At 44.6% G+C, this 144,179-nt stretch overlaps 3 protein-coding genes across 3 annotated transcripts; 1 reads left to right on the forward strand and 2 right to left on the reverse strand.

The window, feature by feature from the left end:
* Positions 1 to 34,191: 34,191 nt before the first annotated feature.
* C2H5orf15 (chromosome 2 C5orf15 homolog) lies at positions 34,192 to 48,503 on the reverse strand. Its single transcript, XM_016186791.2, has 3 exons — positions 48,320 to 48,503; positions 37,073 to 37,587; positions 34,192 to 35,671 (listed from the first exon to the last, which is right to left on the reverse strand). The coding sequence occupies exons 1-3, from the start codon at positions 48,453 to 48,455 to the stop codon at positions 35,540 to 35,542; spliced, it is 783 nt and encodes a 260-aa protein (XP_016042277.1). The 5' UTR covers positions 48,456 to 48,503; the 3' UTR covers positions 34,192 to 35,539.
* Positions 48,504 to 54,316: 5,813 nt separating this feature from the next.
* Positions 54,317 to 93,954, reverse strand: VDAC1 (voltage dependent anion channel 1). The gene is made up of 9 exons (XM_007519913.3): positions 93,802 to 93,954; positions 76,577 to 76,646; positions 75,860 to 75,909; positions 74,618 to 74,770; positions 74,470 to 74,522; positions 69,826 to 70,053; positions 61,915 to 62,065; positions 56,278 to 56,335; positions 54,317 to 55,269 (listed from the first exon to the last, which is right to left on the reverse strand). The coding sequence occupies exons 2-9, from the start codon at positions 76,641 to 76,643 to the stop codon at positions 55,178 to 55,180; spliced, it is 852 nt and encodes a 283-aa protein (XP_007519975.1). The 5' UTR covers positions 76,644 to 76,646; positions 93,802 to 93,954; the 3' UTR covers positions 54,317 to 55,177.
* LOC107522344 (small nuclear ribonucleoprotein G-like) lies at positions 65,803 to 66,124 on the forward strand. Its single transcript, XM_060186395.1, has one exon. The coding sequence runs from the start codon at positions 65,866 to 65,868 to the stop codon at positions 66,094 to 66,096; it is 231 nt and encodes a 76-aa protein (XP_060042378.1). The 5' UTR covers positions 65,803 to 65,865; the 3' UTR covers positions 66,097 to 66,124.
* Positions 93,955 to 144,179: the final 50,225 nt, after the last annotated feature.

Below are 144,179 nucleotides of genomic sequence, written 5' to 3' on the forward strand. Positions count from 1 at the left end.
GTCCATTTTTATTCCAATACCATACTGTTTTAAATACTGTTGCTTTGTAATATAAACTGAAGTCAAGAATTGTAATGCCTCCATTTTTTTTTCTTTTTCCTCAGGAGTGTTCCTGCTACTTGTGCTTTTTTATATACCTTCAAACATATTTTTTAATAAATTGTCCAATTTCCTTGAAATATATCATTGGTATTTTAATAGGGATTGCATTGCTTTTGGCAGGACTGACATTTTAATGATATTTATTCTTCCAATCCATGAACAGGAGATGTTCTCCCATTTCTTTGTGTCTTCCTCATCCTCTATTTTTTTACAGTGTCATAGTTTTCATTGAAAAGATCCTTTGCCTCCTTTGTTAGATTCATTCCTAAGTATTTTATCTTTTTAGATTCAATTGAAAATGAGGACTGCTTCCTTGAGTTCCCTTTCCTCTGACTCATCTTTTGTATAAAAAGAAATGCCACAAATTTATGGGTATTGATTTTGTAACCTACTATGTAACTGAGTTTATTTATGGTTTCCAGCAGTTTTTTGGCAGGGTTTTTGGGGACTTATAGGTATAACAGCATATCATCTGCAAATAATGATAATTTAACTTCATCCTTTCCAATCTGAATTCCTTTCATATCTCTTTCTTTCCTGATTACAATGGTGAGAACTTCTTGGACTATGTTGAATAGAAGTGGTAAAAGTGAACATCCTTGCCTAGTTCCTCATTTTAGAGGGGAAGCTTTCAATTTTTCCCCATTGAACATGATGTTAGCCATGGGTATGTATAGCTTTTATTATGTTGAGGAATTTTCCTTCCCTCCCAATCTTGAGGGTCTTTATCATAAATGAGTGTTGGAACTTATCAAATACTTTTTCTACATCAATTGATAAATCTGTAATTTTTATCTTTCTTTTTGTTAATATGGATTACATTGATTAAAAATCTAATACATAAATGTGGATATATATGTATATGATATTAGAAGTAATTTATTAACACAACTATATAGTCTGGCAAGTCTAAAATCTATAGTTTTTCTAGTCCAGTCTGTTAGCAAGATAATTCTGTTTATCAGGAGACAACCTCTCATTCCATTCAAACCTCAACTATTCAGAGATGGCCTGTCCATGTTAGAAAGGGTAGGATGCTTTACTCAATCCACTGATTCAGATGTTCAGCTCATCCAAAAGCACCCTCATAGATACCCAGAGTAGTGGTCAGAAGGTAGATAAAGTGTTGGGCTCTCTCAATCATGAGGTCCTGAGTTCAATTCTGCCATCACATATGCCAGAGTTATGCTCTAGTGTTCTCTCTCTCTATCTTTCTCCCTCACTCCTCCCCTCCCTGTTTCTCATTAACATATATATTTTTTTAATTTTTATTTATAAAATGGAAATATTAGCAATACCACAGAATAAGAGGAGTATAATTCCACACAGTTCTCACCACCAGAACTCCATATCCAATCCTCTTCCCTGATAGCTTGCCTATTCTTTTTATTATTATCTTTATTTATTGAATAAAGACAGCTAGAAACCAAGAGGGTGATAGAGAGGGAGAAAGACAGAGAGATACCTACCTGCAGCCCTGCTTCACAACTTGCAAAGCTTGCAGGTGGGGACCGAAGGCTTGAACCCAGGTCCTTGCGCATTGTAATACATGCGCTCAGCCAGGTGCACCACCACCTGGCCCCAGCTTTCCTATACTTTATCCCTCTGGGAGTATGGACCCAGGATCATTATGGGGTGCAGAAGGTGGAAGGTCTGGCTTCTGTGATTGCTTCTCCGCTGAACATGGGTATTGGCAGGTGGATCCATACTCCCAGCCTGTCTCTCTCTTTCCCTAGTGGGGCAGGGCTCTAGAGAGGTGGGGCTCCAGGACACATTGGTGGTATCATCTACCCAGGGAAAGTCAGGCTGAGTGTCATGGTAACATCTACCTTGGTGACTAAAAAATCATTAAGATATAAAGCAGAACAAATTGTTGACTAATCATGAACCTAAAGGCAAGAATATTGCAGATGAAGATTTGGGGGTCTCCATTTTGGAAAAAAACTAGTAGGTCTATTTTAGGTATATTCCAAGGGGCCTACGACTTTACTAGTTTTTTCCCGAGTCTGACATCTAATATGCATGTGGACCCAAGTTATTGTCTGAGGAGGTGGTGTAATAGTTGGAAAAAGGATTTGAAAACTAGATCAGGGATGAGAGTGTCTCCCAAATATGGGGAAAGTATATAAATATTGTTAACTGTAAACCCCATCGATTTGATCGGGGGCTCATATTCAGCCCAGGAGCCTGCATAACTTCTGTATCCCTGTAGGTCTGAGCTCGCATTCTGTGGTCACAGCTAGGAACATTCCAGGCTGCACTAATTTCAGGACCCATCTTCCTTGGTAGTAGGTAGAGTATGTTATACAACCTCTCTTTGGAGAATGAGACAGTCCCTACCATTGTAGATCCACATTGAGGATTCCTCAAGAAGATGTCTAGCATAATCTCTGACCCAATATCTGGGCACCCCCATGGCTCAGTGAAGTTGACAAAAAGAATCACCCCATATGGTGGAAAAGAAAAAGGGCAGTAGACATGAGTCAGATTGCTCTCTTTCTGCCCCTCCGTATTTACTAATACCCCCCAGGCCTCAGTTTCCCTATCTCATCAGGTGAGATAAAGTCTATAGCATCTCTGTCATCCGTAAAGCACTCTGCAGATGTGAGCTTCAGAGGGAGTGGTTTGATCATTTGAGCAGCTCATGGTAAATGCCCTAAATAGTGCCAAGGGCCCTGGCAAGGCTCCAACCTCTGGTCAGGGTGGGGGTAGGTTTGGAGTCATTACTAAATACCTCCTGGCATGTTGGTTTCTTGAAGGGATTTATGGGCCCTGGTAGTCATTATTTCAGGGTGACTTATCAGAAAAAAGTGCCCATGGCCTCATCATAAGCACTTATTCCACTGGAAAGTTGTTTGCAAAAAACAAAAACAACAGGCATCAATAATGATGTTCACGGAACTGTAAATCTTCTAAACCTGCCTTCCCTTCCTGGGGACTAAAACACTTGATTTGGTTCTCTAGGAGCTCAGAAGTTTCCAAATAGATAACAGAATCCCCAAGTCCATTAAGCAAGGTAATTTACAATAGTGGCAGGCCAAATTCAGGGAAATACATTAGAGCATTTTCCCATTTGGCTTGTAGAAAAGACATTATTCTACGCACACACACGATGGATGCTGGTAGGTGACAGTGAGGACATCCGTGAGCTCTCCTAATGAGTTTATTCATCCGCCTCACCACACAGTGCATTAATTTTGAGTGAAACTTGCACCACCAGATAAGATTCTCAAAATCCTATGTAGACACTTGGGACCTTATTCCCGACCCATTAAGGAGGCATCACAGGACAGCATAACAAGAACAGAGGAGAAAGGCAACTTCCCTTAGAGCTCAGACCTTAAGCTTTACCTGGTTCAAGTTGTGAAATAAAGAAGTAATTTCAGACAGAAGCTTCCAGAAGCCCTGGGAAGTGTTCTGAGAGAAGAATCAAACACAAACTGACATTTGCAGAATCACTGGATTTTCTTTTTCACAGTTGTTTTTTGTTTTAGGGAGGGATTGTTTGCTTGGTTTTTTGTTTTGTTTTGTTTTTTTGGTCTTTTTTTTTTTTTGCTTGTTTGTTTTGTTTTGTTTTGTTTAACCAGAGCACTGCTCAGCTCTGCCTAATGGAGGTGCAAGGGTTTGAATCAGAGACTGCAGATCCTCAGGCATGAGAGAGAAGAGGAAAAGGAGAGGGACATATAGAGGTAGATATGCTTTCATGAGTGGCTTGGAGGGGAAGAAAGGATTGATTCAGGAGAAAAATGGGGCAATTATGTATAAATGTGGACAGATAGCTGTAGAGATGATGGTTGGCCCATGTCTACAACCTTAGGGGAACTGTAGTAGATTGCAGTGGGGAGACTAAAGATTCACAACTCTGGTACTGGGAATGGTGTGGATTTAAACCCCTGTTGACATGTAATTTTGTAAAATAAAAATAAATTAATTAGATAAATTTAAAAAATTAATAATGCATGTGATCCTTTGGCCCAGCTATGGAATAAACAAAACATGGATGAGGATAGACACTTCAGTAGTTAGTGAGCCCTTAGTGTCTGTCTCTTTGGCAAAGGGACAAAAGCCAACTCAAACTAACTAAAGCAAAACTAAAGCAAAACAATGAATTTATTGGTTGATGTGAATTGAGATCAACCACCCCAGTCAGTACAGTAAACTCCTTCTCTGCCTGTTGGTTCAGTGTCATGAGGAGTTGAAGTGGCCACATGGCCATCTCAGCTTCCAACTTCTTGGCATCATGGTTATGTCTCCTCGTGGCAGTCATCCTTCTGTAGAACTCAAGACTTCAAGTGTGCTGCTCTGCTGTGTGTGAGGCCCATTTGAGCCCTGCATCCACCACACTGTAGGAAACTTTAGTGCTATGATGTCTCTCTCTATATAAGAACAAATTGGAACAAAAGGACTTCAAAACTAACTGAGCTCAAAGTTAGGACCATGAAACAAAAAAATCACACAAGTTGGTGATTTAGCACAATACTGAAAAATCTACCCACTTCCACTATCTTGACTCCCAGACCCCTGTATTCTGACTGTGGGAGAAATGGGCCATAATTGGTCCTTTATTCAGAGCATAGGTAACACCCTATAAGATCAAACCCCAGCCTTTCAGGAGGTTATCTCCCAGCTGATGCCCTGTATGAACCATAATGGACCATTTCACTTATTGTATTGAGTTGAATCATGAAATTGCTAATTTCACAAGTCAAAAACAATTGAATTTTGGCAACTTCACATAAGTCCATCCAACTGAGTACTGAGTCAGCTGCTACTGGGTAACGGGCACCACATCAGAACAGTGAACTCCGTGGAACATGCTCATCACTGCGCTTCTTTTACAATGAAATGACTTCTTGGTGGGCCCCTTGAAATACACCTAACATAGACTTCCTAGCTCCAACATGAAGACCCCAAACCTCATCTGCTACATTCTTTCCTTTAGATTCCTGATTACTAAACAATGTGTTCTGCTTTATATCTTAGTGCTCTTCAGCCACCAAGTTGCAGATGCTACCATGACACCAACCTGACTTCCCTGGGCAGATGACCTCACCAGTGTGTCCTGGAACCTCACCTCCCCAGACCCCTACCACACTAAGGAAAGCTAGAAATGGGCTGGGAGTATGAATCAACCTGCCAATGCCCATGTCCAGCAGAGAAGCAATTATAGAAGCCAGACCTTCCACATTCAGCACTCCATAAAGATCTTTGGTCCATACCATACTCCTAGAGAGATAAAGAATAGGGAAGCTTCAATGGATGGGAGGAGATGTGGAACTCTGGTGGTGGGAACTGTGTGGATTGTACCACTTTTATCCCACAATCTTGTCGATAATTATTAAATCACAAATAAATAAGTAAATAAATAAATAAATAAATAAATAAATAAATAGCAATGTTGCTTGAGTGCTGCTGTGGTAAATGAAGTCTCCATATATCCATGAACAGTGCACTGGCAGAAGGCAGGGAAGGCAAGTCCACATCCAGAATACCTCTTTATTGCAAAGGGCAAATCACTGTTCTCTCCAAGGGGTGAGAGTCGATTATCCCCAAGAACAGCATGACAGGGACTCAACTTTTTTTTTTATTTCTTTATTGGAGAATTAATGTTTTATATTCTACAGTAAATACAATAGTTTGTATATGCAAAACATTTCTCAGTTTTCCATATAACAATGCAACCCCCACTAGGTCCTCTCTCATCCTTCTTGGACCTGTATTCTCCCTCACACCCACCCTAGAGTCTTTCACTTTGGTGCAATATGTCAATTCCAGTTCAGGTTCTACTTGTGTTTTCTCTTCTGATCTTGTTTTTCAACTTCTGCCTGAGAGTGAGATCATCCCATATTCATCCTTCTGTTTTTGACTTATTTCACTTAACATGAATTTTTCAAGGTCCATCCAAGACCAGCTGAAAATGGTGAAGTCACCATTTTTTATAGCTGAGTAGTATTCCATTGTGTGTGTGTGTATATATATATATATATATACCACAACTTGCTCAGCCACTCATCTGTTGTTGGAAGCCTGGATTGCTTCCAGGTTTTGGCTATTACAAATTGTGCTGCTAAGAACATATGTGCACACAGATCTTTTTGGATGGGTGTGTTGGGTTCCTTAGGATATATCCCAAGGAGAGGAATTGTAGGATCATAGGGTAGGTCCATTTCTAGCCTTCTGAGAGTTCTCCAGACTGTTTTCCACAGGGGGTGGACCAATTGACATTCCTACCAGCAGTGCAGGAGGGTTCCTTTGACCTCACAACCTCTCCAGCATTTGCTGCTGTTACCTTTTCTGATGTATGACATTCTCACAGGAGTGAAGTGGTATCTCATTATTGTCTTTATTGGCAAACGCTAGAAGAAGAATTGTCTTTATTTGCATTTCTCTGACAATCAAAGACTTGGAGCATTTTTTCTTGTGTTTCTCGCAAGGCCTTTTGGATCTCTTCTGTGGTGAATATTCTCTCCATGACCTTTCCCCATTTTTTGGATGGGGTTATCTGTTTTCTTGCTGTTGCATTTGGCAAGCTCTTTTTATATTCTGGCTATTAGGCTCTTGTCTGATGTATGGCATGTAAAGATCTTCTCCCATTCTTTTTTTTTAATACTTATTTATTCCCTTTTGTTACCCTTGTTGTTTTATTGTTGTAGTTGTTGTTGTTGTTGTTGATGTCGTTGTTAGGACAGAGAGAAATGGAGCTAGGAGGGGAAGACAGAGGGGGAGAGAAAGATAGACACCTGCAGACCTGCTTCACCGCCTGTAAACTGATTCCCCTGCAGGTGGGGAGCTGGGGGCTCGAACCAGGATCCTTTGGTCCTTGTGCTTCAAGCCATGTGCGCTTAACCCGCTGCACTACCGCCCACCTCCCAGATCTTCTCCCATTCTGTGAGGTGTCTCTTGGTTTGGGTAGTGGTTTCTTTTGCTGTGCAGTGGTTTCTTTTAATTTGATGTAGTCCCATAGGTTTATGCTTGCCTTAGTCTTCTTTGTAATTAAATTCCTTTCATTGAAGATGTCTTTAAAATTTATGCAGAAAAGAGTTCTGCCAATATTTTCCTCTAAATATCTAATAGGTTGTGGTCTAACATCCAAGTCTGTGATCCACTTGGGATTTACTTTTGTATTTGGTGAAATATAGTGTCAGTTTCATTCTTCTGCATGTGTCAACTCACTTTTTTCCAACACCATTTGTTGAGGAGACTCTGCATTCCCCATTTAATAATCTGGGCACCTTTGTCAAAGATTAGATGCCCATAGGTGTGGGGCCTCACTTCTGGACTTTCAATTCTATTCCACTAGTCAGTGTGTCTATTCATGTTCCAATACCAAGCACTTTTGATGACAATGGCCCTATAATACAATTTGAGATCTGGGAGTATGATGCCTTCAGTTCTGTTCTTTCTTCTAAAGATGGTTTTGGCAATTCTAGGTCTTTTCTGGTTCCAGATAAACATTTGTAGCTTTTGTTCTATTCTCCTAAAAAATGTGTTTGGGATCTTGATGGGGATAGCATTAAATTTGTGGATGGCTATTCATTTTGATGATGTTTATACTTCCAGCCCATGAACATGGACTATCTTTCCACTCCTTTGTATCTTTTTCTATTTCCTTGAGTAGTGACTCTTAATTTTCAGTATACAAGTCTTTCACTTCTTTGGTTAGGTTTATTCCTAGATATTTTATTGTTTTTGTTGCTCTAGTAAAAGGAATTGATTTCTGGATTTCAACTTCTTCTAACTTAGTGTTTGCATAGAGGAATGCCACTGACTTTTGAATGTTAATTTTGTAGCCTGACACCTTACTGCATTGCTTGATGGTTTTCCAAAATCTTCTTGCTGGATTCCTTAGGTTTTCTATGTATACTATCATGTCATCTGTAAATAGGGAGAGTTTGACTTCTTCTCTTCCAATCTGTATGCCTTTAATTCCTTGCTCCTACCTGATTGCTATGGCAAGAACTTCCAACATTCTGTTGAATAGTAATGGTGATAGTGGGCAGCCCTGTCTAGTACCTGATCTGAGTTGAAATGCTTCCAGTTTTTCACCACTGAGTATGATGTTGGCTGTAGGTTTGCTATATATAGACTCCACTATCTTCAGAAATTTTCCATCTATTCCCATTTTTGTAGTGTTTTGATCATAAAGAGATGTTATATTTTGTCAAAGGTTTTCTCTGCATCTATTGATATAACCATATGTATTTTAGTCTTGCTTTTATTGATGTAGTGGATCACGTTTATTGATTTACATATATTAAACCAACCTTGCATGCCTGGGATCAGCCCCATAGGCACTCGGCTTTAATCTCTGTGAGACAATATAAGCACTCAGCAGAGATGGCAACAACCAGATCAACCTGAAAGAAGGCAAGTCCAGATTCTGTATCTACATGTGACCTCCATCCCTCCTGCCATGGGCTCCTTCTGCAAGGGAGTTCACCATACAAAGCATGTCCTCCTAATGGTTGGAAGTCTCCTTGGCAGGCATGCCAAGCATTCTGCCCAGCATTCACACAGAACACAAAAGCCTTCATGCTAAGAGATGACTTATTTAGATCCCCACCCGGGTCTGATGCTGCTCTGTCCAAATGCCTGAACTTCCAGGCAAATACTAGCCACTACCCATGAATCAGAATAGAGTCACCCTCTGAATCCACTGGAAGAGAACAAATGCAGTTAGTTCTGGAAGTTCTGTCCTCAGGGAATCTACTGTCATTTGGAAAAGTTCTTTTCTGTGATTTCTGCTGTGTTGTTGTTTCCCAGAATGTACCAATAGACCTGCAGATCCATCTGTAAAGGAGGCCCAATTTTCCCTCAATCAGGGAGTTACAAGAAACTTTCCCATGGGGATAAGCTGTGGCACACCAGGTTGAGTGCACATGTTACCATGTGCAAGAACCCATGTTCAAATCCTCTGTCCCCACCTGCAGGAGGGATACTTCACCAGCAATGAAGCAGTGCTGCAGGTGTCTATCTGTTTCTATCTCCCCTACCGTCTCAATTTCTCTGTCAATAAATAAATAAATAAATAAACAAAACTCTAAGTGTCTGTGTGATGGTCCTATGGGGCTTCCTAGAGTGTCCAAATAGCATTCTTATTCACCACAGACACCTCAAGCATCATTTGAGCTGCTGTATCCTAAAGTTCCCTGTCAAAACAAAAGCAAGCCCATAAATCAGAGAAGAGCTCAGTGGGTATAAGAAGACTAGGAAGTCAGAGGCTGGGTGAAGTGGGTAAAGGTATCATTGTGTGGCAGGTGGAAACTAGATTTTTTTTTTTCTTGGTGGGGAGGGGGGATCATAATAAAGTACACACAGATGTCAATATAGAAATTCATACCCCTGAAACTAGCATCATGTTATAAACCAATGTAATGTCAACAAAAGATCTGAAAAGTAAAAAAAAAGCTCCATGCCAAAGTATCTTGTGTGGCTGTCTGGACCTACTGCAGAGTCTTCCCTTGCTCTGGGCTCTATGTAAAACTGCAAGCCCTATAAATTAATAACTAGGTCAGGGCAGCACACTCCAACATGGTAGATACCGCCTCCCAAACTCAAAGAGGCCCCCAAGCATCACACTGCTTGAAAGGTAGGAATGTGAGATTTTTCTTTCACTGCAGTCTCTAAGCCACTGGCCTCCCAAGACTTCAAAGAATTTTCACAGGGCTTATCTCTCATCCTCTGCCTTGTTTGTACCTTTCTAAGGCTTCTAAGACACAGCTTCCTGCTTATCAGGGCCAATCAGCCCGCTATCATAAGAGGATTGAGTCTGAGTGCTGTTCGGTGAGTTGTTAAGATCATCAGGCTTGGGGACAGATGGTGGTGGTGCTGATTGAGCACACATGTTACAATGTGCAAAGAAACTCTCACAGCCTCACCACTAGGCCACTGAGGTATAGATCTTCTCCTGAGTTTCCTGGTTAGTTCTCTGTCCCCTGGTGTCAGCACAGCCCCCCCCCCACACACACACACACACACACACACTGCTGCAGCTTCTGAGGGCAGTTGCAATGGAGCCCCCGGTCCCCACCTGCAGGGGGAAAGCTTCGTGAGTGGTGAAGCAGTGTTGCAGGTGTGTCTCTCTCTGTCTCTCTTCCTCTCTATTTCCCCCTTCCCTCTCAATTTCTGGCTGTCTCCATCCAATAAATAAAGATAATAAAAAATTTTTAATTTAAAAAAATATATCATTAGGCTCTCTACACTCGTACACATTGTGATAAATAGCAGCAAAGGTGACACAGTCTTGAAAGGAGATCAGGCAGTGATGCACCCAGTTGGCACACACATTCCCATGCACAAGGACCTGGGTTTGAAACCTAGATTTCCACCTGCAGTAGGGAGGTTTCACGAGTGGTGAAGCAGGTGTGTAGGTATCTTTTTCTCTCTCCTTCTTTACCTCCCTTTCCCTTCTCAATTTCTCTCTGTCCTATCCAATAAAAGAGAGAAAAGGAGAGGAGGCAGGAAAATGCTTGATGCTCACTGATGTCAGGCTCTTAGTCTACTGACATTAACTTTCTCCATGACAACTACTGTGGGTTTCCTATCAACTTAGCCACGCACTGAGCTATATCCACAGCATGGTGCTTTTAATGAAAGAGAGCAAAGCACTGCTCCTCCATCCATGGAGTCTTTTTTTGTGTGTGGTTTGGTTTGCTTCGCTTTGCTTTTGTTGATGGTGTTTTCATATGTATTCTTGTTTATTTGTTTTTACCAAAAGCTCTGACTTCTTATGGTGGTTCTGGAGATTGAAACTGGGACCTTTGGTGGGCCAGGCAATAAAGTATTTTTGTATAACCATTATGCTATCTCCCTCACCCCTAAATTTTGTTTCTCCTTGCTGCTTTCATGGAGTGCCAGGGTTCATACCAGGGCCTCAGCTAACCAGGAGCTCTACCACTATACCATGAGCCACCTCCCCAATGGGGCAATCTTTTTATACCAACCCTTTGGCTCTTGAAGCCTATGTCTGGTCTTCAAGAACATTTGTGTATAAATGACCTTGCTTTAGGACAAAACCATGGTTGGCTCCAAATATACCTCCCCCACCCCCCACCCCCATCCTCTGTTCCTCCCATGCACCCACTGCTATCAGTTAGCAGTTCCCACACGACAGAGACCACAGCCCTGTTCTCCAAGAGAGCTTCCTGAAGCCTCTCTTACTAGATGGAAACTAAGGGGAAACCCCCCCACCCCAGAAGTCACATTTGCATGTGTGCATGAACTGTCTCAGCAAAGATCATAAACAGTGACTACATGGGGATAAGCAGGGTGGCAGTAAGACAAGGAGTTTGGTTTAAAAGTGCTTTTAGGGAGTTGGGCTGTAGCGCAGCGGGTTAAGCGCAGGTGGCGCAAAGCACAAGGACCTGTATAAGGATCCCGGTTCAAGCCCCGGCTCCCCACCTGCAGGGGAGTCGCTTCACAGGCGGTGAAGCAGGTCTGCAGGTGCCTATCTTTCTCTCCTCCTCTCTGTCTTCCTCTCCTCTCTCCATTTCTCTCTGTCCTATCCAACAATGACGACAACAACAATAATAACTACAACAATAAAACAACAAGGGCAACAAAAGGGAATAAATAAATAAAATAAATATTTTAAAAAAAAATAAAAGTGCTTTTAAAAGTGGTACATTATGGTCAACAATTTGTTAAGCTTTGTATGTTAACTCTCTTTCAACGACCAGATTCCAGATGCTAGCCTGATGCCAACCAGACTTCCCTATACAGATAACCCCACCAATGTGTCCTGGAGCTCCACTTCCCCAGAGCCCTTCCGCACTAGGGAAAGAGAAAGACAGGCTGGGAGTATGGATCAACCTGTCAACGCCCATATTCAGCGGGGAAGCAATTACAGAAGCCAGACCTTCCACCTTCTGCATCCCACAATGACCTTGGGTCCATACTCCCAGAGGGTTAAAGAATAGGAAAGCTATCAGGGGAGGGGATGGGATACGGAGTTCTGGTGGTGGGAATTGTGTGAAGTTGTACCCCTCTTATCCTATGGTTTAGTCAATGTTTCCTTTTTATAAATAAAAAATTAAATTTAAATTTAAAAAATTAAAATTTTTTAAATATTTATTTTATTTATTTATTCCCTTTTGTTGCCCTTGTTGTTTTATTATTGTAGTTATTATTGTTGTTGTCGTTGTTGGATAGGACAGAGAGAAATGGAGAGAGGAGGGGAAGACAGAGAGGAGAGAAAGATAGACACCTGCAGACCTGCTTCACCGCCTGTGAAGCGACTCCCCTGCAGGTGGGGAGCCGGGGTTCGAACCGGGATCCTTATGCCAGTCCTTGTGCTTTGCGCCACCTGCGCTTAACCCGCTGCGCTACAGCCCGACTCCCTAAAAAATTAAATTAAAAAAATTAAATTAAATTTTTAAAAAAGAGGTACATTAGGTGCCACTTTGCACTGTTTGAATTCATTTCTCCTATGCATGCATCAGCACTTCAAAAGGTACAGATGAATTTAAAACAGTTTAAACTAGTGGTGTTTAAGTGAGAGTGAGCTTGCTTTGGCCCTCACTGGACCATTTCCTTAGGGACACTCACAGGTGAGCACTTGTGGGGAAGTGCTTGTGGGGAAGTGCTAGTAGGCCAGAAAGCTCCCACCCTTCTATGGACTATTGAGGAGACCTGGAGCAAACTCCTACACATTCTGGCCTCAGTTTCCTCTTCTTAGTGGGCATCTAGCCTGCCAACCTCCCACCCTTCCTGAACCCCAAAGAGCCCATCCATCTGTCAGATCAAAGTAGAATAGAACAACCTTCTGAAACTTAAAAGAGCAAAGTCTCTATTTCCTATTCGGTATGGCATGGGTCATGCTGTAATTAGCAAGACCCACATCCCTTCAAATCAGGTGGGCCAATGGCTGAGGTACAGAGGGACATGAACCCTGCTCACCAGTCAGCTTCCTCTGAGTCTCTGACTCAACTACTTCTCCCTGGAAAGATCTTCCACTCAGCTTCTCCACACCGCAGGTTCCACTTTATGTGAGAGGCATGCTATACAGAACAGAATACACAGGTAATACAATTAGATAGATAGAGAGATAGAAAAATAAATAGATTGGTAGAGATAGACACAAATATATATTACACATAACAACTACAACATAACAGAGTTCTTAGGAAAAATTAAAGAGAGTAATCTAGGCAATGGATCTAGCTAGTGTTAAACCCAGAACTGGCAGGATTCTTTTAAATAAACTTATTTATTTATATATTGGGTAAAGACAAAGAGAAATTGAGAGGAAAGGGACTTGAACCCAGATCCTTGCATATTATAATGTGTGAATGTAACCAGGTGCACCTCCATCCAACCCCTGCCAGGTTATTTTTATTTTACTATTACTAACATCATCATCATGATTATATTATTTTAACCCAAAATACACAGATGACCACACACATACACCTGGTCTCACAGTTCTGGCATCAGAGAACTGTATTCTTCTTACCTGCTTCTCCACATTGGAAGGCAAATCTCTTTCCCCAAGAGGGTGAGTATGCACACAGACAGCTTCCCTGAGCATCACAGCTCTGCACAGCAAAGGCCAAAAAGGGTAAGGCCTGGAGCGTGGGCATCACTTTGGTCTGTCTGCTTTCTCCCTCCTGCAGGTGGTGGTGGGGTGCCAGTGGGGCTGGGTGGCCTAGGACTACCTAGCACACTGCTGGATTAGCATTCTCTCCTTGCAGGAGTCTAGAGAATAGGGAAGGAATTTGGAGAGGCTGCAAAGATCATTCAGGGCTGCTTCAAACTTCTAAACCAGAGGTACATCTGAATCCCAGAGGTTGGGTAGCACTATTTATCTTTAAGTTCCTCAGAGCCTGAGACTCTGCTAAGAGGTTGGAACTCTGCTGAGGGGCTGAGAGCTGAAACCAACCCACAGTTCAGTGAGAGCCCTTGACAGCCTGTGACAGTTGTGGACCAGACACTAGCACCCCCTCCTGAGATCAGAAGTCAGCCTACAGAGTCCTGAGCAGGCCCTGGTGTCATCAGAGAGCCCTGTAGAGCCATTTCTGGGAGTCTCTTGTCTGTCCCCGAAACCTTAGAGAGGCTACACCACAACTGTATCCGAAAACAGTGGCTAGAGTGGAACTGGTAAAGCCTCACCTCCACCCTCGGGTCCACAGGAGAAAAGAGAGAGAGGAGATGCCAAAGCCACTTCCACCATCAGCTTCTTCTGGGAAATGTACCCTGGGAACAGCTGGCTCCAGAGCTCTGAAGTGTAGGGGGCTTTTCACAGCTGCTGCCTGAGAAGTTCTCAACAGCCTAGGGTTTTGCCTACTGCTGTCCCAAATGCGCAACCAGCCTCTCGAAAACAGTGGCAGCCATGTAGAACTACACCCTGGAATCTTAAATCTTGTAAGTCACTATTAATCACAAATTTTAAAAAGGGCCATCCACACCTGGAGGTGATTATGCTTAGCAAAACAGGTAAAGAGATGAAAGACAACTACCAGATGGTTTCACTCATATGTGGAATCACACGAACTTGTCAAAAAATTTTAAAAAATTAAAAATCCAAATGAAACAGAAGCAAGTAAACTGCAAGACTTGTGAGAACTATGGTGGTTATCTTTGGCAGGCTAAAAGACGAGGATACAGAATTTCAGTGGTTGGTTTGGTATGAAACTGTTGGGACTATGTGTAAGCTTGATAGAGCTTAGGGAGAACTCCCCCCATCCTTGAATGGAGGTCTAAGAAGATACCCTCTTGGTAAGTCTCTCTCAACCGAGGTGAGCAAAGGGGAGAAACTCAGACTTACTTCTTTCCTTCTTGACTCTCAGGCCCGCAGAAACCCCAATACTTGTCTCCATTAACTGCAGGCCACATGGCCGCCTACTTTAAGATTCACTTACTCAAAGTCACCTTACCTTCTGATCACACAGAAGAACACACTTTATCACACACTCCATCATACACCTCAGACCCCAGACAAGAGAAATTCCAAACTATATGGCCTTTTGATATCCATCTTCTCTCTGTCTCACCCTACTGGTTTAACCCTATGCTTCTCTCAAATACCTTTGGATAATTAAGTTGCTTGCGTCATGAAGAATAACTGTCTTGTATCTCATCAATTCCTGTCATACCAGCCCCCTACCATAAGGGCAAGCTGACCTTTAAGAAACCTGTAATTTCTGACATATTTCAATAATTCCCTTTGTTTGGTTTTCTATTTAACTCATGTCCACCTGCAAATAAACGAGACCTGAGACTTGAGATCTGAGGTCTGAGCACACTGCAGGTCTCCCCAGTGTCTTTTACTTCATGTCATCCCCAGTCGCGAGCGAGAAAGAACCGGTCCGTTACCTTTCCCCTGGAGATCACCCCGCCAGAGACCCCGACATGAAATGATACACTGTAATCTTCTAACTTTATAACAAACTATTAATAATAAAAAAAATATTCTAAAAAAGTGTCATCCACCATCCAGCAGTGCAGAGAACATAAATGTGTGGCCAGCAAGACTGCTCACCTCGAGAGGCTATCTGTATGACCAGGCACTAGACCAGGCTCAAGCCCAGCTCCCAGCACACAGGGGGAAGCTTCAGAGCCAAGGTGTCTCTCCTCTTCCTCTGTCTCTCTAGCAGAAAAAGTCAACCTAGAGGAGTGAATCTCCAGCAGTAACAACAAAAAAAAGTGTGATAAGAGGACGCTCCCCCCACCAGTTTCTAAATCATCTGAGTATCTCTAAGGAAACAAGGTGCCAAGGATGTGCTTGGGAATCAGCACATGAAGCCCAGCCAGTCTATCTTGGCGTTACTCTCGATCGCACTCTGTCATTTCACAAACATCTCATAAAAACTGCAGCAAAGGTGGGCGCGAGGAATAACATCATTGCAAGACTGGCCAGCTCCTCATGGGGCGCGAGCGCTTCCACACTACGATCATCCTCTCTGGCATTATGCTATTCCACTGCAGAATACTGTGCCCCAGTATGGTTCCGTAGCCCCCATGTCCACTTGGTCGATTCCAAATTATATTCCTCCATGAGGATAATTTCTAGAACCATCCGTTCCACCCCGGTTCCATGGCTGCCAGTTCTTAGCAACATCGCCTCGCCAGATATTCGTCGGGATGCGGCATCATCTAAGTTCATTTCCCACGTCTATGCTCGACCGGACCTGCCAATATACGCGGATATCTTCGCCCACCCTGTCCAACGCTTGACGTCTCGTCACCCAATCTGGTCCCCTACGCCTACACTGAACTTCTCTGTTCCAGACTCTTGGAAACAGAGTTGGCAGTCAGCTGAGGCAAAGAACAAACACCTCATCACAGACCCCTGCAAGCGTCAACCCGGCTTTGACCTAGCACGTTATGATTGGGCCCTCCTCAATCGCTATGGAACAGGCCATGGCCGGTGCGCCGCTATGTTCCATCGCTGGGGAGCCAGAGACGACCCGAACTGCCCCTGCGGCTCCAGACAGACTATGACCCACATAGTCAACGACTGCCACCTCTCCAGATTCAAAGGAGGTCTCGAAACTTTACATCAGGCTCAACCTGACGCTGTTGACTGGCTACGGAAGAAGGGCAAATGCTAGAAGAAGCACTGTAAGTGGAGAGCAAAGGCATGTCTCCAAGTTTGTGTCTGCCTTGTACCCTCTACGGAGGCCTGAAACCGGGGATTAAAAGCAGACTGACTCCTTGGGCCCACCATTGAAACCAAAAGCGTTTTCCCATGGTCTTCCAAAACTCTGAAGCTTCCTTCCCATTTCCTGAGAGCATAGTGGAAAAGAGCTCCCTTTATGGTGTAGTCACACTACCCCCTGCTGGAAAGAATGGAGCATAACAGGAGGGCCAGCTGAGGCCCGCTTTCTTGAGCGCTGCCAACAATCAGCCCTAGTCAAGACATCAGGTACCCACTATGCGCTAGTTACCATCACCATTGTTAACTGCCATCACCCTTGCCAACATTGTCACACTGAGTGCCACAAGGAGTCAGTATGAGTTGTGAGGGGCCAGTAGTGAAGGGGTCTGGAATCAGCCTCAGAAGAGGGGTGGGGTTTAGAAAAGAAGGAAGAAGAGGTGCCAGAGTCAAGCCAGAAATACCTTCAGGAAAGCTAGAGGAATGGGCTCCACAGCCTGACTGCCTTGGGCTGTGTATCTCATGGGAAAGAGAGCTTCTCAAAGTGTGAGCCTCCCCACACACAGCCCGTCCTTAAGATGAACAGGAAAGAAGGTAAACAGACCCCCCCATCCTCATTACCTGCTACAGTAACCCCCACACACACTCCCCCTGGAGGCCTAACCCCTGTTGACAAGCATGTATGGTGCCCAAGTCTTTCTGCCCAGGGGTTCTGTTAACAGACCTCCACACGCCCACATTGCAATGGATCGCAATGTTCCCCACATTGCAATCCTTGGCTAAATAGATCTGGTTTCATTCAAGCTATAGCAGGATCAAAGCCTCAAGTGAGCGAACATGACCTTGCTGTTTTCATTTTCATCAAGATTAAGAAAACGCCAAGATAAGTAATTGTCAGAGTTAATAATTTAACAATGCAATAGACCTTGTAATTAAAAATAAGCTGAAGGAGGCCACAGAGTGCTTGTAATACTGTTTCAAGGGCCAATTATACAGTAAAGTGAGGCAGAGAGGGAGCCCCCATTAGGGCTCAGAGCTGTGTCTGCATCACGGAGGCATGGAGCGCCACTGAGCTTGGAATCCATTTGGCCAATACAGACTCACATCTTCTCGTGCTTTCCCTATTTATGTATTGGTCATTTTATTCGGTATGTGTCTGAAATAACTGTAAACTTTCCTCTGCCTTCTGCCCTGGCACTTCTCCTTCTGTGCATTCTGAAAAATCAAAAGCAACATTTTCTTTTCTTTTATTCTTTTATGTTTTTTTTTTTTTAATGTGGGGCCAGGACCTGATGCATGTGTGATACCACTGAACTGCCTCATGATCCAATTCATAATTCTATACCTTCTGAGCAGAGGAGGAAAGAGGGAGAAAGAGAAAGAGACACTGAAGAAGTATCCCATCGACTGCAGGAGTCCCTGTCCTGGGTTTTCCCACGTGGTTCTGCACAGTGATTTCTTTGGTATCTTTTCTTTCTCACTCTCACAAGAAAAAAATTAGAAAATAAGAGGGCCCATAGAGCACACATTACCATGGATGAGGAGCTGAGTTTGAGCCCCTAACCGCCACACGGGAGTGCCAGGGGGAACTTCACATGCAGCAGAGTGGCACTACAGTCTTTTGTTCTCTACCTCTCTTTCTCTGTTCCTCTGCCTCAAGGAAAGAAAAGGAAAAAGTCAAGAAAAAAAAAAAAATTAAATTGCTAGGAGTCGGGCATTAGCGCAGCGGGTTAAGCGCATGTGGCGCAAAGTGCAAAGACCGGTGTAAGGATCCCAGTTCGAACCCCAGGCTCCCCACCCGCAGGGGAGTCGCTTTACAGGCGGTGAAGCAGGTCTGCAAGTGTCTTTCTCTCCCCCTCTCTGTCTTCCCCTCCTCTCCATTTTTCTCTGTCCTATCCAACAACAACAACATCAATAATAACTACAACAATAAAACAAGAAGGGCAACAAAAGGGAATAAATATTTTTTTTTAAAAAAAATTAAAATTGTTGGGAAGACGGCTCAGTAGTAGAGCACGTGCCTCCTAGGCATAAGGTCTTCAATTCACTCCCCAGCTATGTATTCTTGGGGAAAAAAGAGAAAGAAAAAAGAGTAACAGTCTGTAGAGTGAATGAACGAATGCTCTGTGAGCTCCCAGAGCTGGTGAGGTGCCAAGAGTCACATTCCTCTAGAGGCGTAACCTATGTAAGAGTGACTTCTCTGTTCTGGTGTTTGACTTGGCCAGCCGCCCTCCTAATGGGCAGAATGGCATCCTTGTATGTTACCCTCTGTTGGGACACAAGGGCACTGCACACAGGCCCAAAGCCAGGAGTCTGGTTCATGTGCTAATGGCTTCTAGCAGCAAAGAAGTCCAGAGGATCTTTGAGAGGTCTGCCCTCACTCCTCCTCAGCCAGGCAGCAGGGCAGCCTCAATTCCCGTGCTGCAGAAGGACAGTCAACACAGGCAGGACTGGGTTTCTGCTGGGATAGAAACTTGCTCTTTATTGGTTGGCAGTAATGAGGCGAATGACTTCCAGGATCTGAATATTATTACCACCAGTACTCAGAAGTCCCTTCATTTGGAACATGCTAATGACAAAGAGGTGCAAAAGTTCTACCTCTGCATTTGCAGAGCCCTGGTAGTGATCACCCTCTTGTTTACAAACGGGGGGAAACCAAGAGGGTAGCTGGCTCTGCCTCATATCTGTCTCAACACCTTTCCAACATGTGATCTACTTCATCAAGAAATAGAGAGTTGTGCATTGTTGGTGGCTAGGGGTGTGAATTGGTGCAGACACTAAAGAAAACAATATGGAGCTTCCTCAATCAAAAAAATTAATAGGGGCAGTGGTCGGGGAGGTGGCGCAGTGGCTAAGGCACTAGACTCTCAAGCAGAGGTCCTGAGTTCAATCTCTGGCAGCACATGTACCATATTGATGTCTGATTCTTTCTTTCTCTCCTCCTACCTTTCTAGTAAATAAGTAAATAATCTTTAAAAATAAATAAATAAATAAATAAATAGGGGCCAGGCAGTGGTGCACCCAATACTGTGTACTGTTAGTGTCATATGTGCAAGGTTCCAGCCCCCACTCCCCACCTGCAGAGGGGAGTCTTTACATAGTTGTTTGGCTTTGGCACTGCAAATAAACAAATATTTCTAAAGAGAATAGAGTTTATAAGTTCTCGTCACAGAACCGGAAGATAGCTCACCTGATGAGCCATAAGCATGACCCAGGTTCATGTTTCAGCACCACACAGAAGTATCATGACACTAGCTCCAGTCAGGTGGTGTCTCTTTTCTGTCTGCCTTTTTTAGTTGTTGTTGTTTTTATTTTTTTGTTCTTGTTGTTGTTTTACCAGAGCACTGTTCAGCTCTGGCTTATGGTAGTGTGGGGGATTGAACCTGGGTCTTTGGAACCTCAGGCACAAGAGTCTCTTTGTACAACCATTATGCTATCTACCCTCTGCCCGTGTTTGTTTGTTTGTTTGTTTGTTGCCACCAGAGTTATTGCTGGGGCTTGGTACCAGCACTATGAATCCACCGCTCCCAGCAGCCTTTTCTTTTTTCTTTCTAATTTTTATTAGATGGGACAGAGAGAAATTGAGAGAGGAGGGGGAGATAGAGAAGAAAGAAAAACACCTGCAGACCTGCTTCACTGCTCATAAAGCAGACCCTCTGCAGGTGAGGAACGTGAGTTCTTGAGCTTGGAAATATGTGCACTTAACTGGGTGCACCATCACCTGGTCCCCTCTGTCTCTAAAAGATTGAAAAAGTCTGAAACTAAAAGATTGAAAAAGTCAATCTGGGACCAGTAAAATAATGCATATATAAGGCCCCAAAGCCACAAAATTAGTAAAAGTTCTCATGATACACACACACATACACATTGGGGGGGGGGGGAGGTTGCAAGTGTAACTAATTGGACAAATTTTGTTCCTTTTGCAATGTATACAAATATTGAATTATGTCCTATACCTGAAATTAATGCTCTATATCGACTATACCTCAGCCAAAAAGAGGAAAATACCCAACTCTAACTATAATAAAGTACCTACCCTAGACCTCCCACCATACCATTCTATAAATCTAAAATATACATATGACAACTACCTAGCCAGACAGACAACGGACAATAGAACAACAGACAGTAGAAAGCTCAGTAGGTCAGCCAGAGTCACTTGGCCACCCAGCTCTCTGATTGAGGACAATTTCCCAATTGCCTTTCTGTCTAGGACCTTAAAGCCTTAAGGCATGGGAGTCATTTGTATAACTACCATGCTATTGCACACCCACACCCTACCCATCATGCAACAGAAATCCAAATAAAGCATGGCAGTACCACTGAGCTAAGAAGGTGACAGTCAGAATTAAGAAGTTAAAGCAGCTAAGAATCTGAGAGGGAGGGTAGTGGAGAAAAGAGGAAGAAGGAGCTGATAGAGGACTGAGGTCAATCTTGTCAACCTGACAATTGTCGGATTGTCAATATGACAAGCCCGTCAGTCTATGGCTAACAGCTAGGTTATACATGTTTAGAAAGAGACCACCTCATGCTTACAAGGTAGTAGCTGCTATTAGGTGCTGAAGAAATTGGGTGTCACAGTCCTGTCATAGTAAAGAGATTTCATTAACAGTGTCAATGCCACATTAATACTCTCAGCACTTAGTTGAAACATTAAGAAATTCTTGTGCCTGAGTGTCCTAGGAGGTGGTTCTGTGGTAGAGCATAGGACTGTTACACATAAGGTCCCAGGTTTGATCCCTAGCACTATATATCCCAGAGTGATGCTCTGGTTTCTCTCTGTGTCATATCTCTCTTTCATTAAATAAGTACATATCATTTTAAGTAAATTATTGAGTTGAGAATACACTACCAAAACTCAACTCAAAAGGAGACAATAGGGAATCGGGTTGTAGCACCATGGGTTAAGTGCAGGTGGCGCAAAGCACAAGGACCAGCATAAAGATCCCGGTTCGAGCCCCGGTTCCCCACCTGCAGGGGAGTCGCTTCACAAGTGGTGAAGCAGGTCTGCAGGTATGTCTATCTTTCTCTCCCCCTCTCTGTCTTCCCCTCCTCTCTCCATTTCTCTCTGTCCTATCCAACAACAACGACAACAATAATAACTACAACAATAAAACAAGGTCAACAAAAGGGAATAAATAAATAAATAAAATAAATATTAAACAAATATATTTTTTTAAAGGAGACAATACTGGAAAAAGGACCAAAAAAAATGTTTAAGACATACACAAAACAAATAACAGGGGGTTGGGCGGTAGTGCAGCGGGTTAAACACACATGGTGGGTGCAAAGCGCAAGGATCCCGGTTCAAGCCCCCGGCTCCCCACCTGCGGTGAAGCAGGTCTGCAGGTGTCTATCTTTCTCTTCCCCTCTGTCTTCCCCTCCTCTCTCCATTTCTCTCTGTCCTATCCGACAATAACGACATCATAACAACAACAATAATAACCACAACAACGATAAGGGAAACAAAAAGGAAAATAAATAAAAAATTTTTTAAGTTTTAAAAAAATAAATAACAAAATGACAGAATAATTCCTTTCTAATTAACAATTACTTATTTTTTCCTTACAGGGTTATTGCTGGAGCTCAGTGCTGCCCTGCAACTTCACCATTCCCAATGACATTTTTTTCTTTTTTTTTTTAATTAGTGATTCAATATTAATTTTGAAAATTACATGTTAACAGGGGTATAATTCCATACCATTCCCACCACCAGAGTTCTGAATCCCTGATCCCTCCATTGCAGTCCACCACGTTTCTCCCGAGGTTGCAGACATGGGTTAACCATCATCTCCACAACTTCTGTCTACATTTATACATAATTGCCCTTTTTCTTCCAGGTCCATTCCCCTCTTCCCCTCCAAGTCACACATAACCCTTTTACTTCATCCAAATATCTCTCCCCTTTTCATCCCCTCTCTCCGAGGCCTGATGGAGTATAAAGAAAACTAAAAATGATTTAAAGATGAGTGAAAATAACACAGCATACCAACACTTAATAGGATGTAGAGAAAACAGTGCTCAGAGGAACGTTTAGCTATAGCTGCCTATATTGTTTTTATAAAATTGAAATTTCATGAAGAAATCTAATATAACAAATCCTTTCTTAATATAATTAATATTTCAAACAAGAGGAGGAGGGGAAAGAAAAAGAAAAAAGAGCAAGCCAAAGCCAGAAGAAGAAGAAAGTAAATATTAGAAAAGAGATAAATAAAACATATAGTAGAGTAATAATAGAATCAAAGAAACTGAAAGATGGTTATTTGAAAAGAACACTGACAGAACTCTGGCTAGGCTGACAAAGGAAAAATGGAGAAGATAGCAAATCAGAATTTAAAGTGCCTCTATTACTTTTAACCTTAAAGAAATAAAAATAAGAGAATACTATGATTAATTGTATGCCAACAAATTGGATAACCTAGATGAAGTGGAATGATAAGAAGAGGGTAGATAGTGGTTATGGGGGTGAGTAGTTATTGCTTAATGATTATAGAGTTTCTGTTGGACTGATGAAAATGTTTTAGAAATAGTGGTGATAGTTACACAACAGTGTGAATGTAGTTAATGCCACATAATCTATTCCTTAAATGGGTTTAAATAATAGAATGTTACATGTTACTGAAAAAGAAATTTTTAAAAAAGCTGTCAAAACAGCTCACTTGAATAGTGCTCTGCTTTGCCATGCGCACAACCCAAGTTTGAGCTCAACCCTACTACACTGGAGGAAGGTTCAGTTCAGTGGTCCTTTTCCCTGTCTGTCTATCTATCTATCTATCTATCTATCTATCTGAAAAAATCATCCTGGAGCCATGAAACCTCAACGATAATCACCATCATCATCATCGTTGTCATCATTCAATTTATGGGTAAAAAATATAAAACACTTCAGTAAAGAGGATATACAGATGACAAGAGGATATACTGATAAATAAAGGTGTTTAACACCATTATCTAGTAAGGAAATACAAGTTAAAATTATGAACTATCTTTACACACCTAAGGCTAAAGCAAAATATCTGTTAACAGCAAATGTCAGGAGTGCAGAGAAACTTTGCCTCGCATGTTGCTGATAAGAATGTAAAGGAGGCTCACTGCTCTGGAAAACACTTGAGTGGTTTCTTTAAAAATGAAACATGCACCTACTATAGGGCCTACGATCTCAGTCCTGGGCATTTATCCTAGAGAAATGAAAACTTACATTGACACACACAAAGAAAAATATGTACATGGATGTTCACAGCAGCTTTATTCATAATATCCCCAAAATGCAAACAACCCAAACCACCTTCAACAGACAAATGGTTAATGGACATGTGGTATAACCGCACAAGGGGATATTACTTCACAATAAAAAGGAAGCAACTACTGATATCTGCAACAGCCTGGCTGCATCTCCAGAGAGTCACTGTGCCAAATCAAAGAGTCAGATCCTAAAGGTTGTGAACTATGTTATTTCATTTATATAGTGTTCTAAAAAGGACAAAGTAACAGAAATGGAGAATGGATTAATGATTTCCGGGAATTAAGGAACTGTTGAGAGTGAGAGGAAAGTGAAAGTAACTATAAAAAGGCAACAAAAATGTTTTCCTTGTGGTGAAGAGGTTCCGTATTTTACTATATCCTTCTATACTGCTTGTGACATTGTACTATAATTTTACAAATGTTACTGAGGAAATGGGTAAAGGATACATGGGATCTCTATGGTCTCTTCTGGTTGTTTTGTTTTGTTTTGTTTTGTTTTGTTTTGTTTTGTTCTGCTCAGCTTTGGTTTATGGTGGAGCCAGGGGGTTAGAACCTGAGGTCATAGAGCCTCAGATATGAAAGTCTTGCGTGTAGCCACCATGCTATCTCCCCAGTATTCTCTGCATTATTTCTTACAGTTGCTCATTAATCTATAGTTACCTCAAAATTTAAATTTTAAATGTATATTAACTGTAACATTATTAAATAATTAAAATATATCACACTTGCATAAATATTAAATCCTGTTATAAATACACTTGTGTATCTCTAGCAACAACACAAATGTTTATCAATAGAGGAATGAATAATTGTGGCTCATTTATTCAGTGAGTACTATCCAGCAAGAAAAACTAAAACACCACCACTGATAATGCAATAATACATGTGAATCTGTTCTAGGGTATGGATAGATTTCTTTATACTTCTCTACAGCTGTCTTTTTCTTGTCTTTTTTTTTCCCCCAGTAGAGGCAGAGAGAGAGAGCAGCATGGAGTCAGGTGGTGATGCAGCCCGTTGAGTGCACATGTTACCATGGGCCAGGACCAGCTCAAACCTCCATCCTCACCTTCACAAACTGTGAAGCCATGGTGTAATTCTCTCTCCTCACTAACTCCTCTTCACATGTTAGTTTCTTTCTGTGCTGTGGAAGAAAGAAAGAGAAAGGGAGAGGAAGGGAAGGGAGAAGGGGAGAAGGAGGGGAGGGAGAGGAAAGGAAAGGAAGGAGGGAGAAAAAGGGAGAAAGGGTTCACCAGGAGCAGTAGATTTATCATAGAGGCACCAAGCCACAGCAATAATCCTGGTGACAATAAATTAATAAACAAACAAATTTTTAAGAGAGAGAGAGAGACCACAGCATCAAAGCTTCCTTCAGCGCAGTGGGGAGCAGGCTTGTCAGGGCAATGTCCATGGCAAAATTATCCAAGAGAACTACTTTGCTGGCCCAGCTGTCTCCCTTTGAGCAGCAGGCAATTAGCACTAGGAAACAGTCTGCAGTCCAACATTAATTCAGACCCCAGCTATGTGACCTGGAGCAAGTCTCTGTTCTTCTATTTTTGTGTGAAATGGGAATAGCAGTAGTAACTACTTATGATTTGGTGTGCACACACAGAGCAGTGAGCACAGGTCCATAGAAATCCCAAGTGTTAACTGCTGTGACAGTAAGTCTGCCGACCCTCACCATAAAAAAAAACAAAAGTGAAATCAGGATTTAGAATATAAGACTCAACACATTTCACTATGAGTTTCTTTTCTTCTCTGAATGACACTTGGCACCATGCCGCTGACCACCACAGTGGACGAGCAGCAGGAGGGTCAGGGGTCTTGAAGGCAACCTCCCAGGTGAGTCAGGAGTCGGCGCGAGGGAGAACAGATAGACACCACACTCTATTGGAGGGTGAATCTGGACTCGTTTTAATAGTGAAACTGCATTAGCTTTTATACCTTTTTCAGGTTACATTCAGGTTGCCTAAACAACCAGCTTAGTCTTGTGGCTTTGGCAAGCCATATGTTACTCCCCTATTTCTATAAAGAATGGTACAATGCTTAGTATCGTCCTGTTCTCAGGGGAGGTCATACCCAGAATTGTTTTAGACTTTTGCTGAGGGCTATTTCTACCATTAATCTTCTATGGGGGGCATACCGATCTTTGCCTAGTCGTGGACCACTGCTCATCTAGGTCTGGTACAGTTTAACTATTAATCTTTCTTTGTTTCAATATGTCAACTTGTACCAGGGAGGCCTCAATCTCTGCATAGTTTCTATGAGGGGCAAGTCATAACATGACTTCTTTTGTCCGTCTATGCTGACCCACCTTCCCCACTTTCATAATGTAACTTTCAAATATGCTCCTGTGTAAGGGAGAGGGGGTGCTTCTGACTCTCCATTTTCACCAGGCACTGCCAAAGCACTATTAATCAATTGTGACAGTATAATTATTTGTAACAATAATGGGGGGAGAATGCGTCGTCCCACTCTCGTCCTTTCTGCCCAGCTTCCCTGAAGTCTGAATGCAGGTCCAGAGGAGATGACCCTGTCAGGCTCGTGACGGGGGGGCACCGCAGCACCACAGCTCACAAAGCAAGTGAAGGAGGCCAGGTGTTTGCTTTTAATGAAATGCTGTGATAATGGCAGAACATGGAACACCTGAGCAAGAGTGGCCACACATAAAACCGCATCTCCGTACTTGCTCCCTGAGGGGACGGCTGCCTGAGTGACGCAGGCTAAGTAACCAAAAAGTTGCTTTATATGGGAGTTCTAAGTCCCATGGGTTTGTTAAAACACCATGGGGCACGACAGAAAGGACCCTTAGGTCATGTTTCAAGGAAGGATGAGAATAGGAGGGAAGAAATTGAGAGGCTCCAAAGAATTTCCATTTATTGTCAAGTAAGACCTCAGTGTTTGAAATAAACTCAGTTCTGACAAGCTGCATGTTTCATCCCTCAAGACAGGCCCAAGGGGATGTGGGCAAGGGGTGGGGGGCTGGAAAAGCAGCCCCAGGAATGTGAGCAGCTCCCCAGCAACTCCTTGGTGGACCCAAGGTTTGAGCTGGCTCTTCTGGACATGCTGGAAACTTCCCCAACACACAAAATCCTTTTGCATGACTCCATTTACTCTTTCTAACCAACCTGTGAGCTAATCAATAACCCACTGGAGTAGGGGGAATGATACAAACACAAGACCTCATACTAAAGTCATCCAGCATGGACCAAGTGGTGGCAGACACAGTTGAGTGCACATGCTACCATGTACAAGGACCCAGGTTCAAGACTCCAGTCCCCACTTGTTGTTTTTGACGGGCTATGTTGTTTTCGCCGGGCTGGCTTCATGGGTGGGTAACAGATGACCAGGGACTCATGGTTGAGCTGTACGCAGTATCTCTTTATTCATGCAGGACGTAGAACAATCTAAGCCGAGCTAAGCTAAACTACTAAAACAAACAATGTTGTCTTTATATATACTTCCCAAGTAGGGCGTGAACAGGATGTGACATAGAGAGGGTGGAGAGAAAAGTGACTGGTGAAAATCAGAGTGTGACAAGGAGAGGGGGCGGAGCAAAAACATATCATGAAACAGTGGGGATTGAACCAATGCCCTGGAGGGAGGGTGGTGCTTGTTAACAGTGGTTATGTAAATAAAATGAAGTGGTTATGTAAATAGAATAGTGTTAAGCAGGGGGTATTAAACCAATGAAACAGAAGGGGTCTCATGCATACCAACACCCACTTGCAGAAGGGAAGCTCCATGAGTGAAGCAGTGCTGCAGGTATCTCTTTCTCTCCCCCTCCCTATCACCCTCCCTGTTTCTCTCTGTCCTGTAAAATTAAGGCATCCAACCTGGACTTCACCTGATCCACCTACTCTGCACCTCCATTTCTTCCCCAGTCTTGCTTCTCAAAGGCCAGATTAGGTGCACCATGAAGCAGAAAGAGCTTAGCCCTAACAAAGCACAGGACTCTTGGGTTAGTCCACAAGACCCCACACCTCATTTCCAGGTGGCCAGAAACTACATTTGGCCTTTCCCAAGTGACTCCTTAACAGCCTGGGGAGGGCTCTAAGCCAGAATCAGTCCCAGAGCATGAATCCAGCCTGAGATCCCAGCCCCCCCCCCCCATAATGCAAGGCACAGCCTCTTTTGGATGGGCCTCTGATGGTGGTGTCATACTATCCACATACTGTGGAGGGAGTCCGCGTGTCCAAGAAAGAAACACAAAGGGGCAATGGCATTCCAGAAATAAAGGATTCCAGAACATGACCTCTGAGTTACCAGCTGAGAAGTGAGGCGGTTTGGGGGTGGCAAGAGAAACAGCATGTGGGTTTGCACAGGTGTTATAACCTTAGGTAGAGAAATCCTTCCTAAGGATCAGGGGCTTGTAAATGTGTAGCCTCATCAGTATTCTCAGGAGAGTCTGGAACTCCTTAGAAGAACTTCTATTTCATGGCTTGGGGCTCATGAGATAGACAAAACTGCTGTTCACTGATCCAAAATAGTTTCCTTTCAGTCCTTTCAGCCGTCTAGACAAACCACCACCAGATAATCACTGAGATGAGAGTCAGAATGCCCCCCTCATCTCCATTTCCAGAATCTATCCTGGCCAATCCCCCTCCTCAAACCATCCTAAGTAAAAATACATATAAACTGAATCCAGATAGACTGACCTTAAATCTCAGGACAGACTCCTTTTCCAGTCCCTGAGACAAATCTGGTGCTTAGAATCCTTGAACTCCTGTTAGGAAGGATGGCACCACCAGACCGGGTTGAGAAAGAGCAAAAGGTGAAGCCAGCCAGAGAAAATGAGATGCAACACATTAGCAGCTGTGCCAGCAATAACTGTCTCCATTCCTTTCACTCTCATGAGCAGTTGCTGCCCTGATGGGAACTAGGACATAGGGGAAGAGGTAACACCTCATACAATTAATGAGCTTCACACAGGTCGCGAATGTTCATATCAAGCTGACACATCACATCTGGTTCTGCTCCTCGCATTCATTTCTAGGTCCCAGATGGTAGTAATACTAGGTGATATGCCAACTACATGAGCTTGTGTAGAGACTGGCTTGTCTGTTTTCTCATCAGTTTGTCAATACATCACTGAGCAATTTCATGGGGCCTAGATGACTAGAAAGGTTAAGGTTACACTCTGTGAAGCAAACTATAGTCTATCCAGGCTGGGAGTATAGATCGACCAGTCAACGCCCATGTTGCGGGGAAGCAATTACAGTAGCCAGAACTTCCACCTCTGCACCCCATAATGACCTTGGGTCCATACTCCCAGAGGGTTAAACAGGAAAGCTATCAAGGGAGGGGATGGGGTACGGAGTTCTGGTGCTGGGAATTGTGTGGAGTTGTACCCCTCTTATCCTATGGTTTTGTCAGTGTTTCCTTTTTATATAAATAATAATAAAACTAGTCTGTCTCCTGAACACACCCAACAAAAGAATTTGTATTAATTCCCCAATAAAGGGGTAAAAAAAGAATCTGCATTCACTCTAAGTTCACATCTAACAAAAATACTCAGAAGGAAGTTAAAAAATAGTTGGTGCAGAGTTCTGAGCAGTCTATCAGAAAGTGACAGTAGCACAGTACCACCTGAATAGTAGCAGTACTGCTTTGTCTCAGGCATGGACCTTATTTATACCACTCAGTCCTATTTTTGTCTCTTCTGCTTCATATAATCAATGAACTGATTCCAGTACAAAAATGTTATGAAGCTGGCAGTGATGTACCAGGTTAAACACAGATGATCAAGCCCCTGCCACGGGAAAATGCTTCACAACCAGTGAAGTAATGCTGCAAGTATCTCTCTTTCTCCCTACCTCACTCTTCTCAGTTTATCTGTCCAATAAAATGTTTAGCTATTGGGGGCCGAGCGGTAGGGCAGCAGGTTAAGCACACATGGCGCCAAACGCAAGGACCGGTGTAAGAATCCAGGTTCGAGTCCCAGGCTCCCCACCTGCAGGGATCACTTCACAAGTAGTGAAGCAGGTCTGCAGGTGTCTATCCTTCTCTCCTCCCTGTCTTCCTCTCCTGTCTTGATTTCTCTCTGTCCTATCCAACAATGACAGCAGTAACAACAACAACAACGACGATAAAAAAACAAGGGCAACAAAAGGAAAAAAAATGGCCTCCAGGAGCAGCGGATTTGCAGGCACTGAACCCCAGCAATAACTCTGGAAGCAAAAAAAAAAAAAACTTATTAAAAAAACTTATTAAAAATGTTTAGCTATTAAATGCTTTTAAGGAATATTAACAATATTGGAATATTAACAATATTGAAATCATGACTTCTTTTTTTAATTTTTTTTATATTTATTTTCCCTTTTGTTGCCCTTGTTGTTTATTATTGTTCTGGTTATTGATGTCGTTATTGTTGGATAGGACAGAGAGAAGTGGAGAGAGGAGGGGAAGACAAAGAAGGGGAGAGAAAGATAGATACCTGTAGACCTGCTTCAATGCCTGTGAAGCGACTCCCCTGCAGGCGGGGAGCCGGGGGTTCGAACCGGGATCCTTGCGCTGGTCCTTGCGCTTTGCGCCACATGCGCTTAACCCGCTGCGCCACCGCCCGACTCCCTGCTCATGATTTCTTAAGTAAAAAAAAATTAAGATACAAAACACTGTAATTAAATTCACTTAAAAATCAAAATACAGGGAGCCGGCAGTAGCGCAGCGCAGCGGGTTGAGCAGAAGTGGCACAAAGTGCAAGGACCGGCGGCATAAGGATCCCGGTTCAAGCTCCTAGCTCAAGCCCCCAGCTCTCCACCTGTAGGGGGGTCGCTTAACAGGCAGTGAAGCAGGTCTGCAGGTGTCTATCTTTCTCTTTTCCCCTCTCTGGCTTCCCCTCCTCTCTCCATTTCTCTGTTCTATCCAACAACGACATCAATAATAACTACAACAATAAAACAAGAGCAACAAAAGGGAATAAATATTTTAAAAAATTAAAAATACAGGGGTCAGGTGGTCATGCACCTAGTTGACTGCAAACATTACAATGCATAAGAACCCAGGTTCAAGCCCCAAGTTGCCCCCTGCAGGGGGAAAGCTTCACAAGTGAAGTGGTGCTAGAGGGATCTCTTCCTCCCTATCTCTCCCTTCTCTCTCAATTTCTGTCTCTATCCAAATAAATAAAATAAAAATACTTTTAAAATAAGAAATAAATAAAAATCAATGTACACAAACATATCTTGTGGGGAAGTGTCTAGGGAAGATATCTCAGCATGCCAGGCCCATGCTTGAGATGGCTAACAAGGATCTATACCTTCTCAAACACTAGTAGGTGTCAATGGAAGCCAAAGCACCACACTATAGCCTACTTGACACCCGATGTGAATGAGAGGATACCAGACTTGCATCACTGCAGCCATAAATCTGCTGAGATTCCACTAGGAGTGGTAGTTAGAAGAGACCAGACAACATACTCTATGCTACACCTGAGGAAGATGGGTCCTGAAATTGGGGCAGCTTGGAATGTTGCTACTCATGACCACAGAATGTGAGCTCAGATCTACAGGGATGCAGAGGTCACGTAAGCTTCTAAGCTTGAATATGGACCCCAGGTCACATCAAATTGATGGGGTTTACACCTGAGGAAGATGGGTCCTGAAATTGGGGCAGCTTGGAATGTTCCTACTCATGACCACAGAATGTGAGCTCAGATCTACAGGGATGCAGAGGTCACGTAAGCTTCTAAGCTTGAATATGGACCCCAGGTCACATCAAATTGATGGGGTTTACAGTCAACAATATTTATACACCTTTCCCATATTTGGGAGCTACTCTCCCCTGATGCAGCTTTCTGGTCCTTTTCCAAGCCATGACATCATCTCCCCAGACAATAACTAGGATCCACTTGCAAATCAGATTTCAGGCTCAGGGAAAAAAAAGAAGAAAAAAAAAAAACTAGTATAGCCACAGGCCCTTTGGAATATAACTAAAATATGCCTACTAGCTATCTACAAAATGGAGATTACCCCCCCCCCCAACTCTTCATCTGCACTATTCCAGCCTTTAGGTTCTTTAGTCAACAACTTGTTTGGCTTTGTATGTTAACTCTCTTTTCAGCCACCAAGTTCCAGATGCTAGCTAGCGTGATGTCAACCAGACTTCCCTGAACAGACAGCCCCACCAATGTGTCCTGGAGCTCTGATTCCTCAGAAGCCCGACCCACTAGGGAAAGAGAGAGTCAGGCTGGGAGTATGGATCAACCAGTCAACGCCCATGTTCAGCAGGGAAGCAATTACAGAAGCCAGACCTTCCACCTTCTGCATCCCACAATGACCTTGGGTCCATACTCCCAGACAGTTAAAGAATAGGAAAGCTATCAGTGGAGGGGATGGGATATGAAGTTCTGGTGGTGGGAACTGTGTGGAGTTGTATCCCTCTTATCCTATGGTTTTGTCAGTGTTTCCTTTTTATAAATAAAAAGAGAAGAGAAACCTTGGAATCTAGTATGCCATCTAGAGAATGGAAGGTCTTGCTACCCTTTATTGGTGGTGCAGCCTTTCTGCAGATACCCCTTCTCCATTTTGTTCTTTTTTTTTGCCTCCAGGGTTATCGCTGGGACTCGGTGCCTGAACTACAAATCCACTGCTCCTGAAGGCCATTTTTTCCCATTTTTGTTGCCCTTGTTGTTATTGTCATTATTGCTATAGCTGTTGTTGCTGGGTAGAACAGAGAGAAAACGAGAGAGGAGGGGAAGACAGAAGGGGAGAGAAAGACACCTGCAGCCCTGCTTCACCGCTTGTGAGGCTACTCCCCTGTAGGTGGGAAGCTGGGGGCTCGAAGCAAGATCCTTACACCGGTAATTGCGCTTCACGCCATGAGTGCTTAACCTGCCGTGCTACTGCCTGGCCCCTTTGTTCCTCTTTTAATGAACTGTTATGATTTTTACTGATTAAGCTTTTTGGAATTCCTTTGACGTATCTTATAAGTGATATAAAAAGCGGGGGACTTAGTTGTACTACTAGCAATCCTTTTTTTTTTTTTTCATTCTTTTTTTAAAATTTTTTTCTATTTTCCCTTTTGTTGCTATTGTTGTTTAACATTGTTGTGGTTATTGATGTCACTGTTGTTGGATAGGAGAGAGAAATGGAGACAGGAGGGGAAGGCAGAGAGGGGGAAAGACAGACACCGGCAGACCTGCTTCACCACTTGTGAAGCGACTCCCCTGCAGGTAGAGAGCCAGGGGCTTGAACCGGGATCTTTACACCGGTCCTTGTGCTTTGTGTCACATGCGCTTAACCCAATGCACTACCACCCAACTCCCTACTAGGAATCATTCTATAGGGAAGTAAGTGATATGAGCTCTATCAGGCCTCTTTACTAGACTTGAGTCTTTGGGTAGTCGATTATTTGTTGTTCCTGGATTAGAGACCTTAAGTCACAGATGGGCAGTATCTGAGTTATATATCTACTTGTAGGCCAAGAAGCTCAGGTGCCTCTGTAAGAATACAGCAGCACTTTTAATCAACATATAGTCTGATGAAGTCTGAAGACCGATCTGCTATAGCACGGCAACACAGGTGGTAAAGACTGCCTTCAGGAAGCACACAAAAGCCTCAGCTCCATTAAGATGGAGGGGTCTGGGGCTGGGTGGTCACGCACTTGGTTGAGTGCACACGTTACAAGGCACAAGGACCCAGGTTCAAGCCCCCAGTCCCCACCTGCAGGAGGACAGCTTCATAAGTGGTGAAACAGTGCTGCAGGTGTCTGTCTCCTCTATCTCCCCCTTCCCTCTTGATTTCTGGCTGTCTCTATCCAATAAATAATTTAAAAAAACAAAAAGAGGTGGAGGAACCTTCAATAACGGGCAACAGAGAAGTCAGGTTGTAAGAGTTTGTTGATTTAGGTTCTGTACTTCACATTACAATCCCACTTCACTATAGTTTTCAACTTCAGCACATAGCAGAAATTGGACTCAAGGAGACTTTAGAAATGACTTCCACTAAAAACAAAAGCCACCTTCTGCATTCCACAATGACCTTGGGCCCATACTCCCAGAGGGTTAAAGAATAGGAAAGCTATTAAGGGAGAGGGTGGGATATGGAGTTCTGGTGGTGGCAATTGTGTGGAGTTGTACCCCTCTTATCCTATGGTTTCGTCAATGTTTCCTTTTTATAAATAAAGGGGAAAATGAAAAGAAAAAATAAAAGCAAGTAAATCAGTTTACCTTCCTGCCAGACTTAACAGTACTTTTTTTTTTTACCACCACCCAGATAAAAGGCCCAATACCATCATTACAATAAAACAGGCTTATAAAATCGTGGACTTATTCTTTGCTGTTTATTTTTATTATTCAAAATATTAAATAATACAGTTTCAAAAATGAAAAAAAAAAAAACACAGTGAAATAGTTCAGGTGTATTTCCACATGTTTCCTCTACTTGTTAGGGCAGTAAACTGTCCACTCAAGGGAAAAGATGAACTGACCTGCTTTTTTCATCTCTACACAAAGCACATGGCCATGGTTAACCCAGGCTTTGTATGTGGGCATTTAACTTATTCTAGGAGTCATGTTTTCTAAAAAGTTGTAGTGACACTTGTAAGTCAACCATGGTTCAAATCACATATTTACATCTTGATCGGTTCTTTATGAGAGAGAGACAGACTTAAATGAAATACAGGGAATAACTTCCAGTTGGTACCCAAAAAATAAGGCAAAATAAAACAAGTACCAAAAGAAAAAAAGAAATCAGTGTACCTATATATTCTTTATGTACACAAACAACTTCACCCAGGTAAAATTCTAATTTGAAAGACCTAGATGTATTATTTAAATGATAATCAGCCCTAAGATTTATTCAGATTTACTAAGAAAATAAAAAACAAAGTGAACAAATCTGATATCATTTTAAACTCTACCCCTTGCTTGAAAGCTTGGAGGAACCAGTGCTATAACCAATTGCTCACTAAAAGCAACTGTATGTTTAACAGCTTACCACAACTGCTACTTTTATATTCAGTTCAGTAATTCAAACCAAAAAATGATCTGTCTAACCATTTGCCTATGTTTGTTTTAAATTGCAGAATCTCTACTGCCAGAATTTCTAGACATATTTACTGCATTACCTAAAATTGTGGTCATAATTAGCAATTTTATAATCTTACATTTAAATTATCCAAAAATATCCAAAGCAATTTCCCTGGAAGAAAAAAATATTATATGCAAAGCATTATTACAAACATCCTTATACATCACAGTTAGGGAGAACAAATAAATGTGTTGTTAAAACTAGTATTTGAATGGCAGAACAAGAATCTAAGTCAGCAGTACTAGATATGTTAAAATTTAGTTACAAGTCTGAGATCTTCTAGAAGTACAGTCACAAAGACTTCCAGAAGAAGTGCAATAAAGAAATCAAAAACAATAAAGACTAGCAGGTAATGCTTAGCTCCACATTTTGGAAACCTGATTGAATTCAGCTTTAAAAATGTAGATAAAAAATTATATATTCCTTTTGACACTGAGTTTCCAAAGCACCAAGGCAAAATAAAGAGAGACCCACCTCTCATTTAAGTACCAATTGCCTATGGCAATCATCTATTCAATAACATATAAAAAGTCAAGCAGATAAAATTATATAATAAGCAAACTCAAATCACAGTGCTTTAAAAAATATAATCATTGGTAATCTTCAGAGAAGGCATTGCCTCATTAACATTCTGGTCCAGACGATGATATTCAACTGTTTTAGAACAAAGACCATCACGCCATTTTCTGCTTTGAACCAGAAGGAAAATCTGGAACAGAATGAAATAATTTAGACATGCAGAAGCGAAGATGGAGGATATGCTAAAAACTTTGATAACAAGCAAAATATCTTTCTCCCAAATACTAATATCAATTATAAACACTTTCCATCTGTAAACAAGGTTAGACAATACTTCTCAAGTTGTACTATATATTCACTGTTAAGACTGATCTCTTGGCTTCTGGATTTAGAGATTAGCAGACTGAAGAAGAACCCAGGAACCTCCGTATTTACCAAGACCCTTTCCTGTCTATAAAAGAAATAGCCTAACACTAAAAATGGGGGACAGTGTAACTTGCATTCAAAATTTGCCTACCTACAAATATTGACAAGGCAGTGACAGACCACTAAACCATACACAATCTAAAGGGCTGATTTATTTGTTTGCCTGTTTTCTAACTCTAATCCACTAACAAGATATTGGAATCATTGATTCTCAAAGCTGGGAGGCATTTTGAAATTATTTGTCCAGTTTTGTCATGTCTCAGATGAGAATATCAAGTCCCCTAAGAAGGCAACATTTGCCAGGAATCAAAGAAAGTTACAATAAGATCCAAGAACTAAGAATTCCTGACTAAGAAAAGGGAATGGGAGTCAGGCGGTAGCACAGTGGGTTAAGCGCAGGTGGTGCAAAGCGCAATAACTGGCATAAGGATCCCGGTTTGAGCCCCCGGCTCTCCATCTGCAGGGGAGTCGCTTCACAAGCGGTGAAGCAGGTCTGCAGGTGTCTGTCTGATTAGTTTCCTCTGGGACTACAAAGTATAGAGCTGTGCCTAACACTGCATGGAAAAAAGACCAAAGGAGGCTGCAGAGAAGAAAAAGATATCTGAGAAAAAAAGTGAAGAGACAAAAAATATATATATGACCCAGGAATAAATTCAGGCTAAAATAAACACAAATAAAAATTTAAATCACTGGGTTTTTTGGGCTTCTCATTTAAAAGTTTGACTTGAGGTGGGGAAGATAGCATAATGGTCATACAAAAAGATGCCCATGCCTGAGGCACCACCAATCCCTCACATTACTAGAAGTCAGAGCTGACTAGTGCCCTGGCAAAAAAATTTAAAAAATAATAAATAATAAATAATAAGTTTGACTTGTTTTGGGGGGGCCAAGCGGTGGCATGCCAGGTAAAGCCAACATATTATTGTCTCTATCTCTATTCCAAAAAAAAGTTTGACTTTTTTTTGAAATATATGTAAACAGTCTATAACTTGCTAAAACACATCATAGATTTAAAAACTAATCAAGACATATCAATATTTTACCATCAAATTAAACTTAGCTGAATAAGAAGCAAAAAAAAAATCTGAATCACCAAAAGTATTAATAAGTAATATGACTGAGATAATAAAAGGTAAAGAGAAGGGTTGAAAAACTCCAAACGTACCTTTCTTTTGTTATGATATGTAATGTAAACAACAGCAATACAAAAAGCAAAAATAATAAGATGAAAAAAGAAATGGCTGTCTTCCTCTTCTATGTTTGAAGATGGGGTCTTAAAAGATCTCCCGGACTGCTCAGTTTCCTTATTGTCTCTGTTTTCTTCCAAGTCCTCATCATCCCTGGCACTGGGGGTCCAGTCATATTCTGACTCTTCATAACCTCCATTGTCCAGAGTATCTTTGGCAGTGGATGGAGAACTGTTTAGCACGAAAAGCCCCTCTTCCTCCATGCTAGGATCTTCACTGTTACCCGCTTCCTCTTGGGACAGAGATGAAGTGGAGGGGTGAGGGGCCACAGATGCACCTCCACTTTTCTCTGTACTGGTTGTGGGAGGAAAAGGGGTGCTAACATGGGAAGTAAAAGATTTGGTTTGACTTTCATGTGTTGAAGTACTCCTATTTGTAGCAGAATTCTCTAAATTCAGTGTAGTTCCATTTGGCAAATTATTCTCTGATAAAGCTGAAATAAGTGAATAAGGAATATTATATTAAACATTAAATTTCAATCTCCAACTCTCACCCAGCTAGCAGCATATATTGCACAAAGTTTTCACTAGGGTCTCTGCTAAATTCTATAACTTCTTTTTGAGTCTTATTTAACAAGTCTAAGTAGTCAATAATGAGTTACATTTCTTCCTCAATTACTCATCAACTAACAATTGCCTTTCCAGTAGATATGTGTGCGGGCATGCGGGCATGTTTTAAGCTGTTATTCTCCTGGCAGTGAGAAAGAATTTCTTCTAGATCATTCTCCCCTTTCCTTCCCTCAATGTCCCCAACTTTGATTTCCCTGTCATCAACTTCCACCCCCTAACACTCATCCATCAACTTGTAGATCAGGAATCATGATCCTCAGTGATTATAGCTTCTGGCTCTAGTATTCATTCAAATCTGAGTTTATTTCAAAATCCTTGACCTTCTCTCTTCTGACGAGCCAGCCGTGGAGGTGGTGCAAGGGCTTTGGACATAAAAGCATGAAGTTTCAAGTTCAATCCTGGCACCACATGTCCCCAAGTGGTGCCCTTGTTCTCTAGCCTCTCACTCATTAGTTAAAATAATAATAATGATAATAATAATAAAAGAAGCTAGCAACATGAGGTGTAGGCAAAAGGGCCTTAGAGCAGCTACTCTAGTCAAAAATCAGGAAAGAGGTTGCCTAGCAATGAACATTCAGACAATGACTACTCTTAACTCTGGGCAAATACTCCACTCACTTCTATACCAACCGAAGTCAAGTGGAGATCTCAGATATATATATATTCATTCTTCTGGGAGCAGTGGAATTATACAAGCACAAAGCCACAGTGAAGCCCTGGCAGTTTAGGGGAAAAAAAGGGGGGAGGGCTGGGCAATGGCACACCTGGTTGGACACACAATGTCAGCATGTACAAGGACTGGGTTTAAGCCTCTGGTCCCCAAATACAGAGGTAAAACTTCACAAGCTGTGATGCAGTGCTGCAGGTCTGTTTGTGTGTGTCTCTCTCTCCCTTTTTCTTTCTCCATCTCTGTCCTATCAGATTAAATAGTTAAAAAAAAGTATTAAAAAAAAAAGGAGGGGTGGGAAAGACAGCATAATGATTATTCAAAAAGACTTTCATGCCTGACGCTGCAAGATCCCAGGTTCACTCCAGCATCACCATAAGCCAAAGCTGAGCAATGCTTTGGTCTCTCTGTATCTCTCTATATCTCTCTCAACTAAAACAAATAAAATACATATTTTAAAATATTTTTAAATATTTATTTATGTATTTATTCCATTTTGTTGGCCTTGTTGTTTTATTGTTGTTGTTACTGATGGGGAGATAGCATTAATGGTTATGCAAACAGACTTATCATGCCTGATGCTCCCAGGTCCCAAGTTCAATTCTTCCACACCACCATAAATCAGAACTGAGTAATTGTCTGGTTAAAAAAAATGAAGTGAGTGTGAAGAATTGAATACAAACTTGTATCTAAGAATTGACTTCTGACTGTAAACCATTAATCCCCCAATAAAGAGATTAAAAAAAAAAGAAATGAATACTGATGTTGTCGTCGTTGGATAGGTCAGAGAGAGATATGGGGAGGAGAGGGGAAGACAGAGAGGGAGAGAGAAAGATAAGGCACCTGTAGACCTGCTTCACCACTTGTGAAGCGACTCTTCTGCAGGTGGGGAGCCGGGGACTCTAACCGGGATCCTTACTAGGGTCTTTGCACTTTGCGTCACCTGGGCTTAACCCACTGTACTACCGCCGGATTCCCTATTTTTAAATATTTTTTTAGAAACTGAGTACCTCAGCCATCTACCTGCTCTCGGGACAGCCCACCCATTTCTCACCAAATCTACCTGTCCAAAGCCATTCTCTCATGTCTCTGTAGCTCTTGCATTAAAATAAAACAAATAGAAATATTTTTTAAAAGAAAAAAAAATAATAAGGCTCAACCTAAGTGTCATACCTTATACAAAAATTTAATTAAAGGTAGTCACAAATGTAAATATAAGATTTCAAGTTATAAAACTCGACGTAAGACATAGTAGTAGTAAATCTTTAGAATCTAGGTCTAGGCAAACATTTTTTAGACTTGACACCAAAAACAATACATAAAATGAAAAAAAAAAATCATAAACTGGATTTTGTCAAAGTTAAAAACTTTTCCTCTGTTAAACTTCTTCCTGTGATATGGCTAGGAGAATAGCTCAGCTGGTAAAGCACTGAGCTTGCACACCCATGGTTCCTGGTATAATCTCTGCCACCCGTGTGTTGGAGTGATGCTCTGGCATCATTTCTCTTTTTCTCTCCTCTCTATCTCATATGAAATAAATTGAAAGACAAAGAGAGAGGAAGAGAGAGAGAGAAAGAGGGAAAGAGAAAGGAAGGGAAAAAGGCAGGCAGACAGGCTCTTTCCTGGGAGGATAAACAGAACAAATTTTAACCCAGTACTCAACAAAGTAGTGGCCAGGGAAGTCGCTCAGTTAGTAGAGTACAGGCCTTGCAGGTCTGATGCTCCCAATGTGGTCTCTAGTGCTTCATGTACTGGAGTGCTGGAGTAGTGCTCTGGCATCTCTCTCTCTCTCTCTCCCTTCTCCACTACCTAAAACACACACAAATTATTTTTTAAAATCATTTTTTAAAAAAACTTACAGTACTTTAATTAAAACATGAACAAGGGAGTTGGTGGTAGCGCAACAGGTTAAGCGTACATGGGGCAAAGCGCAAGGACAGGAATAAGGATCCTGGTTCGGGCCCCCAATTCCCAACCTGCAGGAGGGTCGCTTCACAAGCAGGTCTGCAGGTGTCTACTATCTTTCTCTCCCCCTCTCTCTATTTCTCTCTGTCCTATCCAACAACTACAACACCAATAACAACAATAATAATAACTACAACAATAAAACAATAAGGGCAACAAAAGGAAATAAATATTAAAAAAAAAAAAAAAAACATGAACAAAAGGAGAAAACAGTTCATCCACATAGTGCACTGCTTTGCCATTTTTACCATCCAGATTTGAGCCTGGCCCCCCGCTGCATTAAAGGAAGCTTCTGTGCCGTGGTCACTTCTCTCCCTCTCCCTCTGTGTGTGTGTGTGCCTTCTATCTTTATCCAAAAAGAATATGAACAAATGAACAAAAGGCACAAAGAGGCATTTACCAAAGAGAACTAGACATGTGGCAAATAAACACATGAAAATATACTAGCCCTTAGAGAAACACAAATATAAATCCACATGAGATAGAACCACTCACCAATCAGAATGGCTAAAATAAAAAATAACAATAGCACCAAATGTTGGCTGGGGTTCAGAGAAACTAGATCAGTCATATGTTGCTGGCTGTAATGTAAAATAGGGCAATTATGCCACAAAACAGTTCGGCAGCTTCTTAAAAAAAAAAAAACTAAACATACAATTGCCATATGACCCAGTAATCATACTTCAGGGCATTTATCCCAGAAAAACGAAAACTTATGTTCACAAAGAAAACCTGCATATTACTGTTTACAGCAGCTTTAGTCATAATAGCCAAAAACTGGAAACAGCCCAGATGTCCTTCAACAGATGGCTTAATAAAATATAGTATGTCAGTACTAGGAAATACTTAGTAATACAAGTAACAAACTAGTGGCACATGAAACAGCTGGCATGAGTCTCCAAAAAATTATGCTAGGTGAAAATGGTCAATTCCCAAAAAGGTATGTACCATATGATTTCATTTATATCACACTTTCAAATAAAAATTTATAGATATAAAAAAACAAGTTAGGGTGGGTAAGATAACATAGTAGTTCTATAAAATGTCTTTTCATGCTTGAAGCACCAAAGTTCCCAGGTTCAATCCCAACCAGCATCACCCTACGCCTGAACTTGGCAGTGTTGGAAACACACACACACACACACACAAAACAATGAGTGGGGCTGAGGAGACAGCATAATGGTTATTCAAAAGACTCTCATGCCTGATGTTCCAAGGCGCACTTGGTTGAGCACACAGGCTGCAGTACTCAAGGACTTAGGTTCAGGCCCTCAAGGAGCTTCTTCAGAGGGAAAGCTTCATAAGTAAAGCAGTGGTGCAGGGGTCTCTTTTTCACTCCCTCTATCTCTCCCTTCCCTCTCAATTTCTTCTGTCTATATCCAAACAAGAAAGTAATTTAAAAAAAAAAAAAATGGCTGCTAGGAACAGTGGGTTCATCATGTAGGTACCAAGCCCCAGCAATAACCCTGGTGACAATTAAAAAAGAAAGAGCCTGACATCTGATATGCAGGTGGACCTCCCCAGACAATAACTTCGGTCCACCTGCATATCAGATGTCAGGCTCTGAAGAAAAAGAACACTAGCATAACTAAAATAGGCCTACTAACTATCTACAAAACAGAGTCCAAATCTTCATCTGCACTATTCCAGCCTTTAGGTTCATGATTAGTCAACAATTTGTTTGGCTTTGTATGTTAACTCTTCTTTCAGCCACCAGGTTCCAGATGCTACCGTGATGCCAACCGGACTTCCCTGGGCAGACGACCCCACCAATGTGTCCTGGCTTCCCCAGAGCCCTGCCCCACTAGGGAAAGAGTGAGACAGGCTGGGAGTATGGATCCACCTGCCAATGCCCATGTTCAGCAGGGAAGCAATTACAGAAGCCAGACCTTCCACCTTCTGCACCCCATAATTTCCCTTGGTCCATGCTCCCAGAGGGATAAAGAATAGGAAAGCTCTCAGGGGAGGGGGGTAGATAGAGTTCTGGTGGTAGGAATGTCAAGCTGTACTGTACCCCTCTTATCCTGGTTTTTGTCAGTGTTTCTTTTTTATAAATAAAAATTAAGAAGAAAGAAAGAAAGGCAGGAAGGAAGGAAGGAAGGAAGGAAGGAAGGAAGGAAAATTGTCTGTTACTAAGACTTTAAGAGAGATGGAAATAAAAAGCAGGGAGTAACTGTAAAAAGTGAACCCCAAAACTCCTGACTATGATGGGAATGGCCTATATCGTGACTGTATCTGTATCAATGTCAGTTTCCTGGTTGTAATTTTGCATTACTTTTGAAAAATGTATCTGTGGAGGTAACTGAGTTAAGGATACACAGGACCTCTGAATTACTTCCTATAACTACAAATTAAACTAGAAATATTTTTATAATGAACAGATTAACTTAATGAAAAGTACTTTTACTTCTCACTCCAAGATTGTTCTATGTACAATCTCCTTTCCAGTTAAACGCAATTCCATTTTCCTAATTACTCAAGCAAAAATTTGAGTCCTGGGCGGAGGGTAGGTAACATAATGGTTATACAAGCAGACTCTCATGCCTGAGGCTCCAAAGTCCCAGGTTCAATCCCCCATACCACCATAAACCAGAGCTGAGCAGTGCTCTGATAAATTTTTAAAAATTAACAGTAAAAAAAAAAAAAATTGAGTCCTAATTTTCTTTTTTTAGAAAGTTTACTTTAAGTTTTTTCATTTGATAGGACAGAAATTGAGAGGGAAGGGGGAAACAGGAAGAGAGTGAGACAGAGACACCTGCAGCACAGCTTCACTGTTTGTAAAGCATTCCCCCTGAGGGTAGAACTAGGTAGGCTTGAACCTGGGTCCTTGACATGCACTTTATCAGGTGAGGTGTGCCACCACCTGGTCCTCCTTGATAATCATTTCCTAATACCCCATAAATAATGTGTAACACTGCCTTCAAAATATATGTGGAATCTGGATTTTTTAAAAAATATTTTATTTTATTAATGAGAGAGGAGAGAAAGAGAAGCAGACATCACTCTAGTATATGGACTGCCGGAAATTGACATCAGGGCCTCAAGCTAAAGAGTCTGACACTTAACCACTGCACCATCCCCCGCACTGTGGAATTTGAAGAATCTTTTTACCCCTTTATTGCTACTGTCCAAGGCACCATCATGTTACCTGGATTATAAAGTTGCCTGACCTGCATGTTTCTACTCTAACCACTACTGTCCAATCAACACAGCAGTCAGAATTCTCAGCCCAGAATGCAGAGGACCCTAAGAACTAATTCAAACACTGGATTAAGAAACATGGCTTGGGTCAGAAGATAGCTCTATGTGGTAGAGCACAGAATATGTATTCCTGAGACCTCAGAGATTCCTGGTTCAATCCCAGGAACCACCATAAGTAAGCCAGAGCTGAGTTGTGCTCTGACCTCTCTCATAATACAAATTAATCTTTTTGATGTTGCTGCCCTCAGGGATTCACCATTCCAGTCAACTTTTTCAAACAGAAACAGAAACAGAGAGAGAAGAGAGTCACAATGGTGCCAAAGTTTTCCCCAGTGTCATGGGGTCATGGATTAGGATCTGGGCCATGCACACAACACTGAAGGCACACTCCCAGGTGAGCTAGCTTGCTATCCCAATGCAAATAAATCTTAAAAAAAAAAAAAAGAGAGGGTTGGGAGACAGCATAATAATTATAGTTACGCAAACAACTTTCAGGCCTGAGGTTCCAAATTCCCAGGATGAATAACCTGCACCACCATAAACCAGAGCATATATATAATTTGGGGGGAAAGTGTGATTGAAAATAATGCATCTTAATTTTTTATACCTTGTAAAAAAAAAAAAAAAAACATGTTAATTCTTAGATTAGGGGCCAGCAGATAACTCACCCAGTAGAACACACACATTACCATACTCAGGGACATGAGTTCGAGCCCCAGGCCACTACACTGGAGCACCTGTACAAGAGAAGCTTCACAAACAGTGCAGTAGAGCTGCAGGTGTTTCTCCAATTCCAATCTCAATCTCTCTCTCTCTTTAATCCCCCTCACCCTTGCCTTCACCAAAGGGAGCAATGGAGTCATGCAGAGGACCAAACCATAGCAATAACCTTGGTGGCAAAAATATATAAATAAATAAATGAACAAGGACCCAGGTTCAAGGCCCTGGTCCCCACCTACAGGGGGAAAGCTTTGTGAGTAGTGAAGCAGGCCTGCAGGTATCTCTTTTTTTCTCCCTCTCTATTTCCTCCTCCCCTCTCAATTTCTGTCTCAATCTAATAATAAATAAATAAAATAAAAACAAATAACTGAAAAATTCATAGTTACTAAGAATATATCCAAGCACAGAAAATTTAAGAAAACTTACATGGAACAAAATTTATTTAAGTCTAATTTGGTGACTTTCTAATTTTCAGTGATTATTGAAATTTGTAACTCACATCAGTCTATGTAAAATTTAATTTTCATATTATATACAAGGTACTTTGAAATCAGTCTATCATAAGACTTAGAAAAATGGGCTGGGGAAATAGATCGCTTGGATAGTGTGTTGCTTTGCCAAGGATGACACCCAGGTCTAAAACAGGTCCTGGATGCACTAAAACAACTTCCAATGCTGTGGGGTCAGTTTCATATTCTTTCTTTCTTTCTTTCTTTCTCTTTCTCTCTCTCCCTCTCTCTCTCTTTCTTTCTCTCTACCTCTCTATCTGTCTTAAAGAAAAAAAATGAAAGACTTACAAAAACCCATTACTCCAAAATTTACAAACACTACACTGTACTGCAGTAAAGTTGCATCCCTATCAAAAGTGCACATGCAGAGGCTGATAAAACACAGACACTACCAAGTGTGAGGACCTAGGTTCAAGCCCCAGTCCCCACCTGCAGGAAGGAAGCGGTGGAGCAGTGCTGCAGGTATCTTCCTTATACCCATTTTTCTGTCTCTATCATTTAAAATAAAAGCCACTGGAAGTGGTGTAGTCATCATGCAGGCCCCCAGTTCGTGCTAATCATGGTGACAATAAATAGATAGATAAATAAATAAATAAACAGTGATACACCTGGTTCAATACACAAACTACAGTGCCAAGGACCCCAGTTCAAGTCCCCAGTCCCCACCTACAGAAGGAAAGGTTCAGGAATGGTGAAGCAGTGTCGCTATCAGTGTCTGTCTCTATCTTTATTCAATAAATAAATAATAACATTTAAAAAATATTTTTAAAAAGTAAATAGTAAAGGCACATATGCTAGCTTTCATGTTCTTTCCTACAGGGATTAATTTATAACATTTTAATTGATTTACATAAGAACTTGATTTCAAATTTTCCCCTAATATGTCCCAGTATAGTTGGAGCTCCAGTATTTATAAGACTCTAACAAATAAACAGAGACAAAAGTAGTCTATATCTCCCACCTACTAACTAGCCCAACTAATTAGAGGTTTTTTTAACCACTTCTAGAGTAGAAAAGTTGTTTCTGAAATCACAGTAGAGTCAGTCACCAGCCATCTCTCTTAAGCATTCCAAAATTCTATTTTTTTCACAGATAATTCAATGGTCAAAATAATCATACTGTTTTAAGGAACTAAAATATCTGCATAAGCCAGGAAATCCTCACTAAAGTTTATCAATGATGAAAAGGACTGGAGAAAATGGACAGCTATCCTGAACCCACAGATTCACAAACCCTCCCTGAGAGAGTGGTACACTAGCCCAACCCTCAGTGCTTGTGGGGAACCTAAGTAAGTAACCACAGAGTCTTGGTAGAGAAATGTATGGCAGGGAAGCCCCTCTTGGCAAGAGAACACTATCCCATTCACGATGTTTTTCATATGAAAAAGTGGAAAAGAATTTGGGGGGAGGGGAAAAATAAAACTAAACAACTACTGAACAAGAACTTGGGGTTGGGAAGACAGCATAACAGTTATCCAAAAATGGTTGTGAGGCACCACAGGTTCCAGGTTCAACCCCTAGCACCACCATAAGCCAGAGCTGAGCCAGCGGGCTCCAGTTGGGGGGGGAGGGGGGCGGTTCTTAATAATAAAATTAAAAACAGTGATCTGGGAGGTGGCACGGTGGATAAAGCACTGGACTCTCAAGCATTAGGTCCTGAGTTCAATCCCCAGCAGCACATGTACCAGAGGGATGTCTGGTTGTTTCTCTCTCTCTTCCTATCTTTCTCATTAATGAATAAATTTTAAAAAATTTAAAACAACTTGAATTATTGCAAGTTCTTACAGTGGATTTGCCCTCCTCCCTATTGCCCCCTCTCCCAGTCTAAAAGTCCCTGGTTTACAAATTTCCCTTCTCAATAACGTCTTCAACATCTTGATTCACAGTGTGACATTTCTAAGAAACCCTTACTCAAAGAAATTCTAAGGCTCTGGTAAAAAATGCCTCCCCAGAGCCCTGCCCCACTAGGGAAAGACAGAGACAGGCTGGGAGTATGGATCCACCTGTCAACGCCCAAGTTCAGCGGGGAAGCAATTACAGACCTTCCACCTTCTGCACCCCATAATGACCCTGGGCCCATACTCCCAGAGGGATAGAGAATCGGGAAGCTGGGAGTCGGGCGGTAACACAGCAGGTTAAGCGCACGTGGCGCAAAGCACAAGGACCCGGGGAAGAGTCCGGGTTTGAGCCCCGGCTCCCCACCTACAGGGGCGACGTTTCACAAGCGGTAAAACAGGTCTGCAGGTGTCTATCTTTCTCTCCCCGTTTTCCCCTTCTCTCTCCATTTCCCTCTGTCCTATCCAACAATAATGGCATCATCAACAACAATAATTACAATAATAAAATAACAAGGGCAACAAAAAGGAATAAATATACATATATATATATATATATATATATATATATAGAATAAGAAAGCTATCAGGGGAGGGGATGGGATACGGAGTTCTGGGGGTGTGAATTGTGTGAAAAAAGTAACCCTCTTATCCTATGGTCTTGTCAATATTTCCATTTTATTTTTAAAAAAAACCTTAAAAAAGGTCAGTGGCTGCAGTGTGCTCCTTAACCCAGGGACCCACAAAGACTCCTCTTGTCCTGTGAACTCCTCTCCTCCCTCCCAGCCCAGCAGGCCCCCACACACACTCCCAGCTTCTTGCTCGGCACTGGATTTAATCTGTTAGTTAACCTCTCACCTTCCTTTCAAGAGAGTCGGAGTGAGCAACCGACACAAAAGAAATCAACTAGCACAATGGTGGACCCGAAAAGCAAGAAGACCCGGGGCCACCTGGTTAAGCGCTCCCATTAGTGTGCAAGGACCCGGGTTCAAGCCCCTGGTCCCCATCACAGTGTTGGGAGCGCGGGGGGCGGTGAAGCAGGGCTGCAGGTGTCTCTCTTGCCTTTTTCCCTCTCTCTACCTCCATTTCTGGCTGTCTCTATCAAATAAATAAAAATAGTTTTTTTAAAAAAGCATGATGACCCTTGGTTGTCCTGCTCACAGGTCCTCTCGCTCGCTCTCTCTCTCTCACACACACACACACAGAGAGAGAGAGAGAAACAGAGTGTGAAGTCGCTTCCAGATGTGCGCAGGCCAGGACCCCCGAGGCAGTTCTCTATCCCTCTCTCATCCAGGAACAATCCCACCCCTACCGGCCTGCCTGGCCTGGGCCAAGCCCCCCACTCGACCCCCGAGTGTCCCCCCCACCTACACACCCGGGAACACACCCAGCACCTCACTCAGGTCTCGTCCAAGCCCCTCCTGACGCCCCCCGCGCCCGCCCCCGGCTGCTTTCCCCACGACTCGAGGCACCGCCGCCACAGTCGTCCCCAACCCGCCCCTTCCCTTCCCCCCCCTTCTCACAAGTCTCTACTTTTCGGGCCTCCTCAGCGACCCCCAGCTCCTGCAGACAGACGTCTTCCCGCAGCCCCCACCCCCCATCCGTTCGGAGTCCGCGGAGACCCTGCCGCGTCCAGGCAGCGGCCCCCCTGCCCGGCCTGGCCTGTCGCCCGCCCCTCGCAACCGCCTCGCCCCCTTTACCACTAGACACGGCGGACGCAAGCAGGAACGCCAGCACCAGCGGCCGCGTCAACCTCCCGGGTATCCGGAGGGCTAGTCCGGGAGGCAGCTTCTCTCGCACCGACCCCCTCATCCTCCTCAGGGCCGCAGCGGCCATAACGGACTTAACTAGCCGGCCTGCGCGGTGGCTAGATTCTGCGTCATGACGTCAGAGGTGCGTACGGAAGCACGGCTCTCGGGATAGGCGGCTTAGTGTGATGACGTTTCGTCCTCGCGCGCGCGCGGAACTGCAGAAAGCAAATCAGGAAGAAAGTAGTGGGAGTTGTGAAGAGCTCCGTGCCCCACCCACTCTAGCTCATCTGCGGCTTGTGCGAAGAGGCGGAGGGAGCTCTTCTCTGCCACCTTTATGATGGGGTGCTACACAGTTAAGTGCTATGAAACACTTGTGATGGTGATACCCCTCATTGAGCGCACATGTTACAATGCGCACGGACCCAGGTTCAAGCCCCCGATCCCCACCTGCAGGGGGAAAGCTTCATAAGCAGTGAAGCAGCGCTGTAGGTGTCTCGTCTCCCTCTCTCCCCCTCCCTTTTGGATTTATCTGTCTCTATTCAATAAATAAATGAATAAAATATTTTTTAAAACACTTCTGAAAGGAAAACTCATTTGTGTGATAAGCTAATCCACCCAAGCAAAGTAACTCCGTTACACCTGTCAAACTCGCAGCAAACACAAAATGTTAACAATAACTGTATCTGAGTAGTGAAATTACAAGTAAATTTTTTTTGTTTTTCATTTAAATTTGAAGCAATTTGCTAAGTCTTATCATATAAGCACTGTCCCACTCACCAGAACTACAAAGCATATGCCCAAATCCCCAAGGTCATTAACCAAACAACCAAAGACAGCAACAGTGCCCCAGCCGTTGCAGAATCATCAAATTAATCAATTCCCAGGAAACCTGATTGATGCATATTAGTCATCTCCTGTATTTCCAATTCGCTATTAACCCATGCAGTTGTAACCTCTAGGTAGCTTTCTTCCCTTTGCAAATAACACCATTTTCTGTCTTTTACCTATCCAATTTTCATTATGGTATGTCCATCTTATCATAAAAATACATTATATAAAATGGTAACGGCTGGGGGTTGGGCAGTAGGGCTGTGGGTTAAGCGCACATGGCACGAAACACAAGGACCGGAGTTAAGGATCCCCACCTGCAGGGGAGTCGCTTCTCGAGTGGTGAAGCAGGTTGCAGGTGTCTTTCTCTCCCCCTCTATGTCTTCCCCTCCTCTCTCGATTTCTCTCTCTTATCAAACAACAATAATAACCACAACAACAATAAACCAGGGCAACAAAAAGGAAAAAAATAGCCTCCAGGAAAAGTGGATTCATGGTGCAGGCACTTCTTCTTCTAGCGTTTGCCCTTCTTCCATAGCCAGTCAACAGCGTCAGGTTGAGCCTGATGTAAAGTTTCGAGACCTCCTTTGAATCTGGAGAGGTGGCAGTCGTTGACTATGTGGGTCATAGTCTGTCTGGAGCCACAGGGGCAGTTCGGGTCGTCTCTGGCTCCCCAGTGATGGAACATAGCGGCGCACCGGCCATGGCCTGTTCCATAGCGATTGAGGAGGGCCCAATCATAACGTGCTAGGTCAAAGCCGGGTGGACGCTTGCAGGGGTCTGTGATGAGGTGTTTGTTCTTTACCTCAGCTGACTGCCAACTCTGTTTCCAAGAGACTGGAACAGAGAAGTTCAGTGTAGGCGTAGGGCACCAGATTGGGTGACGAGACGTCAAGCGTTGGACAGGGTGGGCGAAGATATCCGCGTATATTGGCAGGTCCGGTCGAGCATAGACGTGGGAAATGAACTTAGATGATGCCGCATCTCGACGAATATCTGGCGGGGCGATGTTGCTAAGAACTGGCAGCCATGGAACCGGGGTGGAACGGATGGTTCCAGAAATTATCCTCATGGAGTTATATAATTTGGAATCGACCAAGTGGACATGGGGGCTACGGAACCATACTGGGGCACAGTATTCTGCAGTGGAATAGCATAATGCCAGAGAGGATGATCATAGTGTGGAAGCGCTCACGCCCCATGAGGAGCTGGCCAGTCTTGCAATGATGTTGTTCCTTGCGCCCACCTTTGCTGCAGTTTTTATGAGATGTTCGTGAAATGACAAGAGTGTGATCGAGAGTAACGCCAAGATAGACTGGCTGGGCTTCATGCCGGATTCTCATATCGCCAAGCTGCACATTAAGCTCACGCGAGGCCGAGGCATGGTGTAGATGGAAAACAGATGATACCATTTTTGCAGTGCTAGAGATTAGTCGCCATTTTTTACAGTAATCAGATATCAGAGACATGTCTTTCGTGTTTCCTCGAGTGTGTCGAACTTTGATGCCTGAGTTGCACAGCAGATGTCATCGGCGTAGATGAACTTCCTTGAAGAAGTTTCTGGGAGATCATTGATGTAAATATTAAATAGCGTAGGAGCCAGAACAGAGCCCTGGGGGAGGCCACTTGAGACAAGTCTCCATCTGCTAGACTTGTCACCCAGATGCACCCGGAATCTTCTGTTTTGGAGAAGAAACGATATAGTGTTGGCCACCCATGGAGGCAGACATCTTGAGATCTTGACTAGGAGACCACGGTGCCAGACCGTGTCATAGGCTGCTGTGAGATCAACAAAGACAGCACACGTCTTTAAATTCTTCTGGAATCCATTTTCAATGTAAGTTGAGAGGGCCAGGGCTTGTTCGCAGGTAGATCTTCCTGGGCGGAAACCAGCTTGGGCGGGTGATAGGAATTTCTCTGTAAGAGGAGAAATACGTGACAGAAGCAGCCTCTCAAGGAGTTTGTAACACACGGAGAGGAGAGAAATTGGTCTATAGCTGGCGGCCAGTGTTGGGTCTTTCTTTGGTTTCAAAACTGCTATTATCTTCGCATGACGCCAAATTTTGGGCATAGATTCGGATTCCAAGATGTGGGACAGGAATGTAGTGAGCCACTTCTTTGCCACAGGGCCCAAGTTAAGAATGAGTTCTGGGGTGATGTTATCATAGCCAGCAGCCGTTCCCAGTTTAACCCTCTTCAAAGCGTCTTCCAGTTCAGACAGTGTAAAGGGAGAGAGTTTTGGAGATGGACAAGATAAACAGAAGTGGGATGACCACTCATGAGAAATTTCTCTTTTCCAGACTGGGTCGATCTTAGCACGTCCAACTTGAGTTTGGAGATACGGGAGGATGGGAGACGGGAGAGGGTTGGCTACCAGCACCCAGACTATGAAGAAGCTTCCAGGCCTTCCTACTTGAGTGGGTGAAGTTCAGACTTTCCGTGAGTTGTTGCCAGCAGGCTTAGCGTGCTGCATCCAGGGAGGCAATGAGATGGTCAGGCACTGAGCCCCAGCAATAACCATGGAGGCAAATAAAATAAAATAAAATAAAATAAAATAAAATAAAATAAAATAAAATAAAGTAGTAATGGTATTATGAAGGAAAAGCAGAGAAAGGGAGTAGAAAGTAGGGGTGTAAAAGGGCAGGGGACAGTGTAGATAGTATAATGGTTATGCAAAAAGCCTTTCAGGGGCAGAGGTAAATAGCATAATCTCTATGAAAAGAGACTCTCATGCCTGAGGCTCCAAAGTCCCAGGTTCAATCTCCTGTACCACCATAAACCAGAGGTGAGCAGTGCTCTGGTAAAAAAAAAAAAAAAAAAAAAAAAAAAAGACTTTCATGCCTGAGGCACCAAAGGTCCCAAATTCAATCCCCAGTACGAGCTGAGCAGTGTTCTGGCCTCTCTGTGTAATACTTTCTCATTAAATATTTTGGGGTTTTTTGTTTGTTTTTTGCCTCCAGGTTATCACTGAGGCTCAGTGCCTGCACCACAAATCCACTGCTCCTGGAGGCCATTTTTTCCCTTTTGTTGACCTGGTTGTTTTATCATTGTTATTATTATCATTGTTGTTACTGCTGTCGTTGTTGGATAGGACAGAGAGAAACGGGAAGACAGGGAGGGGGAGAGATAGACACCTGCAGACCTGCTTCACCGCTTGTGAAGTGACCCCCCTGCAGATGGGGAGCCAGGGGCTTGAACTGGGATCCTTAGTCCAGTCGTTGTGCTTTGCTCTATGTGTGCTTCACCCACTGTGCTACTGCTCGACTCCCAAATTTTTTAAAAAGTAGGGGTGTAAGACAGCTTCTGTATTTTATATAGGAAGTTATTGTTACTTTCTACATTTTGTAACTTAAAACACCCAACCTGAGAAAATGCAAATTTAGAAATTACCAGGAAGTTTCCTTAAAGACCTAGTACAATTTCTTGGCCTAAGTTGTGTGAATGCTTCTTTAGTAAATGTGTACAGGTCTCAAATCATAAAACTTCTATTGGGATTTATTTGCAGGGAAATCCGTGTGGCATGAAGCAAAAGGCATTTCCATAGCCACAGCTGCACCATTCTGGTCCTCCATTCCCTGAGATTTATATCCCCAAGACACAGCTGTGCTGCCTCTCTAAAGAGAAAAGGGCCTGTGTTCTGAATCTGGTTTCCTATAATATTTATCTGGCTCTGAAACCACAAACTGTGTTGTTAAGAAAACTAAGAGGTCATTCATCTGTTCATTTTCCTAAGCCCACCACAAGCCCAGATAGACTGAATGGTGCTCTTATGCAAACCCTCCGGGGTAGCCAAGGTACAAAATCTTCCCATGTTCCCCTGGGGCTTCCCTTCCCCTGAGCACAGAAACTACTACTCAGTTTAATGAATCAACTTCTTAATTCTAGCTTGTATTTGCTGGGAACTTCAGACATACAGGCTTTGTCCATAGTGAGCACACCTTCAACACTCTTCTTTGTCCATTTATCCACATACCAGGTTGTTTCAACTCTAACTGTTGAAGTGTCATGAACCCAAAGTATTCTGCACAATATTCTGACATGCTGCATACAACAGATATTCCCCCATATTCATACAGCAAATTTTAAAATACTGTGATAGTGTACCTGGCTTCTAAATGTACCCAATAGTATCATGTGCCCAGGTCTCTGGTCAAAGTCAATAAAGTTCACCTGCAAATCGCTATACAGCTTTATAAGCTTGAAATGATAGTATGGCAAATGCTGGAACCAGTGGATTTGGGGTGATTTGTTAAACAAAATACACAGAGTAAATATGATAACTGTTTGGAACTGACAATTTCAAGCCACAACAAAATGGTAATTATGTCTAAAAACTTATATATCACTGAACAGAAAAAAAAAAAAGTTTGTATTTGTTGAAGCTAAATAATATAAATGTGAAGTTTGCAACTATCCCACCTTGTAAATGCTTAAACTTGCCAAAGTCAAGTTATTTACTACAAGTAATGTGGCAGATTTCTAAAATTACCCACCCCAATGAATCACACCTTTGTATGATCTGCCCTTGAGTGTGGAAGGAACCTAAAGTATGATGCGACATCAGCCCTGTGATCATGTTACATTATATGGCACAGCTGAATTGGAAAATAAGAGGTTAACCTCAGTGGACCTGACTGAATCAGATGGGTCATTAGCAGGGATCAGGAGGACTTGGCAGTGAAGGAGCTATTCTGTTTCTGGCTTTGGAGATGGAGGGGCCTGCACAGCAAGGTAAACAGGTGGCTGCTAGTTGTGGAGAATGGCATCTAGCTGACCAGAAGAAAATAAGGACCTCTATCTTACAACAGAAAGAAACTGGATTCTGCTGCCACCACCAGCCTAGGAGAGGAACAAGGTTCAGATGAGAACACAGTCTAATCAGCATTCTAATTTCCCCACTGTGAGAACCTTAGCAGAAAACTCAGCTGTGACTAGATTTTTGACATACAAGTCTGAGACAAATAAATGAATGTCAATGTGAAGCCACCAGGTTTGTGGCAATTTGATATGCAGTAATTAAAAAAACTAAGAATGAAGAAGGGGCCAAAGGACAAATACAAACCAATGTACTGTTTATCCTACTTATTTACACTTTCATTAGTAAAGCCAACAAAAGGATGAGGTTTCAGTATTTTATTCAAGTTTTATTTTAAGTGATGTTAATTACAGCATTTGAAGGGACGATCTAATTCCACACGAAATGGAAGACTCTAAAATGTAACCCATTAAACTGCTAAAAAATAAACCAAGTGGTGAGAATACAACAGAAGTCAAATTTAGATTCCAAATGTTGTCACTATGTGATTAAAGTCACAGAGACTCTTCCCAGCTTGCAGCTGGAGCTCTTAGAGGCTATTTCATACTCTGGTGAAGGAGGTGAAAAACCACAACATGGTAGGGGAGTCCTGAATTGTTTATTGGCTTCATCACATCAATCTTCTCCACCCCAAAAATGGCACAAAAGAAACAGCTACCACACCCTGCAAACTACTTTTGGTGTAAAGAGGTGATGGGTTGGGATGGAAACAGGTCATAAAGATCTGTCTAAAGCAAAGTCCCTTTCTGGTGAGTTTGTACATATGATCAAACAATGAGTTTCTCCTCATTTAGAGAAGGAAGCCAAGGCTTATTCTTAGGAAATCACAATTTCATTCATTTGCTCAATATGAATTTCCAAAGTGCTTGCAAATTGTCGGCTTCCACTTACAGCCATTTCTAGATAAAAAAGAAACCTGAAGTCTCTAGAGAGGCCAGCAGTTACCCCCTCATCTACAGCTGAAAGGACCTTTTGTTTTGGAACTGGCTTTCTTCTGTACCTCTGAAAGGGTGACACATTAAAGCTGAATCATCTTTAACCTGGAGGTCTATCATGTTTTGCAATACTTGCATTCAAGACATACAACATTAAAAGGTACACTAAAATTTCAAGGTAGCTATGCTGCAAAAGAGTTTAAAATTAAATGATTGTACAGTATTCATTTATGCTTGAAATTCCAGTCCTAGGCCAAGCTTGTGGCCACCAGCGTTGACATTCTTGCCGTCCAACAGAGCTGACAGAGTCAGTTTAATACCTGCAGAGGGAAAATCAGGAGAGGTGAGGGGAAGGAGAAGAGAAGAGAAGAGAAGGAAGACAAGAAGGGTGGGGTGGTGGCATACCTGGTTGAGAACTCAGGTTCCAATGCACAAGAACTTGGGGTCAAATCCCCAGTCCCCACCAACAGGGGAAAAGCTGCGTGAGCAGTGAAACAGCACTGCAGGTGTCTTTCATTCTCTCTCTCTCTAGCTTCTCCTTCCCTCTCAATTTTTCTGTCTCTATCTAATAAATAAGATACTTTTAAAAAAGAAAAAAGAAAGATTACGTGTTAACACACTTCATGCTGAAGCACACTAGCAAACCCCCACCAGATTCAAAAATTCAAAACCCACTGTGTTATGGGCAGGGGGAAAAGCACGGAGTCTTTCAAACCCTGATTAACAGGTAACCAGGGGTACTTACTATTTTATAGCCTACCTAAATCTACTTTGGGGATTCCACTTTCCTTTCCACTGTCCCCTACTACAGTTAAGCTCTCTTGCTATTGGTATCATGCAAACCCCCCCCCCCCCGAAATAAAACTCCAACTTTACCAGGGTGGTATTGTATCTTCTATTCTTCTTTTTTAATTTTTTTTATTATCTTTATTTATTTATTGGATAGAAACAGCCAGAAATTGAGAGGGATGGGAGAGAGACAAAGGGAGAGAGACAGAGAGACACCTGTAGCCCTGCTTCACCACTTGTGAAGCTTTTCCCCTACAGGTGGGAACCGGGGCTGAACCTGGGTCCGTGCACACTGTAACATGTGTTACAGGTGCAACACCACCCGGCCAGCCCCTCTTCTATTTTTCTAACACAGCTTGAAGTAACCTAGTAAAATATACAGAGAAAACCTGCAAGTAAGTTTTCCTATTTATTTATCTGTTTATTTATTTATTTTACAAAAAAAGGGGGGGAGGAGATGTATGGACTAGTTTTGAAAACTTCCTAGAAATAAACATGAAATCAGATTTTAAAAAAAGAAAATGAAGACCAACACATACCTGGCTTTAGAGTTTGAGTGTATCCTAAACCTATCAGGCTGGAGTTGTTCACTTTAGCCTAGTTAAAGGAAAAGACAAGGAGAATGTTAGTAAATATTTCCTGATGTGTTTTTTTTTTGTTGTTGTTGTTTTTTGCCTGCAGGGTTATTGCTGGGGCTCTGTGCCTGTACTACAAATCCACTGCTCCTGAAGGTCATTTTTCCCATTTTGTTGGTCTTGTTATTGTAGTTGGACAGGATAGAAAAATCGAAAGGGAAGGGGAAGACAGAGAGGGGAAGAGAAAGATAAGACACCTGCAGACCTACTTCACCAATTATGAAGCAATCCCCCTGCAGGTGGGGAACCAGGGGCTGAAACTGGGATAATTGCACGGCTCTATTGTGCTTTGTGCCATGTGCTAGCTTAACCTGCTGTGCTACCACCCAGCCCCTGAGTAAGAACTTTTTAATCAACCAGCTCTGGGCTTCAGGATCAAACTCCTTCTTGACCATCTTGTTTACTGGAATTCATTCACAAACCTTACTGCAACATTTCTATATCAGTATATCAAATTAGGGAGCTCAGTCTTAGAAGGGAAATTCAAAATCAGTTCATTTTCAAATATTTGTTTTTATATCAACACAATTTTCTGTTAAAAGGAAGTTATCAGGTTTGGGAGACAGTGTAATGGTTATGCAAACAGACTCTCCTGCCTGAGGCTCCAAGGTCTCAGGTTCAATCCCCAGCACCACTATAAGCCAGAGCTGAGCTGTGCTCTGGTCTCTATCTCTTTCTCTCATTAAAACAAAACAGACAAAAATGGATTTTTAAAAAATTTTTTTTTAGATTTATTTATTTATTCACTTTTGTTGCCCTTGTGGTTTTATTGTTGTAGTTCTTGATGTCGTTGTTAGATAGGACAGAGAGAAATGGAGAGAGGAGGGGAAGACAGAGAGAGGGAGAGAAAGATAGACACCTGCAGACCTGCTTCACCGCTTGTGAAGCGACTCCCCTACAGGTGGGGAGCCGGGGCTGGAACCAGGATCCTTCAGCCAGTCCTTGCGCTTTGTGCCACTTGCACTTAACCCGCTGTGCTACCCGCCCAACTCCCAAAAATGAATTTTTTTAAAGAGGGAGTTACTTAAATTTGATTCCTAATATATATCCTCTATGTATACTGAGTAGGTTGGTATGTAAGTTATAGTAGGTAAGGAAGACACTGTCATTTATAGCCAGAAAGGTACAAAAAAAAAAAAAAAACGTCCTTAGTTGAAAAATTCCTTCTCTTAAAAAAAAGAAAAGAAAGGAATAAAAAAAAGAAGCCAGGCAGTGACACACCACAGTAAGTGCACATATCACTATGCACAGGGACCTGGGTTCAAACCTCCAGTCCCCACCTAGAGGGGAAATGATTCACAAGTGATCAAACAGGTCTACAGGCACCAAGCCCTAGGGGTAGCCCTGGAGGCAATTAAAAAAAAAAGTTCCTTCTTTCAGTCAGATAGGGTTTAAGGCTTTTATTTTTATTTTTTTGATTTTTATTTATAAAAAGGAAACACTGACTAAACCATAGGATAAGAGGGGAACAACTCCACACAATTCCCACCACCAGAACTCCGTATCCCATCCCCTCCCCTGATAGATGTCCTATTCTTTATCCCTCTGGGAGTATGGACCCAGGGTCACTGTGGGATGCAGAAGGTGGAAGTTCTGGCTACTGTAATTGCTTCCCCGCTGAACATGGGAATTGACAGGTTGATCCATATTCCCAGCCTGTCTCACTCTTTCCCTAGTGGAGCAGGACTCTGGGGAAGCAGGGCTCCAGGACACATTGGTGGGGTCATCTGTCCAGGGAAGTCCAGTTGGCATCATGTTAGCATCTGGGTTTTTTTTATAAAACAGATCATTAGAGTTTTTTCCTTACAAAAAAACAAGCAAAAATCATATTGACTTAAAATAAAATCAGGGAGTCGGGCAGTAGCCAGCACAAGTGGCGTTAAGTGCAAGGACAGGTGTAAGGATCTCGGTTCGAGCCCCCGGCTCCCCACCTGCAGGGGAGTCGCTTCACAAGCAGTGAAGCAGGTGTGCAGGTGTCTGTCTTTCTCTCCCTGTCTTCCCCTCCTCTCTTCATTTCTCTCTGTCCTATCCAACAACGACAACAATAATAACTACAACAATAAAGCAACAAAAGGGAATAAATATTTTAAAAAATAAAATAAAATCAGCATTTACAAACTTAAAGTTAAATGTACATTGAAACAAAAGAATAGCCTAGTCAGGCCAGGAAAATAATCACCCGGATAATGTGGATAATGTGCCTGCTTTGCCATGGTGGCAACCCAGGTTCAAGGCTGGTCCTCACTGCATTAGGGAGAGCTTAGTGCTATAGTGTCTTTCCCTCTCTCCCTTTTTGTCTTTGTCTTTGTCTGTCTGTCTCTGTCTCTGTCTGTCTCTCTCTCTGTTTGAGAAAGTTCACAGAGAGTGGTGAAGTCTAGCAATGAGAAAAGAACATGCACACACAGAGACCTAACCAATTGTCTATATTTCAGCAGTAGAGGTTGGGCTGTGGTGCGCCTGGTTGAGTGTGTATGTTACTATGTATAAGAACCTGAGTTTAAGCCCCAGGTCCTCACCTTCATAGAGAAAGCTTCATGAGTGGTGAAGTAGTGTTGCAGGTGTCTCTCTCTCTCTCTCTCTCTCTCTCCCTTCCTATCTCCCCCTTCCCTCTCAATTTCTGTCTCTAGCCAATAAATAATAAATATAAAAAATTTCAGCAGTTAATAATTTAGTTTATTAAATCAGCTGAGTCACTCATAACTTTGTAGCTCATTCTTCTGAGTTCTAGAGAAATCTGGACGTCTCCCTGACCCAACAGGATTGAATTATGAATCAGGAGCAGAGCAAGCTCGGGTCATGAAAACATTTGGTAAAAGCTGGGACAGTGAGTTGGTGAAACAGCTCACATGGATGAGCTACTTTGCCAGATGGGCGACGCAGGTTTGAACCCCTGGGCCCCACTACACTGAAGGAAACTGCAGTGGTGTATTCTCTTTTCTCACGTTCTCTCTGAGACAATCTTTAAAAAAAAAAAAAAAAAAGAAAGAAAGAAAAAGAAAAAAAAACTAGGGCTGCCAAGGTGCATTCCTGCTCAGATGCTATTTTTCAGACCTGACACTGCCAAAAGGAGTAGAAAGAGGGACGAAGACAGGCTTTGGGGCAGTCAGTTCCCATTTCAGAAGACTTAAGCAGGCTATCTGTAAATCACACAAACCAGCCCCAGAAACCACTCATTCTGCAACACAAGATTCCCCCATAAGACCCCGGAGGGGGTGTGGCTGCCAGAGTCATACAATAACAGAGACAAGATCAAGAGGATGTAGTGTAAAATTGTAACAAACCCAGGGTCCCTGAGTGATGCTACTGGGTCTACAAGCTAAAATACCAGCTGCTCACTACCATCATGAAGGATTTATTTATTTTTTAAATATTAATTTATTTCCTTTTTGTTGCCCTTGTTTTTATTGTTGTTGTAGTTATTACTGTTGTTGTTATTGATGTCGTTGTTGGATAGGACAGAGAGAAATGGAGAGGAGGGGAAGACAGAGAGGGGGAGAGAAAGACAGACACCTGCAGACCTGCTTCACTGCTTGTGAAACGACTCCCCTGCAGGTGAGGAGCTGAGGGGCTCGAACTGGGATCCTTATGCCGGTCTTTGTACTTGTGCCACTTGCGCTTAACCCGCTGCACTACCACCCGACTCCCATTTTATATTTATTTATTTATGTATTTATTTATTTATTTTGCCTCCAGGGTTATCTCTGGGGCTCAGTGCCTGCACTACAAATCCACTGCTCCTGGTGGCCATCTTCTTTCCATTGTTGTTATTGTCACTGCTGCTTTTGTTGTTGGATAAAACAGAGAGAAATTGGGGGCCAGGTGGTAGCACAGTGGGTTAAGTGCACACGGAGTGAAGTACAATGATCAGCGTAAGGATACCAGTTCAAGCCCCCAGCTCCCCACCTGCAGGCGATTCACTTCACAGGTGGTAAAACAGGTCTGTAGGTGTCTTTCTCTCCACGTCTTCCCCTCCTCTCTCGATTTCTCTGTCCTATCCAACAATGAAAGCAATAGCAATAATAATAACCACAACAATGATAAACAACAAAGGGGCAACAAAAGGGAAAAATAGCCTCTAGGAGTAGTGGATTAGTAGTGCAGGCAGTAGTAGAGCCCCAGCAATAACCCTGGAGGCAAAAAAGAGAGCAAGAAATTGAGAGAGGAAGAGAGGGGGAGAGAAAGATAGACATCTGCAGACTTGCTTTCACTTGCTTCACCCCCCTGCAGGTGAGGGATTTATTTTTTAATATTTTATTTTCTCTCTCCTTTCTTTCTCATGACACTAGGGATTGAGCCTACGATTTCAAAGCCTCAGACATGAAAGTCTTTTGCATAGCCATTATGCTATCTCCCTCACTTCTTAGGTTTTTAAATAGTAATATAGGACCTGAGGCCAAGAGAATAAAAAATAAAAAGGAGCCTCCAGCTCCCCATCTGTGGGGGGTCACTTCACAAAAGGTGAAGCAGGTCTGCAGGTATGTCTACCTTTCTCTCCTCCTGTCTTCCGCTCCTCTCAACTTATCTGTCCAATCTAGCAATAACAATAACAATAACAATAGAAAAAATGGCCACCAGCAGCAGTGAATTCACAGCATAGGCACCGAGCCCCAGAGATAACTCTGGAGGCAAAATTAATAAAATAAAATAAAATAAAGAGACAACTGAGCATGTAAAACCTTAGAGACTTTGAACTATGGTGGTTATCATTGGAGCACAGAACTCTGGTGGTGGGTGTGGTATGGAATTATGCCCCTGTAACTTTCTAATCACATATACCTACCTTATTAATCACTAGTAAAATTATATTAAATTAAAAGAAAAGAAAACTTTAGGGTTTGGGTCAGCAAGTGGCTCAACAAGTAAAGGATACACTTTCTGTTGTGCAAGGACCCAGGTTCAAGCCCCAAGCCAAAACATGGGAGTGCCTTCAGGAGAAGCTTCACAACAGTGGAACAGTGACACAGAAATTCTCTCTCCTCTCTATGTGTCTCTATCTCCCTCTCACCCCCTCTAAAGGAAACAAAAATGAAAACAAAAACTACCAGGAACAGCAGAGTTGTCTGGGCACTGAACCCTATCAATAACCTTGGTGGCAAAAAAAAAAAATTTAAATAGTCTTAGGGTCAAGGTAACCAACCCCTTTACATCTGCAGCATGGAACAAGGGCTGGTTGTGGGAGGCTTGAAAGCAAGCCAGTACGGATCAAACCCAGGCCCCAGAAACACCAACTGTGTGTTCCTGGGCAAGTTTCTCAACAGCCCTGTACTTCTAGCCCCTCATTTATGAAAACAGGGGAAGGAATTTAAAGGGGAAAAAAACAAAAGAAGCACCCTCAGAAATGAGCTGTATAAGGATTAAATCCAGTACTCCACACAGACTAGGCTCTATACTGTGCCTGTAGTTAGTGCTGTTTTCATTTTATTCATTTCCAGCTTTTCAGGGGGAAGAAATCTTTAGCTACAGAGGGGGGTTCCAGCTATCAAGAACTCCAACCCAAGGATCAAGCAGGCCCTGCAATACCCTGAGCCCACAGGCACCCACCGAGAAGCAGGCATCAGGGTCGATCTGATACTTCGCTGCTATTCCAAAGCGAGTGTTACTGTTGCCTGCTGTCCAGGCAAGGTTCACAGCCGTCTCCAACTTCTTATTTACTTTCTGGTAAATGGAGCCTCCAAACTCTGTTCCGTCATTCCTACAAACAAGCACAGAGCACAAAAAGAGTGTCAGATCTGGCAAAGACAGCCCACACCTCAGAGGGTGGGAAGGTTATAAATGAACTGGCCATGAAACAGGCATCAGCTTATGAAAGACTACTGTAGGAAACAGAACAGATACCACATCATGAAGGTTCAGAAGAAAAAGAAAAAAAAAAAAAAGACTGGGGAGTCGGGCTGTAGCGCAGCGGGTTAAGCGCAGGTGGCACAAAGCACAAGGACCGACATAAGGATCCCGGTTCAAACCACGGCTCCCCACCTGCAGGGGAGTCGCTTCACAGGCGGTGAAGCAGGTCTGCAGGTGTCTATCTTTCTCTCCTCCTCTCTGTCTTCCCCTCCTCTCTCCATTTCTCTCTGTCCTATCCAACAACGACGACAACAACAATAATAACTACAACAATAAAACAACAAGAGCAACAAAAGGGAATAAATAAATAAAATAAATATAAAAAAAGAGTTCAACGCCATACTCATAAAAAAAAAAAAAAAAAAAAAAAAAAAAAAGACTGTTTTGACCACCACTAACCTAACATCAGTCTTGTCTACTACTCAGGTTTTGGGGCACTTGAAATTTCCTTCCAAAATACCCTGTAAACTAAAAGTAATAGCTAAGGCACTGGGATTCTGGATTCTGAATAATTTCTTCCTTCTCCCACTAGTGTCATTCCTTTTATGAATGCTTGTATCATTAAAGCCAGCAGCAAGTGGGGGCAGCCAGTGGCATACCCAGTAAAGTACACATGCTACCTTATGCAAAGACCAGCTTTCAAGCCCCTAAGCCCCACATGCACAGGGGAAGAAGCTTCATGAGCAGTGAAGCAGTGCTACAGGTCTCTCCCTCCTCCTTCCCCTCCCTCCCCCCCTTCAATTTCAATTTCTGTCTCTATAAAAATAAATAATAACATGGTCCGGGAGGTGGCACGGTGGATAAAGCATTGGATTCTCAACCATGAGGTCCTGAGTTCGATCCCCAGCAGCACATGTACCAGAGAGATGTCTGGTTCTCTCCTCCTATCTTTATCATGAATAAATATTCTTTTAAAAATAAATAAACAATAACTGGTCCAGTGAAATAGCTCTCTTAGTGCGTTGTTTTAACATGTGCACAATTCAGGTTGGAGCCGGGCCCCCACTGCACTGAAGGAAGTTTCAGTGCTGTGGTCTCAGGATCTCTCCCTCCCTGCTTCTCTGTCTCTATCTCTATTTAAAAAAAAAAAGTAGTAGTGGGTAACTTCTGGAGGCGTGACTATGGAGTAGGAGCTGCTTCAGATCACTCTACTGATAAACTAGAAAAAAAAAAATCACCTGAAAACTCCACAGAATACAACCAGGATTTCTTCAGAAACTCACTAAGCCATAGCCACCAAATTGTGGATGCTACTAGGATTCCATCTGGAATTCCCTGGACAGATGATCTCACGAATGTGTTCTGGAACCTCACCTCCCCAGAGCCTTACCCCACTAGGGAAAGACAGAAACAGGCTAGGGGTATGGACTGACCTACCAACACCCATTACAGAAGCCAGAAGTCCTACCTTCTGCACATACTCCCAAAGGGGTAAGTGTTAGGGGAAGATGGCCAGAGAGCTCTAAAGTCAAATTCCACCAGGACCCAGAGAAAGAAGAGGGGTTGGGGGGGGAGAGGATACTCAGAAGTAGTAGGTGTGACTTAGAAAGGAAGAGATGGCAAGACCATGGGGGGGTGGGATTGGCAAATATATACATGAATATAGATAGTTACAGAAATAATAGTTACCCTCTATCTGTGATCTTGGGAGAACCACTATAATTTCCAATGGAGGGAGTGGGGACACAGGACTCTGGTGGTGGGAAAGGTGTGGGATTATTATACCTGTTATCATAAAATATGATCTTATAGGGAATTGGGCGGTAGCGCAGCAGGTTAAGCGAAGGTGGCACAAAGCACAAGAACCAGCATAAGGATCCCGTTTTGAGCCCCCAGCTCCCCACCTGCAGGGGAGTCGCTTCACAAGCAGTGAAGCAGGTCTACAGATATCAATCTTTCTCTCCTCCTCTCTGTCTTCCCCTCTTCTCTCCATTTCTCTCTGTCCTATCCAAAAATGACATCAATAACAACAGCAATAACTACAACAAGGGCAACAAAAGGGAATAATTTTTAAATCATTTATAAATATTATCTTATACAAAAATTTTTTTAATATTTATTTTATTTATTTATTCCCTTTTGTTGCCCTTGTTGTTTTATTATTGTTGTCGTTGTTGGATAGGACAGAGAGAAATGGAGAGAGGAGGGGAAGACAGAGAGGCGGAGAGAAAGATAGACACCTGCAGACCTGCTTCACCGCCTGTGAAGCGACTCCCCTGCAGGTGGGGAGCCGGGGTTCGAACCAGGATCCTTATGTCGGTCCTTGTGCTTTGTGCCGCCTGCGCTTAACCCGCTGTGCTACAGCCTGACTCCCACAAAAATATTTTTAAAAAATAAAGAAAAGAAATAATAGTAGTAATAGTGTGGTAGTAGTAGTAGTAATAATAATAATAATAGCAGCCACTAGGAGTGGTGGATTCATTGTGCATTCAGGCACTGAGCCCAAGTGATAACTTTGGTGGCAATAAAAAATTAATTAAACTAAATCTAAAAAATAAAAATAGCAACACAGGGGAAGCAAATGAGAAAACAGAAAATATAAAGAAAGGCTTGGCTCACAGTCCGGGAGATGACAGTGGGTGGGGAGCTGGACTCTTAAGCATGAGATCCTGAGTACAATTCCTGGCAACGCATGTGCCTGAGTGATGTCTGGTTCTCTCTCTTCCTATCTATCTCAATAAATAAATAAGAAAAATATTTTTAAAAAATAAATGATAGAAAGGACTGTTCACATCACTTGGAAGGCAGATGCCCTTCGCACCAGCAACAGACAGTCGGGGGTGGGGGGGACTGCACAGAGTCGGCCCCTATGTGCATTGTAGCACATGTTGTGACATCTTTGGGCTTCGTAGGTTTTTTTCCTTTCTTCCAAATGCACTGTAGTGATTCCAAACTCTGGGAATTCCTACTTACTCTCCCTTACGCATTTAACATAAAGTAGCAGTGTCAAAGTTGTTTATCATTGAATGCTTTCCATGGAAATGCCAACGGGAAACCTCAAGGCACAGCTAATGAGCTTTGGAATCCAGCGAAGAGTTTAGAGTGTACGAATCCAAAAACAAACTTGCTATTTCATTTTGACCTCTGCTCTTCACCAATGCATTCTCCCCAAATGGACGCTCATTAGACACATTCTAAATGCTTACATTGGTCCCTGAAATTCAACCAGGTAGACACTGTGCTTCCAGAAAGTACAGAGAGGCCCCAGACACCGCCTGTTTCACATGGAATCTTGTCTTCCTTAGAAAGGGAATCCTGTGTTTCTGAGAAACCAAGGGCTGGGGAGATAGCATAATGGTTTCATGACTTTCATGACTGAGGCTCTGAGGTCCCAGGTTCAATCCCCTACACCACCATGAGCCAAAGCTGAGCAGTGTTCTGGTTCTTCTTTCTGTGTATCTTTTTCTCTGTATCTCTCTCATTAAAATAAGCGAAATCTTAAAAAAAAAAAAAAAAGGAGGAGGGGGAGGGGGAGGGGAGGAGGAGGAGAAGAAGAAGAAAAAGATGATAATGATGATGATGAAGAAGAAGAAGAAGAAGACAGAGAGCAAGAAAGAAAGAAAGAAAGAAAGGGCCGGTTCTGCCGCAGGAGCGTGGAAGAAGAGGAGAATTTTGTCTGGGAAGTGCCTTTGAGCTCGCAGAGTAGACACCATGAGCAAGACTCATCCTCCCAAATTGAAAAAATTTATGGACAAGAAGTTGTCACTGAAATTAAATGGCGGTAGACATGTCCAAGGAATTCTGCGGGGGTTTGACCCGTTTATGAACCTTGTGATAGATGAATGTGTGGAAATGGCAACTAGTGGGCAACAAAACAATACTGGGATGGTAGTAATATGTGGAAATAGCATCATCATGTTAGAAGCCTTGGAACGAGTATAAATACAATGACTGTTCAACAAAAAGATTGTTCAACATGTCCCCTCTTCTACTGCATCTTTTCATTTTGATATAAAAAATTAGGTTATGTACATTTTCTTACTGAGTTGTTAAATAAACTTTTGTAATAGTCAAAAAAAAAAAGAAAGAAAGAAAAGTTCCATCAACTTATAAAGCTACTTGTCAAAATTAGATGTTTGAGTTTAGTATAATGCTCACATGGAGAAATTTTCCGTGTGTGTGTGTGTGTGTGTGTGTGTGTGTGTGTGTGTGTGTAAATGCCAGGTTTTTTTTTTCCAGTATATTCTTGAACCAGCAATACTGCTTGTCTATATTGAGCATGGAGAAATTTTCCGAGTGTGTGTGTGTGTGTGTGTGTGTGTGTGTGTGTGTGTGTGTGTGTGTGTGTAAATGCCAGTTGTTTTTTTCCAGTATATTCTTGAACCAGCAACACTGCTTGTCTATATTGAGCATGGAGAAATTTTCCTTGGGTGTGTGTGTGTGTGTGTAAATGCCAGGTTTTTTTTTTTCCAGTATATTCTTGAACCAGCAACACTGCTTGTTAATATTGAGCTCTCAAAACTGTAACAGAGGGAACTCATAAAATTCAACATAATGCGCAGAACCTGTCTGTTACACATCTGGGCCTTTTCATGCATCAAAGCTACCCAAGAGAAACTGTGCCAGTTTCTTCCAAGCCAGTTCCAAAAATAAGTCACTTATACTTGTTAGTTATTAAAAATGCTTAAGCTGGACTGTGATATTCAGTTCACTGTAAATGTGAATCTCCCACTCATTCTCCCTCTCTCTCTCATTGAAAAAAAAAGTAATAAAACAAAATATTTTAGAGTCAGGTAGTAGCACACCTGGTTAGGCACTCACATTACAGTGCACAAGGACCCAGGTTCAAACCCCTGGTCCCCACCTGCAGAGGGAAAACTTCATAACTGGTGAAGCAGAGCTGCAAGTGTCACTGTCTCTCTCTCTCTCTCTCCCTACCTCCCACCTCCTCAATTTTTCTGTCCCTATCCAATAATAAATAAATAAAAATAATTAAGGATGTGTTCATTTGAATGCAACAGAAAAAACTTGTCTACAGTGACTTCCAAAAAATCTATCTACAGAGATTTCAGTGGGGATCACCTCCCCCTCTCCCCGCCCCTCCCTTCTTTCAAAGAAATATAAACACATAGACCAGCTCAGCTGCTTTGTGCTGGTGCTGGGGACTGAGCCTGGGATCTCAGAGACTTAAGTTATTGTGCTATTTCCCCAGCCTAGGAGTAATAATAATAATAATATAAAGTAATAATAGTAATAATGGGCAAGGCCATGGTACACCTGGTTAAGCACACACATTACAGTGCACAAGAACCTGGGTTCAAGTCCCTGGTTCCCACATGCAGGAGGTAAAGCTTCACAAGTGGTGAAGCAGATTTTCAAGTGTCTCTCCCTCCCTCTCCCCCTTTTTATTATTTATTTACTGGATAGAGACAGAGAGAAATTGAGAGGGGAGGGAGAGATAGGGAGAGATAGACACCTGCAGCACTACTTCACCATTTATGAAGCTCCTCCCTGCAGGTGGGGACCAGGGTCTTGAACCTGTGTCCTTGTACACTAGTTATAATGTGTGCACTTAACCAGTTGTGTCACCACCTGGTCCCTCTCTCCCTTCCTATCCCCCCCTTCCCTCTCAATTCTCTTTGGCTCTATTCAAAATAAATAAATAAATAAATAAATAAGTAAAAAATGCTAAAGTTCAAGCCTGTGGGGAAAGCAATTAGTGGTCACCATTCTTCCTAGACTGATGTCAGTTCTCAGGTCCAAAGCAAGGAGAACCATTTCTCATTTCAATCAAAATTCTAGCTTAAAACACTCCAGGCTTGTGATATTTTCCTGGGACTTACACATGTTACCATTTTGAAGTTATGTAATATATATATCATATATTATATAATATATATTATTATATATAATATATTATATGTAATATATTAATATATATTATATAATATATATTAATATATATATTCCCTTTTGTTGCCCTTGCTGTTTTTTTGTTGTAGTTATTATTGTGTTATTAATGTCATTGTTGTTGGATAGGACAGAGAGAAATGGAGAGAGGAGGGGAAGACAGAGAGGGGGAGAGAAAGATAGACACCTGCAGACCAGCTTCACCGCCTGTGAAGCGACTCCCCTGCAGGTGGGGAGCCGGGGGCTCGAACCGGTATCCTTATTCCCATCCTTGCGAAGTTATGTACTTTCATCGACCTGTTTTCATGTTTCTATGAATTTCAACAGATGTATGATGTATGTTATCAGCAACACCACCAAGGTACAGAATAGTTCTGCACTCATAGACTTCCTCCTGAGCCCCTGTGGAACACTGGACCCTCTGCCTCATCACTTTTCTTTCAACTCCTTTTAAAAGATTTGAAATATTTTATAATAAATTCCAGACAAAAATTAGTACTCATGGAAATGCTACTAGTCTAGACAATACCATTTACTTAGGTTTTAACAGAAGTTGCTTCTTTAGTGACCTCTAGTGGAAGGAAAGAAATTTGGTAAAGTTGTACCCAGGCTGAGCCACACATTAATCCCTTTAGTCTACAGGGATTTTAGTGGATGAAATATGTGTTTCCCTAAACTGAAATCAGCAATCTGTGTCAACTCTCAAGTTTGGTTAGAAGGGGTTCTTTTCAACTTAATCTGTAATTTTCTCCTCCTTCAATACACTGTCCAGTCACTGTATTTAACAAAGACAATCAATCATCTCCTAGCTTCCCTTTTATGTCTGCATTTCATTAAGATGGTTCTCAGGACTACAAAGAGCAAGCAATACGAGCACTACACCCCTTTCCTCCCATTTTGTCGACTAAAACTGAAAGGGCCTTGTAATGCCCAGTGACTGCAAGGAAGGGCCACTCTTCTCACTGACAACATTACTTGCTGTAAAGTCATTCTGTGTGTACCAGTGACAATATTGACTACTCCTACAAAGAACAAGCCTAAATCACTTCAAAAAATGGAGGGAGGGGCAGGAAATAATAACGGGGGTGGGCAGCGGCTCACCCAATTGAGTGCACATCACTATGTGCAAGGACCTAGGTTCAAACCCCTGGTCCCCATGGAGGGAAGCTTTAAAAGCAGGGAAGCAGTGCTGCAAGTGTCTCTCTTTCTCTCCCTCCCCTCTCAGTTTTTTGTTTGTTTTTTTTTCCCCCTTGTTGTCCTATCAGAGAGGGAGGAAGGAAGGGAAGAAGGGAGGAAGGGAGGAAGGGAAGAAAAGGGAAAAGGAAAAGAGGAAAAATGGCCACAGGGAACAATGGTTCATTGTGCAGGCACTGAGCTGCAGCCATAACCCTGGTGGCAATTAACAAATAAGAATAACAGCAGGCCACTGGCTCATCCGGTTCCAACAAACTCATTTTGCAGTGATTAAAAAAAAAAAATGCCCCCACCTGCAGGGGAGTCACTTCACAGGCAGTGAAGCAGGTCTGCAGGTGTCTATCTTTCTCTCCTCTTCTCTGTCTTCCCCTCCTCTCTCCATTTCTCTCTGTCCTATCCAACAATGACAACAACAATAATAACAACAATAAAACAACAAGGGCAACAAAAGGGAATAAATAAAATAAATTTAAAAAAGAAAAGAAAAAAGAAAAAGGAAAAAAAATCATGTAAACTGAACTCCTATCGCACACACACATATACACACCCATATCCACAAGCACTTACACATTAGTGTGAAGCTGGAACTCATCAGTCTTGTAGCCGACAGCAAAGTTGCTCTGGGTCACTCGGGACTTGGCAGTCTCAAAATTCATCTGGTAGCCAGCCAGCCAGCCTTCATAACCCAGCACCATAGCACCCCGAATGGAAGGTCCAGCAATGTCAAAGTCCACGTCGCAGCCCACATTGATGTGTTCGCACTTGTACCCCGTCTTGATTTTAGCATTCTTTTTCCTGCAAGAAAAGAGATCATATTCAAACCAGAAGCTAACTCCCCGTGGCACAGGGAATAAAAGATGCAGAATAATTCTTATAACACCAGCAGAGACAGGAAAGATGGAGACAAAGATAGCACCTCAAATCTGCTGTCAGTTGCTGCTACGTGACAGCGAGCAGAACACACCTCTCCAATTGGAACCCAATTTACAGAAATGCCACAATGAAGAAGTGAGGGCATGGGTATGGAAAGCTTGGAAAAAAAAAAATCAACACTAAGTAGTATTCTTTTTTTTCTTTTTAAAATAATTTGTTTATTTTTTCATGAGAAAGGCAGAGAGAGAAAGAACCAGACACCACTCTGGCACATGTACTGCCGGGGACTGAACTCAGGACCTCATGGTTAAGAATCCAATGCTTTATCCACTGCGCCACCTCCTGGACCACACTAAGTAATTTTCTATGACTGTCTTCTCTCTAGTGTATTTAATGTAACAACCAACACAGACTTTTTAAACTATGAAACAATATAACACTGCTGTTTTTCAGATTTATCTGTCAGGAAGGCAGCTAGCTATATAGCTTCTAAGGAGATGATGGTCATTTGTCTTCTTATACACTGAACCCATTCTGCATAAATACCATAGGAAAGCAACACTGAATTCAGGATTCATTTTTTAAACATTCTTATTTATCATTTTAGATAGAGACAGAGAGAAGTTGAAAGAGGAGGAGGGATAGAGAGGGAAGGAGAAAGACCTGTAGCCCTGCTTCACTGCTCGTGAAGCTTCCCCCCTATGGGTGAGGATTCATTTTTTAAAAATATTTGTCTATTTATTAATGAAAGAGACAAGGAGAGGGGAAGGGAGGGAGAGGGGGATGGAGGGAGGGAGAACACCAGAAATCACTCTGGTACATGTGCTGCTGGGGATGGTTAAACTCAGGACCTCACGCTTGAGAGTCCCATACCTTTTCCACTGCACCACCGCCTAGACCAGTAATTCAGGATTCTTCAGACCCCGGTGAGCAGATATTTTAGCAAGCTGGGTATTCTGTGGAGCCTCTGCACTCAGGAGACGCCAGGAAGCCCTGTCTGAGAGGGTAAGATCTGGCCAAGGTCTAGGCTACCAATCCTAGGTTTACACATATCTTGAGCAGTGCTCAAGGCAGGGCAAGTAAATCGATCACCTGTAAATACTTTATCAACATGCCTCTAAATAAAAGATAAAATGCAGAAGAGTTACCAAATAAAATCTAGACAATTTTTATCTGATGCCTTTCAATCATTCAGTTACAAGATGCACGGGCACAGGAAGCTGCATTCTCAGCAGAGAACACAAGAAGAATCTGACAGCCATAGGCCTGTTCATCCAGGCTTCATTCACACTGAGATGAAAGCTTCACCCCCCAGGACCCAGAGCAGGGGTTGTCAACACCATACCCTCCCAGTAGGAAGCCATGTGGCTCATAGGAAGCAGTGACTACAAGTGATGGCAGGAAATGTACAAGGTGAGCCTGTAGAACCTAGCAAAATGCTCAAAGCCTAGCAGGTGGAAGCAAAGATGAGAGCTAGCTGGAAGAAGCTCCCCTAAAGGCAAGTTCACAACAGTGTGAGCATGACTGAGAACTATACTAGAAATGGATACCCACATACTGAGTATCTTTAGATCTACAAACTCATAATAAAACTTAAAACACGCACATCAGTCATCCTAAGAGACCAGAGACCCAACCTGCTATTTGGAAAACAGTAAGTAAAAAACATTACTACTTTACTATATCTCAAGGTAATCAAGTAGCTGATGTGGGGAAATTAACCCTTCTCGAACTACTCTGGCTAAGAAGCAGTAAAGGGATGATACATGTAGCATCATCATTAATTGATAAGCCCTGAGAGCTGAATCATGAACAGTATTAACACTCAAAGAGAAAATCCATGCAGACAGCATCATTTTAGGTTTACCCTCCCTCCAAAATAGGTGCTAAATGCAACAAAGCTTCTCGATTCAGCAATTCTCCCCAAAAAATTCTCTAGATTCAGCGATTCTCCCCCCCCCCCAAAAAAAAAGGGGAACAAAGAAACCTAGTCAAATGTCACTAATATTTATGTAAGTCTATAAGACCAATGATCTAGTTTCAACAAATAAACTACAAAGGAAGGACTAGGCGGTGGTGTACCAAGCTGTGCACGCATGCTACCACATACAAGAACCCAGGTTCAAGCCCCCTCTCCCTACTTGCAGGGGGGGATGCTTCACTAGCAGTAAAGCATGTTTCTCCATCTCTATCCCCCCCACCAAATTCTGTCCTGTCATCTAAAACTAGAAAGAAAAAAACAAAAAGGGAAAAAATGGCCTCTAGGAGCAGTGGATTCACAGTGCCAACACTGAGCTCCAATGATAACCCTGTTGGCAATAAAAATAATAATAATGTAAAAATTAAACTACAGGGAGTCTGGTGGTAGCATAGGGGGTGAAGTGCAGGTGGTGCGAAGCACAAGGACCAGTGTAAGGATCCCAGTTCGAGGCCCCGGCTCCCCACCTGCAGGGGGATCACTTCACGAGTGGTGAAGCAGGTCTGCAGATGTCTCTCTTTCTCTCCCCCTCTGTCTTCCCCTCCTCTCTCCATTTCTCTCTGTCCTATCCAACAACAATGACATCAACAACAATAATAACTATAACAACAAGGGCAACAAAAGGGAAAATAATTTTTTTTTAATTTTTAAAAATTAAACTACAAAGGGAAACAGTGAAGGGGAGTCTAAAAAATTGCTATTTAGGATTCATACAAACCAAATTTTTGCAATATTATAAATACAATTTTTGATTCTATTAAAAAAAAATCATGAGGGTGAAGGAGACAGATAACATAATACTATGCAAATAGACTCTCATGCCTGAGGCTCCCAGGTCCCGTGTTTAATCCCCACACCAGATTCAGTAGTGCTCTGGGTGAAAAAATTTTATGAAATAACATGTACTTTTTTTAGATAGGACAGAGAAAAATTGAAAAGGGAGGGGGAGATGGGGGAGAGACCTGCAGCACTGCTTCATCACTGTGACACACACACACACACACACATACACACTTGCAGGTAGGGTAGGGGGCTCGAACCCAGGTCCTTGTGCATCGTGGTGTGTGTGCCCAAGTAAATGCACTACCACCTGGCCCTGAAATGGCAATTTTCTTTTTATTATTTTTATTTTTTTTTATGATTGGATAGAGACAAGAATTTGAAAGGGGAAGAGGTTGAGAGAGGGAAAGAGACAGAACGAGACCTGCAGCCCTGCTTAACCATTTGTGAAGCTTTCCCCCTGCAGGTGGGGACCAGGGGCTTGAACCTGGGTCCTTATGCACTGTAGTGTGTGTGCTTAACCAGGTGCACCACCACCTGGTCCCCCGACAATTTTCTTTTTGACCCAGAGCACTGCACAGCTCTGGCTTTTGGTGATGTTGGGGACTAAAATTGGGACCTCTAGGGCCTCAAGCGTGAATGTCTTTTGCACAACCATTATGTTATCTCCCCAGCCAGAAATTATAAGTTTTATCTGTGTCTTTTACCACAATTTGTAAAAAATAAAAAATGAAATGTCTGTAAAACATTAATCCCCCCAATAAAGAGATTTTTTAAAAATGAAACGTTGTGCATGCCCTTGAGCCTGTCATCAGTATGTAAAACATACTAGTCTGAGCAAAAAAATTAGCAATTAGCTTTGTCCTAGAAAAGAACAATTCTCTAGGGAGTCGGGTGGTAGCGCAGTGGGTTAAGTACACATGGTGTGAAACACAAGGACAGGCATAAGGATCCCAGTTCGATCCCCCAGCTCACCACCTGCAGGGGAGTCGCTTCACAGGCGGTGAAGCACGTCTACAGGTGTCTAACTTTCTCTCCCCCGTCTTCCCCTCCTCTCTCCATTTCTCTGTCCTATCCAACGACAACAGTAACAACAATAATAATTACAACAATTAAAACAAGGCCAACAAAAGGGAATAAAATAAATATTTTTTAAATATTTTAAAAAGAAAAGAACAATTCTCCTAGTCACTATGAGGCTACAAGAAGCTGAGGCAAACCACCATACCATTATGATCCAATGTGCCCAGGAACAACACTGTCTAATCCATTTCTGGCTAGAGGGCATGGGCCAGAAAGTCCAACCTTGCAGATAAGCCCACACTGTTCTTGGTACTTCTGAGCCTAAAGGGGAGTGGGGGGAGACTGGCAACAGGCAGGCCCCTGTTTCCAACTGAGATTGATCAACAGCCACACGCTTCCCATGAATCAAAGGAACATTTCCTGGGCTCAGAAACTCTGTAGCCTCCACAGAAACTGGCCTCACAAAGGAGGTCAGGAGAACAGGAACAGAGAGCACAGAATCTTATTCTCAACCTGTGCTGAATGTCCCTGCAGAGAAAACAGATGAAGATTCTTACCCAGTGTTGGGAGAGAAGGACGAATCAAACGTCAGCTTCAGTCCATGTGCAAGCTGAACAGAAAAGAAGTTTGCCAGTTCAGTGACAGAGCAAGCCAGAAGGTGTCAGTTAATAAAGGGGTCTTTTCTGGGGTGGCCCCATCACTTACCTGATCCTCCACAGTAATCTCAGTGCCCAGGGTGTTGTCTGTGTTCCATTTCTCCGTAAACGTCAGACCGTATTCAGTCCATCGGTATTTGGTTTCCAGGCTGCCCGTCACTTTGGTGGTCTCAGTGTTGGCTGAACCTGAGCTAGTAAATTCCTTTAAAGGGGACAGAAAGTCACAGTCTACATGCCAGCTCTTCACTTTGCATCTCTCCATCCCTAAAAGGATTGTGCTTTTCATTATACAGAGGTGAGAATCAAAATGTGTGCGGGCAAAGCTAAGTCTAGAGTTCATCAAGATATGTAGGTACAAAGGGCTGGCTAATTTGCTGGAGTTTGCAAATTAAAGGGAACTTTTTTAAATGTTTCATTTGTTAATTTCAAGGAGAGGGGATGTGCACAGAGCACCACTCTATCAAAGAACTCTTGGGATCAACCCCAAGCATGCAAACCCTGAACTCTTACTTGCTCAGCCATTTCTCTAGTCATTAATTAACAAATCTCTTTTACCAGGTTATTTATTTATTTATTATGAGAGAAGGAAAAAAAGAACAGAGTAGCGCTCAGCTCAGGCATAATGTAATACCAGGGATTGAACCTGCAGCCTCTGGGGATACAAGCATGTAAGCTTGTGCTCTTAACAGGCTGAGCTACATCCTTAGAGTTTGCAAATTAAAGAGAACTTTTTAACATATTTCATTTGTTAATTTCAAGGAGAAGGGATGGGCACCACTCAATCAAACGACTCTTGGGATCAACCCCAAGCATAACTAAAGAAATATTGTGGGGGATTCTTTTTCAGGGAACCACTTCCTTCCTCTCCTGTATCTCTCAAGTTCTGGACCCTCTCCATCCTGTTCCAACCTAATACAGAAAAAAAGTATCAGTATCGAGCAAAAGCTGACACTGCAAGAATTCAACCTCAAAACTTCTTCCTCCCATTAACTGCCACATGTACAATTTAATAGGGAGTAGTAATCTAAGAACTATGTGACATTGAGTGCAGGTCAATTTTGGAATGAGATACATCAGGACAACTAGGCTGAAGGCTTGTCTCATACTTCTGTGAATACAAACAGCTGCAGGATGGAGGACCTAGCAGAGTGGGTCCCCTGGACCACCTATTCCACAGAGGACACAATGAAGGTGACAGTCACAAGCGGCCACACTCATGTGCTCTGCCAGCCAGGCCCGCCCCACTGATCTACCATAAATATTCTTGCTCCTTGTGTGTCAGACAACTTACCAGTCCATTCTCGGATTTTGTTTTCAAATCGAGTTTTATTAAGCCAAACCCTAAAGAAAGAAAGCAACAGCAGTTACGGAGCTAGAGAACTAAGCTGAGAGCAGCATCTCTGCCCCCCCCCCCCCAGCTGCTTCAAATGCCACAGGGGCTGCTGGCACCCGTCTCTGCGGCTGCCTGCCTGTGTGTGCATCGCAGTTGCCAGGGAACGGTGGCAGATGGTGCGAGCTCAGGCCCCACCTGTGCTCCCAAGGGTCTGGGAAGAAGATGCCTGACAGTGCAGGCATGTGCCTAAGGACGAGCTAAATTTAGAACTCATGCTCCACTGCAGTGCATCTGCAGAGCGGCACTGAGCTCACAAGAGGAGGAAGATGTGGCCCGGTGGCACAGTCCCAAGCCTGCCCCCTACTGGACACACAAGCCTAACTGCTTTGCTGGCCTTAAAAAGCTCTCTCAATCACACACACCCCTTTTTAAAGATTTATTTATTTACTTACTAATGAAAAAGAACCTGAGCATCACTTGGCATATGTGATGCTAGGGATGCAACTCATGCTTTTGAATTCAGGCCACCTCCTGGAGCTACAGAAAGTTATCTTTTCCCCCTGACACAGAAGTTGCGCGAGCTGACTGACCCCAGTGGTTGACACTGTGGTGGGTAAGCTCCCAAAGATGCTGACCTAGCCCACGAGCTGGCGCACCTCTCCCCACAACACTCACCGTAGCCCTTGGTGAAGACATCCCGGGCAGGTTTGCCCAGATCAATGTATGTGGGAGGCACAGCCATCTTCTGAAACAATGAAAGAACCACCAGCATAAATATGTTGGTAATTGCGGAAGTTACTTTTCCTTCAATAAAGATTATTATACCCAGTTAACAACCAATAAAAATTATCAGCATTGAATTCCAGGAGTCTCATGGACAGAAAAGCCCATACTGTCTTGGTCTTCCTTTTTTTCTTTTTAAATACATTTTATTTGTTGTTTTAATGATATATATATAGAAAGACAGAGACAGAGACAGAGACAGACAGACAGGCAGACACAGAGCACTGTTCCAGATCTGGTTTATAATGCTATTGGGAAACAGAACCTAGGACTTTAGAGCCTTGGGCATGAGAGACTTGTTTTTTTTTTTAATAACCATTATGCTATTCTCCCCCAGCTTCTTTATGTGACCTGAGAAGTTTGTATCAACAGCAACTCAACTTGACTTTAGGCCTCTTCTCCTTGGCAAGCCAGAATCAAACCAGACCCAGAATATGCAAGAGTCAGTAAATATTTGCTGAATGAATAAACTGTCAAAGGCATATTCCCATAAGACTGCTACTTTATGGAACTGCAGGATTCTTGCCAATAAAGCTATCTTCTTACAAAATGTCAACTACTACAGCACTAAATGCACTGAAGAGAGATGAGAGATTTTCATAGCAACCTGTTTTCCATATGGTTGTCATTTCATTCATTCAACAAAAATATTATGGAGCTCCTACTATCTGCCAGTAGATTGGACCCAAGCCTTTTTATACAAGCCTTTTTTTTTTTTTTTTGCCTCCAGGGTTATTGCTAGGGTTCGATGCCTGCACCACAAATCCACTGCTCCTGGAGGCCATTTTTTTTTCCCTTTTGTTGCCCTGGTTGTTTTATCATTGTTGTAGTTATTATTGTTGTTTCCACTGCTGTCATTGTTGTTGGATAGAACAGAGAGAAATGGAGAGAGGAGGGGAAGACAGAAAGGGGGAGAGAAAGATAAACACCTGCAGACCTGCTTCACTGCTTGTGAATCAACTCTCCTGCAGGTGGGGAGCCGGGGGCTCGAACTGGGATCCTTACACCGGTCTTTGTGCTTTGCGCCACGTGTGCTTAACCTGCTGCACTACCGCCTGACTCCCTATACAAGCCTTTTTACATTTAAAGGGAATTCACTTTTAGACCAGGATAACTCTCACAGATAACATAGTAAAACCCATTTAAGAAGACAACTCTTGGGAGTCAGGCTGTAGCACAGTGGGTTAAACGCACATGGCACAAAGTGCAAGGACCAGTGTAGGATTCCGGTTTGAGCCCCTGGCTCCCCACCTGCAGGGAAGTCAATTCACAGGCAGTGAAGCAGGTCTACAGGTGTCTATCTGTCTCTCCCCTCTCTGTCTTCCCCTCCTCTCTCCATTTCTCTGTCCTATCCCAACAATGACAACATCAGTAACAATAACAATAAAACAACAAGGGCAACAAAAGGGAATAAATAAATATTAAAAAAGGGGGGCCAGGTGGTGGCGCACCTGGTTAAGCGCACACATTACAGTGTGCAAGGACCCATGTTCAAGCCCCTGGCCCCCCCTGCAGGGGGAAAGCTTTGTGAGTGGTGAAGCAGAGCTGCAGGTATCTCTCTGTCTCTCTCCCTCTCTATAACCCCCTTCACTCTTGATTTCTGTCTCTATCCAATAAATAAATAAAGATAATAAAAAGATTAAAAAAAATTTTTTTAAAGGCACATGGCAGGAAAATCACCACATCCCCTCGCACACCCCAATTTTCATTCAGACTTTACTGAATTAATGTGATTTTTTTTTCTTTTTCAACCAGAGCACTGCTTAGCTCTAGTTTATGGTAGTGCTGGGGATTGAATCTGAAACTTTGGAGCCTCAGACATGAGAGTCTCTTTGCATAATCATTATGCTATCTACCACAACCCTGATTTTACTTTTTAAAAAAAAATTTAAGATGTTTTATTTATTTTAATTATTTATTTCCTTTTGTTGACCTTGTTTTTTTATTGTTGTAGTTATTATTGTTGTCATCGTTGAATAGGACAGAGAGAAATGGAGAGAGGAGGGGAAGACAGAAAGGGGAAGAGAAAGACAGACACCTACAGACCTGCTTCAACGCTTGTGAAGCAACTCCCCTGCAGGTAGGCAGCAGGGGTTCGAACCAGGATCCTTACGGCAGTCCTTGCGCTTTGCGCCATGTGTGCTTTGCGCCATGTGGGTTCACTGTGCTACTGCCTGACTCCCCTGATTTTACTTTTAAGGTCAACAATCTATAAAGTACTACTTGGGATTGCTGTGTATCATTGTCAGTGAACAAGTTTTTATAAACACCTTTATATTCAAGGAAGGTAAGTCAATCAAACAGCCTAATTTAGTTATTGTTGTCTCTGGGGCTTCACCACTCTGAACTATGTTTGGTTTCAGATAGAAAGGGAGAGACAGACAGAGAGGGGCGCCACTTAGCAAACTTCCTTCAGTGTCATATAGGTTGGGGCTGGAGCCTGGGTCACATGTCCAGCAAAGCAGGTGAGCTAAGTCGCCAGCCCCTAATTCTAATGAACACAGAGTTAAGAACCCAAATGGCACAAGAGTGTTCTCTACTCAGGAAGAGGGGCCATGAGAAAGCACCACCTTCTCCATCTCCAGAATCACTACCCTTAATTTGAATGGTAAGAACAACTCTTTTTTTTTCCCCAAGGCTCATTTATTTCACATGAGGATGTTGTTAAAATTCGGCGGCTCCAGCTGGCCGGGCTGGCTTCACGGGCGGGTAACAGAGACGACCAGAGACATACAGCTGGGCAGGGAAGTTGTATTTCTTTATTCAGGAACAACAATTCATAAACTAAGACAAACTAATCACCAAACAGAACTCTGCTGTCTCTTTGCGGCGGCGCAAGCACTCTCTCTTACTCTGGAACTCAGGAACCCTCTCCAGCTCTGGCACTCTCGCGGGGTTCCTTGGGGCGGGGCCAAGTAGGCCCGCGAAATTAACAGGAATGATCCAATTCTCTTGGCGGGGGAGAACTAGAACCCAATGTAAAGCATACAACATGAGGATAGGCAGCTAGAGAGAATAAAGAAAAGAGGTCAGTGTAGCACTCCAGCACATGCCATCCCAGGGAATAGACTCAAGAACCCATGCTTGCAAGTCCTCGCTCTAGTTCTAGCACTAGCACTTTGCCACCTTCCGGGCACTAGTCCCATCAACTTTTTTTTAATTTATTTATAAAAAGGAAACATGGACAAAACCATAGGATAAGAGGGGTACAACTCCACACAACTCCCACCACCAGAACTCCGTATCCCATCCCCTCCCCTGATAGCTTTCCTATTCTTTAACCCTCTGGGAGTATGGACCCAAGGTCATTGTCGGGTGCAGAAGGTGGAAGGTCCAGCTTCTGTAATTGCTTCTCCACTGAACATGGGTGTTGATAGGTTGATCCACACTCACAGACTGCCTCTCTCTTTCCCTAGTGGGGCAGGGCTCTGGGGAAGCGGAGCTCCAGGACACATTGGTGGGGTTGTCTGTCCAGGGAAGTCTGCTTGGCATCATACTAACATCTGGAACCTGAGTTTTTTTTTGTCTTTAACATGCAGAGAACTTTTACTTATCACATGTGGATACTTATAATTGACTTGTAGGACAGAGTCACAAACAGAAGTGCAGACAGGTATTAGTAGTATTCAAGGTGTAGCACAGTATTAGCACACAGAAGGCTGTCAATAAGGACTTGTAATTGCTCTCATACGCCAGCTTAGTACAGTAGTCTTATCAGTCACTTCACATAGATGCCTTTTTTGGATCATTAACTACATCTTTACCAAATAGGAATTTCTTACTTTTAAATTTTTTTCTTTTGTTTTTTCACTATCATTAAAGATTAAGTGATAGGGCCCATTCCATCTCTCCCCACACAACAGAACAGTATCCCTATTAGAAGTTCCTGGGACTGGGTGGTGGCACACCTGGTTGAGCGCACATGTTATAGTGCTCGAGGGTCTGGGTTCGAGCCCCCAACCCCCACCTGCAGAGGGAAAACTTTGCAAGCGGTGAAGCAGGGCTGCAGGTGTCTCTCTCTCTCCCTCTCTAACTCCCCTACCATCTCGATTTCTGGCTATCTATCCAATAAATACAGTAAAAAATAAATAAATAAATAAATAAATAAATAAATAAATAAATAAATAAAAAGAAGTTCCTAAGATGGAGTATTCCAGCATGCAGAGCAATAGGACGTAGACAGGAAGAAGAGAAACTGTAGGCATTACCTAGGAATCATATGCTACTCCATTAAGCCCATTAACATGCAGGACCCTCATCTGCATCACAATGGTGCTTTTACCAGATTCTCAGGCACATGTGAGTGACACGCACTCACATGCAAGGCAGTGCCTGCCAGTTGTCTGCCAGTCACCCCCTACCCCATGTTGGGACAGAGGTTCACTCCAGCCTCATCTCAGCCACAGAGCCGGAAGAAAGCAAAAGCTGCCCGCTCAGTGGGCTGACATGAATCCACAACAATTTTTAAAATACAGTCTCCCTAAATTACCAAACTGAGTCTATCTTTACCCCCTCTAAAAACAAATATGTATGCACTCACAGCGATAAACAGTTGAATAGTGACATAGTGAGTAGGAAGACACTAAAACATGACTCAAGAGATCCCAAGAAAGCATTTTCCAGAGGAGTTCGACCCATGCCGAAGCTGCTGCTTCATTCCCTGTAGAAAGTCCAGAGAAGCACTGCAAACACTGTAAAAGAAAGAGCTACAGGCTCACTCAAATTCACATCACAGAATGGCAAACCAGGTCTTGTTTTATTTTCTGCAAAGGCCTGGCTAATTCTTTCTCCACTCACTCTTACGTCAGAACAGAGTCGCCTGAGGAGCTGTTTACACTATCCTATTTTTGTTGCTGCTTCTTGTACATAATCAGGCTGGAACCATGGGCAGCTCGGTCCTCGTGAGGGTGAGGCAAAGAACAGACAGGAAGGTTCACTTTAGCCTCTTCCTACTGGCTCTTTCAAATCTGGGGAGTGCACAGTCCCACAGTGTGTTCCTTGCTCCCCAACAAATCCCAGAGGCACATCCCACCCAGGGACAGATCTGCAAACCATTCACCCAATCCTCCAGAAGACCCCTAAGTGGCAGCAGATGTCCCAGTTAGGGATGGGCCTCTGCACCCACCCACCCACCCCCTCCGCCCCTGGTGCAGCCATGAACCACCCTTGGACAGAAGCCTGAGGCGCTGCTGGAGAACTGCAGAAGATGGAAGGCTGGAGATGTGCAGGATATCTCAGCAAAGGGCCCAGGTCACTCTCTGCCCATCAGCAGTACCAGGGGGCCCAGCACCTTTCTTCATTGCTGCCTCCTCAGCTGGGTGCTCCAGGCTGAAGGGGGGAACAGGCCTGTGGTAACAGATCTCAATCACCTAAGAGGCCCTGGACCCCAGAGGCCTGGCCTTTCCAGCTACCCTCTGCTGGCTTGGTGCCCTGCTTCATCAGCCTGTACATCTGGACCAGTCCATCCCTCAGGGAAAAGCAGAACACTCATCATTAACCTGCATGAAATGCTGTCTCTCACCATTAATCCCCAAATCCAAAGAAGCAAAGCCAACTATCAAGAAATAAATAAATAACCACTCCAGTCACAGCAAACCCCAAAAGTTTCATGTATGGGCATAAAGGAGTTTTCCACACAAGGACATCAGAGTGGGGTGGTGGCAGGAGGGATTCACAGGGTCCAGCTCTCTGTGTGGCTCAGTACCTGAACATGGACCAAGCCTTGTGTTGAACCAGTGGTCACACCACCAAGGAGTGCCAGAGGAAGGCTCCCCTTCACAAAAGGCCCCAGCTGCCATTTAGACGGCTTCTTCTTTCCCCAGCCAGGCTCCTGCCACATTGATCTGACAGCACCCAGGAAGGTTATGGGGAGTCTCTGCCTCTCACAGAGGCTCAGCTATCTCACAACTTCAAACAGCACCCATGAAAACTCCCATTTTTTAAATGTTTTTTATTTATAAAATGGAGACATTGACAAGACCATAGTATAAGAGGGGTACATTTCCACACAGTACCCATCCCCAGAGCTCATATCCGATCCCCTCCCTTGATACCTTCCCTATTCTTTATCCTTCTGGGAGTATGGGTCATTATGGGGTGCAGAAGGTGGAAGGTCTGGCTTCTGTAACTGTTTCCCTGCTGAACATGGGCATTGGCAGGTTGGTCCATACTCCCAGTCTGTGTCTGTCTCTCTTTCCCTAGTGGGGCAGGGATCTGGGGAGGCAGGGCTTCAAGACACATGGTGGGGTCCTCTGCCCAAGGAAGTCATGTTGGCATCATGGTAGTATCTGGAACCTGGTAGCCTCCCCCGAGATTCCCAGGTTGAAAGCAGCTTCCTTACAGAGGTCACACCAGGTGTTGTCTCCAAACCACCATCTATTTTTAAGTTTGAAAACTCCCATTTTTATGCCATTCTCAACACCTGCTTCAAAAACAATTTTACTGTAGGAATAAGAATTTCCATTCATTCTTTAACTTTATTTATTATTTGATAGGACAGAGAGAACTTGAGAAGGTGGAAAGAGAGGAATAAAGAGACAAAAGACACCTGTAGCACTGCTTCAGCACTCATGAAGCTTCCCCCCTGCAGGTGGGGAGCAGGGGTTTGAACATGAGTTCTTGCCTGGGCTAGAGAGAAGAGAATAAGTTGCTGACTTTCTTTTTCTTTCTTAACTAATTTATTTTAATGAGAAAGATACACACAAAAAAGACCAAAGCAATGTTCATCTCTCATATAGCTTATGGTGATGCTGGGGATTGAACCTAGAATCTTGGAGCCTCAAACATGAAAGTCATTAGCATAACTAGCATGCTGCCTCCCCAGCCCAGGTGCCCACTTTCTCACCTGACACTTGGCTGCACTAACTTGGAGGCGGAGCCCTGACTCCCTCCCTCCCTCCGTCTGGATTTGCACTAAGTTCTCACCTAACTCTGCAGCATAAGCCCTAACCTAGAGACACTCAGCAGCAGAGAGCTCTGAATAGACATCAGGCTTCCTAGACCTCCATTATGTGACAGCTGCAAGACAGCACCTGGGAGGACCATCCCCATGGCTAAGGGGGGGGGGGGGGGTGAGTGATGGGCAATGGTGGCCTCGGCTGACCTGTCTGCAGTCACTGATGACTCTGAGAAGGATCAATAAATCACAGCAAGAGACAGGAGCCCCTGGTTCCCCTCCACTGCCAGCCAGTCTACCTACCCAGCATCCCCTGGCTGACCTTGAACAGACTGTGCAAGTGCCAGTCCAGCTAAGGAATGACAGCACGGCCCATACTGGAGACTCAGGCAGGAGAAATCCTATATCACCTAGCATGGCCTGTGTAATCCTTACATAACCTGTCACAGTGTGGCATGTCCTCTTTGGTTCATCAGCTGTATGGTACTGACATCTGCTCTGCCTACAACGCCCCCACTACCCTCACACAGCCACCTCCAAATCATACTCAAATTCAAGGCATCCCAGAGCCTGTCATGCATAAATGTCCCCGAACTATTGAAAAAGCTATGTGTACAAAGATGCCAAGGCCTGGCACAGAGAAGGGGTTCGATATAAATACCCCCTTCTGTATGTATATGTAAGTATAAATATATGTGTATACATATACATGTTTGATGCATAGAGACACAGAAATCAAGAGGGGAGGGGAAGACAAAGAGGGAAAGGAGAAAGACAAAGACACCTGCAGCACTGCTTCACCACTCATGAAGCTTACTTCTGCAGGTGGGAACCAGGGACTTGAACCCATTCCATGAACTTTGTGACATGTACACTTTGGTAGGTGTACCACCCAGCCCCTAAATGGCTCTTTAATAAATAAATGCATTTTTTTTCAAAAAAAAAAAAAGCATCAAAGCATTTCTTGTAACAAGAAAAAAGAAACAAAGGAAAAAAAAACAGAAACTTAATGTCTTAGTATCTGGCAGGAGGGACTATATAAAAAACAATGTAACCAGAAAGAGCTCGCCCCCTGCAGGGGAGCTTGTAGCACCAAGAGAGACCTACAGTGGGAGACCTACAACTAGCCCCCTAACCACATCTAGGCCAAAGGGAGCTCATCTCAGGTTCAGCGCCTTCAAAAGTAAGCAATGCCCTCATCTAAGCAATGCAACTAGTACCACCTCGGCATGTTAAACTTCAGCCTGAGTCCAGAGACATCAGGCATGGAATGTCAACCCTTCAACTTCATTACTCTGGTGAGACCTTTCCTAGCTCACAGGACTCCTTAATTCCATTTTGGGTGGTGCACTTCTTAACAAAACCTCAAAACCTAGAATAGACCAGGGCCCATGAGATAGGCCATATGTATATGTATCCATAAGGGAAAATATATACCTTAAAGCAAAAGTGCACAGTTCTTCTTCTAGCATTTGCCCTTCTTCCATAGCCAGTCAACAGCATCAGGTTGAGCCTGATGTAAAGTTTCGAGACCCCCTTTGAATCTGGAGAGGTGGCAGTCGTTGACTATGTGAGTCATAGTCTGTCTGTAGCCGCAGGGGCAGTGCACAATAGTTTGTAGTAAGTCAATAAAGGAAGCAAGCAAGCAGAAAGACCTAAAAAGACACCTTAAAGCACCTAATGAAACAGTTTCTACTTAGACCTAGATACCCTCCTCACCTCACACATCCCTCGAACACTCCAAAGCTAACCTTGTCAGACAAAGTAAGGACTACAAAAGCTGAATGAAGGCAAGAGACTGGCATACTTTAATAATGACTCTTTAGTCACTACCAGGCCACCCCATCACCTGGGGCCCTAGTCAGGGCGTCCTGGGATTCCCACACAGACATGATGGGCATAGACCTCTAACAGATCCCTCTCACCACTGTCACTGGTCATCTCCATCAGGAACAACATAATGGGCCCTTTTGTGGGCCCCTTTAGGACCTTGCCCTCAATGTGGATCAACAATTAGGGAATGTACATGACACCACATACTGTTGGCACAGAAATGGTCACTTCTGTTCACACCAAATAGGATACAGATGCTGTTGGCACTGCCATTTGCCTGGACAATGTAGGGCAGCACCTAAGTGGGCAGACATTAACCATTTCATCAGAAACAGCATAATGGGCCCTTTTGTGGGCCCGTATAGGATCTTGCCCTCAATGTGCATCAACAATGGTAGGGAATATTCCATTCTCCAAACAGAGGTTGGACAACATACTCTACCTACCACCCAAGGAAGATGGGTTCTGAAATTAGTGCAGCCTGGAATGTTCCTAGCCATGACCACAGAATATGAGTCCAGACCTACAGGGATGTATAGGTTACATAGGCTCCTGTGCTAAATATGGGCCCTATATCAAACCGGTAGGGTCTACAGTTAATAATATTTATATGCTTGTCCCATATTTGGGGGCTACTCTCTTCCCTGATCCAGCTTTCTAGTCCTTTTTCCAACTATGACACTATCTCCCAGACAATAACCTGGGTCCACCTGCATATTAGATGTCAGGCTCAGACAAAAACTACTAAAGTCATGGGCCCCTTGGAATATACCTAAAATAGACCTACTAGCTTTTTCCAAAATGGACACCCCAATCTTCATCTGCAATATTCATGTATTTAGGTTCATGATTAGTCAACAATTTGTTCTGCATTATATCTTAAGTCTTTTTCAGCCACCAGATTCCAGATGACACCATGATGCTAACCTGACTTCTCTGCCTCCCCAGATCCCTGCTCCACTAGGCAAAGAGAGAGACAGACTGGGAGTATGGACCAACCTGCCAACGCCCATGTTCAGCAGAGAAGCAATTACAGAAGCCAGATCTTATCCAATACCCTCCGCTGATACCTTCCCTATTCTTTATCCCTCTGGGAGTATGGACCCAGGACCATTATGGGGTGTAGAAGGTGGAAGGTCAGGCTTCTGTAACTGCTTCCCTGCTGAACATGGGCATTGGCAGGGCGGTCCATACTCCCAGTCAGTCTCTCTTTCCCTAGTGGGGCAGGGATCTGGGGAGGTGGTATTTTTTTTTCCTCTCCCCCTCTTATAAATAAATCTAAAACAAAACAAAGCAATGCTACTTCTGACCAAAGGTGAACTATAGGTTAAAGCTCCAGGTAATCACTGTAGAGTGATTCATACGTCTCACTCAACAAAGAGAATGAGAAGGTGTACATGACAGAAAAGCCAGCAGAAAAATATAAGCCAGTGTGTAAACTGTGGCTGCCTCGGAGCTGCTTCTAGAAAGGAAAGGGGTTTGAGGGAGGAGTTGAGTTAAAATAGGATATTTGCTTTTTTTTTTTAACTCTACTCCTCCCTCCATTATATAAGTTGTTGGTATACATTGGCAGTTTTTTAGGGGTACAAAACCATAAGATTCAAGATACTGGAAGTCAGGCGGTAGCGCAGCAGGTTAAGCGCACGTGGTGCGAAGCGCCATGGACCAGTGGTGTAAGGATCCCAGTTACAGCCCCCGGCTCCCCACATGCAGAGGAATTGCTTTACAAGTGGTGAAGCAGGTCTGCAAGTGTCTATCTTTCTCTCCCCTTCTCTGTCTTCCCCTCCTTTCTCCATTTCTCTCTGTCCTACCCAACAACAACAACATCAAGAACAACAACAATAATAACTACAACAAGGGTAATAAAAGGGAATAAATAAATAGATATTAAAAAAAAAAAAGATTCAAGCTACTCTATGAGACAGGGTTAACAGCCAAGGCCATAGGAGCCACAGTCTGCCTGTGGTTCTGGCAGCCCTGCCCAGAAGGCAAAATCAGAGCAGATGCCCCTGACCTGAGCGTGAGATCCAGACACCCTTGTTCAGAAGCCTCCTCCCTGCCTCCAGCCTCTCGCTGCCTGACAGGAGTGAGCAGGCTCCCTGCACCAAGCCCCACCAGGGCCTCCACCTTGGCTTTATGTGCACTTTATTCAGCAGAGGCCTCTTGAGAAGGACCCAGATGGGGAGCTTCAGTCTCAACAACCATTGCAAGGTCTGAATCAAGGAGCTGAGTGGCCAGAGGACCCCAAAGTCCAGATGCAAACAGCTAAGAAAGTCTTCTGAAGACACTAAGGAGAGCTGAGAGACATTATCTTCAAGGGCAAAAGGATGAGAATGACAGACTAGGACCTAAATGCTGGCCCTCCCAGCAGCAGTGCACAGTGGCTGCTGGGCGAGGTGTGAGCCTGGCACACGCTCTAGGCAGTTCTAGTCTAGACTGGCTATGGGGCTTCGGATGAGCCACTCAGCATTTAGTTTCCAGGGCTCATTCTGCTCATAAATACAATGAGGCTAAGAGGCGAGAGACGGTTCGCCAGGTACAGCGGACACATTATCATGTGTAAGGACCTGGGCTCAAACCCCAGTCCCCTACTGCAGGGGGGAAACTTCATGAGAGACAGGACAGTATTGCAGGTGTCTTTCCTTCTCTCTCTCCCTCGGATCCTCTATCCAAAAAAGAGAGAAAGGGAAAGAAAGCCACCAAGGTCTGGCGAAATAGTTCATTTGGACAGTGTGCTGCTTTGCCATGTGTGCCACCCAGGTTCAAGCCCAACCCTGACAACACTGAAGGAAGCTTTGGTGCTATGGTCTCAAGATATCTCCTCCACCACCACCCCCACCCCATCCCCCTTGTTTCTATCTAAAACAAACAAGCAAAGGTTAAAGAGCCTCCAAGAACAATGGAGTTGTGCAGGCACCAAGCCCCAGCATTAGCCCTGGAGCCAAAACAAACAAATAAATAAATAAATAAGGGGTGATGAAATAGCTCACTTGGATATTGTGCTGCTCTGTCATGTGTGTGACCCAGGTTCAAGCCCAGCTTCCACCACACTGAAGGAAATTTTGATGCTGTGGTCTCTTTCCCTATCTAAAAAATAATAATAAAATAGAGTGCTAATGATAGTCTTTCTGCAGCATTTGTTGCAAGGATTAAGAAAGTTAAGTAGGGGACCACTGAGGTTGCTCACCTACGAGGACACCTGCTTTGCCATGGGCAAGACCCAGGTGTGAGCCCCAGCAGATGACAGGGAAGGACTTTGACACTGGGGGCAGCTTAGCACTATGGAGTCTCTCCCTCTCTATCTGAAAAAGTCAGCACAGAGCAGGAAAATCACGACTGCATGAGGCCTGGTGGCCAAACAGAAAATGCAGATTGGTAGAGCAGGGAGGGCTGTCTGGCACCAAGGATGCAGCAGTTACCCAGAGCAGCTGCAATCAATATTAGATGTTTACTCCCCATGCTGCTCTGTGCCAATGAGCAGATTGCTATACACTATTATCAATGGACTTATGACCAGGTTCAGCTGATGGGAGACCCCAGCAGGTGATGGGTAAGTAGGCGGGAATGCACTTGGGGTACCTATCCCACCCCCCAGTTCCTTCCCTGCTGGACTTTAGGTGAGTGATTTTCTATACCCATAGCTCCTTCTAAGAGTTCCCCTCTCAAATTTGAGGCCTCCTCCAATTCAACTGCCCCCTCATCCCATAGGTATATGGGACCAAGGGTTGGGGGAGACACATCCATTGTCAGGTCCAGCGTGCTCTGCCCTCACCTGAAGGTGAGGCAAGCACCGCATAGCCACATCACCACCCCAAAGCCCCGCAGGGAGAGCTGCAGCCAGGAAAGCCTTTGACTCTATAGTTTCTCCAACATGTTCAGTGGTTTTCCAGGGCAGAACTGGGTCAGTGTGCAGGAGGGGCATCAGATCAGCCAGAGATTAGAGCGCCTCCCCCTTACTCTGGGGACACAGAGAAACAACCTCCCCCTCCGAAGGGCAGCCTGGCTGACAGCCAGTATGTGGGGTGCCAGTACAACCAGCAGCCTCCCTGCCCCGCAGAAAGGGCAGCCCAGAGGACCAACCTGGTTTGGTCTTTAGGGCACTGGCAAACTGAGACACCACTCTGGTCACACTGAGCTCAGGGCAGCTGCCTTCCCTCCTTTCCCCTTCCCCTTCTCCCACCCGACACCAACACACACACACACACACACACACACACACACACACACACACACACACACACCAGGCTTTCCAGGCACTGCTTCTATTTTTAAAACCCAGGGGGCTGGGCCACCACCACCTCAGCCTTCCATGATACGCAGAATGTGTAGCTGACGTGGGGGCATCCCGGCCTCTCACCATAACAGGCAAAGGCCTGGGCTGACAGGCAGCAAGGTCAAAGTCTGGGTACCGGATACAAGATATGCTGGGGGCTCCTGCCTGACCTCAAGCACCTCAAGTTAACCGGAGTCTTGCTAGCAGACTTGACTAGATGGGGTTTAAATGCTTTACATGGGAAGCTGGGAGAGAGAGCACAATAGCTATGCAAAAAGATTTTCATGACTGGAGTTCTAAGGTCCCAGGTTCAATCCCCAGGCACCATAAGCCAGAGCTGAGCAGTACTCTGGCATGTCTCTGTCTCTCTCTCTCTCTCCAAAAGTAACTAAAATATTAAAAGAAATTAATTTTAAAAATGCTTTGCATAGAGTCCAACAGAGTTCTACCCCTGCTCTGCCACTTTATTTTTTATCTGTTTATTGAATAGAGACAGACAGAAATTGAGAAGGGAGAGGAAGAGAGACAGACACCTGCAGCCCTGCTTCACCACTCATGAAGCTTTGCCACCGCTGGTGGGGACCAGGGGCTTGAACCCAGGTCTTTGCGCACTGTAGAATGTGTGCTTAAACAGGTGCGCCACCACCTGGCCCCCCTCTGCCACTTTCTAGATGTGTGACTCTGAGCAAGTCACAACCTCTCAGCACCTCATCCTTCCTCAGCTCTCAACCAGAGGAAGAACACCTAGTTCCACCTCACTAGGGGAACCAAATTAGCCTGTTCATACAGAGCACTTAGGATGGTAGCTAGTACAGGAGGCACAGCTGCTATTTTGCGACAGGCCCCTGTTTTATATATCCAGTACAGTGCAGACTGCCCAAAGGTCATCTTGAACCACAGGGTCCAGAGTCCTCACTATAAAGCATAGTTTAGCTGAAGGCTGCCTGGTATGGTCCTGGGATGTGCCTCCCTCCCACCACAGCCCAGGGAGAGCTGAGCCTTTCCAACAGATACCTAGTACCACAATCCTTGCAACACACAGAAGTCACCAGCACTGGCCTCCAGCCCACCCCACTCCCAGCCACTCTCACTGCTGTGAGAGCACGCGTCTTCCTGAGCAGCAATGCCCCCGTGCCAGAGGCATCCCTATCCACAAGTGCCTCTCACCATCCCCTGTAGCAGCAGCTACAGTGAGAGTACTGAATCTCAGCTCTGCTCCTACTGAGCTGTGTGACCTAGGAGAGGCAACTGTACCTCTCTGTGCTTTTCTCCAGACTCATGAAACGGAGATAGTTGCCCTCTCTGGGGGTTTATATGGTAGAGTCAGTGTCAGAGAATATACTGTGAGCCCCAGAAGGGTGCCTGGGCAGGTCCTCGAGAAAAAGAATGGCTATTAAGGCTGCTCCACTTGCATAGTGGAGCTACTGCAGCACAGGGAAGTGACTTGAACTGAACCAGACCCTGTGCTCATGTCAGAGCTGACTGGGGGCCCAGCCTGCTCAGTCCTGAGTAAAGGGCTTTGCCACCCCCACCTCACCCCACTGAGAGGAAGCCGTAAAATGGAGGAATATGCTCATGTCCAGCTGAGGGTCCCACTGGTCACCTTTCCACCATAGGACTCAGCTCCTCGGCACCTGGAGGGACTGCCACACACAGGCCTGCCACTGCCACCAAGAAAAAAAAAAAAAAAAGCACACCATGCTGGGGAAATAGCATAATGGTTATGCAAAAGACTTTCATGCCTGAGACATCAAAAGTCCCACTTTCAATCCCCAGCATCACCATAAGCCAAAGCAGAGTAGTGCTCCGCTAAAAAAAAGTGGTCCGAGAGGTGGTGCAGTGAATAAAGCACTGGATTCTCAACCATGAGGTCCTGAGATCAATCCCGGGTAGCACATGTACCAGAGTGATGTCTGGTTCTTTTTCTCTTCCTATCTTCCTCATAAATAAATAAATAAATTCTTTAAAAAAAAAAAGTAAAGGAAGAAAAAAGAAAAGAAACCTGGGAAATTCCATCAAGGCCAGAGTGGACTTGAGTAACTTTAATGACCACTAAAGGTGGGAAGTGAAAGCCCCTCATTAGCACCACTCAGAGGTCATCATTCATGTGTATTTAGTGCCCAAGCAGGATCACTGGTTCACTGGCAACTTCTCAAACTATGGTGCCCAGAGCCCATTTGTCTGGCTGGGTCTATCAGCAGCCTACAGCATACAAGATAGGAGAAATGAAACTAAGTAATCAACTCAGGGCAGCCCCTCCCCAGGACTTTCTTAATTCAAGACAACCCCAGTAGAAGCCACCTGGCCTAGGGGAAGAGGCACCAGTAGGCCCTTAGGACAATCACATTCACGCATGTCATCCTGCCTTCATGCCCAGAAACACCAGTTTAACAAGTTCCCCAGAACATGGAAGTCACAGAAGAAAGTGTTTAAAGCAGTTATTCCAAATCAGGTTAACACCATTACTTCTGACTGCTCTAGGGCTATGCTGAACTGTTACAGCTCTTTAAATTACATGCATATCATTGTAGACACAATGTTGTGTTATATGCATACTGTTGCAGCTCCGTGAATCAAATACATACTGTTGCAGTTCTGTGACATATATATATATATATATATATATATATATATATATATATATATATGTTACATACACACAGTTACAGCTCTAAATATCTGTGACTCTCTTCTTGGGCAAGGCTCTTTTCAGGAAGGGAGTGAGCTGTGTGAGTCCCACAAAAAGGATCTCCAGGATCAAGGGACTATGGTCTGAGTCTGCAACCCATTCAATAATCTTGAACATGCTTAGTGAGCACTAAATATATGCCACAAGATGAAATGGTAAAAGTATTCTTTATAAGAATAAGAGCAAAGGTGCATTCACCATCACAGACCCTTCTCAAATCCCTACTATGGGCCAAGTGGCACAACCCCAGGCACTGAAAACAAGACTGCATAGGGCTTAAGCCTGACCCTGCAGGAATTCAGTCCAGGGCTGGGGTGGAAAGAAAGAAGGTAGACTCTGGGCAGACTGCCTGGCCTTGCCAGCAGCATATAGGGCAAAGAAGGCACCCACTCCCCTATCTCCTGTGGAAGGGGAGATTGGCTAAGGGCGAGCGGCCACCAGTGGAGCTCCCTTCAGGCTTCTTGTTCCAGCCTGACCTTATCTGGTAATTCAAGGATTCTTCAGGAGTAAGCCACAAAATTATTCTATGTCGGGTGCGCACACACACAAGCTCAATAACAATGTTTAAACGAAGGTGAAGCGTCACTGACCCCACTCTGCAGATGAAAAGTTAGGCTCCGTGTCTTGCCGGCTGTGTGACCTTGGACAAGTCACCAGAGCTGCAGAACCGAAAGGGTTCTGAATTAAGTTACTTGAAAGCACCCCTCCCACCCGCATGTGGTGAATGAATGAGCGGCATAACCAGGAAACCTTTCGAGTGTCACGAAAGCCACCTCGGTAGCGGCTGAACTTCCTTTCTAAGAGGCTTGAGCTCCTGCCCAGGCTGGTGCGTGGGGGCCCTGCGGCCTGGGCCGCCTCTCGGCCTCGTGTCCCTTCGGGGGAGGCGCGCGCACAGGGCCGGGCGTGGATGGGGCCAGGCGTGGACCGGACGCGCGAAGCTGGGGCGCGGGGTCATGATGGTCGCGGAAGCTCATCCCCGCAGCCCTGGCATGGCCACACAGGTGCGTGGGTCTGGCTCGGCGAGTATGGATGGCGGGCGGATCCCAGCCCGAGTGGCGCTGGCCAGATCCAAGGCCAGAGGGCGCGGGCAGGGAAGGTCACCTAGACCTGAAGCCGGCCTGGCCCGCCCGCGGCGGCCGCCGCCCTCTCGCCCACAGGTCCCCGCGGCCCAGTCTTCCCCCGACCGCAGGGAGCCGCGAATGCCTGGCCACTTGCTCCCCGGCCTGGCCCGCCCCGGCGACCGCCCGCGAGGCCTGCTCCACCACCGCTGACCGGCCAGGCCCGTGCTCCCGCTCGCTCCCTCCCCGAGGCCCTGGGCCCCGAGCCCTGGCCCGCTGCTCCCGCACCGTCTCCCCCTCCGCTCCCCAGGGACTTGGCCAGCCGAGCGGAGCGCAGGCCGAGCCCGGGGCCCTCCCCGGGGAACCTACCTCAGCGGCGGCAGAGGGCTCAGCGGCAGCGGCGGCGGGGGCTGCAGCTACAGGAACCAAGCGAGCTGCAGGGCAAGGGCGGAGCGGCACGCACGGCGGCGGCGCGGACCCGCCCAGACCCTGCGCGCCGGGCCCGCCGAGCTCCGCCTCCCGACCCGCCCGGAGACCCGCCCCAGCCCCCGCACGCCCAGAGCTGTGGTCCTTCTATGCTCCAGGCCGGGCCCCCACCTGTCAGTGTTTTCCCCATTCCCCGCGCAAGGCCCAGCATCCCAGCTGCCGCCGGTGTTTCGGGGCGAGTGCGGACACGTGGGGGCGCCCGGGCGGGGAAGGGCGGCGAGCGCCCTGAGTGCGTGCGCCCGAGTACGGGGGCTGCCCCAGAGAGCCTGTGCCGTGGGGAGAATGGGGGCGGGGGGAAGGGGTTGTGGGTCTTCCGGCCGCCCTGCGCGGCCCGAGCGGAGCCCTGCGCTTCCTCCCGGCTGGGAAGCATCAGCCTGCGGCGCCCGGAGATATGGCGGGTGGCGCTGGAGCAGGGCCTATCCTGGGTGCAAGAGGAGGGGTGCCCCGAGCAAAGCTCGCGCAGGGTGAAAAATCTGCCATCGAGCCCCCGGAGCAGAGCTGGGCCTCGCCGGGTCACTGAGCAGATACCGTAGCAGCCACAACTGTTGCTCCTTGCCTCCCAACTCAATGTTTCCGACTCCTCCCGCCCTTCCTCTGGGGACTGGGGGCAGGAAAAGCCCTTAGGTGGCCGCGAGGGCTGAAAGTGGGTGCCTGGCACTAAGAAAGGCCCCTTGTGCAACCGCTTGCTTTCCAAATAAGCCAAGAGAGTTTCCCCTAGTGGGGAAGCTGCTAGCAGCCATCTTCGGTGCAAACGTTTGGCAAGAATGTCCCCTGCTGGGTCTCGCTGGAGAGGCGGGTGCTTCAAGGATTCCCGCCAACCCGCGACCCTTCCTTTGCCTGGACCTTCCGCACCTAGCAGCCTTTTGGATGGTCCAACACATCCTAATCTTTCGATCAACTAACGTTCCCCACTGGAGGAACTTATGAGCAACAGATCCTGGACACTCATTCAACACCTAGCTGTGGCAACTGGCAATCAGATGGGGCTGCTTGGAGGAGGCAGTTACTGACTTAAATGAGAAAGTAGGGGCTGGTGTTCCCTCTGGGTGCAGGCTGCGGAAGAAGGGAGTGTAGAGAAGTTCCATGAGGTCCTACAGGGGACTAGGGTGTGAGTGTAAGTGGAAAGAAGCCACTAAGGAGGTGGCTCGGCTAGTAGAGAGCAGGACTTGCATATGTAAGGTTCTGGATTCTGGTCTGCCTGTCTCTAATAAGATAATATCTTTCACAAATAAATAAGTGAAAATGTGTGAAGGAGCCCTTGGTATCCCTCTTGGAATCCGGGAGGATGGAAGGTCATGCTAGAGCCATCACTGGCCTATAGTTGGCCAGGGGTTCCCCAACCCTGCCACCCCCACCTAGGACACAAAGACCACAGGACACTCCCAAGAAGGAAAGCTGCTGAGTCACTCAGGAATGCACTCCTGAAGGAAGAGACGTTTGGAAGGACCTTGCAGGGATGGGGAGGCAATAACCAGGTGGCTCCAGAAGTGTCACCAGCTCGAGGCAGATGCCTAGTGTTTGAGGATGGGGCGGTGAAGCTTACTACTTTCATCTGGCATCTTCCGGCTAAGCTCTGCTCTCATGGATCCCCTTGTCCCTCCACTCTAGAGCTCTTCTAGATGCCACTCCCTGATGAATCACCTGAGCTCCTTTGCAGTCACTGCTTTGCTCTGTGACCTTGGGTCACTGGCAGAATCTTTCAGCTTCAACTTCAGAGGGTTGCTGTGAATTAAAAATGGACCAGGTGAGGGGCTGGGGAGAGCACAATGGTTCTGCAAAAGACTCTTGTGCCTGAAGCTCTCATGTCCCAAATTTAATCCCCAGCACCACTATAAGCCAGAGCTGAGCATTGCTCAGATAAAATAGAATAGTAGAATACTGGGACAGGGGAGACAGCTGTAGCGCAGTGGGTTAAGTGCACGTGGTGCTAAGCGCAAGGATCCCAGTTCGATCCCCCGGCTCCCCACCAGCAGGGGAGTAGCTTCACAGGTGGTGAAGCAGGTCTGCAAGTGTCTGTTTTTCTCTCCCCCTCTCTTCCCCTCCTCTCTCCATTTCTCTCATTCACTTCTCTTCCTTCAGGAGTGCATTCCTGAGTGACTCAGCAGCTTTCCTTCTTGGGAGTGTCCTGTGGTCTTTGTGTCCTAGGTGGGGGTGGCAGGGTTGGGGAACCCCTGGCCAACTATAGGCCAGTGATGGCTCTAGCATGACCTTCCATCCTCCCGGATTCCAAGAGGGATACCAAGGGCTCCTTCACACATTTTCACTTATTTATTTATGAAAGATATTATCTTATCTTATCCAACAACGACATCAATAATAACAACAATAACTACAATACAACAATAATAAATAAATAATAAATATTTTTAAAAAATAATACTGGGACAGGTGGCATATAAGCACTCAGCAGTGAAGAAAACTCAGCCCGTGTGGACTTGAAGCCTCTATCACAACCTGGTGAATTTACCTTCACCCTCCAGCCCCACCCTTTTTCTTTTTCTCTTTTTCCCCCACCTTCTACAATAGTTGATTGGGCTGGAGATGGCCAAATGGATCCTCTGGAGATTTTTTTCAAATATTTTATTTATTTTTTAATGAGGGAGAGAGAGAAATTGACCAAAGCACTGCTCAGCTTTGAACTAACTCATAGTAGCCACAAGCTTTGAACTATCTCATGTTCTCTGAGCAGCCCTGTTCTCATTTCGACCAGTAAAATCACTGCACTCCTGCTGTAGGGATGGACCGATGAGACTTCTAGGGCTGTTGAAATACACTCTTCCCTTTAAAATGAAGCCAACCCCCGGAGACATAGAGAACAGCTCCTGAGATGCCATGCTCCCAGACTGAGTCATGCTTCAGGCTATTTGAGTGCTTTCCAGCCATCTGAGCCCATAAACTCCCCTTTTTCTTCAGTTCAGATGGCGCTTTTGTCCAAGCCTGCAGTAAATGGTGCGTGCTGCACAAGGGCATGTGTGGTACCAAGGTCCTGACCATATATTGCTCATAAAAGATCTGGTCCTGGACAGCACTGCATAGACCACAGGGCAGAGATTGTGTCTGCTTCGGGACATGGTATTACATCGTGTGTGGAGATGTTAGCTGACAGCTGAGGCCGGGTGCCCCTGTCAGCACATGCTCCTGGGTTTCCCCACAACTGCTCCCTTGCCTTCTCTGGACCCAGCTCAGAGGGGGCCTTCTCACAGCTGCCTTCCCTCTCCCACCCCACACCCGTCACCCCCTAAGGCAGGTTCTTTCCTCCCTCATCCTCTTCCTGAGCTCAGCCCTTTGCTTCCTCCATAGCACACAGCAAACTTCAAAATCATCTAATATTTGACTATTTTATTTATTTGTTTATTTATGTCATTTCTAGGGCTTCCCCACTCCAAGTTGTTTTTAGTTTTAGTTTTGTTTTGTTTTTAGATAGAAGCAGAAGGACAGAGGGAAAGATACCACAGCACTTCTAGTGCAGTGGGAGCTGGGCTTCAACCTGGGTCACATGCAAGACAAACAGGTATGCTATCCAGGTGATCTATCTTGCCAGCCCTAGTTTACTCTTATCTATCCTGTGACCTACCCCTGCCCACCTCTCATTTAGAATGGTTGCTGTTCACATTACAGATGCTCAGTTAATAGCAGACAATCAAGGACTGAGTCCCAGAGAAATAGCATCATTAGTAGCGCAACACCAGAGCCGGAGGCACCAGAAGTTCCATCCCCAACACCACTATAAGCTAGAGATAAGCAGTCAATGGTTTCTTTTTTTTATTATTTATTTTCCCTTTTATTGCTCTTGCTTTTTATTGTTGTTGTAGTTATTGATGTTGTTGTTGGATAGGACAGAGAGAAATGGAGAGAGGAGGGGAAGACAGAGAGGGGGAGAGAAAGATAGACACCTACAGACCTGCTTCACGGCCTGTGAAGTGACATCCCCTGAAAATGGGGAGCCGAGGCTCAAACCGGGAACCTTATGCAGGTCCTTGTGCTTTGCATCACGTGCGCTTAACCCACTGCACCACTGCCCGACCCCCAGCAGTCAATAGTTTCTTACAGCATAGGAGATGGTACAGTGAATAAGATGTTGTACTGCAGGCCAGATGGTAGCACACCTGGTTGAGCACACTTATTACAATGCACAAGGACCCAGGTTCGAGCCCCCGGTCCCCACTTGCAGGGGTGTAGGGGAATTGTGAGTATGTGGTAGAGCCTGAGGGTTGTGTCTATCCTGTTAGTCTCTCTCTCTACTGAGAGTTTGAACAAAGGGGACATGGGAATCCCAAAGGTTTGCCTCGTCTTATCAGACTCCCTGTCTCACAAAGCACCTTGCATTTTTCTGCCTCCAGGTGCCCGGCATTCCTTAAAACATTAAGCCAGCTCCCCCTGCTCTGCCCTGCATTCCTTGATACTATGGCCTGTCCTTTTATTATCTGCATATCAATCTTCTGTTTTGTCTAACAAATGACTTAAGGCCTCCACCCTATCCCCTACCCATTCTGCTCATTCAATATATTCTTTTTCTACCCTCAAGACCATAGGGTATCATTAATCCTACCAGTTAAACCCCTAGCAACAGTTGCTAAGGAAGTCCCTACCTTTTTCACCTTTCTCCGCCCCCTTCCTAGTCATGTATGGTATTGTCAAGCCACTTCCGTTTCTGACTTGTCTCTTCCCTTTTCCGGCTTGGGAAGCATGCAGGCAGACCAGGAGGCTGACATTGGCCATTGCGGTTTGCACCATGTGGCTTAACCAGGTGTGCTACCGTCCAACTCTAGGGCGTTTGGATGAATAAAGATTTGAACGTCCTCACAGCCATGAGCTTGGCTCCTGGGTCATCTCTCGCACACTCAAGTCACTAGCCTGACACAGGGGGAAAGCTTTGTAAGTGGTGAAGCAGGGCTGCAGGGGTCTCTCTGCATCTCTCCCTCTCTATCCCTCCCTTCCCTCTCAATTTCTGGCTGTCTCTATCCAATAAATAAAGATAACAAAAAAAGTTTTAAAATAAATTTTTAAAAAGGTGTTGTACTATCAAGCATGAGTTCCTGAGTTTGATCCCTGGCATCACATCTGCCAGAATGATACTCGTTATCTCTCTCTCACATAAATAAAATCTTTTTTTAATCGCTAAAAGCATGTTTGACTTGCATGTGTCATCACCCTCTGTGCAGGTCCCACACCTTGGAGACAGTGGTTTCCTGTCCTTCTGACTCATCAACAAGGGATTGTGCCCATGGGTTGTCCTCCAGAAAGTATGGACTCATGCCTGGGCCTAGGCTGGGCACTGTTTATCTGCTCATATAATAAACGATGTAACCTCACCCATAGAGAAGTCAGGCCTTAGCAATTTCACGCCAGAGAGGAGTGTATTTTAGGGCAAGGGTTAGCCACACAGGGTAGAATAACAATACAGTTGGGGGTGGGGATTGGCCACCAGATAAGTTAACAATGCCATTCAGCAGAGAAGCTTGAGTTACACCAAAGGAGCTGGGCTTCCAGATGTCAACTCTGTGGACAGTTGGTCACAAAGCCCCAGCAAGGCTCTGGACACATGGCTCCTGGCACGTAATACTCTGTATGGAGCTGGCAGTGTCTGGGACTCCACTTGAGAGGAAGCTTCCTTCGATGCAGTGGAGAAGGGGCTCAAACCTGGAGGCTGTGCTTCAGAAGCTTTCAGGACTCAACCCACCCACCTCAATTCTTGGTTGATTTAAATCCTTCTCTGTACTGAAACATACTTGAGCATAATGGCCCTCAGTGAGTTCCACCAGTCTTTATGGTGGACTATGAAATGGAAGAATGGTTCTGGAGAGCCTCAAGTTTACAACTGGTGTTAAAGTTAGGGAAGTGTTACAAACTATGTTCTCTTTTTTTTTTTTTTCAATTTGAAAGCAGTCATGGTTTATTAACTGACTAGATTACAAAAATAATCATGGCAGACACCTTTGTTCATTCTTCTAATAAGTCTGTTGGTCTGGTCTTCCCTGTTATCAGCATCTACAACTTCTACAAAGTGTATGGTCTTTTTCTTCATACCACTACATGGAGAGGATAATTTGAATGGCCACAGGAAGTTGTTTGCCTCTTTGAAGCATTTTCTAACAGTGTAGACCTCATGAATCAGACCCTCCATGCAGATGAACCATGACTGCTTTCAAGAAAAATAATAATAAAGAAAAAAAACCCACTCAGAGCAGTGGATTCATAGTGCTGGCTCTGAACACCAACAATAACCCTGGTGGCAACTAAAAATAAATAAATATTGGGCCGGAGAGTAGAGCTGCGGGTTAAGCACACATAGCATAAAGCACAAGGACCCACGTAAGGATCCCAGTTCAAGCCCCCAGCTCCCCACCTGTAAGGGGGGGGGGTCACTTCCTTGCAAGTGGTGAAGCAGGTCTGTGGTGTCTATCTTTCTTCTTTTCTTAATTAATTAATTATTCCTTTTTGTTGCCCTTGTTTTATTGTTGTAGTTATTATTGTTGTTATTGATGTTGTTGTTGGATAGGACAGAGAAAAATGCAGAGAGGAAGGGAAGGCAGAGAGGGGGAGAGAAAGACACCTGAAAACCTGCTTCACCACCTGTGAAGCGACTCCCCTGCAGGTAGGGAGCTAGGGGCTTGAACCCGGATCCTTATGCCCATCCTTGTGCTTTGTGCCATGTGCGCTTAATCTGCTGTGCTACCACCTGACTCCCTAGATGTCTATCTTTCTCTCCCGTTCTGTCTTTCCCTCCTCTCTTGATTTTTCTCTGTCCTATCCAACAACAAGAAATGATAACAATAACAACAAGGGCAACAAGGACAATAAAAATTGGGAAAAATGGCCTCCAGAACCAGTAGATTCATGGTGCAGGCACTGAGCCCCAGCAATAACCCTAGAGACAAAAAATATACATAAATAAGTAAATAAATACAATTTTTAAATAAAAATAAATAAATAAATAAATAAATAGGGGCCAGGTGGTGGCACACCTGCTTGATTACACATGTTACTATGTACAAGGACCCAGGTTCAAGCACCCAGTCCTCAGCTGCAGGGGGAAAGCTTTGCGAGTGGTGAAGCAAGGCTGCAGGTGACTCTCTGTCTCTCTCCCTCTCTGTTTCCCCCTTCCTATCAATTTCTGGCTGTCTCTATCGAATAAATAAATTTAAAAGACAATAAAAATTTTTAAAAATAATAAATAAATAAAATTTTAAGATAAAATAAAGCTACAGTCATATTGGCTTTTGAGTCCAAGAGTCCCTGCCATGTTCCTTCCCCATCCTGTCCTCAGTCCCTAGCAACATAACCACTCAAAGATTCAAAGAGAGAATGCTGGGTGGTAGCTTTTGAGTGCCACCACTCAAAGATTCAAAGAGAGAAAGTTGGGTGGTAGCTGACCAACCATCAGGGTTTTTACTAGTGAAATAGCCCACTTGGATAGTGTCCCATGTTCCAAGTGACCAAGTTTCAAGTGACCAAGGTTCAAGCCCAACCTCAACTGCACTGAAGGGAGCTTAGTGCTGTGTTCCCTTTCACTCTTTCTGCCCCTCTGTCTCTATCAAAATCTAACAAAAAGCTTTGCCATCAGAAAGACCACCAGGATTTTCTTTCTTTTTAAAATTTATTTTTGAGAAAGAGAGAGAGAGAAAGAAAGAATGAGAATCATACCATCACTCCACCACATTCAATGCCAGGGATGGAACTCAGAACCTTATGCTTGAGAGTTCAGTGTCTTGTCCCTGCACCACCTCCCAGTTCATGTGATCATCAGGGGTGTCTCTGGAAATGCTAGTTTTCTTGAATATATTAGCCTGCCTTGTCTGGTGACCACTCTCTCCAGCAGCTTCTCAGGTGCACACTGAGGAGCCCCGGACACAGTCCTTCCTCCAAGGCAGCAGCAGCCTCAGATGCCTGTGCAGGTTCAGAAGTTTCATGTTCATGGCTAAACTTAGCCTCCTGCAGCCCTGGGGTTACAAAACACGTTTTCCCATGGTTTATATAAGAAGATTAGGCCCTTTATCCCTCCCTCGCTCCTCCCCAGCTCCTCCTCACCTCTGGGGAAATGCTCGCTCCTCCAGAACAACTAGGAAGAGTATTTTGTATCAGGGACCGCCACCTCTTCTATCACTAATCCCCCCCCCTCCAAACTTCACCATTCCAAACACTGTAGATATGAAGGAGATTTCCCTTTGCTTCTTCTCTGCCCAGAGTGGTTTAAGTGTAACCCTGCCCAATCACAAGGGATTGGACCATTTAGCCTCGTCATCCTGAGTATCAGGTTCCTCAAAAGGTAAAGGCAACCTCCTTGATTTCCCAGAGATTATGGGCCAGGCTGCTGGTTTACAAAGCCTTCTCAGCAAATCAGTAAAGTACACATCTTAAGGCACACAGGCAGTTTACAGAAAAGGGAAAAACAAGCAAACAAAAAACAGCCCAGGAAAATCCACATTGAACATACCTCTCCAGATGTGGTATGTGTGAGAATCTCCCTGGAGGCTGGTGGGGCCTAGCCTTGAGGGTCTCAGTCCCTCTCTCTAGGGTGGGACCAACACCAGAAGTGAGCCCTCAGCAACTGTGCTGTGATCTTACAGAGCCTCACAGGAATAAGCTCAGGGTGTGGCTGCCTGGAGGGGTCAGAACCTTTTTGCTTACACGGCTTCAAGATCCATCCACTGTGTGTCACACTGAAGGATGAACCCATCAGAGAACGAGCAGCTCTGTGCCTGCCATCTTGTCTCTCCCATGCATGGTTCCTCAGTCAGTATTTAGGGCAGGTGGCACTTTCTCACACACCAGAGCTGGAATACAAGGGTGAGGCCTGGGGAGATAGCATAATGGTTACACAAAAGACTTTTATGCCTGGGGTTCTGTGGTTCCAGGTTCAATCCTCAGCACCACCATAAACCAGAACTGAGCAGTGCTTAGGTCTCAGTCTCTATCTATCTTTCTTATTAAAATGAATAATAAATAAAATACTAAAGAAAAAGAAGAAGGTAAAGGAGAGTGAGTAGAAATAGCCACCACCTCTGAAGAAGACAGCCTTTGCTCAACACTTCATACACATAACTATGTAGTGATAGATTTTAGTAACTGCTATGGAAGAAAGCTTCACTCATTCAACAAACATACATTGGGCTCCTGTAAAGATCTGGGTGCTCTTTTAGGTGTCAAGGACCTGGCACTGAACGAAACAGAGTCCCTCCCTTTTTGGCATTTGCTGTTAGATGAGTCAACAAATAAATATGGACCATGGTATCAAGTGTAATGTCCCACAGAAAGTCATGCATGAGGGGAGGTAGAAAGCACAATGGCACAGTCAGGGCAGGCCACTCCAAGGATATTTGTTTTATTATTATTAATTCATTTTTCCCTCCAGGGTTATCGCTGGGGCTTAGTGCCTGCACAATGAAATCCACTGCACTGCTTTTGTGGCCATTTTTTTCTTGGGGGGGGGGGGATAGGACAGAGAGAAGTTGAGAAAGGAGGAAGGAGGGGAGATAGAGAGGGAGAGAGAAAGATGGATAACTGCAGACTTGCTTCATCGCTTGTAAATTTACCCCCCACCCCTGCAGGTGAGGAGCCGGGGACTCGAACTGGGGTCCTTGAACTTCATACTATGAGGGCCTAACCCACTGCGCCAATGCCTGGCCCATTATTATCATTATTTTGCCAACAGGGTTATTTCTGGGGCTTCATACACACATGATTATACCACCCCAACAAACGTTTTCTTTTTTCCCCTAGCAAATTTCTGTTCAATTTTATTTTTAGGAGGCTTGGGAGACAGCACAATGGTTATGAAAAAGACTTTCATACCTAAGGTTCTGAAGTTTCAGGTTCAATTCCCAGAACTACCATAAGGCAGAGCCGACCAGTGCTCTGATTTCTCTCTCCATAAATAATGTTAAATTAAATATTTTGAAAACCTTAATTTAAAATGTTATAGAGCACAAGATCCTGCTGAAGGATCCCAGTTCTAGCCCCCGGCTCCCCACCTGCAGGGGGTTCGCTTCACAAGCGGTGAAGCAAGTCTGCAGATGTCTTTCTCTCCCTCTCTCTCTCCTCTCTCCATCTTTCTTTGACCTATCCAACAATGACATTGACAATAGCGACAATAATAACTACAACAATAAAACAACAAAAGGGAATAAATAAATATATTTTAAAATGTTTTAGATAGAGAGAGCTGTAGCATAAACTAATAAACATGACTTTTGTCTGGGTGGCAGCCTAAGCAGCAAAGTTGAAGAAAAACACAATGACGGGGCCAGGCAGTGGCACACCCTGTCGAGTGCATGCATTACCATTCTCCACCTGCAGGGGGAAGACTTCACAAGCAGTGAAGCAGGTCTGCAGGTGTCTTTCTCTCTCCCTCTCTATCTACTCCTCCCCTCTAAATTTTTCTTTGTCCTATCAAATTAAAAAATAAAGCAGTGAAATAGTTATTTGATCAAATCTACTCAGTACTATTAGGTGGTTATGTGACCAAAACACTGAGGCATGCAGTCCACCTTGAGAGCTTTCATAGAGAAGTTTCCCATCACCCACCCCAGGCTGAGGACCACCTCTGATGAAGGGTTTGATAGAACCCTGTCTCCATGCATAAGATAGGGCAGGAAGGGAGTCGGGCAGTAGCGCAGTGGGTTAAGGGCACCTGGTGCAAAGTGCAAGGAACAGCATAAGGATCCCGGTTCAGGCCCCCGACTCCCCACCTGTAGGAAAGTTGCTTCACAGGTGGTGAAGCAGGTCTGCAGGTGTCTCTCTTTCTCTCCCCCTCTCTGTCTTCCCCTCCTCTCTTTCCATTTCTCTGTCCTGTCTAACAACTACGACATCAATAACAACAACAATAATAACTACAACAACAATAAAAAAAAAGGGCAACAAAAGGGAAAATAAAAACAAAAAATGATAGGGCAGGAAGAAGCAGTTTTCTTAAGCAACAACCCCTCCACCCCCCAAAAAAAGAATGTAGCCCCTAAGATTACAGTCATAAATAGAAACCCTTCCCATCCTTCCCAGTACTGTTGGCAGTTCATCCTTTACCAACCGCCAGTAACCGCCCTTGGTGATTATTTCTTGCCTTGTCTATTCTAATAAGCTGCAAGCTTTTCATTAACTTTCTTGCCTAAGGACTTGTTTGCCCAGGTCCTCCACATGCTTAACCACTATTGCCGGCCAAAACCACATCATTTAACTCCACCAGAGGGTATGAAAGATAGAGGAAGAAAGAGAGACAGAGAGATACTACAGCATTGCTCCACCATGTGTGATGCTTTCCCCATGAGGGTGCTCCTTTGTGGTTGAGGCTCAAAGTCATGTCTTGGTGTTGGATAGTATGCCAGCTCCCCCTGGCTTCTGCTTAACCATATGCCTATATAGGGATAGATTTAATCCCATTCAAAGCTTTGGTCTATTTACATAAATCACTTTTACATTTACATACAGCACTCCAGGGCATTGGTGGTTCAGTGATAGGATTCTCGCCTGCTCCGCCCCCTCCTTGTCACACTCTGATTTTCACCAGTAACTTTTCTCTCCACCCACTCTATATCACATCCTGTTTCCACCCTACTTGGAGAGTATAAAAACAGCTGCTCTTCTGATTAAAGACACTTGGAAATTGCTTTCTGGCTCCGAGAGTTCCAGAGTGTATCTCCTGTGAAGTTGGTGCAGCACAAGTTCCTGATCCCTCTCCCACGCAGCAGCCTAGATCGGCTCCAGTTGAGTTCTCTCCAACCCAGAGAGCACTAGCTCAGGAAGAAGTACCCTCAGGCTATCCTGGCATCTGGCGCCCGAACAGGGACACATAAGCAGCAGATTTACAAGAAGACATCCTAGATAAGTACACACCTTTTGGGTATCTGCAATATTGTGTTAAGGCACTGATTTTTTTTTCTTTCTTATTGTTTTCCTGAGATCTCTCCACCATGGAAAATCTTTTCCAAATTCTGCATTCTTTTTCCAGTATACAATTTTTATATATCTGGGACATTTTTCTCGGGGCTGCACCTTATATCCTGTTGATCATCATAGCAGCTTTTAAGGGATATATAGGGCAACCTCTCAAAAGGCTTAAGGACCTAGAGGCTGAGGTCCAAGAGATAAAGGAAGTGATCATAGAACTTAACCAGCACCTTAAAAACAAGAAGAAGCAAAGGCCTGTCATGATCCTGACCCACCCTAATTCCTCTGCATCTTGCCCTGAGGCCCCTATTTTGGCATCTTGCCCTGAGGCCCCTATTTTGGCAGACACGTGTCCGAATTCCCCTTTGGACTCCACAGCCACTTCTTTGGCCACCCCCATTATGGCAGACACGTGTCCGGAACGTCCTGCTGCCTCCACGGCTGCTTCTTCGCCCACCCCTGTTTTGACTGACACATGTCCGAATTCTCCTGTAGCCTCCAAAACCACTTCTTTGGCCGCTTGTCCAGAAGCTTCCACTTCAGTGACTCCTCCTACCGCTACACACTTATCAGAGCAAGTCCACACATTTCCAGTCAGTGTTGCCCCCAATAGACAAAAACCTCAGGCCTGGTATCCATATTCCGCCACAGACCTGAAGGAACTACGCCAGGCTATCAAGGATGATGGTATTCATGCCCCATGGACCAGGTTCATTTTACAAGGCCTACTTCAGAACCTTAATACCCCCCAAGATTGGAGGGATGTAACTCGTGCTACGCTCCCAGGCCCCCTCTTCCTGCAATGGGAGGCATTCTTTCGTGACGAATGTTTACAACAATCACGGAAAAATATTCAAAATTAGCCAGAGGGTAATTTTGATACATTGTTTGGAACAGGCCAATTAGAAACAGAGATTCAACAGGCGGAAGCCAAGTTTCCACCAGGGTATTTTGATCAGGTACGCCTGTGTGCATTAAAAGCATGGGAGCGATTAACACCACCCATGGGAGCGGCCTCAGCCCCCATTCTATCCCTTCAACAAGAACCTGATGAATCCCTCGCTAAATTCATTGCCAGGGTCCAATCGAGTCTGGAAAGGAAGATTTATAATCCTGACGCTTGTTTTCTCCTCCTACGATCCATAGTCTGGGATGGAATGCTTCCGCATTTTCGACGGGCCTGTATCACTCTTAAATACGAACACCCAGATACTTGGATTATAGCTACACAGGATCTCAGATCAAGCTCTTTTCAAGGACCTATGTTACAGGCCTATGCAGCTACCTTACATAAGCAAAAAGGGGCTTGCTTTCAGTGCAGTCGCCAAGGGCATTGGCGTAACCAATGTCCAGAAAATAGACCGCAATCCCGCCTCCAGTCAGGGCAACCCCGCCTCCAGACAGGGAATCAGAGACCATGAATGCCTTGTCCCAGATGCCAGAAAGGATTTCACTGGAGGAGAGATTGTTGGTCAAGGTTCCATAGGAACGGCACGCCTCTGCCAAATGTAAACAGGGATTTAAACTAGGTGTGGGGCTTCCCCAAGAGGGAAGGAAGCAGGTCGCCCGCTAGATGCTGTGCCCTTCTTCCACAAACAGAAGCCCAGCTTGGGACCCAATCCGTCGCTACACCCACCACGCCAAGTAACAATAACAGAGAGTGAGCAGAAGGAGGAACCCGCGGTATGTGGGAACTTCCAGCATAGAAATAAATGGCTGGAGCAAGAGAACAGCTCGAATTCGGAGCCTGAGATTTTATGGACCACCCCTGTTTTAGAAAGGGGTCACCCAACTATGACAGTAAAGATTGGTAATATTCCTTTTAAGTGTTTGATTGACACGGGAGCAGATAAGACAATATTAAGACAAGCAGAGGTTCCCCAGAGTTGGGAACTCCTCCCAGGACCACGCTTACATGGTGTTGGAGGATTGACTCAGGCATTCCGCACATGAGATTCCCTTGTGTGGGAAGATCCAGAAGGGACTACCAGATGCTTTCAGCCTTTAATAGCTGATATAAGCACCAATTTATTGGGAAGAGACTTGCTGGAATCTTTAGATGTAGGAATCTTTAGACACCTCTGCAGGACACCACACTCACTCCTGTGAGACTGCTAGACCCAACCAGCACCCCCAATACTAACTGCCACTGTTCGTAACAGAACTCCCCGCTTAGATTGGCTTTCTAATGAGCCTGTCTGGGTGGAACAGTGGCCTTTGCCTAGGGAGAAGCTAGAAATTTTAAAAGAACTCGTCCAAGAGCAGTTATCTTTGGGACACATTCGTCATTCTCGGAGCCCATGGAATACTCCAGTCTTTGTAATTAAAAAGCGCTCAGGAAAATGGCGCCTCCTCCAAGAACTGCATGCAGTTAATAAAACCATGCAGGTTTGGGGCTCCCCCCAAAGGGGTTTGCCTCTTGCTTCCGCAATTCCCACAGGAATTCCAATCATAGCTATTGATATACAGGATTGTTTTTTCTCTATTCCCTTACACCCACAAGATTGTAAACGTTTTGCTTTCTCTGTTCCTTCTATTAATAATGCCAGCCCTGCCGATAGATTTGAATGGGTGGTACTGCCCCAGGGCATGGCTAATAGTCCTACTATCTGTCAAGAGGCTGTTAAATCTGCCCTTTTCCCATATATTCATAAGGGCCTTAAGGTTTTTCATTATATGGATGACGTGTTAATATGGGGAGAATTAGATACAGATCTCTCCGCCCTACGTGATTTTCTAATCCCTGCCTTAAAGAGAAGTGGACTTAATGTAGCTCCTGAGAAGATACAACTAATCCCTCCAATATCTTTCTTAGGCTCAGAGATTTCCCTAATGCAGATTCGTCCTTTAAAACCTTGTGTTACTTTTCCTTCTAATCTCACTCTTGCTTCTTTACAAAGTTTTCTTGGAAATTTGAATTGGCTTAGGCAGTATCTTTATCTGCCTACGAGCTGCCTGCAACCACTGTTCGATCTGTTAAAAGGAAACAAACAGCCCTCCTCAAAGCGTATGTTAACCCCCGAAGCCTCCTTGGCACTGGAAAAAGTTAACCAGGCTCTCCAGGACATGCACCTCGTTTGGTTCTCCCCCTCCTCTCCAGTAAATATTCTAATCTTTAACTCCACCCCCACGGTAGTGGGGGCATTGTGGCAGAAACATGGCGTTCTCAAATGGCTTCATAGGCCAGTAAGCAGAGCTCCAAGACTCCTTGTTGTTTTCGACGGGTTATGTTGTTTTCACCGGGCTGGCTTCACGGGCGGGTAAAAGATGACCAGGGACTCATGGTTGAGCTGTAGGCAGTATGTCTTTATTCATGCAGGACACAGCACAATCTATACCAAGCTAAGCTAAACTCAAGGTAAAGTACTGTAAAACTCACAATGCTGTCTTTATATATACTTGCCAAGTAAGGTGGAAACAGGATGTGACATAGAGAGGGTGGAGAGAAAAGTGACTGGTGAAAATCAGAGTGTGACAAAGAGGGGGCAGATTAGGCGAGAATCCTATCACTGAACCATAAATGCCCTGGAGGGAGGGTGGAACTTGTTAACAGTGGTTATGTAAATAGAATGAAGTGGTTATGTAAATAGAATAGTGTTAAGCAGGGGGGATTTAAACCAAATGAAACAGAAGGGGTCTCATGCATACCAACAACTCCTTACCGAGACTGATGCCTTAGCATTTATGGTTCGCCAAGGAAGAAATAGATCGGTTCAGGTCTTAGGAAGGGAGCCACATTCAATCATTCTTCCCTTTTCTCTCACAGATACAGAATGGCTCATATGCCACCATTCTCATTTTGCCATAAGTTTAATGGGTTTTCCAGGACAATTAGATAATCATTTTCCCTCTAATAATTTGATAGCTTCTTTACCTCTGTTGCCTCTACTAGTACCTAAACTTTTCTCTCGAGATCCCATCCCCTCTGCTCCTACAGTGTTCACTGATGGTGGAAAAAAGGGAGCTGCTGCCCTTATATATTATCCAGACCAGCAATACCCCAAACCTCTCTTTACTGAACTTCCTGACAATTCCCCTCAGTACAAAGAACTTTATGCTGTTTTCCTTGCATTAAAAGTTGTACCAGAGGGAGTCAGGCTGTAGCGCAGTGGGTTAAGCGCAGGTGGCGCTAAGCTCAAGGACCGGCGTCAGGATCCCGGTTCGAGCCCCTGGCTCCCCACCTGCAGGCAGGTCCCTTCACAGGCGGTGAAGCAGGTCTGCAGGTGTCTGTCTTTCTCTCCCCCTCTCTGTTTTCCCCTCCTCTCTCCATTTCTCTCTGTCCTATCCCACAACAATGACATCAATAATAACTACAACAATAAAACAACAAGGGCAACAAAAAGGAATGAATAAATAAAATTTAAAAAATAAATAAAATAATAATAATAAAAAAAAAAAAACTTAAAAAAAAAAAAGTTGTACCAGAATCCTTCAACCTTTTTTCTGACAGTGTGTATACTGTTAACTTACTTCCATGGCTTGCTTGATCTTATGTAAGAATTGATGACAACCCACTTTCTCCTCTTTTAATTCAAATTGCCTCTATGCTCTGTTCTCGAACCCAACCACTGTATGTTCAGCACCTACGTTCCCACAGCCCTCTTCCTGGTCCCCTGTCAGAAGGGAATGCTGCAGCCGACCACGTTGCCTCCACAGGAATTCTCCTAGCCTCTGTCTCTAATCCTGCTGACTTTCATTCCCTAACCCATGTTAATCTTAAAGGTCTTTGAGCTCGATTTCCTGATATTCCTCTGCCACAGTTAAAACGTATTCTTGCTACATGTTCCTCCTGTGCAGGTCTAATCAAAACACCTGCTATTCAAACTCTGGGGGTTAATCCTCAAGGTTTAAAAGCCAAAGCTCTTTGGCAAATTGATGTTACCCACATACCCAACTTTGGCAAACAAAAATATGTGTTCGTCTCAATTGATACTTTCTCTAAGTTTATGTGGGCTACAGCTCAGACTGGAGAAAACTCAAAAAAGCTTATAAGCCATATGCTCTCCTGTTTTGTTGTAATGGGCTTACCTGTTCAACTTAAAACGCATAATGGACCTGCTTTTACCAGCAAACAATTTAAAGATTTTTGTTCCCTCTGGAACATTACTCATACTACAGGCATTCCGTATAATCCACAGGGACAAGGCATTGTTGAGAGGGCCCATCAAACTCTTAAGGCTCAATTAAATAAAGAAAAATGGGAAATGTACCCCCCCAATATCCAGAAGTTTCTGGCTCATATTGTCTATGGGGGTGTCCAAGGGTTCCCTGACTAGGGCCCCAGATAATGGGGTGGCCTGGTATTGACCAAAAAGGCCATCACTAAGTGAGCCAGTCTCTGCCCTTCCCCAGCTTTTCTAGCCCTTTCTTTATCTGACAAGCTTAGACTTTCTCCCAGCTGTTAAAGCACTGAGTGCTATTTATTTCTTTCCTTTTGTTGCCCTTGTTTTATTGTTGTAGTGATTATTGTTGTTGTTCTTGATGTCATTGTTGTTGGATAGGACAGAGAGAAATGGAGAGAGGAGGGGAAGACAGAGATGGGGAGAGAAAGATAGACACCTGCAGACCTGCAGGTGAAGCAAAACAAAAAAGTGAGAGGAAGAAAGAAACCTGCAACATTGCTTTACCACTCACAATACTTCCTCCCTGCAAGTGGGGACCAGGGGCTTGAACCTGCGTCCTTGTAGTATGGTAATATGTGTGCTCAATTGGGTGCACCACTGCCTAGCCTTATATCTTTAAAAGAAAAAGAAAGGAATCTCTGGCATTAGAGTGAAAGCCTGCAAGAACACAGAGAGCCAATCCTGTAAACAATTGGAGAAAAAGTGATCCAGGCAGAGCAAACATCAACTGCAAAGGTCCCAAAGTGGATGAGAATGGCTTTCACATGTTTGAGAAGAAGCAAAGACAAGTGTGATTGGAGTGGAGCCCAAGAAGAGGGAGTGGTAAGAACTTAGCAGGCAGTTGGGGGCAGAATCTATAAGGGCTTTGTCTGCTAGGGCCTGGCGGCTGTCTTTCTTTTCATCCTTCCTTTCTTCTTTCCTTCCTCTTTTTCTTTCTTTCTTTTTTATTTTTTCTTTTGTTTTTCTAATATTTGACAGGACAGACAGAGATTGAGAGGAGAGGGCAAGATAGAGAAGGAGAGAGAAAGATACACCTGCAATACTGTTTCACCACTGGTAAAGCTTCCTCCTTACAGGTGAGTATTGGGAACTTAAACTGAGTCCTTGTGCACAGTAATATGTGTGCTCAACCACTGTACCACCACCCAGTCCCTGAGGTTCTACTGCTTGTCCTATCCAATACTAATGACTACCATTGTGTATGCACACACACACACACACACACACCACCCCCACACTTCATTCACAACGTGGACACACGCAGGTCAGTTTAGGGTAGATGTTTCTGAGTGCAGGTAACTATAGAGCTATTTGGAAAACATGAAAATATTTTGAAAAGATGATACAGTAACCACAAATATTTTTATTTCGTTTTCAACTACTATAAACTTTTCAAAAAAAAATTTTAAATGAGAGATACAAAGACAGACAGAAAAACTAGAGCACTGCTCAGCTCTGGTTTATGGTGGTGCAGGGGATTGAACCTGGAGCCTCAGAACCTCAGGCATGAAAATCTTTTTCATGGCCATGATGCTGTCTCCCCAGCTCAAACTGCTATAAACTTTTTTTTTTTTTGCCTCCAAGGTTATTGCTGGGACTCAGAGCTTGCACTACAAATTTACTGTTCCTATGGCCGTTTTTTCCCAGTGTTTTGGATAGAACACAGAGAATATGAGGGGGGAGGGGAAGGTAGAGAGGGGGAAAGATAGACACCTGCAAACCTGCTACACCACTTGTGAAGCCAGCCTCCTGCAGGTGGAGAGCCAGGGGCTCCAATGGAGATTCTTGCCTGGGTTCTTGCGCTTTGTGCTATGTGCATTTAACCCAGTGCACCATTGCCCGCCCCCCCCCCCATAAAACTTGCATTTGCCAAACATTCTAGAATGTTCTCTGAGCTTTTGTCTCATTCAAGCACACCCTTTATCATGTAAGCCCTTTCACACTTTGCTAACTAGACCATAACAATTAGAATAGTTCTGTTTGGCACCTCAGGGGAAACAAAGTTCCTAAACTACCTTGGACAGCCATACTGGGAGAGTTCATTAAATGCCAGCCCATGGTAACCAGTAACTAAGGCAAGGTAGTCTGTATTCACTGCTGATCTTTGTAACTCAAATGACTCATGATGATGACCGAAAACTTTTGCTGCCCTCAGAAATGTCACAGACACTAATGTGAAGGTTCAATCTCAGGCACAGTTCCTTGCTTACCACATTCTTGCTTGTCACAGTCTTGACTCACTGACCCACAAGTGGAGGAATTTTTAGAGCACTGGAGCAGATCCACACAGGAAGGAGCTCGTGAACATGCACATGTATCCATCAGGAGGCATTTCTCTTCCCAGCACACACACATGCACCTTCTTCACTGGTGGGGGAGGAACATGGAACCAGCTTCTTGGTGCTGTAGAGATTGGCAGCTCTGGTTTTACAATAATATTATCTTTAAAAAAAAACAACATCAGGAGTGGGAGATGACTTAACTGGTCAAGTGCTGGGCTTGCATGCCTGGGGTTCCCAGTTCAGTCCCTGGTGCCTGAGGCAGAGGTAGTGTTTTGCTTGTCTCTCTCTCATAGGTAATAAATAAAAAAATTAATATTTGGGGGCCAGGTGGTAGGTAGCTCATGGGGTTAAGCGCACATAGTGTAAAGCACAAGGACTGGTGCAAGGATCCCAGTTCCAGCCCCCTGCTCCCCACCTGCAGGGGGAGTCGCTTCACAGGAGATGAAGCAGGTCCTCAGGTGTCTGTCTTTTTCTCCCTTTCTCTGTCTTCCCTTCCTCTCTCGATTTCTCTCTGTCCTATCCAACAACAATGACAGCAATGACAACAACAATAATAACTACAAGGATAAACAAGGGCAACAAAAGGGAAAAAAAAAACCTAGTCTCCAGGGGAGTCAGGCAGCAGCACAGTGGGTTAAGCACAGGTGGCACAAAGCTCAAGGACCGGCTTAAGGATCCCAGTTCCAGCCCCAGCACCCCACCTGCAGGGGAGTCACTTCACAAGCAGTAAAGCAGGTCTGCAGGTGTCTATCTTTCTCTCCCTGTCTTCCCTCTCTCCACTTCTCTCTGTCCTATCCAACAATAACATCAATAATATCTACAACAATACAACAACAAGGGCAACAAAAGGAAATAAATAAATATTAAAATAATAATAATAAATATTTAAAAAATAGAAAAAATAACTAGCCTCCAGGAGCAGCAATAACCCTGAAGAGGCAAAATAAATAAATAAATAAATAAATATTTAAAAATGAAAAAAAATAGGGGCCAGGCAATGATGTACCTGGTTAAATGCACACACTACCGTGCACAAGGACCAGTGTTCAAGCCCCTGGTTCCCACCTGCAGGGGAAAAGCTTCATGAGTGATGAAGCAGGGCTGCAGGTGTCTCTCTCTCTCTCTCCTTCTCTATCTCCCCACTCAAGTTCTGTCTGTTTCTATCCAATAATAAATAAAAATAAATTTTAAAAATTAATAAAACGAAGAGAAAAAAGTGCCCAGTCCTGACCCAGAGGTGATAGTATCATTGATCTGAAAAGGCTCCCAACATCAGCATTAAAAATATATATTTTAAATTTATTTATTAATTAATAAAATGGAAACACTGACAAGACCATAGGAGAAGAGGGATACAATTCCCTCCACCAGAGCTCCATATCCCATCCCCTCCCCTCATAGAGGGAAACACAGAGAAAGAGAGACAGACTGGAGCACTGCTCAGCTCTGGCTTATGGTGATGCAGGAGATTGAACCTGGGACCTCAGAGCCTCAGGCATGAAGCATAACCATTATGCTATCTCCTCAGCCCACATTAATATTTTTTAAAGTTCCCTATGCTCACTTCTATCATACAGTCCATGCTAAGAACCACTGGGCGGTTGTTGACCGCTATTAAAAAATAGAACCACAAGGTGGCGCAAGAAGCTGACCAAAGAAGCACCAGTAAAGCTGCAACTCCCAGACATGCTGTTTGTTTGTAGGCTATCCAAGAACTAGCCATTGATGGGGCTTCTTCTGCCTTAAGAATATGGGTTGTCAGCTCACAGGCCTTTCCCTGCATTTCCGAAGTACTCCTGGCTGGTGCTTCAGTGGGTCTGACTAGACTGCAGGGAGCTCCCAGGAGTAGCTAATCTCCATAATCAATCAATCTTTCTCTCTCTCCCTCTCTCTCCCTCTCTCTCTCTCTCTTTCTCTCTCTCTCTCTTTTTCTCTCTCTCTCTCCAAATACCCCAGGGATGCTAGCACATGCTGGCAAATACAGGAGCTTTGGGAATAGCAAAACAGGCTCCTCAAAGACTTAGGACTGAGGGACTCCACAGAGCCCATAGGAAAGTTGCCTTTACTTCCAGTGACCAAACTAGAGAGACTTCCAGCTGGGAAGCAATCACACCTTAAAAGAGTGAGTGATTCTACATCTCTCCAGATGCCCATTGAAGAAAAGTCTAGTCACCCCCAAAGTCTCTATTCTGGGACTTTATTTTTCAGTGACTTCTTCAGATATTAAAGAGAGACAGCTGGGCCATGTACACAGCAAAGTTCCCACTCTCCTGGGTGAGTTATATGGATGGCCATCTCAATTAACTTAATATCACAAGAGTTAACCATGGAAGACTGAGTGCCTCTTTAAACCAATGCAAGATATAGTGTGTGTGTGTGTGTGTGTGTGTGTGTGTGTGTGTGTGTGTGCGTTTCTGTCAGAAGACAGTCTCTTTCTTTCACTTAGAAAGATTAAGGAGCACCAAAGAAAGGTTATCAAAACAGATGGACTTTCATTAAGATATTTTTAAATATTCGGTATCCAGGAGGCAGGGAGAGAGTTTGTTCACACTTTACCACGTGCAAGGCCTAAGGTTCAAGGCCCTAGTTACCACATTGGAGCAACATGCAAAAAGATGAGGCTTTATGAATGGTGGAGCAGTGTTGTGGTGTCCCTCCTTCTCTCTCTCTCTCTCTCTCTCTCTCCCTCTGTCTCTCCTACTCTATCTGGAAAAAAAGAAGGCAAGTGAAAGTGAATGAGAGAGAGAGAGAAGAGGGAAGAGAGTCCAGCTTCTCTCTGCCCTTATCCAGCTTGCTAACCCTATTTTCAACTCCGACACCACCTTCCCAGACAATACTGCTAGCCCACCATGCTACTGTCTGGCTCAGGCAAAAAATTAGTAAAGTGATGGGATTCTTGGAATATACCTAGAATATACCTACTAAGTAACTTTTTCCAAAATGGAGACCCCAAATCTCAACTGCTATACTCTTTTTTTAAAGATTTATTTATTTATTTTCCCTTTTGTTGCCCTTATTGTTATAGTTATTATTGTTGTTGTTATTGATGTCATCATTATTGGAAAGGACAGAGAGAAATGAAGACAGGAGGGGAAGACAGAGAGGGGAGAGGAAGATAGACACCTGCTTCACCACCTATGAAGCAACTCCCCTGCAGGTGGGGAGCCAGGGGCTCGAACTGGGATCCTTACACCGGTCCTTGTGCTTTGCATCACGTGTGCTTAACCTGCTGCACTATCACCTGACTCCCTCATCTGCTATATTCTTGCCTCTAGGTTCCTGACTATTAAACGATTTGTTTTGCTTTATATATTAATGCTTTTCAGCCACCAAGTTGCAGATACTACCATGACACCAACCTGACTTCCCTGGGCAGACGACCTCACCAATGTGTCCTAGAACCTCACCTCTCCAGAGCCCCACACTACTAGGCAAAGATAGAGACAGTCTGGGAATATGGACCAGAGAAGCAATTACAGAAGCCAAACTCCCTACCTTCTGCACCCCAGAATGACCCTGGGTCCATACTCCCACAGGGATAAAGAATAGGGAAGCTTCCAATGGAGGGGAGGGAATATCGAACTCTGGTGCTGGGAATTATATAGAATTGCATCCCTCTTATACCATAATCTTGGCAATCATTATTAAATCACTAATAAAAATTATTTTAAAAAAGAAAGAGATGTGGCGTAAAGCGCAGGGACCAGCATAAGGATCCATGTTCGAGCCCCCGGCTCCCCACCTGCAGGGGATTCGCTTCACAGGCGGTAAAGCAGGTCTGCAGGTGTCTATCTTTCTCTCCCCCTCTCTGTCTTCCCCTCCTCTCTCCTCTTCTCTCTGTCCTATCCAACTACGACAACATCAATAACAACAATAATAATTACAACAAGGGCACCAAAAGGGAATAAGTAAATAAATATTCAATAAAAAAAAAAGAAAGAGAGTCTGCCAGGAACAGTAGAATTGCATAGGTATGAAGTCCCAGGGAAGCCTTGATGAGGGCCATTGAATTTGTTCTGGAAAATAACTTGGCTAATCCCACTGCCACTGGCACACAAAAGGGAAGCACTGCCACCCTTCCCTGAGTGAGTCAGGGCTCTGGCCAGCCCAGAGCCACCTCCCGCATGTCTTCGGTCACCTCAGACTCTGGGCAAATCACCTTGCTCAGGTGACTCCTTTCCCTGAGAAACAGCAGAAAAGAAGTCCTGTGGGGTCCAGAAGTTTCCCTACCTGGCCTAGAGGAATCCCAGAGGCCCAGTGGGGGTCCACCTGTGCATCACAGCTCCTGGATTCCATGTAGTGTGGGGGCTCTTGAAGGCCCCCTGGGAAGCTAGGGAGGGGTTCTGGAGCCATCAACCAAGGCCCCTCCCTGGGTAGAAAGTGCTTTCTTTCCCACTGGGCTCAGAACTGGGTGCTGGGGGGGTGGGATGGCGGCTGCACACACAACACACACACACACACACACACACACACACACACACACACACACACACGGAGAGACAGGGGAGCAGAACCCAGGAAAAAACTGATGCTCAGAGAGGGACAGGCCTGCCCTAAGGTTCCACAGCCTGGGACCTCTGACCCCAGCCTCTGAACTTCCACCCAGGCCCTTCCCTGGCCCCACGAAGTACCCCCAGTTTCAGGCAGCCCTGTGGGTGATGGGGGTGGAGGGACCCATGGGGGGACCCCAACACAACAAGGAGTACCCAGTGAGGGCTGCAAGGAGTACCCAGTAAGTCACCCTTCTCTAGACACCCTCGAAGTTCCCTGAGGTGACCCATTTCCCTCATCCTCCTCTCAGCTTCAAAACAAACCAAAATGTAGACCAACATCCTTTGTTTGTTTTGGGGGAATCAGAGAGAGGGGAAAGCGGCTCTGTGGGTTTGCACTGAAAAACAAAACTTCTCTGAGCTACCAGAGCAGAAACCAAACCAAAGGTGAATTCAGGGGCCGGGAACCCTCGTGGCCGCGCCAGCTCCGAATGAGTCAGAGAGGGCGTGGTGGATTCTGGGGAGCCAGGCAGCCCCCTGACCTGTGCCCACACCCTGGGTCCCATAGTCCCCAGAGAGGGCTCAGGGTACAGCCAGCCCACACTCACCCTGAGCAATGAAGCTTGACAGGGGCCCAGGCCAAAAAGGAGACAAGCTGTTCCCTCACTGAGAATGGAGGACAGTGGCTGCAAGTGGGTGCTTGCCCCACAGCCCCCTGCCCTCTACCATCCTGTGTGGTGCCCACAGGCCTGTGTGGCTGCCCAGAACCAGCTGAAGCAGACATGGACCCACCATGGGATTGCCAGTCAACAGGTCTCCCCTAAGAAGGTCTGCTTAGCCCTGTCTGCTCTAACAGGGGTGTGTCAGGCTCTGTGCCACCTGTCTGCCAGGCCAAACTACCCCCCCAATCTCTACTTCAGGGAGAGGCCACCCAGCAGGGCAGAAACCAGGCACCCAGGGACTCCTCTGCCTCACCTGGTTGAGGTCTATGCTCCTGGCAGATGTGGTAGGTGGGGGCTCTGCCTTACCCTTCTCCCGAGTTTGGAAAAAGGAGCAGGCGCTTCTGGAAGTTACCCCCTGGAACAGGGTGGATCCTTTCAGACTCAGCAGACACCTCTGAGCCGATGTGAGAGCAGTGGCCAGACTCATGGGCGAGTGGCAGGTCAGCTGCCCTGGCAGAGTGAGCTCATCGATATCAAGTTCCAAGGTGGTCCAACACGCCCCCAGCTGAGTAGGGGTCCCTCGTTGCTCATAATAGCTGCCGTATGTTTGTTTTTGTTACCAGAAAACTACGTATCTCTGGCTCATGGTGATGTGGGGGACTGAAGCTGGGATTTCAGAGCCTCAGACATGGAAATCTTTTACATAGACATCATGCTATCTTGCCCACCTAATAATTTTAGATGTACCAACTCATTTGAGCTTTCCAGCTACCCAGGCTGCAGAGAAAGAGACAGAGCAACTCGCTCTGGGCCACTCAGCAACCAGCACCAGTCAGCAGTATGCCAGACCTCTCCTGGGAATCCTCTAGGATGCAGAAACAATGGCAGGAGTTCAAGCCTCTCATTCTCTCCTCTCAGCCTCCAGCCTGCTCCTCACACAGATGATTTCTGAGCTGGTGCTCACGTGAATCCCTCACCCTGAGGGAAGCAGGAGGCTTGGATTCAAAGCCTGACCCACTGCAGGGTCTCTGTTGTGCTCACTTTTTAGTGCACACCATGGAATTTGAACCATATACTGCCTCAGCTCCGTGATGACTGGCCCAAAGCTGGGCCTCCTCCAGGTGGGATTCAGGGCATCAGTGGTTTGTTTGCCCTATAGGGAGGCAAAACCAGACATCTGTGCCCTTGGTCCCCTACCATCCTCTCCCAGGCAGGTGTGTGTACCCACCAACGGCAGCCAACATCTGGCTCCCACCTTTCATCTATGGAGATGAGCCCCCTTCTTCCTGCTGGGGTCCCCCATGACAACTTTCAAGGCCCTACTAAGCTGAACTCCAGCTTCCTCAATGGGACAGTTTCCTCTTTTCCTTTAGAACAGGTGTGTGTGTGTGTGTGTGTGTGTTTGTAAGTTGGTATCTAACTATGGGTCTAAGGACAGAAATGATGACTTGGGGCCAGGGAACTAGCATACCAGTTGTGCAGCAGACTTTCATTCATGCCCCAGGATTAGAGGTTGCAGGTTCAATTCCCCCAGCACCACCAGGATGAGAGTTGGTCAGTACTCTGCCCTTTCTTTCCCTATCTCTTTCTCTTTCCCTTTCATATTAAAAGAAAATAACTCCTGTGGTCCAGGAGGTGGCACAGTGGATAAAGCATCAGACTCTCAAGTATGAGGTCCTGAGTTCAATCCCCAGCAGCACAGGTACCAGAGTGGCTCTTTCTCTCTCCTCCTATGTTTCTAATTAATAAATAAATAAAATATTTAAATAAAAATAACTCCTTTTAAAAATATGTTTATTAATGAAAGAGAGGAGAGAGAGAGAAGCAGAGAATCACTCTGGCACATGCAATGACAGTGCTTGAGAGTCCAGCACTATCTGATGTGCCACCTCCTGGGCCACAAAAATAAATCAATCTTGGGAGTTGGGTGGTAGCGCAGTAGGTTAAGTGCATGTGGCGCAAAGCACAAGGACCGGTGTAAGGGTCCCAGTTCGAGCCCCCGGCTCCCCACCTGTAGGGGAGTCGCTTCACAGGCAGTGAAGCAGGTCTGCAAGTGTCTGTCTTTCTCTCCCCTTCTCTGTCTTCCCTCCTTTATCCATTTCTCTCTGTCCTATCCAACAACGACAACATCAACAACAACAATAACTACAACAAAAACAACAAGGGCAACAAAAGGGAAAATAAATAATAATAAAATAAAATAATAAAAAATAAAAGTAAATAAATATATCTTAAACAGAGAGAGTTAGTTTAAAGGAAGGCCAGAAAAGTAGCTCACCTGAATAGTGTTCTGCTTTATCATGCACAAAAAAACCCAGGTTCCATCCCTGGCTTCCACCACACTGGAGGACGCTTTGGCACTATGGCCTTTCTCTGTCTCTCTGGCTCCCTGGCTCTCTCTTTCTTCCTGACAAGGATGGCCTAGAGTGGTGAAGCCTCAATAAAGACAAGAAGAAAGAGGGAAAGAAAGAGAAGGAGAAGAGGAGGAGGAGAAAGAAGGGAAGGAGAAGGAAAGAGAAGAAGAAATGACAGTGTGATGTACCGATTTGTATGTGCCTGTGCTGTGTCATTGAGTCATTCATTCACTAAACAATTCTGGGGCCCTTCCCTGTGCATGTCATGTGCAGTGCTGGGGGACGCAGACAAGAACTAGGCACATGGGACTCAGGGCCCCACAAGCACATCACCAGGTACGGCACCTTCAACCAGGGTCATTCTCGGGAAGGTGACAGAACACATCCTGGCAGGACCTGTATTCTGTGTGGGAGCCTAAGAGAAAGAATCTTAGCCATCCCAAGCACATTTTTTAGGAGAATAGAATAAATGCTACAAATGTTTATCTGGAACCAGAAAAGACCTAGAGTTGCCAAAACAATCTTGAGAAAAAAGAACAGAACCAGAGGCATCACATTCCCAGATCTCAAACTATATTATAGGGCCATTGTCATCAGAACTGCTTGGTACTGGAACATGAATAGACACACTGACCAGTGGAATAGAATTGAGAGCCCAGAAATGAGGCCCCACACCTATGGACATCTAATCTTTGACAAAGGGGCCCAGACTACTACATGGGGAAAGCAGTCTCTTCAACAGATGGTGTTGGAAACAATGGATTGAACATGCAGAAGAATGAAAATGAATCACTGTATTTCACCAAATACAAAAGCAAATTCCAAGTGGATCAAGGACTTGGATGTTAGACCACAAACTATCAGATACTTAGAAGAAAATATTGGCAGAACTCTTTTCTGCATAAATTTTAAAGACATTTTCAATGAAACGAATCCAATTACAAAGAAGACTAAGGCAAGTATAAACCTATGGGACTACATCAAATTAAAAAGCTTCTTCACAGCAAAAGAAACCACTACCCAAACCAAGAGACCCCTCACAGAATGGGAGAAGATCTTTACATGCCATACATCAGATAAGAGTTTAATAACTGGGAGTCGGGCGGTAGCGCAGCGGGTTAAGCGCAGGTGGTGCAAAGCACAAGGACCAGTGTGTAAGGATCCTGGTTTGAGCCCCCGGCTCCCCATCTGCAGGGGACTCGCTTCACAGGTGGTGAAGCAGGTCTGCAGGTGTCTGTCTTTCTCTCCCCCTCTCTGTCTTCCCCTCCTCTCTCTGTTTCTCTCTGTCCTATGCAACAACAATGACATCAATAACAACAATGTTAAACAACAAGGACAACAAAAAAAGGAAAATATATAAATAAACAAACAAACAAAAAAGAGTTTAATAACCAACATATATAAAGAGCTTGCCAGACTCAACAACAAGACAACAAATAACCCCATCCAAAAATGGGGGGAGGACATGGACAGAATATTCACCACAGAAGAGATCCAAAAGGCCGAGAAACACATGAAAAAATGCTCCAAGTCTCTGATTGTCAGAGAAATGCAAATCAAGACAACAATGAGCTATCACTTCACTCCTGTGAGAATGTCATACATCAGAAAAGGTAACAGCAGCAAATGCTGGAGAGGATGTGGGGTCAAAGGAACCCTCCTGCACTGCTGGTGGGAATGTCAATTGGTCCAACCTCTGTGGAGAACAGTCTGGAGAACTCTCAGAAGGCTAGAAATGGACCTACCCTATGACCCTGCAATTCCTCTCCTGGGGATATATCCTAAGGAACTCAACACATCCATCCAAAAAGATCTGTGTACACATATGTTCTTGGCAGCACAATTTGTAATAGCCAAAACCTGGAAGCAAGCCAGGTGTCCAACAACAGATGAGTGGCTGAGCAAGTTGTGGTATATATACACAATGGAATACTACTCAGCTGTAAAAAATGGTGACTTCACCGTTTTCAGCCGATCTTGGATGGACCTTGAAAAAATCATGTTGAGTGAAATAAGTCAAAAACAGAAGGATGAATATGGGATGATCTCACTCTCAGGCAGAAGTTGAAAAACAAGATCAGAAAAGAAAACACAAGTAGAACCTGAAATGGAATTGGCGTATTGCACCAAAGTAAAAGACTCTGGGGTGGGTGGGTGGGGAGAATACAGGTCCATGAAGGATGATAAATGACATAGTGGGGGTTGTATTGTTAAATGGGAAACTGGGAAATGTTATGCATGTACAAACTATTGTGTTTACTGTTGAATGTAAAACATTAATTCCCCAATAAAGAAATAAATTAAAAAAAAAAAAATCCTAGCCTTTGGGGAGCCTGGTCCTAAGGTAAGGTCCAGCATAGACCCAGCAATCTCCAACGAAACCTACCCTGCAAAGCCCCACACTTTGTCTCTCTGAGCTCCTCACAGATTAAGCCCCCAGAGATATGGGAGACAAAGAAAAACTCATTACATGAAGGGCACGCAGAGATACAGATTCCTGAAGAAAGTTCACAAAATCCGTCAGAACAGCCCTAGGTCTCCTGGGTGCAAATTGCAGAACCTGCTGAGAAACCACAGAGTGTGTGGCCCACCCAGCTATCCACCCCTCTGTTTATCAAGGGGACAGCTGAAGCCCTGTGTATGAGTTTCCTGTTGTTGCTGTAACAAATGACCACAAATTGAGAGCATCAAAACAACACAAACTTAGCATCTTACAGTGCTGGAGGTCAACATCTTGACATGAAGGTGGCAGCAGCATTGTGCCCTCTCTGGGCACTCTAGATGGGGGCCACTTTCTTGCTTTATTCCAGTTTCTAGAGACTGCCTGCATTCCTTGACTAGTGGTCCCACCTCTCTCTCCACACTAGCAGCCTGACAGCCAAGCATCTTCCAATCTTGGTCAGACCTCCTCTTTTGTTGTCAAGTTGCTTCTGACAAACTCTCCTCTCTCTCCCTCTCTCTCTCTCTCTTTCTCTCTCTCTCCCTCTCTCTCTCTCTCTCCCTCTCTCTCCCTCTCTCTCCCTCTCTCCCTCTCTCTCTCTCCCAGATTTACTGAGGGGCCAGGTAGTGGCACACTTGGTTGAGCACATGTTTACAACATGTAAGGACCCAGATTCAATCCCTCAGTCCCCACCTGCAGAGGGAAAGCTTTGCAAGTGATGAAGCAGTGCTACAGGTGTCTCTCTGTCTCTCTTCCTCTCTATTTCCCCCTTCCCTTTCCCTTTCTGTCTCTAATTAGCAAATAGAGATAGTAAAAATAAATTAGGAGTCAGGCTGTAGCACAGCAGGTTAAGCATAGGTGGCGCAAAGTGCAAGGACCAGCCTAAGGATCCCGGTTTGAGCCCCCAACTACAGGGGAGTCTCTCCACAGGCAGTGAAGCAGGTCTGCAGGTGTCTATCTTTCTCCTCTCTGTCTTCCCCTCCTTTCTCCATTTCTCTCTATCTTATCTAACAATGACATCAACTCTATCTAACAATGACATCAACAACAATAACTATGACAATAATAGAAAACAACTAGGGCAACAAAAAGGAAAAATAAATATAAATAAATATAAAAAGGAAAAAAAACATTTAAAAAAAAATTTAAAAACTACACTGAGATACTATCTCACACCAGAGAGAATGACTTACATCCACAAACCAGGAGATGGCAGGTATTGGTGAGGTTATCGAGCCAAAGGGACTCTGCTACTCTGCTGGTGGAAATACAAACTGGTGCAGACGCTCTGGAAGAATGTATGGGCAGTCCTAAAGAAATTAAAATGGAATTTCCTTATGATCCAGTGAGACCACTCTTGGGCATTTGTCCAATTGACACTGAAATACTCATTTGAAGGGGCATAAGCACCCTTCATAGCTGCATTATTCACAATAGCCAAAGAGTGAAAGAAACCTAAATGTCCATTGACAAATGACTGGCTAAAGAAGTTATGGAGATATATTCCATGGAATACCACTCTATAATAAAAAAAATTGTGTTCTTTGGAACCAAATGGATGGAACTGGAGTTATTATGTTTAGTGAAATAAGGAAAGAGAAGAAAGACAACTACCATATTATTTCACTCATACATAGAATCTAGAGATCTGATACACATGAACTTGAAAAAAAAAAAAAAAGAAGGAGGAGGCGGAGGAGAAGGAGAAAGAGGAGGAGAATGAGGAGGAGGAGAAGAAGGAGAAGGAGGAAAAGGAGGAGAAAGGAGGAGGAGAAGGAGAAGGAGGTGGAAGAGAAGAGGGGGAAGGAGGAGGAGAGGGAGGAGAAGGAAGAGGAGGAGAAGGAGGAGGAGGAAGAGAATAAGAAGAAGACAGAGAAGAAGCAAGCAAACTGTAAAACTTATGAGAACTATAATGATTATCTTTGGGAGGTGGGAGGGTGGGAATACAGAACTCTGATGGTGGGTGTAGTGTGGAACCGTAACTATAATCTTACAATATTGTAACCTACTATTAATCACAATAAATATTTTTCAATAAATATTTTAAATATTTTTATTTATTTAGGACTGGTTAGAGTCAGAGAGAAATTGAGAGAGGAGGGGGAGGTAGAGAGACAGAGAGACACCTGCAGCCCTGCTTCACCATTCATGAAGCTTTCCCCCTGCAGGTGGAGAGCAGGGACTTGAACCTGGGTCCTTGCGCACCATAATGTGTGCACTTAACCAAGTGCACCACCACCTGGCTCCCTCAATAAATATTTTTAAAAGGAAATTTCCTGGAGCTGGGAGTGGCATACCCAGTTGAGTACACACATTACCATGCTCAAGGACCTAGGTTTGAGCCCTGCTCTCCACTTACAGGAGGGAAACTTCATGAGCAGTGAAGCAGTCTACAGGTGTCTCTCTCTTTCTATATCCCTCTACCCTTTCAATGTCCATCTACCCAATATAATAAAACAAAACGGGAAAAAATGACCACCAGGTGCAGTGGATTTGTAGCGCTGTCACCAGCAGTAAACCTGGTGGCAATAAAAAAATAAAATAAAACAATATAAAATAAAATAATCCCTTAAGATTTGGGATATAGTGCAGCGGGTTAAACTCACATGGTGGAAAGTGCAAGGACTGGCATAAGGATCCCGATTCAAGCAGGTGGATCCCCACCTGCAGGGGAGTTGATTCACAGGCACTGAAGCAGGTCTGCAGGTGTCTATCTTTCTCTCCCCCTCTCTGTCTTCCCCTCCTCTCTCCATTTCTCTCTATCCTATGAAACAACAACGACATCAGTAACAACAACAATAAAACAACAAGCAACAAAAGAGAAAACAAATAAATATTTAAATAAATAAATAAATCCTTAAATTAAATACCAGTAGTATGTCAGTCAGGAGTGAAAGTGTTGATGGCCATCTCTGTCTTAGTGAGCTGGCTTAGAGAAACTGGGTGTTGAAGTTGGGCAGGGTTGGGGGCCACAGTCCCAGTGGTTTTTCTTCTAGCGTTTGCCCTTCTTCCGTAGCCAGTCAACAGCGTCAGGTTGAAAGCTGTCAGGAGCTGCTTGTTGCTGGCTTTGAAAGTGACTGGGATCCATGTGGATTCAGTCGGCTAGGAAGGATCGTCAGTTTCCCCAATGAATGGGTACTCACGGGATGCACCACGAGAAGGTCGATCCAATGCATCCCAGTGGTAAGGGCCTACCGCAACCCCCACCCAGTAGCAAGCCCAGGACTGCCTGGCCTATAAATGTGAATTGTAGAATAAGTACCTGGACCAGGAGCCTGCAGGCCTGACCCTTACACTAACTATACCATGCTTTTTCTGATGTGTGTGTGTGTGTGTGTGTGTGTGTGTGTGTGTGTGTGTGTGTACACAAGGTTCTGTATTCTGTTAATATCCCGCAGACCAATGGACTCATTGCCCCCATGAGCCAAAACCAGGTGGTCCAGGGATAAAGCCTGATACCCATCCTATAGGATTTGGCACTCAGGGAAGCATGAAGTCAGTCCTCCCTGAACTGAGCTGGGAAGATCTCTGGTGGAGGTCACACCAGCAGACCCATTCAGGCCAGAATCCCTGAGTCAGAGTAGAAGCCAACCCCTAACACACACAGTGGAAGATAATTCACTATCTCTCTCCACTCCATTTGGCTGGGCTAGCTAGTCTCTGTGCTCAAAGCCCACCCACCATGAGAGATACTCCACCTGTCCTTTCTGCATCATGAAGGAAAGAATAAAAAAAAAAAAACATATTTATTTATTGATTCCATTTTGTTGCCCTTGTTGTTTTGGAAAGATTTTTTTTTTAATATTTAACATTTATTCCTTTTTGTTGCCCTTGTTGTTTTACTGTTGTAGTTATTGTTGTTGTTAGTGATGTCGTCGTTGTTGGGTAGGACAGAGAGAAATGAAGAGAAGAGGGGAAGACAGAGAGGGGGAGAGAAAGATAGACACCTACAGGCCTGCTTAACCACCTGTGAAGCGGTTCCCCTGCAGGTGGGAAGCTGGGGGCTTGAACCAGGATACTAATGCCGATGCTTGCGCTTTGCACCACTTGTGCTTAACCCGCCAGCTACCACCCGACTCCCGGAAAGAATTTTTTTAAAAGCAAACTACAAGTCAGCCCATAGGGAAGATCTCTTCCCTTTCTTCCTCTGTGTGGTGATTCTTCCTGGGGCTGGCATCTGCTCAGCCTCAATAAAAAGGTGCATAAGCAAGGGCACCAAGAAAGTCAAGCCTTCCGGAGGGCCGTCCAGCCTTGAGGGGAGGTGGGGGCAACAATCAGCTCCTTTGTTGCCAGGGCTGCTGCTGGTCCTTGACAATGGCATTCATGGGGAATTAGGATATTAAAGATTTAATAACCATCAAACATCTCAATTACAGCTCTTCTGGAAAATGCCGACCTTGCTGGTTACGGGAACCCACCAAGTAAATTTTAATTACTTTTCACAAAGTCAGCTCCAAATCAGACACCTCCCTGGTACAGTAATTTTCTGAATGAGGCTACCCTCAAGTACTAATTAGTTTGTTTTGAATGCTTAATTTGCTCTGCCAACGTGGCGGTTGGGGTGGGGCTGACCTGCTGGGGCAAGTACCATATGCAGACTCTCCTGGCATTTCATCCCAGTCCATCAGGCCCCCCACATTCTGCCTGCTGAGAACTGACCATTCCCCAACCCTCTTCTCCACCCCAGAAATGCCTCACTACCCCGTTAGCCCCAGGAAGCCACTCACTCCCTGAAGTGGGGGTGGTAACCCCCTAGCATGGCCTCCTCTGAGGAGTCAAATTAGGGGCATTGAAGTCATGCTCAGGAAAGTGGGCTAGGATCTCAAAGGCTCCCTCCCACCTCGGGTTCCTTTATCATTCATTCTTCAGTCACTGGCCCAACCTGCATTGAGATCTCCCTCCCAGGCATATAAATGAAAAACAAAGGGACAACAAGAACACCACGCTGGATGTCCTAACAGCTGAAGCTGCATGGAGGAGTGGGGGTGGCTAACGCGTGTACGTGGGGCGAGGGGCACACAGAACAAAGTAATGGGATGGGAAGAGTCTCCAGTGGCAGTCATAGGGGGGCAGCAGGGTGGGCCTGGGGAGCTGTTAGGTATGGAGTCAGAATCACATATGTACACCATGTGTGTATATGTGTGTGTGTGTGTGGTGGTGGGGTTCCACCTGATGGAGGGTGGGCCAGGACTGAGAGAAATCTCCATGTCTTATCCCACTGACAATGCATGAGCACTCACATATGCGTATGGTTCCTCATGCAAAAAAACAGCAGCTTACATATTTTTTTCTTTATATTGAAAAGCAAATGCATGCACACACACACAAAAGTGAATGCATATGTGTAAAAAAAAGGGGAGGGTGTTAGGGAGAAAACATAATGGCTTTGTAAAAGACTGTCACTCCTGAGGGAGTGCTCTGAGGTCCCAAGTTCACCAGCACCACCATAAACCACAACTGAGTAGTGCTCTAGTCTCTCTCTCTCTTCCTCTCCCCAGAGCACTCCCTCCCTATGTATCTTTCTCTCTGATCTTTCAGATAAAAATTAATTAATTAATTAATTAATTAATAATAAAAGATCATCCCGGAGTCTGGCAGTGGTGCACCCAATTAACTGTACATAGTACTATGTGCAAAGACCCTCGCAAGGATCCGGGTTTGAGCCCTCTATTTTTTAATTATCTTTTTATTTATTTATTGGATAGAGATAACCAGAAATTGAGAGGAAGGGGAAGATAAAGTGGAAGAAAGACAGAGAAGCACTTGCATCACCTCTTCACCACCTGTGAAGCTTTCCCCCTGCGGGGGGGGGGGGGAGGGGGGGCGGAGTCCAGGGGAATTAAACCTGGATCCTTGTGTGGTTTACCTCTATCTCTCCTTCCCCTCTCAATTTCTCTCTATCCTATTGAATAAGAAATAGAAAAAGGAGGAAAAAAGAAAGAAAATAAATAAAGGATAAAAATGTCCTCCAGGTGCAGTGGATTCGTAGTGCTGGCATCGAGCCCCCCCCTGGAAGCAAAAAAAAAAATTAATTAATTTAATTTAATTTCAAAAAAGATCATCCCAACTTGAGGGGGAGAAGCTTCCTAAGCAGTAGAGCAATGTTGCAGGTGTCTCTCTCTCTCTCTCTCTCTCTCTCTCTCTCTCTCCCTCTCTCTTAGAGACTCAGTGCACAATGGTAGAGGGAGATTTAAGTTAGTGTCAGGACTGGTGTGCAGGATGATGAGAAATTGTACCCATGTGATAACAACTGTCTTGGAGACTATTATTTCCCTAATAAAACATAAAAGAAAAAGCATAATGATCATCCCAATAAATTGAAAAAGGCAAACTTGCATTTAAAAAGATCAAATGAAAAAAAAAAAAAGATCAAATGAGGGAGTCGGGCACTAACACAGCAGGTTAAGCGCATGTGGTGCAAAAAGCAAGGACCACGGTGTAAGGATCCCAGTTGGAGCCCACCTGCAGGGGGTCACTTCACAGCGGGTGAAGCAGGTCTGCAGGTGTCTCTCTTTCTCTCCCCCCTCTGTCTTCCCCTCCTCTCTCCATTTCTCTCTGTCCTATCCAACAATGACGACATCAGTAACAACAACAATAATAACTACAACAACAATAAAACAACAAGGGCAACAAAAGGGAAAATAAATAATAATAAAAAAATTTTTTTTAAAGATCAAATGAGGGAGCCAGGCAGTGGTACAGTGGGTTAAGCACACATAGTGCAAAGCGCAAGGACTGGCATAAGAATCCCAGTTAGAGCCCTAGGCTCCCCACCTGCAGGGGGGTAGCTTCACAGGCAGTGAAGCAGGTCTACAGATGTCTATCTTTCTCTCCCCCTCTCTGTCTTCCCCTCCCTTCTTGATTTCTCTTTGTCCTGTCCAACAATGACAATAGCAATAACAACAGCAATAAACAACAAGGGCAAAAAAAGGAGAGAAAATAAAAATAAAAAATAAAAGATGAAATGATATATCGGTGTATAGATTTGTGAAAAATTGCAAATATCCCACTATTACAACTACCGTCCACCTCTCCAAGAAAGGCACCTTTAACATCCTTCCAGAGCTTCCCTTTTTGTGCACTCGACCCCATGCACACAAAGGCCTTTGCTTGTTTAATGGGATCATATTAAGTACATGGCCCTCTGATTCAACTTGTTTTATGAGAGTGTATCAGACCCATGAACACACCCATCCCTGCCCCACATCCCAGCAGCTGTGACTGTGCCAGAGTCCAGAGTCCAGCTATTCACACCCTGTCAATGGATGTGAAGGCTGTAGATTTTTTTTTTTCACAATTGTAAGCAAAGTTGCCTCAAGCATTTTTGAACATAACTTTGTATATTGTAGACACCTACAGAAATACTTGACCCTATAGTTTATTTCTTCGTTTTTTAATTTTATTTATCTATTTTTAATTTACAGCTTTTCTTTGTTTTGTTTTATTACCAGGGCACTTTTCAGCTCTGGCTTATGGTAGTATAGGGGACTGAAGATATATATATATTTTTTGCCTCCAGGGTTATTGCTGAGGCTCCGTGCCAGCCTACCAATCCACTGCTCCTGGAGGCCATTTTTTCCATTTTGTTGCCCTTGTTGTTGTCGTTATTGTTATTGTTGCCACTGATGTTTTTGTTGTTGGATAGGACAGAGAGAAATCGAGAGAGAAGGGGGAGACAGAGAAGAGAGAGAAAGATAGACACCTACAGCCCTGCTTCACCACTTGTGAAGTGACCCCCCTGCAGGTGGGGAGCCGGGGCTCAAACCAGATCCTTTCGCTGCTCCCCATGCTTTGCAACATGTGCACCTAACCTGCTGTGCTACCACCTGACCCCCGGGGACTGAAGATCTTTATTGTTGGGTTTTTTTTTAAAGATTTTATTTATTTATTAATAAGAAAGATAAGAGAGAAAGAACCAGACATCACTTTGGTACATGTGACCTCCTGCTTGAGAGTCCAATGGTTTTTCCGCTGTGCCACCTCCCAGACCACAAGATCTTTATTGCTTTTAATGAGAGAGAGACCAGAGTGCTGCTCTTCCTGTCTGGTGGTGGTGCTAGGAATTGAAACCTGAGACCTCAGAGCCTTGGGCATGAGAGTTTTTTGCATAACCACTATACTGTCTCCCCAGACCTGCCCTGGCAACTGTCTTTCTCTCTCTCATATGAAATTCAGTCTCATGAAATAAATAAAACTTAAAGAAATAAATAAATAAGTGCACTACTGTCTCAGAGTTCATCTGTCTTTAAACTCAGCAGGTACTTTTCCAAATGCCCTTCAGTTACAGACCAGGCCCCTTTGCTTCCTGTCACCTCTGCAAGACCCTACCTGTTTCCCTTGTTCTCTTTCATACTGGGGTTTATGAGTCCTTCACAGTCTTTACTGATTCAATGAGTAGGGGAAGAAAAAAAAAATAGAATGAAAAGGTGCTGTTCATCACTTGTTCTTCTGTACTAAGTAACACAGGAAGGCAGGCAAAATAAGAGGCTGGAGGGGCAGTGAAAGGCTGATGGGGGCATTGGCCTCAGAGACCTGGCGGGTCACCCGCTGATGCAGTCTTGACCATCTCAGGCCTGTGGAGGGAGGACTGAAGGGGACCTGAGTACAGGGACTGTGGACACCTAAGCAGGGTTACTGACACCAGAATACAGACCCCATTCCACAGGCCTGTGCAGGGGGTTTCAGTCATTAGCACAGAGACTGCCTGCCCCACCCTGACTCTCCTTTAAGAAAAATCAAGCCTGAGTGACTCAGCATTGCCCCTGGTGGGTGACAGGCCATGACTCACAAATTACAGGCCTTCCATCTGGGCTACTTTGCCAGCTAGGGAGGCAGCCACACTGGCAGGGAGCTGCAGAGCTCCGGGCTTGGGGTGATGATGGAGAAAGGCCCAGACAGGAGCTGCAGACTATTGCTCCCTCCCCATCAGCCCTAGTAGAGCTCCCAGGCCACAAAGCCAAGGTCCAGCTTCACTGGAAGGAAGGATCGGACACGCTCAGGCCCAGGCCTGCCTTCCTCTCTGCAGACCAGAAGGAGCTCCCAGAGGACTTTCCAAGCTTGCATCTTCCCACTAAAACTGCAGGCCACAAGAGAACACCCCACATTCAGGCCCTGCAGCAGCCTCACTCCTTTCAACAGACACCTTGTCTTCATACCCAAGGGCTAGTTCTGAGCCATTTTAGTATTCAAGGGCCCTTGAGTTTTCCAAGAACCGGGTCAGTTTTTGTTTTGTGCTAGAATAATGAACCCAGACATACCCGACTCCCTCTCCCCAAACCTGCCCCCTCCCCCCACATAATTCCTTTTGTTCCAGAACAGATGTTCAGCAACACCACACTTAAACACACTCCCCAAGAGCTCCACATCTTGTTTGTTTGCTTCTGTTGTAAACGCCTAGTCCTGCGGCTGAAGGTGACGCAGACAGGCTGGAGCCACAAGAAGTGAGGCCCAGAGCCAGGCCTGGGCAGAGGCGGTGTGTGTGTGTGTGTGTGTGTGTGTGTGTGTGTGTGTGTGTGTGTCCTCCAGCTGCAGGCATACCCATCCAGCTCTAGCCTTCTCTAAGACCACAGATCTGTGGGCCTCCTGTCCCCTCCACATCCTCCAGGGTCCAGGCTGCTGTACCAAGGGCTCTGCTGCAGGCCAACTTGCTCCCATGATGGGCTGCTGGCCCCCAAGTCTACACAGAACAAAGACTCTAGCGAGCATGTGTTGGAAGCAGAGGGAAGGATTAATGAGAAACTGACACTCTTCTCTCTTCTCCACCATGCCCCCTTCCTTTTTGCTGAGCCACGACCATGGACATGCACAATTTCACCACTCTGAGCTACCTGTTTTTTTCCTACAGAAAAAGGAAGAGACACCGTAACATGAGAGCTTCCTCTGGTGCTAAAGTCCCAAATCTCTCCCATGTGGTACCAGGGCTTGAACCAAGGGTGCACATGTGGCAAGGCATGTGCCCCAGCTAGTGAGTTATCTTTCTGGCTAAAACCTGACCTTTCACCTTAACAGCTGAAACCTTGTGCTGTTCCTCAGGAACCAATAACAACAACAATAATGTTGGTCACCATAGCAAATTACTACCAGGCTCCATGCACCATGCAGATACACCTCATACACGATATCGAAGCTGGTACTCAACTACTCACCCATCCAATACTAGGAGCTACATGGTTGAATGAATAGCCACAGGTAAAATATAGAAATATAGGGAGTCCAGCGGTAACACAGCTGGTTAAGAACACATGGCAAAAAGGGCAAAGACCGGCGTAAGGATTCCGATTTGAGCCCCCAGCTCCTCACCTATGGGGGAGTCACTTCACAAGCAGTGAAGCGGGTCTGCAGGTGTCTGTCTTTCTCTCCCCCTGTCTTCCCCTCCTCTCTTTATATCTCTCTGTCCTACCCAACAACAACAACAGCAACAATAATAACTACAACAGTAAAACAAGGGCAACAAAAGGGAATAAATAAATAAATTTTTAAGAATATATAGAAATATAGAGAGAAATTATCTTTGAGGGTGGGGGTAAATGTCATAATGGTTATGCAAAGAGGATCTCATGACTGAGGCTCCAAAGTCCCAGACTCAACCCCTTGCACCACCATAAACCAGAACTGGGCATTGTTCTGGTAAAAAATTAAATAAATAAAATAATAAAAAAAATAAATAAGGATGTAAATTTCCCTGTAAAAATTGCTCTAAGTGATTCTCACAAATTTTCTTATATGATTTAATGCCCTTCACTTCTTAGCAGTTCATAATTTCTTCTTTTATATATATTTACTTACTTGCTAGAAATAGTTATCTAACCATATCTCTTTGAATTTGACTAATTTCATTTCTTTAGGGTAAAGATTCATATGATAGCTTTTTTCTTTTTGAAACCTATTAAAGTTTGCTTAATGACCTAGTTCAAGCATCATCAAACTTTTCCTGTGAAGAACCAGGAAGGAATTCTCCTTCATTTTGCAGGTCATAATTGCCGGGATAGCCTAAGGGTGCTTCTTTCCAAGAAAGTGCTCTCTGGGTTGGAGAGAACTCGACTGGAGCCAACCTAAGCTGCTGTGTGGGAGAGGGATCAGGAACTCGTGCCGGGCTAGGGTCGCAGGAGACTCTGGGACTCTTGGAGCCGGAAGGCAATCCCAAGTGTATTCAACCAGAAGAGCAGCTGTATATATACTCGCCAAGTAGGGTGGAAAAAAGATGTGATGTAGAGAGGGTGGAGCAAAAAGAGATTGGTGGAAATCAGGGTGTGGCAAAGAGAAGGGGCGGAGCAAAAAAAAAGTTCGAACCAGTGGGATTAAACCAGTGCCCTGCAGGCAGGGCAGTTCTTAGGTAACAGGTTATGTAAATAGACTGCAGGGTTAAGTAGGGGGAAGCTGGCATACTACCCAACATCTTCCCCTTTCTTTTTAACTAATGGCCATAGTATCAGAAGTGCAGGGCACTTTGTGAGGCAGGGAGACTGTTAGGAGGAGGCACACCTTTGGGGTTCTACTGCCCCTCCTTGCTCAACCTCTCAGTAGAAAGAGAGACTAACACGATTAACACACCCCTCAGGCTCAAACCCTTCCAAGCTCAACCACATCCTCACAATTTCCCAACATATCCCTCTTACTTAATGGCCATATATAAATGGGTCAATGTCTGTAAAAGGCTCCATCTCTGTCAGGGGAATAGTAGTGTAGGGGTGAACAGAAACCTGATGGGAAGAAACCTGAATGATAGCATGTAAGTGTCTTCAAAAATAACTAGCACAGGATAAGTAAGAGTAGCAAAGGACAGAGTGAGACTGAAGAGAGGTCTGGTAGGCGGAGAGGAGGGCTGCCTTATGGGTGGAGGAGTGGGGGCCTGATAAGCCGAGGGGCGAGAGGGATGACCTGGCATTGCAAAGTTCCTAGACAGCTGGCAGAAAGGTCCATGGACTGCTACAGTCAGTCCTCAAGGAGTCCAGCAGTGTAAAGGGAGTGTACAAAGGTATACCAGCAAGTCCGATTGAAGTGTCAGTCTGGGGAGTTGGGCAGTAGCACAGCGGGTCAAGTGCAGGTGGCACCAAACACAAGGACCAGTGAAAGGATCCCGGTTTGAGCCCCCAGCTCACCACTGTTGCTGAGGACTTATTCTGATGCAGTCTCCGCCCCCAGGTTTTTCTATGCTCCGCTAAATCCTAGAGTGCCCCCTTTCAACCAATCCTGGCTCCGCCCCCAGGTTTTTCTATGCCCCGCTAAATCCTAGAGTGCCCCCTTTCAACCAATCCTGGCCCTACACGTCACCCCTGGTTGTCGCCCAATAAAAAGCCCCCTCACCCCTCCCTTCTCTCTCTCTGGGCTCTCGGCTCTCCCTCTCTGAGGTCTCGCTCCCTGCTCTCCCCCGTGGTCGGCCATTGCTGGCTGGCTCCACGTGGTCTGAACCAAACCTCCCCCCCCATCTTATAATAAAGATCTGTGTACCCCTTTGCTCTGGACGTCCGCTCTCTTCTCCGCGGTGCAGCCCGACACCAGACCACCTCAACAACATCTGGCGCCCATCGTGTTCTGTATGCACACCACGCCCGGCCTGAGGTCTCTGAAACCGCCCAGACACAGGTAAGTGGCATCCGCCCGCTTCTGTGGCCCCGCGTTTCCCTCCACCATGGGATTTTTTCCGTTTTATGAGGAGGTGTCCCAGACATTCTATCCTTCTCTCCTGGGACAGGCTTTCGATCTCAGAGACGCTTTAATTTTTGCTACACCATGGGTTCTCATGGCTATATTTACTATTTTCAGGATATGTACAAGGCCTCCTGCCAAAAGGTTAAGTGACCTTGAGGCTGAGATACAGGAGTTAAAGGATATTTGCTTAGGACTTAAACACCCTAAGCAATCTGCAGTCAGCCCCCAAACCACTGCCTCCGGGCACACGTGTTCGGTTTCTCCTGCGGCAGCTTCTGCTTCCACGACCCCTCCCCCCACTGCCCCTGAAGACACGTGTTTTGCCGCTCCTTTGACCCCTCCCCCAGCTGTCCCCACAGACACGTGTTCGGCTCCTTCTGCAGACAAGTGTTTGGTCCCTTCTGTGGCAGACACGTGTTCAGTTCCTTCTGCTTCTCTGGCCCCGCCCCCCGCTTCCCGTGAGGCTTCCGGTTCTCTAGCCCCTCCCCCTGCCGGTCCGGTTTCAGCTCCGCCTGAGGCTTCCTCGTCCCTGACCCCGCCCCCTGCTGATACGTCACCATTAAGGGACCTAGTGGCTGAGATACGAGAGCTAAAGGATATTTTTTCAGCATTTAAGGATTTTAAACCATGTGCAGTCCACCCCGGGAGCTCCGTCCCCGTAGATATGCGTTTAGTCTCCCCTGCAGCCACTACAGCAGTTTCTACTGAACTTTCCACTTCTGTAGCTCCCTCTCCCACGCCATTGGACCAAATCCACACATTCCCGGTAAACTTGGCCCCTTCTAAACAAAACCCTCAGCTGTGGCAGCCATATTCCTCGAAAGAACTTGGAACGCTCAGGCAAGCAGTCAGGGAGGATGGTATGCACTCTCCATGGACCAAGTCCGTTTTGAGAAGCTTTTACCATCATTTAAATATACCACAAGACTGGAAAGAACTGGCTCATGCTGCACTCCCAGACCCACTCTATCTTCAGTGGCAGGCATGTTTCCGCGATGAGTGCTCTAGGCAATCGCAGGAAAATAGTAACAAACAGGTAGAATGGAATTTTGATGCTTTGTTTGGAGCAGGAGCTTATGAATCTGGAGCTCAGCAGGCAGAAGCCAGGTTTCCAACTGGTTATTTTGAACAGGTACGCATCTGTGCAACACAAGCATGGGAAAGGGTGACCACACCTGATGTAGATCCATCAGCTCCCATTAACTCTTTTCACCAAGGCTCTGATGAGTCATTGGCGAGCTTCATCTCAAGGGTGAAGAGAAGCTTAGAGAGAAAGGTTTATAATCCTGATGTCCGCACACTACTCCTGCGCTCTATTGTCTGGGAAGGCATGACACCACAATTCCGTCAGGTATGCCTTAATCTTAAACACCTACACCCAGATAATTGGATTCTAGCGACACAGGAACTTACATCAGGCAATTATGGGACACCCGCTACGACGCAGGTCTATGCAGTTGCCCCACGTAAGCAAAACGGGGCCTGCTTTCAGTGCGGTCGCCAATGTCCTGATAAATTGCAACCACGCCTCCAGTCAGGGAAACCACGCCTCCAGCCAGAGCAAGCCCGCTTTCAGTCAGGGAGCCAGAGACCATGTACTGTTTGTCCAAAATGTCGTAAGGGGTTTCATTGGAAGAGAGATTGTTGGTCCCAATTTCATAAAGATGGTTCGCCCCTGAATAGTACAAATTCGGGGCCTGAGATTTTGTGGACTACTCCTGTTTTAGAACAAGGTCACCCTTCTATGACAGTAAAGATAGGCAACATTCCTTTTAAATTTTTGATTGACACGGGGGCAGCAAAGACGATTTTAAGGCAAGAAGAGGTTCCCCAAGATTGGGAACTCATCCCTGGACCCAGTTTACATGGAATAGGAGGGATGACGAGAGCATTTTACACACGAGACTCACTTATGTGGGAAGACCCAGAAGGTTCTACTGGACACTTCCGCCCTTTGGTAGCTAATATTAGCACCAACTTACTGGGCAGGGATCTTCTGGAATGTCTTAATGTTAGGATATCCACAGACGCCTCTGCAGAGCGTAAAACTCATTCCCGCGATACCAGGTCTATTCAGCACCCCCAATACTAAATGCCACTGTTCGTAGCCAAACACCCCGCTTAAGCTGGCTTTCTAATGAGCCTGTCTGGGTGGAACAGTGGCCTTTACCTAGGGATAAGCTAAAAATTTTAAAAGAGCTCGTCCGAGAGCAGTTGTCCTTGGGACACATTCGTCATTCTCGAAGCCCATGGAATACTCCTGTCTTTGTGATTAAAAAGCACTCGGGAAAATGGCGCCTCCTTCAAGATCTCCATGCAGTAAATAAAACCATGCAGGTCTGGGGCTCCCCCCAAAGGGGTTTGCCTCTTGCTTCTGCAATTCCCACGGGAATTCCAATCATAGCTATTGATATACAAGATTGTTTTTTCTCTATCCCCTTGCATCCACGAGATTGTAAACATTTTGCCTTCTCTGTTCCGTCTATTAATAATGCCAGCCCCGCTGATAGATTTGAATGGGTGGTGCTGCCCCAGGGTATGGCCAATAGTCCTACGATTTGTCAGGAGGCTGTTAAATCTGCCCTTGTCCCATATATTCATAAGGGCCTTAATATTTTTCATTATACAGATGATATTTTAATATGGGGAAAATCAGATACAGATCTCTATGCCTTACGTGATTTTCTCATTCCTGCATTAAAGAAAAGCGGCCTTAATGTAGCCCCTGAGAAGATACAGCTAATCCCTCCAATATCCTTCCTAGGTTCAGAGATTTCTCTAACGCAAATTCGTCCCTTAAAACCTAATGTTACCTTCCCTTCTAACCTTACTCTTGCTTCTTTACAAAGTTTTCTAGGAAATTTAAATTGGCTTAGGCAGTATCTCTATCTGCCCACAAGCTGCCTCCAACCACTATTTGACCTGTTGAAAGGAAACAAACAGCCCTCTTCAAAACGTAAATTAACTCCTGAGGCCTCCTTGGCACTGGAAAGGGTTAACCAGGCCCTCCGGGACATGCACCTTGTTCGATTCTCCCCCTCCTCTCCGGTAAACCTTCTAATCTTCAACTCCACCCCCACAGTAGTAGGGGCACTGTGGCAAGACCATGGGGTTCTCGAATGGCTTCACACGCCAGTAGGAGGAGCTCCAAGACTCCTCACTGAGACAGATGCGTTAGCATTCATGGTTCGCCAAGGGAGAAATAGGTCTGTGCAGGTCTTAGGGAAAGAACCGGATTTAATCATTCTGCCCTTTTCTCTCACAGATACAGAGTGGCTTATACGCCATCATTCCCGCTTTGCCATAAGCTTCGTGGGGTTTCCAGGACAAATAGATAACCATTTTCCTTCTAATAAATTGATAGCTTCTTTACCTCTTCTGCCTCTACTAGCACCTAAACTTTTCTCTCGGGATCCCATTCCCTCTGCTCCTACAATCTTTACTGATGGCGGAAAAAGGGGAGCTGCTGCCCTTATATATTACCCAGACAAACAATCTCCTAAACCTCTCTTTACTGAGCTTCCTGATAATTCCCCTCAGTACAAAGAACTTTATGCTGTTTTTCTTGCACTAAAAGCTGTACCAGAATCCTTCAACCTTTTTTCTGACAGTGTGTATACTGTTAACTTACTTCCATGGCTTGCTCGTTCGTATGTGAAAATTGATGACCACCCACTTTCCCCTCTCTTGATTCAAATCGCCTCTATGCTCTGTTCTCGAACCCAACCACTGTATATTCAACACCTTCGCTCCCACAGCCCTCTTCCTGGTTCCCTGTCTGAAGGGAATGCCGCAGTTGACTGCCTTGCCTCCACAGGAACTTTCCCAGTCTCTGTCTCTGATCCTGCTAATTTTCACTCTCTAACCCATGTTAATCTTAAAGGCCTTCAAGCTCGATTCCCTGATGTTCCTGTATCACAGTTAAAACATATCCTCGCTACATGCTCTTCTTGTGCAAGTCTCATAAAGACACCTGCTATCCAGACCCTTGGGGTTAATCCCCAAGGTTTAAAAGCTAATGCTATTTGGCAAATTGATGTCACCCACATACCAAACTTTGGCAAACAAAAATATGTGTTTGTCTCAATTGATACCTTTTCTAAATTTATGTGGGCTACAGCTCAGACAGGAGAAAGTGCTAAAAAGCTTGTAAGCCATATGCTCTCTTGTTTTGCCGTTATGGGGGTCCCATTATTTTTGAAAACAGACAATGCACCTATGTTTACAAGTAAACAATTTAAAGATTTTTGTTCCCTCTGGAATATTACTCATACCACGGGCATTCCCTACAATCCACAGGGACAAGGCATTGTCGAGAGGGCCCATCAAACTCTGAAGGCTCAACTAAATAAAGATAAAGGAGGAACATATCCCCCAAATATCCAGCTAGCAAAAGCCTTAACTACGTTAAATCTCTTTAATATTTACAATAACTCAGCCTTACCCCCTATTATTCTTCACTGGCAAACACCATCTACCCTCCCATCTATTAAGGTCAAATGGAGAGACCCACTCGATAAAGTTTGGAAAGGGCCTGACCCATTATTGACCATGGGAAGGGGTTTCGCATGCATTTTCCCTCAAAATTTCTCTAAACCTGTCTGGGTTCCTGCCCGCCATGTCCGACAATACCCGCAGGATGGCGCTGTTATTCCTGAAGAACAAGAAATAACACAAGAGGACCAGATGCAGGATACATCCCAGGATCCATAATATGGCATGGCAGAACCTACAAAAGTTGGCTCACAGAGCCCTCTCTCCTACCCCTTCCCTGAATGTCTTATGTTATGAATGGCCAGTTGTGTTTTGTGAGTGAGTGTGCTGAATGACCAAAAATTTTTTGTATGACCCATCTGCTCAGAAGTACTCTAAATGTTAAAACCATTGTTACTAACATGCATTAACTCTCTAAGTAACCTGAGTCTGCTTATAGTCCAAAGTCAATTATAGTAAACCTCTAACTTGTTACAAGTTTTATTGTTTTCCACAAGTAAGTGATTACAGCTATCAAGCCTTCATATGAGGAATCATCTGTTCATATGGTAAGGTATTAAACTGTAAGAAGTTCCTCCATATCCAACCTATGTGAATTAGCAACATTCACATATTCTTGTAAACTTAACTGGTGTATCTTGTCTTGCCACCATAGGCCTGCCTTTGTCAGCCAACAATTTAAAGATGTTTCTCTTTATAACATCACCCATGCCACGGACATCCTTTACTACCCCCAAAGACAAATGGCTGTTCCCCTGGACATCACATTCACTGACTGCTTCCCTTAGACTTGAGATATGCTCCTACCTCTTCATATCAATGGATACTTTCCCCCTTCCTTACCTGTATACCCTTAGTTGTGGGACCCTAGCTTGTTTTACTTCTTCTGCTCACAATAGGTCCTATAATTCTTTTTTTTTCACATTTTAAATTTATTTATTAATGAGAAAGAGAGAAAGAACCAGACTCACTCTGGTACATGTGCTGCCAGGGATCGAACTCAGGACCTCATGCTTAAGAGTCCAAGGCTTTAGTCACTGCATCACCTCCCGGACCACAGTCCTATAATTCTTAACAAGCTCATGGCCTTTTGCAGCAACAGATTGATGCCATAAAGATGCAACCTATACAAAGTCACTATCATAGGCTGGACATGGCAGAATATTGAGTTGCTGTGGAGGATTTGCCCCCCTCCATCAGAACGTCCACCATGTAGGGGGCTGGCTAGCCAATGACGGGTAAGAGGAAACTAGCGCTATCCAGTCAACCTAAGACAGGGCATCTGGTACTACTGGGCAAAAATGACCAGGTGCTCCAATGACGGGTAAGACAGAAGGCTGATCCCCAACCTAAGACAGGCACAGTCCACCCTGCCACAAAACAAAGTCCGCCAAACATCAAAACATGATATAAGACAGGGGGACATGTGGGGAGCCACATGTGCCCTCAAGGTTGCTATTGGCATGGCCATAGAGTTTATGTTAAAAGATAGTTCCTGGGAATCGGGTGGTGGCGCAGTGAGTTTAGCAAGAACTGGCTTGAGGATCCCAGTTTGAGCCCCCGGCTCCTCACCTGCAGGGGAATCACTTCACAGGCGGTGAAGCAGGTCTACAGGTATCTTTATCTCCCTCTGTCTTTCCCTCCTCTCTCCATTTCTCTCTGTTCTATCCAACAACCACAATATCAGCTATAACAACAATATAATTACAACAAGAACAACTAGGGCAACAAAAGGCAAGATACAAGATACAAAAAAAAAAAGGGATAAGATAGTTCCCGCTTCCCTACACCTTAGAGTCTTTGTTAAAAGATAAGGTTTTTTTCCCCATGAATCACCCAGGACCTTCCAGATAAACGGCTGACTACCATGGCAAATAATATAAAATGTAATCATAAATGAATAGGAAAGATACATCCCCCAATACTCAGTTGGTCAAGGCACCAAACCTCTTCTTCTATAAAGCATTCAAATCAGATGCCCTGCTAACCACGAGAAGCAGATTGTTTGTGTTTCTTTACAGGAATCCTGGAAAAACCATCTGAACCCCTGCACACCCTGACGTCACTCACTAGATGGCACGACTACCGTGGCACACCCCCCGAAACCCTAGATGTCACTCAACGCGATCTGAGGAATCTGATTCGCAGACTCCAAGGACAGAACCTTTTTACTGCCTGTCTGCCTTTCCTGCTTTCGCTTTGACCTGTCACGTTTTGGCGGTTCCAGCTCACAATCTACAGAAAAGCAGAATTCCAGAGGCTGACCTTCCTCATGCAGCATTTCATCCCTTGCCATTTCTCCCCCAGTCGCCTACTTTGGACTGAGACTTCTATCGGACTTGCTGGTATACCCTTTGGACACTTTAGACAATTTTACAGCAGCTTCCTTCCCTTCACGTTGCTGGTTTTTCATAGACTGATCCTGAGTAATTCATAGACTTTACAGACTGTTGCCTTGAGGACTATACAATGCCAAATAGCCCCTCTGTTTGGTGGGTCATGCCTCCCGCCTCCCCCTCATTATGTACCCTTGCCCCTTTCCCCACCCAAACAGGGAATGCTCCTTTACACACCAATCCTTCCCTTCACACCACACTGGCTTTTACTTCTCCCCTTCGTGTCCCTTCCTATTTTGTTATGTCATGTAGGCTTATGCCCAAAAGGTTTCTGCCCCATGATAGTCTTTTATAGACTTTGTACATCTTATGCTATTACTAGGTAGAAAGATAGAAAAGATGTAGAGATATTGTGAAGAGATGGTTGAGCAGGCTGCGCTTAAACCTATGAGATGAGTCTCTCCAGGTAAGTCTCTCTCTCTAAAGAGGGGTTAAGCACAGGAGGACGCATAAATCTCACAAGGTTGGCAGCCATTTAAGCCTTCCCTCCTCCACAGAAAGTCCTACATCTTCCCACCTGAGCATGGCATTCCTCTAAAACATTTAAGCCTGCTCCATTCCATTTTTCTTTACTGTGTCCATTTAGATATAAAGGGATAGGAGGAGATGTTGCTGAGGACTTATTCTGATGCAGTCTCCGCCCCCAGGTTTTTCTATGCTCTGCTAAATCCTAGAGTGCCCCCTTTCAACCAATCCTGGCTCCGCCCCCAGGTTTTTCTATGCCCTGCTAAATCCTAGAGTGCCCCCTTTCAACCAATCCTGGCCCTACACGTCACCCCTGGTTGTCGCCCAATAAAAAGCCCCCTCACCCCTCCCTTCTCTCTCTCTGGGCTCTCGGCTCTCCCTCTCTGAGGTCTCGCTCCCTGCTCTCCCCCCGTGGTCGGCCATTGCTGGCTCCACGTGGTCTGAACCAAACCTCCCCCCCCATCCTATAATAAAGATCTGTGTACCCCTTTGCTCTGGACGTCCGCTCTCTTCTCCGCAGTGCAGCCCGACACCAGACCACCTCAACAACACACCACCTGCAGGGGAGTCACTTCACAGCCAGTGAAGCAGGTCTGCAGGTCTCTATCTTTCTCTCCTCTTCTCTGTCTTCCCCTCCTCTCTCCATTTCTCTCTGTCCTATCCAACAACAATGACATCGATAATAACTACAACAATAAAACAACAAGGGCAACAAAAGGGAATAAATAAATAAATAAATATAAAAAATAAAAAATAAAAAGAAGTGTCAGTCCAGTGTCAACAATCAGGAAAAAATGCCGCATGTCTATCTAGATGGGGGAGGACAGCCACTGGAACTTTTCTTCTCTGTAGAGAGTGAGCTGGTACCGCCAAAATGTGACAGGTGAAGCAGAAGCAGGAAGAACAGACAGTGATAGTAAGAGAAAGGAGGCAGGAAAATCTTGTCCTTTGGAGTCTGTGAATCAAGTTCTCCAGATCGTGTCAGGTCACATCATGATTTGGGGATGGCTGTAGTTGTGGGCGATGT

The sequence above is a fragment of the Erinaceus europaeus genome, chromosome 2, assembly GCF_950295315.1.
Source record: "Erinaceus europaeus chromosome 2, mEriEur2.1, whole genome shotgun sequence".
Lineage (NCBI taxonomy): Eukaryota > Metazoa > Chordata > Mammalia > Eulipotyphla > Erinaceidae > Erinaceus > Erinaceus europaeus.

Bases quoted from the DNA above. Each gene is read 5' to 3' on its own strand.
- VDAC1 (XM_007519913.3), bottom strand. From the start codon at position 76,643: ATGGCTGTGCCTCCCACATACATTGATCTGGGCAAACCTGCCCGGGAT. The intron at 75,910-76,576 runs GTGAGTGTTGTG...TTCTTTCTTTAG, and splicing joins TGTCTTCACCAAGGGCTACG to GGTTTGGCTTAATAAAACTC. The intron at 74,523-74,617 runs GTAAGTGATGGG...TTTTCTGTTCAG, and splicing joins AGATTACTGTGGAGGATCAG to CTTGCACATGGACTGAAGCT.
- C2H5orf15 (XM_016186791.2), bottom strand. From the start codon at position 48,455: ATGGCCGCTGCGGCCCTGAGGAGGATGAGGGGGTCGGTGCGAGAGAAG. The intron at 37,588-48,319 runs GTAAAGGGGGCG...CACTTATTTCAG, and splicing joins TGCGTCCGCCGTGTCTAGTG to CTTTATCAGAGAATAATTTG. The intron at 35,672-37,072 runs GTACGTTTGGAG...ATTCTGTTCCAG, and splicing joins CATATCATAACAAAAGAAAG to ATTTTCCTTCTGGTTCAAAG.
- LOC107522344 (XM_060186395.1), top strand. From the start codon at position 65,866: ATGAGCAAGACTCATCCTCCCAAATTGAAAAAATTTATGGACAAGAAG.